This window comes from Lactuca serriola, chromosome 9, assembly GCF_051521515.1.
Source record: "Lactuca serriola cultivar US96UC23 chromosome 9, Lser_US96UC23_V15, whole genome shotgun sequence".
NCBI classification, from domain to species: Eukaryota; Viridiplantae; Streptophyta; class Magnoliopsida; order Asterales; family Asteraceae; genus Lactuca; species Lactuca serriola.
The window spans coordinates 154,310,234-154,454,412 of NC_136416.1; positions in this window are offsets into that span (position 1 = coordinate 154,310,234).

The following is a 144,179-nucleotide window of genomic DNA, read 5'->3' on the forward strand; positions in this document are numbered from 1 at the left end:
TATAATATACAGAATATACCACCGAAACGTTATATTTATTGAGTGAGCCGAAATAGACCGAGCGTTCGGTTCATTTCGGTTCCTTAAAATTCCAGAGCCGAAGTAGACCGAGCGCTCGGTTCATTTTAGTTCCCGAATATTATGGAGCCGAAAGACACCGAGCGTTCACTCCATTTCGCCTGTCTAAATTTTTAGTGCAAGATTTGAGGATTCGGTAACGACTCTACTTCAATCAATCCCAGACCTTGTAAAATTTTATTGAAACATGCTTCATGTAAGGCTTTAGTGAATATGTCAGCCAGTTGATCAGAGGATCGAACAAAATGCACTTCCACATTCCCATCTTCTACATGATCCTTAATGAAATGATATCTAATTGCAATGTGCTTAGTTTTTGAGTGTTGCACTGGATTGTGACAAATCCTTATTGCACTTTTTAAGTCACAATAGAGAGGAATCTTCTTCATACTTAGCCCGTAATCTCTCAGTTGACTTTGAATCCATATTACTTGAGAAGTACAAGATGTTGTAGCTATGTACTTAGCTTTTGCCGTTGAAAGTCACACACAGGTTTGCTTCGTGGGCTGCCAGCTAACAAGTTTTCCGTCAAGAAATTGGCACCCACCTGTAGTGCTCTTTCGGTCCAGACCACATCCTCCAAGATCAGCATCAGAAAAAGCTTGAATAAAGAATCCAGATTTAGCCGGATACCAGAGACCGAGATATGAGGTTCGCTTTAGCTAACAAAAGATATTCTTCACTGCCACCATGTGAGGTTCTCTTGGATTAGCTTGAAACCTAGCATAATAACAAAAAGAAAACATAATATTCGGTCTACTAGTTGTTAAATACATAAGGGATCCTATCATTTGACGATATAGTGTTATGTCAACAACAAGTTTTTCCAGAGATGGTGTTAACTTAGTGCCAAATGCCATAGGAACCTTTACTTTTGAATCTCCTATCATGCCAAATTTTGTTAACAGGTTCTTTGTGTACACCTCCTAGTTGATAAAGATACCTTCTGGTCCCTATCTAATATTTAAACCAAGGAAAAAAATTAATTGGACCCATTGCGCTCATTTCAAATTTAGTCTCCATCAACTTTCTGAATTCAACTATTAAGCCAGGATTCGTAGAGACGAAGATGATATCATCAACATAAATCTAAACTATCATTAGATGTTTGCCTTCTTTCTTTCGGAAGAAGGTTGGGTCAACCGAACCTTGCTTAAATTTCGACATTTTCAGAAAACGAGTTAAAGTTTCATACCACGCTCTCGGTGCTTGCATCAGACCATAAACTGCTTTATCCAACAAATAGCAATGATCAGGAAATTTTTCGTTCACAAACCCGGGAGGTTGCTCAACATAGACTATTTTATCTAGTTCTCCATTCAAGAAAGCACATTTGACACCCATTTGGAAAACTTCAAAGTTTTTATGAGCAGCATATGCCAGGAAGATTCTAACTGATTTTAACCTAGCTAATGGAGCGAAGGTTTCCACATAATCTATCTCTTCCTCTTGGCAATGTCCTTTCACCACCAACCGAGCCTTGTTGCGAATGACATTCCCCTCTTTGTCCAATTTATTTCTGAAGACCCATTTCAAGTCGACCACAGAAGCATCCTTTGGTGTGGGAATCAGCCTCCAAACTCAGTTACGTTCGAACTCATGGAGCTCATCTCACATTGCTTGAACCCAGTCAGAATGATCAAGTGCAACATCAACTGTTTTCGGTTCGATTTTGCAGATGAACGAGTTAAACATAAATAATTCAAATTTAGAGAATAATGCAGTTTGTTTCGCTTTCAATTGAGAACGAGTAAGAACTTTCTCATAAGATTAACCAATAATTTGTTCTTTGGGATGGTCCTTGTTCCATTTCACTAACGGAGGATAATTTGGGTCATAAGTTGGATCCAGTCTGCATTCACTTCCTCTTCAAATTCTGATTAATCACCCTCGCCTTCGTCAATTGCATTCTCTTTCTCCCCCTCGATTGGCGAAGTGTATCATGTGGCAGCATTATAGTTTGAATCCTTTGAGGGAGTTGGATTCTCCCCCTCGACTGGACCTTTATGAGTTGGGGACGGTATTGAAGTCTCCCCCTCGAAAGATACTTTACTTGTCTTTGGTGCTGATGAACTCTCCCCCTTGAACATTGAGCCGTTGATTGGAAAGTCAGTTGAGGGTTGAGCGCCTGTAGTTTTAGGAGGTTCACTTTCCGTTTCTTTTGCAGCTTCATCGATGATCTTTTTGAGATTATCAATTTTGTTATCGGCTGCTCTTGCCTCTGAGTGTTCCGCTTTCTCTGGTTCATCAAATAACTGAATATACTCTTCGAACATGTTGTATATGGGAACCGAGACTTGTCCTGATGTAGGAAAAATTTCCCCTAAGTCACTTTCGCTCATTTGAACTTTCTTCATGTAATTATCTTTAAAGGTTATGTAATATGTTTCTTCATTCTGTTTGGATCGTTTATTCAAAACATTGTAAGCTTTTGAAGAGAGTGAATAACCAAGAAAGATTCCCTCATTGGCTTTGACATCAAAGTTGTTTTGGTTCTCCTTTAAGTTAAAGATGAAACATCTTGAACTAAACACGTGGAAAAATTTAACATTGGGCTTTCGATTATTTAAGATCTCATATGGAGTGATTGAGAATCTTTTGTTAAGGAAGGAACGGTTCTGAGTGTAGCATGCGGTTGCAACTGCATCAGCCCAGAAGTATAACGGAAGAGAAGCGAAAATGAGCATGGTTCTAGCTGCCTCACATAAAGAACGGTTTCGTCTTTCAACAATCCCATTCTGCTGTGGTGTATAAGGGGCCGAAAATTTGTGAGTTATCCCCTTATCAACCAGAAAGTCCTCAAAATCTTTATTCTTGAACTCCAGCCCATTGTCACTCCTAATATTCCTTATCGTCTTTCTCAACTGAACTTCCACTTGCTTAATGAATGTATTCAACTTAGGAGTTACGTCAAATTTCTGTTTAAGAAAGAAAACTCAGGTGAAGCGTGAAAAATCATCTACAACGACAAGAATGTACTTACTACCACAGATGCTCTTGATAGCCGAAGGTCCACATAAGTCAATGTGCAATAGTTCAAGAGGTTCAATAATCTTTGTATTGACTCGTGTAGGGTGTCTCTTTCTGCTCTGTTTTCCCATCTCACACGTTGCACATAGATGTTCCTTGTCAAACTTGAGAAGAGGGAGGCATCGAACATGATCACCAAGCACCAACTTATTAATATCTTTAAAGTTCAGATGCGATAGTGGTTAATGCCACAACCAGCTTTGATCTGTGTTTGCCTTTGACAACAGACATATTGCTGGTTTTCCTCGTATTGGGTTGAGATTCAAAGGATATATCTCTCCCTTGCGTTCAGATTTTAGCAGAACCTTTTTCGATTGCTTGTCAATTATTTCAAAGCACTCATCATCAAATGATACTTTCAGACCTGTTCCCACAACTAATTGTAACACGCTGATGAGGTTATGTTTCAATCCTTCCACATACGCCACTTTTTGAATCAAGAAATCTCCATTGGTTATCATACGGTATCCCTTGATTGTTCCATAGGAGTTATTTCCATACTTTACACACCCACCATCTTTTAGGGACCAAAACTCCCTCACCTCTTCCTTCCTTCCTGTCATGTGATGCAAGCATCCACTATCTATAAATCATTCGTCATCGAACTGCTCGTCACTAATTACCTGCAAATTCAAGCAGATTTAGGAACCTAAAGTTTCTTGGGTCCTGGTAAGTCTTTCACAGAAAAAGGAATTACAGAAGAAATATCAACCAAATATGATCTTTTTACTAGAGTGGTTTGATCTTTTCTTTTAATGGTATACACCTTGATTTTAGTTTTATCTTGTTTAATTTTTGGAGCATTAGTTGGTGTGTTGTTAGATAGATGGTTTAGGATTTTTCTTTTGAATCCTATGGTTAGCTGACTTTTTCTTATTATGGAACTCAGAATCTGATGCTAGCTTTCCCATTCCTTTGATGTACTTCACAGAATTTATTATGCATTGTGAGTTAGAAGGACCGGAACTAGACTTGGGACTGAAACTTGACTTTCGGCCCTGAGAGCTGATGTGGTGACCGAAACTTGATTTTCGGTTTGATACGCTTGTTTGGGAACCGAGAGTAGATGTTCGGTTCTGACATTTGGAATAGTAGGAATTTCGGCTGAAATTTTCTTTTTCTTTTAGTTTTTCCTTCCCTTTATCTGTTGATTCTTTCTTAGGAGGTACGTAGTTGGGATTTTGAGATTCCTAGTGACGTTTTCGCTCATTCAGTTTCTTTGCGTTCTTAAGCGTTTCTGTTCCGCTAACTCGTTCTGTGATTTCTGGATATTCAAGCTAGCCTTTGGTGTCTGCTTTTGACTTTTGGTTGTATTTGTTTGAACATTTGATTCTTTCATTGGTTGTTCATGGATTTCTTTAGTTCCACATGTGCTTGGTTTGTCGAAACTTGAGGGTTTGTTGATGGGTTCAGCAACATATCTTCCTTTAACCCTCCATGAAGTTCGCTCAGATAAGCCTACGGTTTCGTCTGCGTTGTCAATAGGAGCAGACCAGAAGTAATCGTCGCATCCTTCAGCGTTGTCTTTGTCAACCAAGAGTCTTAATTATGCCGTTTGTTTTGTAGTGACCCCTGTAACTACATAGACCTGATTTGGCACAGTTTGAACCTTTTGATAAACCATAGCTTTTTCTTTGAGTTTTTGTTGCTTGTCTTTTGACATGCGAGCGAATTCAACCGAAATTTCAGAAATGAGGGGTTTCTCATTCTCGGTTTCGCTCTTCATAAACTTAGAGCAATCAACTACGTCTTCTACTAAGATTTCACTCATCTCACTTTCTTCATCAAATTCAGACGCATTTTCTAAGTTCATTTTATTTTATGGAGTTAATTTTGCATTAGATAGGTCAAATGATTGAATATTGTCTGACTTTATTTTCAACCTATCGTTTTCATCTAAAATATCTTTTAGCATACATTTGTGTTCCTTAGAATCAATGAAGGTTTCTATCTTGTCCAGTCCAATTTTGTAAGACATGGATGTCTCTTCTGATGACACTACTGATTTACATTCTGCTATGACCGTATCCTCCTTAAATTCAAGGAAGGGTAAAATCATCTTATGAATCTTCTTTCCAATCTAACAACTTAAATGTAATTGAGCAATATTAGTGTATAAATGCTTATCAATTAAACAAAAAACATTCCTTTGTTTTAAAAACTTTAAATTGTCTCTTTGCGAATAAATACTTTCATCCCTAGCCTTATTTAACTCCGCCTCCTTCAGCTCAATCGACATCCTTCTCTCCTCACTCTTTGAAGACACACTGCTGAGTTGGTCAGTTAGGTTAGAGTTCGCTAATCGAGTTTGCATGAGACTACCACCTAAGTTAGAAAATTTGAATTTTAATTCATTTAACTCTTCTTCATAATCTATTATTGGAACTTTAAGTTATTCAAGGATGGATTGTACCTTTTTGATCAACTGATCGCAGTCGTTGATCTTCTCACTAACATCCTTGGCGGCAAAACAGTTGTCCTCAGTCTGGTTCGGTTCCTCATTTGCACTTTGGGTTGATGAACCAGCTGTGACAATTAAACACTTTCCAGCCGAACGTACTTCCTTTGCTACATAAGCCCCATGAGTGGGCTTTCTTACCTCTTCCTCTTCAGAGTCGGTTGACCAAAGTTCAACGCCACCGAACTCATCTTCATCTGCATACTCCTGTACAATCAAGGCATTCATAGAACTGTTAGTTTCTTTCTTTTTCTTGATCTCTTCCAACTTGCACATAGAGTACGCCTCATCATCTTCACCATCTCTTTTCTCAACCATTTTCTGTAGCATGCAATCTTTGGCAAAGTGGTTCCTACCGTGACAGTAATTGCAATCAAACCAGGAGTCTCCTGCAAGCTTGCTCTCCTTCTTGTCTTCATCCTTTTGAGAAGAGGATTTTGCTTCATCCTTCACCTTCTTAGAACTATAACTTCCTTGCCAGTTTCGGTTCTTGTTGACATGAAATTTTCTTCGCGCAAACTTCTTTTGATTGGTGACCATCAAAGCATACTCTTCACTTGTAAGATCACACTCAGACATATCAAACTCTTCTTCTTCTTCTGCAATGCTTTTCAGACAAGGGCCAGCGATCCCACACCAGAAACTACCTTTACTTCTTTGGTTATTATACTCTCATGGGACTTAAGTATTCCCACAAGTTTCGCCAGTGAGTAAGACTTGAACCGTTCCTGTGCTTTCACGGTTGAAACCACAACCATCTATTCAGGTCTCAGTCCGTTAATGAAGGTCACCTTCTGCTCGATCAACTTTCTTTCTATTCCATGCTTGATCATCTTACTTAGGAGATGATTGAACCGATCGAAAGTTTGTATGTGTTTCTCCTCCGGTTTCTGTTTGAAAACTCCAAATTCTAACAGCAACAAGGTTTCAATGTAGTGTTCTAGATCTTCATCATTTGAATAAAGTTCTTTCAACCTATCCCAGATTTCTTTGGCAGTCGTGCATGAACCTACCAACCGAAAATTGTCAGATTATAAGGCGAATCTGATCATTCTCATAGCCTTCACATTACACAGCAACTTGTCTTTCTCGTCCTGTGGCATCTTATCTACATTCGCCACCAGCTTGTTATATTCCTTTTGAGACTTAACAGTTGTGTTCGTTCCTGAGTGAACAAACGGCCCAAGAGTGATAGCTTCCCAAATGAGATAGCCATTATATTCCGATCCAACCACGTAGTCGTCAAAGTGATGTGCCCACACTTCATAGTCTTGAGTGTAAAGAATGGGTATCCTAGCTGTAGATCCAATGTTGTTTGAGATGTTGATGGGATTTGTTTGTGAATCTTCATGAGGCATGGTGAGCTGCTAGAATCAAACCTGTAAACTTGAGATTAGGGTTTTATCTTAAACAGAGTTGCCGTTGATAGAAAGAAGATGGCTTCTATTTATTTGGTAAAAGCAGAAACCCTAAATAATTTGGAAGAAGGAATGTATATTGATTACACAGTCTCCTGCTTTGATACCAATTGATAGAACTAAGTTCAATCAGGATCATTAAATTCTATGCGAGCAAACAATTATGAATGTAAATATAACCACGAGTATGGCTTTGAATATGTCGTATGATTAATACTTCAACACCTCAGAAGATATCGATTAAGAACTTCGACTTTAGAGGTGTTTAGGGTTACAAAATAATAAACATAATAATCGACTTCGTGTAATGCATACATGCATTCTTACTTATAGTAAAACCCTACTAGAAAAATACGAATGGACAGGCCCAATCCGGATACAAAATATAAAGCCCATGACGCAACACAAATAAAATCAACACAACCCATAAAAGATATACTAACTATAAACACAATCGGATTAAAACACTCTGACCAAGAGTTTATACTTTTAAATCAGTGTCACAATGACAAATACAAAAGTTTTACGATTCTTGAATATCGTAAGTAAGCTCGGGGATATGGTTAGTCCTGGGAGTGGCATAGGCTGATCAACTATGCTGGTCTGAGGAGTGATTAGCATATGCCCAAGAATGGTTGTGATATGGCAACAAATCTAAAAACTTACCAACACTACTGTCGTGAAAACACTAGAACAGAACATAAGTCTAAAATACTATAGGAGTATTTGGTATTACTATAATTACTTATCTAAGAACTAAAAAGGTCTCTATCAAGTAGGTCAATAGTCGTTAAGTGGATACGCTAAGGTTATATAAAATTTAGGTGTTACAGACTTAGAATTTGTGATCTTTTCTTTACTTCCTGTTCCTTGTTTGGTTGTGGATTTGGAGTTAGGGTCACTTATTCGAAGGTCTATCCTGCTTTAATTTCATATAACTGGTATACACTATACAAGTATTGACATAACTGATAAAGATCATCCTATAATTATCTTAAGTAGTCCGCCTATATATATAAGATTCTTATACCCCTTTTCTTGCATAGATATCATGGCTAGATTCCATCATCATGGCGAACCGTACTTTCCGCCCCACGACAATGTTGGTTGGCTTGAAGAAGAGCCCAAAGATGAGCATCAAATCCTTTTGGATGATCATCACGTAGAAGGCTTCTTGTATGGATTTGACTTCGAGCCTGAAGTAAACAACCAACCCCAAGTAGGTCAAGCACCAATTAACAACCCCCGACCAGCGTTTCAGGGTCCCACACCCTTGTGGGAAACAAACTTGAATCACTGGAGTGATGAACAGGGTCAACCCTTACCCTACAACAGGGACCGAAGCTTCTACAACATAAGCGAGGGTGGCTCGGTTGACCGAGTCCTACCCATCATGGTCCGTAGGATTGCTCGGAATGTCGAGCAAGGTCGGGCAGCCATGGACCGAGTCGTGGAGGTTGATGCCAACTCTGGTGTTAACACGGTTTGCATTCGCCATCTCAAAGAGGCGATGGAAAGAAATAGGACGACCAATGAGACTCTATAGCAACAGCTAGCTGCCTCCCAAGCCAAAGTCATAGAACTTCGAGTTCGCCAGAGGGCTCATGAACGACACCTCCAAAAAGTGGATCGTCAAATGGAAGACCTTAGGGTTCGCCCGAGGAATTCCCATCACCGTTAGAAGATGTCTAGCACATCTTTTCTTTTGATTAAGGAATTGCCTTTCTTATCTACGCTCTATGAAGCACTTGTTTGTAAAATATTCCTATCTTTCAGTACACTATCTAGTCTACTAAGCTGTTAAACATTTTCCCTCATGTGGTTTGAGGTAAGACCTACGGCTAGGTCGTTTTTCCCGAACACATTTACATCAGTAATACCAGTAATATTGGCAGTTATCAAATCTGTTGGAAAAATTTGTACTCTTGTGTTTCCCTACTCTCCTACTATACTGCTATTTCAAAACATACACTCATTCAACTGTTGGACTATGGCTATTTAGCCTATGGAACACTCTCACTATGCTTACAATTGACTCTAACTATTCCATTCATCTTTATAAACTTGCAGTTGAAGGATGCCTCCTCGCAAATCAACAAGGCGTAATACTCCACCTCCTCCACCACCGCCTCCTTCAGCAATTGATACGGCAGCTCTGAATGCTGCAGTAGCCGCGGCAGTGGCAACTGCCATGACTCAGTATCACTCCACCGGTGCCAGCGGGGGTGCAACGCTGATTCATTCTACTCAAGGCGAAATGCTTGTGCGCTCGAGAGAGTGCTCCTACAAGGACTTCACTAACTGCAAGCCAAAGTCCTTCAAAGGGACTGGCGGAGTCATTGCCCTCTCGCAATGGTTCTAAAAGACGAAGTCAATCTTCGAGATTTGCTCCTACCCTGCCGCGAGCAAAGTTAAATTTGTTGTGTGCACCTTCGAAGAGACAACCCTGACATGGTGGAATGGCCATGTCAAGTCACTAACTCTTATAGTGGCAAACGACATGGGCTGGAAAACTTTGAAAGACCTCATGATTAAGGAGTACTGCCCGAGGGGCGAGATCCAGAAGTTGGAACAGGAGCTGTGGAGCCTAACCATGAAGGGCTCCAACATAGTCGCTTATACCGCCAGATTCAGCGAACTGGTGGCCCTCTGTCCCAACATGGTTCCCACCAAGGGAAAAAGCTCGAAAGGTACATCTGGGGGCTAGTGCCTCCGTATAAGGAAAATGTCATATCTTCACATCCTGCTACCTTCGACAGTGCCAAACGATTGGCACAACGACTCATCGATCACGGAGTCCAATCCCCGTCATCAACAACAACCCTGACCATCTCAGAACCCTCCAACCCTGACCACGGGGAAGCAGTTGTTGAACCTACGGTGGTGACTGGTATGTTTCTCCTCAATAACTCTTATGCATGCATACTGTTTGATAGTGGAGCGGAGATAAGCTTCGTGAATCATAAATTTGATCGCCTACTTAAACAAAAACCACACACACTTAAGGAACTATTCACCGTAGAAATGGCTAATCGGAAAACTGAGAGCACTAATAGCATATACATAGCATGTACCCTAACTCTAGATAGCCATTCATTTCCAATCGACCTCATGCTGGTCTCGATTAAAAGCTTCGACGTCATCATCAGCATGGATTGGTTGAGTCTTCATCGCGCCGACATCATGTGCTACGAGAAATCAGTCTGCCTAAACCTCACAGATAACGAAACTCTCATCATCTACGACGACAAACCCAGCACGAGTCTTCGTATCATCTCAAGTATTCAAGCACATAAGTATCTATGTAAGGAATATCGTGCATTCCTTGCTCACGTTGTCGATAGGATCCTAGAAACGAAAGAACTAAAGAACATTCTGGTAGTGAGTGACTTTCCCGACATCTTTCCAGAAGAACTACCCGGATTACCTCCGCAACGACAAGTCGAGTTCAGAATAAACTGAGTCCCAAGAGCTACCCCAGTAGCCAAATCTCCCTACCGATTAGCACCAGCTGAGATGTAGGAACTATCTGGTCCACTTAATGAATTACTCAGCAACGGCTTTATTAGACCAAACTTCTCACCCTGGGGAGCACCGATCTTGTTCGTTAAGAAGAAAAACGGATCATTCCGTATGTGTATCGACTACATAGAACTCAACAAAATGACGGTCAAAAATCGTTACCCTTTGCCTCGCATAGATGATTTATTTGACCAACTGCAAGGGGCGAGTAACTTTTCCAAGATTGATCTAAGAGCAGGATATCACCAGTTACGAGTGCAAGAGGAGGATGTTCCAAAGACAGCCTTCCGAACTCGTTACGGACACTACGAGTTCGTGATCATGCCATTTGGATTGACCAATGCGCCTGCAATATTCATGGACTTAATGAATAGAGTATCTCGTCCTTAATTGGATCAGTTCTTTATCATCTTCATTGATGACATACTGATCTACTCTCGAAGTAAGGAGGAGCATGGCGATCACCTGCGACAAGTTCTAGGAACTTTAGGATCAGAGAAGCTCTATGCGAAGTTCTCTAAATGTGAATTTTGGATCCGAAGATTCGAATTCTTAGGACACGTGGTTAGTGAAGAGGGAATCCACATGGACCCATCCAAAATTAAGGTCATTGAGAACTGGTCAGCACCAAAGACGCCCACAAAAATTCCTCAATTTATAGGTCTCACTGGCTACTACATCAGATTCATACAGAACTTCTCTCAGATTGCGAAACCTCTTACTACCCTGAACTAGAAGGGCACGGCCTTTGACTGGGAAGAGAAAGAAGAAAAAGCGTTTCAAACGCTAAAACGAGCCTTATGCACCGCACCGATACTATCCCCCCCGATGGGATATAAGACTTCTTTGTATACTACGATGCATCCAACCAAGGGCTCGGTTGTGTTTTGATGCAACGAGGTAAGGTCATCGCCTATTCCTCGAGACAGCTGAAGACACACGAAGTCAACTACAACACACACGATCTTGATCTGGGAGCAGTTGTGTTTGCCCTGAAGATCTGGAGACACTACCTATATGGTACGAAAAGCACTATGTTTACAGACCACAAGATTTTACAACACATATTTGATCAGAAAGATCTCAACATGAGACAACGATGGTGGGTCGAGCTACTCAATGACTACGAATGCGAAATTCGTTATCACCCGGGTAAAGCTAACGTAGTAGCAGACGCCCTAAGTCGGAAAGAATATTATGGTCGAAGGGTCAAATCTCTGACTATGACTATGCATTGACACTTGTCTACACAAATAAAGGAGGCTCAAATTGAAGCCTTGAAACCTGAAAATGTGGCGAGTGAATCCCTTAGAGGAATGGATAAGAACTTAGAAGCCAAGGGTGCGGAGCCTTATATTTGATGGACCAGATATGGACACCGAAACAAGGTGGCTTCAGAGAGTTGGTCATGACCGAGTCACACAACACTCGATATTCCGTTCACCCAGGTTCAGATAAGATGTATCTGGATCTTAAAAAGTTATACTGGTGGCCTAACATGAAAGCAGAGATTGCTACCTTCGTGAGTAAATGCCTTACTTGCGCAAAGGTTAAGGTCGAATACCAGAAACCCTCCGGTTTACTACAGCAACCAGACATACCAGAATGGAAGTGGGACTGGATCACTATGGACTTCATAACCATGTTGCCCAAGACAACAGGTGGACTTGATACCATATGGGTCATCGTCGATAGATTGACCAAGTCTACACACTTCCTGCCTATCAAAGAAGTTGACAAGATGGAGAAGCTTACGAGAACATACATTAGGGAAATCGTACGAGTGCATGGTGTTCCTATATCCATTATTTCCGATAGATATAGTAGATTCACTTCGAGGTTCTGGCAGTCACTACAAATTTCCCTAAAAAAAAGGCTAGACATGAGCACAGCCTACCATCCTCAGACCGACGGACAAAGTGAGAGAACCATCCAAACACTAGATGATATGTTGCAAGCCTGTGTGATCGAATTTGGGAAGGCATGGAATATTCATTTACCGCTTGTCAAATTTTCCTACAACAACAATTATCATACGAGCATTACGGCTGCTCCCTTTGATGCCCGCTATGGCCGGAAGTGCAGATCCCCTCTGTGCTGGGTTGAGGTGGGTGACACCCAGTTAGCTAAAGGACAAGTTCCTGACAGCACTCTCACAGGTTCGGAAATCATTCGGGAAATGACAGAGAAGATCGTTTAGATTCATGAATGATTGAAAGCCTCTAGAGATCGACAGAAAAGCTACGCCGACAAACGAAGGAAACCTTTGGTATTTCAGGTGGGAGACCACGTTCTTTTGAAAGTCTCACCCTGGAAGGGATTGATACGCTTTGGAAAGCGTGGGAAGCTCAATCCAAGATACATAGGGCATTTCGAGATCCTCGCTAGAATCGGCCCTGTAGCTTACAAAATCAATCTACCCCGCGAACTCAGTAACGTACACTCTACATTCCACGTCTCGAACTTGAAAAAGTGTCTGTCCGACGAGACTCTTGTAATCCCATTTGATGATCGAGATCAACAAGAACCTCAACTTCGTGGAAGAACCTGTAGAGATCATGGATAGTGAGGTCAAGCAGACGAGGCAAAGCCGCATCCCAATAGTGAAGGTTCGCTGGAACGCCAAGCGAGGACCGGAATTCACATGGGAGCATGAGGATCAAATGAAATGGAAATATCCTCATCGATTCACTTAGTTATTTGTAACTACTTTATTTGCTTAAACTCTAATTTTGGGACGAAATTCCCTCTAACGGGGGGATGATGTGACAACCCGAAATTTTCATTCGTACAAACCCTCCAGTAAAGCACTTCAATTAAAAGCTATATACTTTTTTGCTAATTTTTAGCTGGTTTAAAGTCCGTTTGATTACTTTAATAATTATTCTTGAAACGAACGGATAAAAGGAAGTAATTACTAGGAAATCGGGGTAACAATGGAACAATCAACACCTTAGTTAGGTGTTCGCGGCCAAAAAAGGAGGGTTTGGGCCGAGAACTCCCTTAAGACCGCAAACTCATGCCTTAGACATGAGTTTACTCTCCATTCTTTCATTTCTCAACTTCCAAACTCAAGAACACTTACCATTCTCTCTCAAGTATCATCCCACTCTTCACCCGATCTTCCAAAAATGTATGTGTTTCTTAACTTGATTTGTTGTTAGAACCTAACATCTAGTTATTATAAATCATTTCATCCATTCATTCTCGATTTTCACTTAGATCTTCAAGTGTTCTTCAAAACACTAAGAACACCAAGAACACACACTAGTGTTCTTGGACGTTAAACACCCAATCGAGCTTATTTCTTGTAAGTATACTTGTCCTAGCTTGTTGTATGCTTGGAATGAACTTTTTTACACTTAGAAAACACCAAGAAACACTTGATCAAAGGAGTTTACGGCCAAGACATGTTCTTGGGTCGTAAACCCTTATTAGATGGGCAAATTACACCTTACTCCCTTCGTAAACCTTGTATGCTAGTCTTTATCCCTTCCTTGAAGTGTTTAGGACCTTAAACAACAAAGAAACCTAGTCCTCATAATGTTTACGGTCGTAAACTCATAAGGAAATGACCCTTAGGCCATAAAGTCTATATGTGGTGATATTGTGCCCCTAATGCTTCGTTAGGCTTGGACTTGATCAATGGATGCTCAATCTTGACTTATAAGACCTCAAAACACCAAATGGCAATTAGTACCATGAGTTTACAACCATAAACTCATGGGGAAAATGACCTTAGGCCGTAAACTCCGTTGGGAGGGGTCCTTGGGCAATAAACTCCAATGCCATGCCATACAACCTTGAGATGCAACCCTTTGGTACCTATAACACTTGAATCAACGTGTTTCCATGTCCTAGGGTGTCTTAACTTGGTTAATTAGTTGTTAAATGACTAATTGGATACATATATGTTTTATTATATGTTAACTAGGATCATTGTGTGTGTTCAAGTCTTCACTTGACACCTAGCACCTTGTCCAACACTTCCACACAATCCACTCACTACATGTGAGTTTATACCCCTTAATCAACCTTTTAAATGATTTTATACGCTTTTATGGGGGGTGGGGAATACAAGTTGGGTATCATAGTTATTATATCAATCACATGTGATTAATAACTATCAATCGATGGATTCAATATACTTTCAAATTGTTTTACCAAACATATGACTTCAAACTGCTTATCAAACTATTTTACATGTCAAACTCTTTATCAAATTCACTTTTGTATACAAAACCTTTCTTTTACAGTTTTCAAACTTATATATTGTTACAACCATGTCTACTATATATATAGTTATATAAATAAGGTTTGAAGGACTTAGGACTGATAACTCACTTTACTTTCTATTCCTTGTTTGGTTGTCGACTTAGTGTTCCCGGTTGTTTGTCCGAGTGTCGTTGAATCCTTAGTTATATATTATGTATATATGTATAGATATAAAGACTTTTATCACAGTTCAATACATTCAGTCATACAAACAAGTCTACTAGTAAAGTATAATAGGTATAGTTTAGGGTTATACTACATACTACTTCTAGTCTAATGAAGCATACAAAGAGTCAGTTCTTTCATGAGTCACTTCTTACTATTATGAGAAACTATACAGCTATACTATGATGAGAAACTACACAACGATACTATTATAAGAAACCATACAATGATACTATGATGAGAAACAATACATTCATTACACAAGTACATACACTACATATACAAGTATACTATAACATAAATGTGGTCCAATGTATCAGAGCATGCTTCATTGTCGTGGCCCGAGTTGTAACCAGAATCTCCTGGAGGGAGAGCATGAGTTGTTTATAGATCTATATTGGATTGACTATCCTACACCTTCCTGCTAACTATAATGGGACCTGCAGGTCTTCAGGTGCAAAATGTCATTTCTTTTGACAACTTACATCATCGTGTTCATAATGGATAGTATGGTACAATTAATCACATAATACCTTGATATAAATCTGGTTTAAGGTAGTTAGTACAACAGTAGTTATTATAATACAACACTACAGTACTACATTAGTTTACCCTTTACATTTATTTGGTGATCACTTCACTTAAACGTTAATGTATAATCTATATTTTGATAATGACAGTTACACTTGGGAAAACTACACACTTTTACCAGAAACAAACATACAAAACAGTTGTGCCTTGGTAGAAGGCTACTTTTAGTAGAAAATATAGGATTTTCTAGGAGTTACAAACTTTTACAAACACTTACAAACGTTCACATACTCTTACTACAAACGTTTACAAACTCGTAATTCAAACACTGTTTCAAACATTTTGATACAATCATAGACACTAAATGCTTATGAAATCACCCGCTTTAATGCTGATAAACTCTTTCAAAATAACATGTATTCTCAGGTCATCAGTAGACAGATACCGATGCCAGCTTTTGAGAAGATGGAGCGCATACAAGACTCATTTTTTATTTTGATTCATATTTTGGTGTCTTATAAACTACAGAAAACACTTGTATTAAAATTATATATATATATATATATATATATATATATATATATATATATATATATATATAATGCAATGGAAGATGTTGTTTACTTGTTTACTATTATGCGTTGTTGTGATACTGTATATGACGTCCTCCCCCACAGAACGTTTCTGCCGTTCTTGGTTTTGGGGTGCGACACACACTATTCAACGATAGTTTTAACAATTAAGTGTCACAAAAAGGAACCAATGGTCATATTCATTTCTTTATGAGTTTTCTTTATGTGTTTATTTCATATCATATGTTATAGCATAATGTAAGTAAATGTCACTAAAGGGTAACTAATAGCCACATGAGTTAGAAAAAGGTGTGCCTATATGTACCATTCAACAATAGTTTTAACAAATATGTATGACGAAAAGTGAACAATGGTCACATTTGTTTTCATTATGTTATTTGTTCATGTGATAAATTGACTTCATATGTCACACTTTACCGTAAATAAATGTTACTAAATGTTACCAAATGGGCACATCATTTAGAAAAGAAGTGTTGATATAAGTAATATTCAACAATTATGTTCACAATTATGCATCACTAATACCCAACCAATAGTCACATTTTTTGTTTAAAAACTTTGTTTATGTCCCTAAATGATATCATACATCACGATTTAACATAACTAAATATTCCTGAAGGTTAAACAATAGCCACATCAAATATAAAGTAACCGTGGTTAACACCAACTTATCTCAAGTTATATGTGACTAAAACAAAGATTATAGCCACACTTAAATGATAAATTTCAATGTGGTTGTAAGACAGCTATGGTGTCACAACACACGATCATACTTTTGATCAATAAAATAAGTGTGGCCGTAGGATTCGGTTACATTTTTTAGGCCTTAAAAAGTGGCATCGTAAGTATTTTTGTTGTAGTGAAGTGGTTTGTGAATTTATTTTATTAAACTGTCAATTTTATGTATTAAGTTGTAAATTTTATTCACAACTTAATATAATAAATTCAAAATTTAACACATTGAAATGCCTCCAGACATGAACATATAAATGTAAGTTTTAAGTTGAGAATATAAATTTGTTTATTAAACTATAAATGTTTTGTATTAAAATGTTAATTGCCTATATTAAGTTGTGTCTTTTTTATGAATTTTGTCTTTGCATATGAAATATAAGAATAAAGAATTAGTATACACATATATGATTTTTTCTAATGTTAAATAAATTATATAAAATTTAAATTTTGAATATTTTGTAAATTAAACTTTAAAAGAAACATTAGCCTCCATATCTGAAAATATAAATCCATGTTCTAAGTTAAGAATATGACATTTTAGTGTATCAGATTGTAAATTTTAAATATTAAGCTATGAATTTTATGTTGTAACACTACATTTCAAGTTTTTCCCTTTAAGTGCTTCCTTGTAAATTCCTTTCATTTTGGTCCCTAGCCGAGTACATTGGGCATACTATATGACTACGCCGAGCATACTGGCTTGAGGGATTGGACGCGAAGCACCCACATATGATGTGCGCATGTGGTAGTGTGTTGGGCGTAAACACATTTGGGGTAAAACCTAATTTTAGGGTTTGTTCCCCATTTAAAAAACTTATATTGCTTTGGGATCTTCTTATTTTCAGCCTCCGCCTCTCCAAACCCAAAGAACGAAACCCTACCCTTCAGTTGAGTGTTGGGGAGCCATTGTTGTGATCTTGTGGTGTTTTTGGATCCCTTGAAGGAGTGGAATCTTAGTAGTGAAGCTTTGGTGGACTTGGAGCTTGAAGATCCTAAATCTTCATCTACTTTACATGCCATTTGAGGTATAAAGCTCTTAACTTGATGGTTCCTTAAGATAGATTTAGTTTAGGGATTTACTGGTGCATTTTTGGGTCTTTCAAGCCATGTTTGGGAGTATGGTCTAGTCTAGAAGCTTGGGATGATAGATCTTGGCTTTTGTTTTGAGGTCCTTTGTTCAAAAAATAATGATGGATTTAGCTCAGCATTCTAGGGTGATATTCTTCTTAATGGAGTAAAATGTTAGATTTGGACTTTGGATTGCTTTTAGCCATGCAAAGGTTTAATGTCTTCGACTTTTGGGATGAAGAAGTTCATTTATACTTGGATCCAACATTTGGCAGTTTAAGAAAAAGTGATTAATAGGCGCGTATGCTGGCGGTAGGTGCCCGTGTCCAAAACCATTCATGCACTAGTACGCCAGGTGTAAGTTTTGTATGTGCAACGTACCAGGCATGGATTGGGAATTTTTGACTTTGTGGAAATTTCGAACTAGTTGAGCTTGGGCCTTGCTGTGCCATTAGCACTTCTCACTTTAGGCCATTGTTCGGCTTTGGCCCTTCTTGTGTTTGGGCCCATATTGGGTTTTAGGAATTTATTAGAGCTTTGGGCCATATTAGGCTTTTTTCTGCTATTAGATTGGGCCTCGAATTTTGGACCAAGTAAGGAAAAGGGTAAAATGGTTTTTTACCCTAGGTGTTGTACAATTGCACTTGGATTCCAGTTATGGGTTGTAGACCAATTATTAATTGGGTATTATTTATGATGATTACTTCGGAGATTTCCTGGATCAACAAACCGAGTTTTTATCTAAGATATTCAACAATTTGAGGTGAGTTTCCTCAATGTGATTGGAAAGTCGAAGGCACCAATGTCAACCCATGGTTTATTATGATTAGAATGCTAGTTGTTTGTGTGACTCTTGCAAGTATGTTATGTGATACGTATTTTTAACGCCCGCAAATTCGGGATGCTTAATTTAGAGACAATAAGCGTTAAAATGACTTTTTGATAAAATATTATCTAGAAAACATAATATTAGCCAAAGTATACTATATGTCACAAGGATTCCGTAGATATTAAGAACACTGAAATCTGACTTATAACAAAGAAGTTACGACCCGTCGAAGTTTTGTGACAAAACTAACATGGCTTCGCGTATCATAAAAAGTTAATTTTAGATGAAATAGTTTTTAACCTTGGCAATCGAAATGCATGTCATAGTATATGTCAAACCGAGAGCGTGCATATAGAGAACGTCTAAATATGACTTCATTTGAGGAAGTTATGATTTTTCTAAGATTTATTATAGTAGTCAACAACCCAGAAATCGAATTTTAGATCAATCGATTTTTAGTCAACACAACCTAAATGAGAATTGAATATCTCATTAATAGGAGCTCAACGATAGAAAGACAGTCAAAAACGGAGGTAGGATGACAAAGTTATAAATATTTAACGTACTTTTACTATCTAAGCCTGTTAAAATATAAAACTTTAAAAATAAATTCAAAATTTGCCGATGGAGTCTAAACGAAAGTTGTAGATCACACCACTGCTTCCTCGTCGCAGCTTGCCACCAGATGGTGACGCGTGGCCATGAATGCCCAACGTACAGCAAGGGAAGGCATAGCATTCGTCTTTTAGATAACGTATAAATAGAGGCGCATATCACTTCATTTCTTCACACCTTTCTCAACACTTATCTCCCAAACACCCCTAAACCCTCTAAGACTTTCCCTAGAACCTCCTTGGTGTTCGTAGCGAGTCTCGGAGTGGTAGTAGGCCCCGAGAAGAAGAGATTATGGTTCAAGAAGTTATGCATGCGCATATTCTGGTTCCTCTAAGCACCCTTCTTTCCTAAAAGGAAAAGAAAGTTTCTAGAAGCGAAGCGCTGTCCAAATTTCAAGTCGTCACTTTCATAAGTGAGTGAATAGTCCCTTTCATGAGCAGGATTTTAATAAAAGTATTAAATATATGTTTATAGCTTATATGTTATTTACATGCTTATTATTTTTAAATATGTGTTAAGATGTATTCACAGGAAACATATTTTGTATTAAAAGTTGATTATAAGAACTCTAGGCTAGCTTAGTGATGAAATAAGACTTAAAAGAGATTCTTAGTTCAATGAAGTGTGAATATTGGGTAGTATCTTATTAATGGTAAATGTGTGCTCGTAATAGAGAGGAAAAACTCTGTTCGAGGAGATTGATGATCGATGGAGTATGTCCTACATACAAAAGTACTTTCTATGTACAGTCTTTTTCAAAGCTTTGTGTCTTAGTCATACCAGGGTACTATAATATGCCAAAACTACTATCATGTACAAAGTCATTTTTTTGAAATTATTTTGTGTCAAGGTATAGGGGTACGAGGATATTTTATTAGTATCTCCCCATACTTTTTCTTTTGATGACTTTCGTGTGTTAGCGTTTCCGTTCACGAAGTAATTAAGGGAACTTCGTAGTTTTCCTAATAAAGTGTGTAACAAATAGACAACTACTAGGTATGTATGATGTTATATTGTCTGATAGGGTGAGTCTAAGGTTAAAGTACCTCGCAATGTCAGACTACTGCTAGGCCCAGTTATCTAGATAACCACCCAAGACTTAAATGTTGACTTGTTTTTATGAATGCAGTTTCATGGTAAAACTTGTTCCATTCCCTTCATTTTATGCATTTATTGTTCCTCGTTTGCTTCCAGGGAATTTCGGAAGCAGCATCTTCAGTTTTTTGTTCATATTGACCCTTTAGGCTAGATCTTGTAAGATCTTTGTATATGATATATACATGGGAATCGACGGGATAGGATAATTCTTTTTAGAGATATAATATATCTGTGTTAATGATTGAAAACCCTATGTACTCACTCCGGTTCCCAACCTGGCCCACTCTGTTTATTGTATCAGATGTGGCTATATGACATATTCATTCTTCTGATTCAAGCAGTATTAGGCCACTTGTTTAATTATTGTAAGGCTTGTAATATTTTGTTATGCTTATGTTTTTCTATTGACGAGGACATCCCATTGTTTTAATATAACTAAAATACATTTCTTCGGAAATGAATTGATAATCATTATCATGTTTTCTATGAACAAATTCCGCAATATTATTCTTCAAAAAGTATACTCTGATTTTCAGATAAGCATAAACAAATAGTTTTTTTCTGGTCGTGAAATTGGGGATGTCACAGTTGTTATAAGAACATTAGTTTAAGAGAACTAAGAAGTTTAGGAAATTTCTAGACTTAAACTTAGATTGCTGAGCAATGATTGTGAGATGATTCTCTGCTATATTTTGGAAGGGAAGATGTCGAGATGATTTTGTGTGCTAAATGATTTATGATATAGTATGCTTTATATGCTTTATGAGACTATTGGATCTATTGTCAATTGCTAACTGGGTCTAGAAATTTTGTGTTGAGATTTCTAAATGTTTAATTACGGTTTTAGAACTGGCATGTAACTTTTCGGAGTGATAAGAAGATTTACATACCTATCAAAGCTTTCCTATCTTAATTCTCATCGCTATAAACTAGACATCTACTAGAGTTTAAAGATCGAAATGGTGAGAACTTGAAGTGGATTAGGAAATGCTAATGGAAAACAACATCTTGAACCACGAATGATTGAGCATGCACCAGAGGTAGAACCTGCACCAGATCTAATCACGATGGCAGGAGTACAAAAAATGATACAAATGATGTTGGATCATCAGATAGAAGAAACAAGGCGTCTACTATGAACCTATTGTGCCCATTGTACAACCTGAACTAAACATTGAACCGTCAAAGGAAGGAAACTTTAGTTAGACCGTCAGTCAAGCTGTGCCATGAGTGGTTAGAAGAAACCAAAACCAGTAGAGGAAATGATGGATGTGAATGTAAGTACAAGTATTTCATGGGCTCCAAAGCACCAAGTCTTTCTAGAATCCCAACAACGGTGGAAGTCGTGGATTGGATCTATGAGATGGAGATAATGTTTGAAAGTAACGACTCCAGCAACAAACATAAGACCACTCTCACGGTTACACTGTTGAAGACTCGGGTATTAAGATGGTGGAAGTTACTAGCTGATACCATTACAAAAGGAGAAGCTAGAAAGATGTCTTGGGAAAACTTTTTGGTGCAACTGAAAATGCAGTTTTGCTCTGAGCAGGATTTTCTGGAGATCAACAACTAGTTTCAGAATCTGATAAGGGGAAGGATGAGTGTCACCGAGTATGTTGCAAGTTTACAGAGAAAATGAAGCTTTTTCCTTTTTTGGTTCCAAATGAACTCTCCAAGGTCAACAAGTTTGCCAATGGATTACCATCAGACTTTGGTACGGTCACACCCCCAAACCATAAAAAATAGCGAAAACGTCTGGGGGGTGGAGGACATCATGCGTAGTACCATCACAACTGCATCATAGTAATCAAAGTGAACACAACCATTACAATATAATATGAGTATTTACCTTTTGTTTGGTACAATATTGGTATACATCAAAATTAGAATAAGTTAAAAGATGTGATTCTGATTGCTCCGTCTTCTCTAAAAGCTGGCAAGAGTACCCGTCTACTGTTGTCCTGAGAATACAAGTAATTTTGAAAACATATCTGCATAAAGCTGGTGAGTTCATAAGCATGTTTTTGTACTAAAAAACTATGACTAAATCTGGGAAAAAAATGTATGTACGTTTTACAAGAAAATCCAATATTTTCTATTATGCTTGATCGTTAATGTAGATATCGTATGCTTCGTTTGAAAACCCTAGCTACCACCATTATGGAATGTATGTTCTAATCTGTATGAAAACTTTTGTATGAAATCCTCTGCTATCACTGGTAATGTAAACAATGTATAGAACGTTACTCTGTTTGCTTGAAAAGTACTGAAGTTTAACTAGGAAAATCCTATATTTTCCATGAATGTGTGTTGTTGCTTTAATGGTTCTGAAACTGTAAGGCATAAGTATTTCCACACTTATGTAATTAAAGAAATTGTTGATGAGAAGTATATTATTACATAAATATGTCATTACTACTAGCGAATTTAATGACCATACTAAACTTGATACGACGTGAATCGGACGCCAATATCCTTTATGACTTTGTCACCTGTGGACCTATCGGTCCTACTGTAGCTAGAAACAAGGTGCGGGAAAGTCAATCCTGTATAGATCTATACACAAAAGTCACATTCTCCCTCGAGGATACTCTGGTTCATAAGGGTAGTCCTCCACTTAGTTATGTTTGTAAGTGCCCAAGGACGTGTCTCCCGACTAGATTAATGCCTTTATAAGTAATAATATATGTAACGAAATGTTCTTTTGTATTGGAATTCGATGTATGTCTGGTAGAGTAAAAATAATCATAGTTAAATAATTATTACCTGTTGTGCACTTGTAGTAATGTATGTCATAAACTAAATATGTCATAGTTTATAAGGTTTGACCATGTAAGTAGTTTGTAACGGTAAAACTGGTAATGAATTCCCCAAACGATACCTATTATAGATTGGCAGAAATTTTTATGCTCGTGATATGTTCTAAGAATTATGCAATTACGATTAGAAAACGACCCTTATGCTCCGCATATTACAAAACTGACAAAGTATCTAAATGTTTTATGGAAACCGTTGATTTGTATCAATTGCATAAGTTTTACTTGTTGAAAACATTTTATTTCACAAAAATCTTTTGTGTTTGAATTGTATTCCTCCCTGAAAACATTTAAAAACTTAAAAAGCGTAGGGGTATGAACTCACTGTTTGACATGGGATTCGAATGTAAGTCGATAGGAATGTTGAGTGTCAAATGAAGCCTCGGACACAAACAGATCCTATTTAACATATAGTAGCACATATATGTATTACATGAGGGTATAAAACCATTAGTTATGGAAGGAAACCACATTAGGGAATAGGAAACACTTGAAACTAAGTGTTAGAATCAAATGTGAATGAAGGAGGGGAGTTTGCGGCCACACAAGAGTGTGTACGACCATGGGTGTGTGTCACACCCCCAAACCAGAATGGCGGAATGGTTCGAGGGCGGATGACTTCATGTAGTATCGTAACAATTTAATACATAGTAAAGAAAGTAAAACAACCATCATATATATAATTTAAAAGTTACATTGTTGAGTGATACTTGTTCAAAATAAATTACAATATGATGACAAAAATAAGTTTTAAACTAATGCCTTAGCGTCCCTTCTCCAAAAGCTAGGGTTTACCTGTATTACAGAATCCCAGAGAAATCCAAGTAGTTTCGAAAGAGTGTCAACAATTAAGTTGGTGAGTTCATAAGTGTTTATGTATAAAATTTGTAAGTGTAGTATAGAATCACTGAGTTTATTTCTGAAAAATCCATATTTTTCCATGAGTGTGTGGTAGTTTCAAAGTTCCAAAACTGTAATGCAGTAGTAGACGTCATGCATATAATAACAGATTTATGTATGTATAAAATCACTAAGACATTTGATAACCCCATAAATCGTCGTGTTTTTAATACTCCATGTGAGTTTTATACCCATGCTATTGACTTAGGCTGCCTGTAACAACATTCTTCAGGCGTTGGAATGTTATGACGTTTGTCACCCCAAACATGCAGGTCTAACTGTAGCTAATAGTTTAGGTGCGGGTTAGTCAATCCCTACAAGAGATTATGGTATATAATACAAGACTTTAACGGTGTACTTGAAAGTACGTGAAGTGGAATGTCTCACAAAACTTAGTATTTAATAGATTTACGTATAAAAAGTCCATTTCTTCTTGTAGATGAAAGTATTTTCCAGATTTAGTACCTATAGTATGTAAAATCTCATGATTTCCCCGTAAACTATACCTATTATAGTTTTTCTAAAAGTGTATTTCATTTGTATGGTAAACCCTAGGGTAGCGTCGACTTTGTACGTAAAGTATAACGTTTGTAATAACATCATTGAACATTAATACCCAAAATATAAATAAAGTGTTTGATATTTATATAACAACATGTTTCATTTCAAAATGGACAAGTATTATCGTGATATGTTGCATGAGAAGGTTTCTGAATCATATTTATAAATCACATATGACTGATTATAACAACAAGTATAGCAAAAGATTTATGTCCTTTACACGAGGATAATCGTGTGTTTACTTGTATGCCCCCCCTAAAGTGTATAAAAGCATTTACAAAGCATTCGAAAAAAAACGTAGTTATAGGGGTATGAACTCACTTGATAGAGTGAATATGGTGAGATGAAAACCGAGCAGAACTTCGACAGGAGAAAACGGGGTTCTCGGGATTCTCGGGAATCTCAGGAGCGTAAAACTACATTTGGGACTTGGATGGGAAGACCGGGGCTTCAGGATATTTCTTGCACAAAAAACGGGGTAAAAACGCAAGAGAAAGAGAGGAAATGAGCAATTTTTCGTGGAACCCTCGCATCCCTTTTATAGGGGCTGGAAACCCTCGGTATGCAGGGTGTATAAGGTTACGCGGGGCCTACCGGACGTCATGCGTGACCGCATCCTCGTCTACCAGACTTCGTATGGGACAGAGCATAGAGGCGTAGAGGGGTGACGTGGACGATCCGAAGCCTAGCACCCGCATACGTTGCATGTACGAGGGTACACTGGGCGTAACTCGTGTCGGTTTGTGCACCTCGAACTTGTAAAATCCGTAACTTTCGCATACGAGCTCCGTTTTTGACGTTCTTTATATGCACGCATAGGTGAGAATGTACTATACAACTTTCATTTAGACTCCGTCGTCTAATTTTGAATTTATTTTAATTATATTGTTTTTGACAGGCCGGGACACGAAAGGTCCGTTAAAATTTCGTAACTTCTTTATCCGATGTCTGTTTTCGACAATCTTTTTACCGTTGTACCACCATTGTTGAGGTCTTCGATTCTCATTTAGATTGTTTCGGTCAAAAATTCCTCGATCTCTATTTCAAGGTTTTAGCTGTCTACTGCTACATCCGAAACTTCGAAAAATCATAACTTCCCACTACGAAGTCAGATTTGGGCGTTCTTTTTATGTATGTTCACGGTTTAATGATATCTACGATTTTCATTAAGATAATTAAGGTTAAAAAGTATTTTATTAAAACTTCGCTTTTACGTTTAATCGTATTGACGGTTTTGTTGTGAACCTTAGGTTGGTCATAACTTTTTCGTTATAAACCGAATTTTAGTGTTCTTCATATTTCTGTAAACCTTGACATGATATCTATCATTTATGAAATCCAGTAGATGACTTTTGAACATTTTATTTTTGACAATAATTTCATTATATTAAAAGGGGTTACAATTCTTGACTTTTTAGATCATTACATTGATTCGAAATATCGGGTTGTTACATCATCCCCCCCGTTAGAGGGAATTTCGTCCCGAAATTTAATGTAAGATACATATTTATGGATTAGGGAAAAAGATGTGGATACATTTGTTTTATTTGATCTTCGCGCTCCCAAGTGTATTCAGGTCCTCGCTTTGCATTCCAACAGACCTTCACACTGGGTATGCGACTTTGCTTTGTTCTTTTAATTTCCCTATCCATGACCTCAGTTGGTTCCTCTATAAAGTGGAGACTCTCTTTGAATTCAATTTCGTCTAGAGGGACGACGAGGGTCTCATCGGACGAACATTTCTTCAAGTTTGACACGTGAAAGGTAGGATGTACGTTATTGAGTTCCTACGGTAGTCGAAGTTTGTACGCTACCGGACCGATCCATGCAATCCCTCGTTTTACGAAACGCATTAACTTGTTCCAGGGTGAGACCTGTAATAGCACTTGGTCCCCGACCTGAAATTCCAAGGGCTTTTGTCTTTTGTCCACATAACTCTTTTGTCTGTCTCTTGAAGCCTTTATTCGTTCCCGAGTCTGAACGATCTTCTCAGTTGTTTCTCTTATGATTTATGGGCCTGTGAGAGCACTGTCGGGTACTTGTCTCTTGGCTAGTTGTGTGTCATGCACTTCAGCCCAGCACAGTGGTGATCTGCACTTGTGGCCATATAGGGCTTCAAATGGAGCAACTTTAATGCGGGAGTGATAGTTATTGTTGTATGAGAATTCGACTAGTGATAAATGAGTATCCCATGCTTTACCAAAATCGATTACACAAGCTCTTAGAATATCTTCCAAGGTTTGTATGGTCCTTTCACTTTTACCGTCGGTTTGTGGATGGTAAGCGGTACTCATGTCTAACCTCATCCCTAGAGACTTTTGCAGCGACTGCCAGAATCGCAAGGTGAACCTACTATCTCTGTCGGAAATGATGGATATTGGTACACCATGTAGTCGTACAATCTCACGGATGTATGTTCGAGCTAGCTTCTCCATCTTGTCGGTCTCCTTTATGGGTAGGAAGTGTGCGGATTTTATTAATCTATCGACGATTACCCAGATGGTGTCTAATCCACCTACTGTTTTAAGTAATTTGGTTATGAAATCCATGTTTATTCCCTCCTACTTCCACTCGGGTATTTCGGGTTGTTGTAGTAATCTTGATGGCTTTTGGGACTCTACCTTAACTTTAGCACAAGTCAGACACTTGCCCACATAGGTAGCGATCTCTACTTTCATGTTTGGCCACCAATATAGTTTCTTGAGGTCCAGATACATCTTTTCCGAACCTGGATGCACTGAGTATCGAGTTTTATGAGCTTTGTTCATGACAACGTCTCTGAATCCACCAAACTTCGGTGTCCAGATCCGATCCACGAATTAACGAACTCCGTCGCCCTTGACTTCAAGATTCTTATCCATTCCCCTTAGGGCTTCACCCGTCACATTCTCTAATTTCAAAGATTCTATCTGAGCTTCCTTGATTTGTGTAGACAGGTGTGAATGGATCGTCATGGTTAAGGATTTCACTCAGCGGCCCGAGTATGCATTTCGACTAAGAGCATCAGCCACCACATTCTCCTTTCATGAATGATAATGAATTTCACATTCTTAGTCATTCAACAGTTCGACCCATCGTCTTTGTCTCATGTTGAGTTCCTTATGATTGAGGATGTGTTGAAGGCTCTTATGATCAGTAAAGATCGTGCATTTTGTGCCATAGAGATAGTGTCTTTAGATCTTTTGCGCGAATACAACTGCTCCTTGTTCGAGGTCGTGTGTAGTGTAGTTGACCTCGTGCGTCTTGAGTTGTCTTGAGGCGTAGGTGATGATATTTCCTCGTTGCATTAGAACACATCCCAGACCTTAATTAGATGCATCACAGTAGACTATGAAGTCTTATGTTCCTTCTGGCAAGGACAATATAGGCGCGCTGCATAGTGCCTACTTCAGTGTTTGGAATGCAGCGTCTTATCCCACCCCCCCCCCCCCAATTGAAAGTTACACCCTTCTTGGTCCAGGTGGTAACTGGTTTAGCAATATATGAGAAGTTTTGTATAAATCTTCGGTAATAGCCAACAAGGCCCAAGAATTGTCGGATTTCCGTTGGGGTTCTTGGAGCTGACCAGTTCTTGATAGCCTTGATTGTGGAAGGGTCCATCTGTATCCGGTCTTTGCTAACAACTTCACCTAGGAAATCTACTTTCCGAATCCAAAATTCGCATTTTGAGAATTTTTCGTATAGCTTCTCTTTTTTTAAAGTTTCCAAGATTCATCGGAGGTGTTGACCATGTTCCTCTTTACTCTTTGAATAAATGAGTATATCGTCTACGAATACGATCACAAATTTGTCCAGAAATGAATGGCACACTCGGTTCATTAAGTCCATGAACACCGCCGGTGCATTTGTTAATCCAAAGGGCATCATTACAAACTCTTAGTGACCATAACGAGTTTGAAAGGATGTTTTGGGAATATCTCCTTCCAAGACTCGTAGCTAATGATACTCGGATCTCAAATCGATCTATGAGAAATAACTCGCTCCTTGGAGTTGGTCGAACAAGTCGTCAATGCATGGTAGGGGATATCGGTTCTTGATAGTGAGCTTGTTGAGTTCCTGGTAATCGATACACAAGCAGAAAGATCCATCCTTCTTCTTTACGAACAGGACTAGTGCTCCCAAAGGTGAGAAGCTCGGTCTGATGAATCCTTTATTGAGTAGTTCGTTTAATTGGATGGATAATTCTTGCACCTCAGCTAGCGCTAGGCGATACGACGACTTAGCTACTGGGGTAGCTCTTTGAATTAAGTCGATTCTGAACTCGACTTGTCGTTCTGGTGGGACTCCTGGAAGGTCTTCAGGGAAGACATCGGGAAAATTGCAGACCTCTGGAATGTCTTTAAGGTCTTTCCCTTCTTTTTCCTTATCTACTACGTGGGCTAAGAAGGCATGGTACTCCTTACGCAGGTATTTTTGGGCTTTGATGCAAGAGATGATTTGTAAATTGGTGCCGGATTTCTCACCATAAATGACAAGAGTTTCACTATTTGGAAAATTTAGGCGTACGACCCTTTCTTGACAAAGTATATCGGCATGGTGTAGGCTTAACCAATCCATACCGATGATGACATCAAAGCTCTTTATAGTGATAATCATTAGATTGATTTGAAATGAATGTTCGTTTAGAGTTAGCGTGCAGCCTATGTATATATCGTTTGTGTTTTCTATTCTACCGTTTTCCATTTCTACCGTAAATATCTTAATGAGTGATTGTGGATTCTGTGTTAGTATCTGTTTGAATTTATGACTCACGAAACTCCTCTATGCACCACAATCAAAGAGTATGCATGCATAAGCGTTATTGAGGACAAACTTACCCATAACCATCGTGGGATCAGCTATTGCTTCGTTCTACCCTATTGACAGCACTCTTCCTGTGCCGCCAGCATTCCTTGCCTTAGGGCAGTCCCTCTTGTAGTGTCCAGCCTCACCACACGCATAACACGCCTGGCCCATGCCGACTCCTGGGACTCGGGTGATTGGTCGTGTCGGTGCCCTACAGAAACGGGCAGTGTGCCCTTTCCTGTTGCAGTTGTTGCAGTGCATCTCTCGACAATTTCCGTTGTGATGAAGATTGTATTTGCTGCATTTTGGTAGGATCCCAGCATACTGCCTTGCTGGCGTAGAGGTAACAGGAGCAACAGCAGGGGCAGTAGCGGCAGGGACTGCCACTATTTTTTGCTTCTTGGAAGGTTCCTGTGAAAATTGACTCTTCCTCTTGTTCCAAAACTTCTTCTTGCTATTGTTGTTGGTACTGATGTTGTTGTTGTTTCCTATGGTTTGCTCAGGGATAGCAGTTGCGAGGCCTTGACAGATTCCATGGTCAATTAGAGCTTGTGCCAACTGTTTGGCGCTATCAAAAGTGACTGGTTTGGAAACTAGTACACTTCCTCGAATCTGGGGTGAGAGTCCCCAGATGTATCTTTCGATCTTCTTGCTCTCTAGAGCAACCATGCCTAGGAAAATGATTGCCAAATCACTAAACCTATTGGTATAGGTTGTGATGTCAGAGCCTACCATAGTATGGCCCCAAAGTTCCTGCTCTAGCTTTTGTACTTCGCCCCTTGGAGAATACTCTTGCATTAACATTTGCTTTAGATTCTCCCAGCCCATAGAATTTTCCACTACCAGAGTTGGTGACTTGACATGTTCATTCCACCATGTCAGAGCTCTCTCAGAGAATGTACAAGCGACAAATTTTATCTTGCGCACTTCCAAGCATGCAAAGATCTCAAAAACCGCTTTTGTTTTCTCTATCCATTGTGATAGAGCCATTATCCCTCTAGATCCGTTAAAAGTTATGGGCTTGCTATTGGTGAAGTCCTTGAAAGTGAAATCCCCTGAACGACCCTGGTGTTGGCCATTCGTAGAGCTATTTACTCCACTTTCGGACCCATTATTACTCATCTGTACCATTGTTGCTGTCACTGCAGCTGTTACAACAGCTATCAAGGCGGCATTATCCATTGATGGAGGTGGTGGTGGTGGTGGAGGTGTTGCGTTGTTGACATGGCGTGTAGATCTATGGGGCGGCATCATGCTGCTAAGGAAATAGAATGAAGAACATAAGTTTTTAATGATTTGAAGTTGTGTGTTAATAAATTTGTTATTTTTATCAATTTATCAATTCAACTGACCTACCCAAGGTTTGGAGTTTGACTCATAATAAAAAGTTTGTATAGTGATTGATAAACTTATGAATCTGAGTGGTAGTGAAAGAATTTCCATACAAAGGAATTTGTTCATATATATTAAACACATGCCAAGTTACATTTGAAGTTAGGAAAATTTCAACCCTTCTAAGGATCTCCGATACAGAAGTTAAAGAAAAGTAAGACTTTTAGCCGATTTCCTATTCTATAACAAAATTTTGGGATTCAGAAAGTACTACTTGCGACGTAATTTGTGCTTGGAGCTTGACACCGCGTCTGATTGCTTTGCTTCCATAAGACGCCTATCGAAGGCGGCTTGCTATTCCCTTATCTCAGAGAGGACTGCAATCAGTTGAGCTTGGAATATGTCGACGCGGAGCTGGGCATCATCCTACAACTTATCCAGTCGACGGATGTCGGAAGTGTGAACTTGTACTTGCACGTTGACTTCCCAAATCTGGTTTGCTTGGACCCCGGATCGATAGGACTGGTTGGCTAGTTTGCCTATCATGACTGGGAGAGCTTGGTCGGCTGAACCTCCATCCCTGATGTCGTAGAAGTCCCGACACATATTGTAGGGAGGTCGTACTCCTTGTTGTTGGTTCCAATGGTGAAGGTGACTTCCCCAAATGGGAGTTGGTCCCTGAAAGTTCCTCTTATGTGCGGGAGGTTGGGCGACTGGTGCGTCGATTACTTTTGGTTCTGAGTGAGTTCCAAAGTCATCCCCTTCTTCTAACTCTATGGGCTCTTCATCCTCTTCGTGGTCCTCCTCTACCCATCCTCTATTGCCCTGATTCGGGTAGTAGAGGTCCCCTGGTGGGTGGAATCTAGCCATTGTGTCTGTGCGAGAATAGAGATGTGAGAATTGTCAGGAATTTTAAAACATGTACATCTAAATATGTAAGTTAAACTATTATATTTACCAAATACTCCTATAGTATTTAAGTTTGTATGTTTGATAATAGTTTTATTTTGGTAAGTTTTGACTTGTTGCCCATTACGACCATCCCTCGACATACATTAGTCTGATTTCAGATAAATATAGTTGATCAGGCTATATTCGTCCCAAATCCGATTGCATATTCTGAGACCTAGTCGTAGTGTCCAACTTGACTTAATACTTCTTGTATAGTCCTAACTATGAAAATGACTCGTTGTATGCATGTATTTGTGCTTTTACGACCCAAATAACTTAAGCTAATTGAAATGCGGTTTAGGTGTAAAAACATTTTGTCAGAGAGTTTTAGTCCCTTTTCATTTATAGTTTGTATATCTTATGTGGTTCGATATACTTAGTTCACTATAAACAACGCTCTAATACCACTTTGTCACACCCCCAAACCAGAACGGTGAAATCGTTCGAGGGCGGATGACTTCATCTAGTATCGTAACAATTGAATACATAGTAAAGAAAGTAAAACAACCATCGTATATGTAATTTAAAAGTTACATTGTTGAATGATGCTTGTTCAAAATAAATTACAATATGATGACAAAAATGAGTTTTAAACTAACGCCTTAGCGTCCCTTTTCCAAAAGCTGGGGTTTACTTGTATTACTGAATCCCTGAGAAATATAAGTAGTTTTGAAAGCGAGTCAACAATTAAGTTGGTGAGTTCGTAAGTGTTTATGTATAAAATTTGTAAGTCTGGTATAAAATCACTGAGTTTATTTCCGAAAAATCCAATAGTTTTCCATAAGTGTGTGGTAGTTTAAAAGTTCCAAAACTGTAATGCATTAGTAGTCGTCATGCCTATAATAATAGATTTATGTATGTGTAAAATCACTAAGACATTTGATAACCCCGTAAATCGTTGTGTTTTCAATACTCCATATCAGTTTTATACCCATGCTATTGACTTAAGCTGCCAGTAACAACGTTCTTCAGGCGTTGGAATGTTATGATGTTTGTCACCCCAGACCTATCAGTCTAACTGTAGCTAACAGTTTAGGTATGGGATTGTCAATCCCGTATAGATCTATACACAAGTATCACGCTCTCCCTACAAGAGAGTATAATATATAATATAGGACTTTAACGACATACTTGAAAGTACGTGAAGTGGAATGTCTCACAAAAGTTAGTACCAAATAGATTTACGTACGAAAAGTCCATTTGTTCTTGTATATGAAAGTATTTTCTTGATTTAGTACCTATAGTATGTAAAATCTCATGATTTCCCAATAAACTATACCTATTATAGTTTTTCCAAAAGTGTATTTCATTTGTATAATAAACCCTAGTGTAGCGTCGAGTTTGTACGTAAAGTATAATGTTTTTAATAACATCATTGAACATTTATAACCAAAATATAAATAAAATGTTTGATATTTATATAACAACATGTTTCATTTCAAAATGGACAAGTGTTATCGTGATATGTTGCTTGAGAATGTTACCGTATGATAGTTATCAATCACATATGATTGATTATAACAACAAGTATAGCAAAAGATATATGTTATTCACACAAGGATAATCGTGTGTTTACTTGTATACCCCCCCCCCCCCTTACAGTGTATAAAAGCATTTACAAAGCATTTGAAAATGTAGTTATAGGGTTATGAACTCATTTGATAGAGTGAAGATGGTGAAATGAAAACCGAGTAGAACTTCGACACGAGAAAACGGGTTATGGACTTGGATGCGAAGACCGAGGCTTCGGGATATTTCTTGCACGCAAAACGGGATAAAAACGCAAGAGAAAGTGTCACACCCCAAAACCAAGAACGGCGGAAACGTTCTGGGGCGGAGGACGTCATGTATAATATCAACAACAATGTAAAGTATTAAACAAGTAACAACATCATCCATTGCATTAATAAAATAATTATTATACAATTGTCTTCTATCAAATTTTGATAAACACTAAAGCATAAATCAAAATGAAAGATAAGTCTTGAATAAGCTCCATCTTCCTTTCTCCTTGCATCGGTACCTTTCTATGATGACCTGAGGATACAAGTAATTTTGAAAGCGAGTATCAACTTTAAAGCTGGTGAGATCATAAGTATTTAGTGTCTTAATTTGTATGTAAGAATTTGTAAGTCTTTGTAATTCAAGAATTTGTAAGTGTATAAGAATTATAAGTATTTGTAAGTCTATGTATTGTAAGAATTTGTAAGTGTATATGAACTGTAAGTATTTGTAAATGTTTTAAAAACTCTAGAATCCCTATGATTCCTTCTAGTATAAGAAGGTGTCTTCTACCAAGACCTATCTGTTCTGTGTGTGTGGCTCTTGTAAGAGTATGTATTTTCCAAAGTATAACTATCATTATCCAAAAATATAGTTTGTACATTTATGTTTAAGTGAGGTTATCACTAAAAATATGTAATGGAAAAATTAACGTAGTACTACAACGTAGCTCTATAAGGACTACTACCGTACTAACTACCTTGAACCGGATTTTAGGCTAAGGCATTCTGTGATAAATTGCACCATACTATCGACTGTAACAACGACATACGAATGGTCGTAATAACGGAATGACGTTTGGCACCCGCAGACCTGCAGGTCCGGCTGTAGCTAGCAGCAAGGTGTAGGATTGTCAATCCAGCATAGATCTATACGCAAACTCACGCTCCCCCTCCAAGAGACTCTGGCCGCAACTCAAGTCATGAGGTTTTAAGTCATGTTCCGATTTAAATCACAGTAAATAACGTCTTCTCGTATATGTAATGTAATAAACTATTCTAACTGTAAGGTACGTGCTCTCTACCTAACAAGTATAGTAATGTAATGAATTGTAATGTTCTATGTGTGCTAGCTGTAATGTGTGTTCTCTCTATCTAGCAAGTATAGTAATGTAAACATTCCAGTATAATTGTATATGTAATGTACAGTAATGTTCTAGAAAGTATTGACTCATGAATGAACTGACCCATTGTATGATATCGCGTTCTAGTAATGGTTCTAGTATCTTCCTGAACTACCCATATGGTAGCTTACTAGTAATCTAAGTGGTACGTATGGACGTGGATGTATACCCTTGCTACCCAAGGGCATAGGATGAACTAGAAAGACCTTTTATGACTATATATGTACACATGATATATAACTAATATTTAAACGACCTTCGGATGGTCATCCGAAATCCCACCAGACCACATCCAAATCGAGAAAAAGGAAATAGGGCGGATGGCCTTCCTAAGTCTTTTAAACATTTCTTATATAACTATACATATAGAGGCATGCAATTTATAATACAAAAAGCATAAATAAGTTTGGTAAAACATTTGAAACATGAATATTAGTTTAAGGAAAGGTCGACTTGATGTCAATCTATAAATCAATTTGAAGGCATAATTTTGATAAAATAATATAAGTACAAGGAACATTTGTTTGAAAACACAGTTGTAAATAAGTTTGAAGTATGATAAACAGAGTAAGAAGTACAGTGTAATAAGTAGTTTGAAACATATAAAATGTTTATAAAAAATCATTTGATGGAAAATGTTTGGTAAAACGGCTAATGAGTAGCCAAATCTTTTGAATGTTGTATATTAATCACATGCGATTGATGTAATAAGTAATATAATCCTACTTACTAATCACATGTGATTGACATAATAAGTAGCATGATTCTACTTGTATCCCCCCCCCCCCATAAAACATTTAAAATAGTTTAAAACATTAGTTAAGGGGTATGAACTCACCTGCAGTAAGTGACTGGAATTGAACGGGCTGTTATCGTACGGAAGGATCGGACAAGTGCTTGGTGTCAAGTGGAGACTTAGACACACACAATGATCCTAATTACATATTAAGACATATGTATATAAATAATTAGAGATTTAATCACTAACCATACAAGTATAAACATTTAAGCGTGAGGACAACACTTTTGGTCAAGTGCTAGGAGGCTAATGGGTTGCAACAAAGGAGTGCAATGCCCCTAATGGGAGTTTAAGGTCAAAAGACCATATTCATTAGAGTTTACGGCCCAGGGGAGTAAGCTCCTGGCCCTAAACTCTCAACCAAGTCATGAAATGGAGCTTAGAAGTACTACAACCTCAGAGGGGAATTGTTTCTAGGCTTAGCAAGAGTTTAAGGTACCATATTGACTCCTATGGGGAGTTTACGTCCCAAAGACCCTTTTCCCTTGGAGTTTACGGCCATAAACTCCCTTGGGAGGGTTCTTATTGTTCTTTCAAGTCTCCAACATTTCAAGGAACAAGTCTAGGCTTTAGTACTTGGCTTTAGGAGGGTTCATAGCACAAATATGTACCATTTTATGGAGTTTATGGCCATAGAACTCTTTGGGCCGTAAACTCCCTCACACATGAGGTTCTAAGAATTTTAACTAGTCTAAAACTCATCTAGGTACTTGCCCTAAAAGTCTCTTGGCCTAAGGAAGTGTTTAGGGTGTCCTTTGACCCCTTAATAGGAGTTTACAACCCAAGAAATACTCTTGGCCGTAAACTCTTCAACACTTGAGCTCTTCATGAGTTTTCTAGGTCATAAACACTTTAAGGTATTTGGCTAAAATGAAGACTAAGCCTTAGGAAGAGTTTGAAGGGGTTTTGGCACTTAATCTTGGAGTTTACGGCCCAAGGGGCTACTTGGCCGTAAACTCCCTTTTAGAATTGATTTCTAATTGTTTTGTTGGCCTAAATCATGAGTTTAAGGCTTCTAGGTTCTTTTTCTAAGGCTAAAGGAACATTAGGCACTCATTTGTGCCCTTTACTTGGAGTTTACGGCCCAAGAGGTGTTCCTTGGCCGTAAACTCCACAAACTACATGGTTTTAATTTGTTTCTAGCCTCTAATGCTCATACATAAAGTCCTTAGTTAGATGCCTAACACGGAAATGAGACTAGGTAGCCTTTAGGCTTGATTTTGGAGTTTACTCCCCAAGAAAGTTCTTGGGCAGTAAACTCCCGGATCTTGTATTTTGGACATGTAAACAATGTTATTTAGCATATAACAAGTATTAAAACACATCTATGAAAGTAGACTCACAATCTGGGATGAAAACCCGAAGATCCGTGAGAGAGTATTTGGCTTTTCTCTAATTGGAATTCAACTAATGAACCAATTTGGTTCAGAATTCTATTTATAGTCCTGAGATTTTTGGCAGAAAATATTTCTATTATCGGAATGGATTCTAATGATCTAGGGTAATGGACTTACAGTGTTGCACCTAATCCTAGTGCAACCACTCTCCTAATATCCCTTTAGGTGTAAAACTCTAAAAACTGCCAAACTTATTCCATAAGTTTGAATTTTTACTGAAACTGCTCTACTTCTATTGGATTGATATGGTTTGATTTAAATGGGAAATTTCGGGTTGTCACAGAAAGAGAGGAAATGAGCAATTTTGCCTGGAACCCTCGCATCCCTTTTATAGGGGCTGGAAACCCTCGGTACACGGGGCGTACGGGGTTATGTGGGGCAAACCGGACGTCATGCATGACCACATCCTTGTCTGCCGGACTTCAGATAGGACGGGGAATAGAGGCGTAGAGGGGCGACGTGGACGATCCGAAGCCTAGCACCCGCGTACGCTGCACGTACGAGGGTACATTGGGCATAACTCGTCTCGGTTTGTGCACCTCGAACTTGTAAAATCCTTAACTTTCGCATACGAGCTCTGTTTTTGACGTTCTTTATATTCACGTATAGGTGAGAATGTACTCTAAAACTTTCATTTAGAATCAATCGTCTAATTTTGAATTTATTTTAATTATATTGTTTTTCACAGGCCGGGACATGAAAGGTCCGTTAAAATTCTGTAACTTCTTTATCCGATGTCTGTTTTCGACAGACTTTTTACCGTTGTACCACCGTTTTTGAGGTCTTCGATTCTCATTTAGATTCTTTCGGGAAAAAATCTCTCAATCTCTATTTCGAGTTTTTAGCTGTCTACTGCTACATCCGAAACTTCGAAAAATCATACCTTCCCAATACAAAGTCAGATTTGGGCGTTCTTTTTATGTGTGTTCACGGTTTAATGATATGTACGATTTTCATTTAGATACTTAAGGTTAAAAAGTCTTTTATTAAAACTTTGTGTTTTAAGTTTAATCGTATTGATGGTTTTGTTGTGAACCTTAGGTTGGTCATAACTTCTTTGTTATAACCCGAATTTTAGTGTTCTTTATATTTCTGAGAACCTTGACATGATAACTATCATTTATGAAATCCAGTAGACGACTTTTGAACATTTTATTTTTGACAATAATTTCATTATATTAAAAGGGGTTACAATTCTTGACTTTTTAGGTCGTTGCATTGATTCGAAATACAGGGTTGTCACATCATCCCCCCGTTAGAAGGAATTTTGTCCCGAAATTTAATGTAAGATAAATATTTTAGGATTAAGGAAAAATATAAAGATACTTTTGTTTTATTTGATCTTCGCACTCCCAAGTGTATTCAGGTCCTCGTTTTGCGTTTCAGCGGGCCTTCACACTGGGTATGCGACTTTTCTTTGTTCTTTTAATTTACCTATCCATGACCTCAATTGGTTCCTCTATAAAGTGGAGACTCGCGTTGATTTCAATTTTGTCTAGAGGGACGACGAGGGTCTCATCGGACAAACATTTCTTCAAGTTTGACACGTGAAAGGTAGGATGTACGTTATTGAGTTCCTGCAGTACTGGAAGTTTGTACGCTACCGGACCGATCCTTTAATCCCTCATTTTCCGAAACATATTAACCCTTTCCAGGGAAAGACCTTTAATAACACTCGGTCCCTAACCTGAAATTCCAAGGGCTTCCGTCTTTTGTCCACATAACTCTTTTGTCTGTCTCTTGAAGCCTTTAGTCGTTCCCAAATCTGAACGATCTTCTCAGTTGTTTCTCTTAGGATTTCTGGGCCTGTGAAGAGCGTTATCGGGTACTTGTTCCTTGGCTAGTTGTGTGTCACCCACTTCAGCCCAGCAGAGTGGTGATCTAGACTTGCGGCCATATAGGGCTTCCAATGGAGTAACTTTAATGCTGGAGTGATAGTTATTGTTGTATGAGAATTCGACTAGTGGTAAATGGGTATCCCATGCTTTACCAAAATCGATTACACAAGCTCTTAGCATATCTTCCAAGGTATGTATGGTCCTCTCACTTTGACCGTCGGTTTGTGGATGGTAAGCAGTACTCATATCTAACCTCGTCCCTAGAGACATTTGCGTTGACTGCCCGAATCACGAGGTGAACCTATTATCTCTGTCGGAGATGATGGATATTGGTACACCATGTAGTCGTACAATCTCTCGGATGTATGTTCGAGCTAGCTTCTCCATCTTGTCGGTTTCCTTTATGGGTAGGCAGTGTGCGGATTTTGTTAATCTATCGACAATTACCTAGATGGTGTCTAGTCAACCTGTTGTTTTAATTAATTTGGTTATGAAATCCTTGGTTATTCACTCCCACTTCCACTCGGGTATTTCGGGTTGTAGTAATCCTGATGGCTTTTGGTACTCTACCTTAACTTTGGCGCAAGTTAGACACTTGCCCACATAGGTAGCAATCTCTACTGTCATGTTTGGCCACCAATATAGTTTCTTGAGGTCCAGATACGTCTTGTCCGAACCTATATGCACTGAGTATCGAGTTTTATGAGCTTCGTTCATGACAACGTCTCTGAATCCACCAAACTTCGGTGTCCAGATCCGATCCACGAAGTAACGAACTCCGTCGCCCTTGACTTCAAGATTCTTATCCTTTCCCCTTAAGGCTTCACCTGTCACATTCTCTAATTTCAAGGCTTCTATTTGAGCTTCCTTGATTTCGGCGGACAGGTGTGAATAGATCATCATGGTTAAGGATTTCACTCGATGACCCGAGTATTCTTTTCGACTAAGAGCATCAGCCACCACATTCGCTTTTCCTGGATGATAATGAATTTCACATTGATAGTATTCAACAGTTCGACCCATCGTCTTTGTCTCATGTTGAGTTCCTTTTGATTGAGGATGTGTTAAAGGCTCTTATGATCGGTAAAGATCGTGCATTTCGTGCTATAGAGATAGTGTCTCCAGATCTTTAGCGCGAATACAACTGCTCCCAGTTCGAGTTCGTGTGTAGTGTAGTTGACCTCGTGCGTCTTGAGTTATCTCAAGGCGTAGGTGATGACCTTTCCTCGTTGCATTAGAACATATCCAAGACCTTGATTAGATACATCACAGTAGACCACGAAGTCTTCTATTCATTTTGGCAAGGACAATATAGGCGCGCTGCATAGTTCTTGCTTCAGTGTTTTGAATGCAGCGTCTTGTTTTCCCCCCAATCGAAAGTTACACCCTTCTAGGTCTAGGTGGTAAGTGGTTTAGCAATCTTTGAGAAGTTTTGTATAAATCTTATGTAATAGCCAACAAGGCCCAAGAATTGTCGGATTTCTGTTGGGGTTCTTGAAGCTGACCAGTTCTCGATTGCCTTGATTATGGAATGATCCACGTGTATCCCGTCTTTGCTAACCACGTGACCTAGGAAATCTACTTTCTGAATTCAAAATTCGCACTTTGAGAATTTTGCATATAGCTTCTCTTTTCTTAAAGTTTCCAAGATTCATCTGAGGTGTTGACCATGTTCCTCTTTACTCTTTGAATAAATGAGTATATCGTCTATGAATACGATCACAAATTTGTCCAGGAATGAACGGCACACTCGGTTCATTAAGTCCATGAACATCGCCGATGCATTTGTTAATCCAAAGGGCATCACTATAAACTCGTAGTGACCATAACGAGTTCGAAAGGCTGTTTTGGGAACATCCCCTTCCAAGACTCATAGCTGATGATACCAAGATCTCAAATCGATCTTTGAGAAATAACTCGCTCCTTGGAGTTGGTCGAACAAGTCGTCAATGCGTGGTAAGGGATATGGTTTCTTGATAGTGAGCTTGTCGAGTTCCCGGTAATCGATACACATGCGGAAAGATCCATCCTTCTTCTTTACGAACAAGACTAGTGCTCCCCAAAGTGAGAACCTCGGTCTGATGAATCCTTTGTTGAGTAGTTTGTTTAATTGGCTGGATAATTCTTGCATTTCAGCTGGCGCTAGACGATACGGCGACATCGCTGCTGGGGTAGCTCCGGGAATTAAGTCGATTCTGAACTCGACTTGTCGTTCTGGTGGGACTCCTGGAAGGTCTTCAGGGAAGACATCAGGAAAATCGTAGACCTCTGGAATTTCTATGAGGTCTTTCCCTTCTTTTTCCTTATCTACTACGTGGGATAAGAAGGCATGGTACTCCTTACGCAGGTATTTTTGAGCTTCAATGCAAGAGATGATTTGTAAATTGGTACCGAGTTTGTCAACATAAATGACAAGAGTTTCGCTGTTTGGTAGATTTAGGCATACGACCCTTTCTTGACAGAGTATATAGGCATGGTGTAGGCTTACCCAGTCCATACCGATGATGACATCAAAGCTCTTTATAGTGATTGGCATTAGATCGATTTGAAATGAATGTTCGTTTAGAGTTAGCGTGCAACCTACGTACATATCATTTGTGCTTTCTGTTCTACCATTCTCCATTTCTACAGTAAATATCTTATTGAGTGATTGCGGATTCTGTTTTAGTATGTGTTTGAATTTATGAATCACAAAACTCCTCTCTGCATGACAATCAAAGAGTATGCATGCATAAGCGTTATTGAGGAGAAACGTACCTGTAACCACCGTGGGATCAGCTATTGCTTCGTTCTGACCTATTGCCAGCACTCTTCCTATGCCGCCAGCATTCCTTGCTTTAGGGAAGTCCCTTTTGTAGTGTCCAGCCTCACCACACCCATAATACCCCTAGCCCATACCGACTCCAGGGACATGGGTGATTGTTCGCGCCGGTGCCCTATAGAAACGGGGTTTGCTGTTGCAGTTGTTGTAGTGCATCTCTCGATAATTTCCATTGTGATGGAGATTGCATTTGCTGCATTTTGGTAGGCACCCAACATATTGCCTTGCTGGCGTAGAGATAACAGGAGCAACAGCAGGGGTAGTAGCGGCATGGACTACCACTATTTTTTTCTTCTTGGAAGGTTCCTGTGAAAATTCACTCTTCCTCTTGTTCCAAAACTTCCTCTTGCTGTTGTTGTTGGTACTGATGTTGTTGTTGTTTCCTATTGTTTGCTCCGGGACAGCAGTTGCGAGGCCTTGGTAGATTCCATGGTCAACTAGAGCTTGTGCCAATTGTTTGTCGCTATCGAAAGTGACTGGTTTGGAAGCTAGTACACTTCCTCGAATCTGGGGTGAGAGTCCCCAGATGTATCTTTCGATCTTCTTGCTCTCTAGAGTAACCATTCCTTGGCAAAGGTTTGCCAAATCACTAAACCTATTGGTATAGGTTGTGATGTCCGAGCCTACCATAGTAAGGCCCCAAAGTTCTTCCTCTAGCTTTGTACTTCGCCCCTTGGACAATACTCTTGCATTAACATTTGCTTTCGATTCTCCCAGGCCATAGAATTCGCCATTACCAGAGTTAGTGATTTGACATGGCCATTCCACCAGGTCAGAGCTCTCTCGGAGAATGTACAGATGGCAAATTTTACCTTGCGCACTTGCAAACATGCATAGATCTCGAACACCGCTTCTATTTTCTCTATCCATTGTGATAGAGCCATTATCCCTTCAGATCCGTTAAAAGTTATGGGCTTGCTACTGGTGAAGTCCTTGAAAGTGAAATCCCCTGAACGACCCTGGTGTTGGCCATTCGTAGAGCTATTTACTGCACTTCCAGACCCATTATTACTCATCGTGTTGTCACCGTTTGCGGCCCTACTGAGTTTTCGGCCCAAGAGTGTACGGCCCTTGGGTGTATGGCCTAGGAGTTTGCGGCCATACACTCTTGAAGAAGGGTACCCTTTCGAGGTGTTTTAAGGTCCTTTCTAGCCGCTTGGAAGTGTTCTAAGTCCCATACATAGTTTAAGGAAGAGTTTAAGGCCAATTTTTGACCAAAAACCAGGGTTTGCGGCCAATGAGGGGTGTACCGTCGTACACATGGGTTTACGGTCGTAAGCCCTCCATGTTCATGTCTTTTGGGTCGATTTTATGGCGAAAAATAAGCATTTCTAGTAGTTAATAAGTATAGGAAGCAGTTACTTACTATTAGGAAGCTTTAAAAGTGGTTTTTAGCCACCAGGAACTAGTTTGTGTTCATGGTGTTCTTGGTGAGAGATGAAGATCTAAACATAGATGAGATTAATGAGATAGGAATATGGATTCACCATTAGAAAGAGGAATGAAACACAATATAAGGTGGAGAACCACTTACATCTTGAAGATCTTGGAGGAATTTTGATGAAGGTAAAGAGAGTGTAGAGAGAGAGAAGAAGTTCTAGATTTGAAGACTGCGAAGTGATGAATGAAGGCGAAGTATCCCTTATATAGGGATGATTTTTCGGCCAAGGGGGTGGGTGCGGGTGTACGGCCATAAACTCCTGTTTGCGGTCGTACACTCCTCTCGAAGGGGTGTTTGGCCTGGATGTTATATTATGATTTAGAAAAATTCGTTCTTGGACCCAAACCTTGATTGCACTGAGCTTAGAATATTCAATTAGACCCCAAACAATTCTAAACAATGGCAGAAGTAAATCAAACTTGATTGATTTTAAACGGTTCGCACAGAAAGAAATTTCGGGTTGTCACATCATCCCCCCAATAGAGGGAATTTCGTCCCGAAATTCAAACATAGTATACAAATCACAGACTCGGAAAGAGATGTGGATATTTTTGTTTCATTGATTCTTCGCACTCCCACGTGAATTCAGGCCCCTGCTTGGCATTCAAGCGAACCTTCACTATTAGTATGCGACTTTGCTTTGTTTTTTTGACTCCCGATCCACGATTTCGACTGGTTCTTCCACAAAGTTTAGGTTCTCATTGATTTGAATCTCATCGAGAGGGATCATAAGGGTTTTGTTGGATAAACACTATTTAAGATTCGAGGCGTGGAAGACGGGATGGATGTTGCTAAGCTCTTGGGGTGAACGAAGTTTATATGCTATGGGACCGATCCTTGCAATGATCTCGAATGGTCCTATGAATCTTAGATTTAGCATTCCACACTTCCTGAAGCATATCATGCCCTTCTAAGGTGAGACCTTCAATAGAACACGGTCGCCACCTGGGACTCTAAGGGTCTTCATTTCTTATCGTCGTAGCTCTTTGTCTATCTTTCGAAGTCTTTAGTCGTTCCCGGATTTGTATGATCTTTTGTGTGGTTTCACGGATGATTTATGGGCCTGAGAGTGCTGTTGGGGACTTGTTCCTTGGTTAGCTGCATGTCGCACACCTCAGCCCGACTCCGAGGGGGTCTGCACTTACGGCCATAAAGGGCTTCGACAGGTGCATCCATGATACTGGTATGTTAACTGTTGTTGTAGGAGAATTCGACCAAGGGCAAATGGACGTCCCACTACCTACCAAATTCAATTGCACATGCTCTCAACATGTCTTCCAATGTTTGTATGGTTCTCTCATTCTACTCGATAATCTATGGATGGTAAGCGATGCTCATACCCAACTTAGTTCCAAGAGCCTTCTGAAGTGGCTGTCGAAGTCTCAAGGTGAATCTGCTATCCTGGCTGAAGATAATGGACACGGGCACAACATGCAGACAAACTACCTCTTGAATATGAATTTATGTTAGTTTCCATGTCAGTATTAGACTCATTGGATTAGTTGGTAATATCGGATGGTTTGTTAGGTATACTTCGGAGAGGTTTCGAAGGATATGGTACTCCTCGTATGAGTACTTCGAGGTCTAGAACATGTGAGAGGTGATTCAGGAATCTATGTCGGGTTGTCGTTACGAGTGACAATGGTCTCGATAATTGGTCGGTTAAGGTGGTGAGTTTTCGTAACACACGGACATGGTATGGTGAGGACCACACTAATCCCTATCGAATGACGACGCCAGATTCTTTATAGAAACAAGTGTTAGGTTGATTTGAAAGAAACATGTATTATAATGATGGTGTATCTAGAGTGTGCTCGATAGTGTCTTATCTGTAGGCTTTTTAGTGTCTTCTCGATAATACCACTGCCACAAATTGTACTTGCGAGAAACGAGTACTAGTAGTAGGTGCTTGATGACTAGTGACAATACTTTATATTATGATTCTTCTCGGTACCTCTATGATTGCTTGGCATATACAAGTTATGTATAATTAGAATGAATAAGATGGTTGACTGGGTGACTCTGCCCTAAATATTAATATTAATGTAGATTAAATCTTTTAAAGAATTTTTTATTTGAAAGACGTACGAAATCTCAAAAAGGGAAGTGGGTTTTTCCTCATTGCTCTTATATGTCATGTTGTTGCACTCCTCCTCCTCCTCCGTCATTTCTCTCCATCGGACAGCCTTTCTTGAAATGCCCCATTTCACCACATGTATGGCATACTTAAGTTATACTAGTATCGGTAGTTAAAGTGATGTGTTGAGTCGGGGTCCTACAAAAATATGCTTCTTTGCCATTTTTAGTCCTTGGACAATCTCTTTTGAAATGACCAGATTCACCACAACTATAACAAACCTAACCCTTTTCCATCCTAAGGATTTGGGAGATGGATCGTGTCGGTACCCTATAGGAACGAGTGTTGTGTCTTTGTCTATTGTAGTTCTTACATCGCAATTGGCGACATTTTCCTAAGTGGTGAAAGTTGCATTTCTTGCAATTTGGTAGATTCCCAACATATTGTCGTACTGGTATTGATACTGAAGTGGCAGAGGTCATGGGTGTAGTAGTTGTCACATGTTTTTGTCTCTTGGCAAGTTTTTGAGATAACCTACGCTCTTTTTTGTTCCAGATTTTTCGTTTTTTGTTCTTAAGTTTAGGAGCTGTAGTATCATCATGGCTTGGCCCTTGTCGGTATCCTTGTGTGTTACTACAGTTTGAAGTGTTGAAACTGTTTCCATTATCATTCAGGTTGTTGGCATTGAGTTGCTCCATGACAGCTTTCACGGCGGCTGTGACTGTGGCCTGAAATGTAGCGAAGTCTATCTGTAGAATTGGTGTCTCACCAGTTAGTTGGTTACCTACTTGTGAAGACATGGTTCTGTGGCATGAAGAGAAACAATCTTGTGAGTAACGATGGACATCGGTAGTTGTATTTCACGAATTTATATACTTATAAATTGTTATGCCTTGGAGGACTATCCTGAATGGTTCTGATAACATTCCTGAGGTGTATTCTATGGAAGTGGGTATCACACAAGCGTTAAATAGGCTAAGTTATGTTGTCTACCGAGAGTATTATAATCCAACTTCTACAAGGTCCTACTAACCATCCATAAAGGAAGTCTATATAAAATAAACTTTTGGATTCGAAGTGGCTATTCTTGAACGAATTTCTGATGAGATGTTTGTGAGGTGGCTTTTCTCAGTTATAGACTTCAAAGATGAAGTGATATGAATTTGATAGAGTTACTTATCTTGCATGTCACTGATCTAGAATATAATTTTGATAATGATTATCTTTAACTGAAATAAGATTGCTATCACTATAGTTGATATGGATATTACACAGAGTTTGGAAAATTTAACCTAAGAGTAGGTCTGCAACGTACCAACAGAGGAAAAGCTTTGACAGCATAAAGAACTAGTAAAATAGTACTTGCAAGACATGAATGTTTTACAGGGAAAAGTGCTACTTAAACCATAGATATGAAGGTTATTACTTAAACCAAAAAGAAAGGATGAGTGGAGTATTTCCTATTGGTGATGGGCACTCCTCAGACGGATCCTTAAGCTAGCCAGCTGGCGCTCCATGTCGAGTAGGTGCCTTTCATACACCGACAGATAGGCTCAGTTCTCAATAACATCATCTCGAGTTGCAGCTAGCTCTTGCTGCAGGGCCTTGTTGTCTCCCATATCCCTCGCATAAGGAACTTCAAGATTGTGAATGTGGTTTGTGTTGGCATCCGAGTCTGCCTCAAACTCTACAGTTCGCTGAATGGCTGCCACACTTAGCTCAACATTGCAGGCCACTAGGCGGACTATGATTTGAAGAGCTCTGTCTGCAGAGCCTCCCTCGTTCACATTGTAGAAGCGGCGATCCCCATTGTAAGGGCGGGGTTGGCCTTGCTCTTGGCTCCACCTATCTAGGCTTCCAACCCACATAGCTATTGGGCCTTCGAATACAAGCTGGGGGTTAGGATTTGTTATCGGGTCCACTTGAGGTAAGTCCTGGACCTCAGGCTCTGAATCAGCCTCTTCAAGGAACTGTTCTGCGAAGTCATCAACCAAGGGAATTTCATGATTTTCTTTTGTCTCTGCCTCTAGCCATCCATTATTTCCTTGGTTGGGAATGTACGGGTCGCCAGGGACATGGAATCCAAGCATGACATCTACACGAGAATAGGGGTAAAGAGATAGTTAATAGACATCTAGTCTAACACTACTTCTATAGTATTGAAATTGTATGCTCGATACTTTGTTGTTATCTTATAGTAACTAAAATACTTTATAGTATTTTAACGTTGTATGTTCTGTTATGTTGGTCTCTAGTTTGATATATCTTGGTAAGTTTTAGGCATGCTGCAACACCACAGTCACTCCCAAGCACATGTTGGTCATGTCTCAAATAAATATAGTTGATCAGGCTATACTAACCCTAGACATGATTACATAACTGCCCAGGTTTAACCGCGGTGTCCAATATCTAAATACTTTTGTTTTATTCTACTTATGATATTGTTTCTGGTATGTAGGTATACTTGTATACTTCTTATAAAATACATATATTTTTAAAAGTATACTTTTAGTTCAGAGCACTTCTGCACCTTACTCTTTATAGTTGTATACCTTGTAAGGTTCGGTATACTAAGTTCACTATAAACAATAGCTCTGATACAAATCTGTCACACCTGCAAGCCGTAAAACAAAGAGCGGAAACGTCTGGGGGTGGAGGACGTCATGCGTAGTACCATCACAATTGCATCATAGTAATCAAAGTGAACACAACCATTATAATATAATATGAATGCTTACATTTTGTTTGGTACAATGTTTGTATACATCAAAATTATAATAAGTTAAAAGATGTGATTCGACTGCTCCGTCTTCTCCAAAAGCTGGAATGAGTACTTGTCTACTGTTGTCCTGAGAATACAAACGATTTTGAAAACGTATCGCCATAAAGCTGGTGAGTTCATAAACATGTTTTTGTTCTGAAAACCTATGAATTAGTCTGGAAAAAAAATGTATGTACGTTTTACAAGAAAATCCAATATTTTCTATTATGCTTGATCGTTAATGTAGATATTGTATGCTTTGTTTGAAAACCATGGCTACCGCTAGTATGCAATGTATGTTCTAATCTTTATGAAAACTTTTGTATGAAATCCTTAGCTATCGTTGGTAATGTAAACAATGTAGAGAACATTACTCTATTTGCTTGAAAAGAACTGAAGTTTAACCATGAAAATCCTATATTTTCCCTGAATGTGTGTTGTTGCTTTAATGGTTCTGAAACTGTAAGGCATAAGTATTTCCACACTTATGTTATTAAAGCAATTATTCATGAGAAGTATATTATTACATAAATATGTCGTTACTACTGGCGAGTTTAATGACCATACTAAACTTGATACGACGTGAATCGGACGCTAATATCCTTTATGAATTTGTCACCTGTAGACCTATCGGTCCTACTATAGCTAGTAGCAAGGTGCGGGGTAGTCAATCCCGTATAGATCTATACACAAAAGTCACGTTCTCCCTCGAGGACACTCTGGTTCATAAGGGTAGTCCTCCACTTAGTTATGTTTGTAAGAGCCCAAGGACGTGTCTCCTAACTAGATTAACGACTTTATAAGTAATAATAAAAGTAATGAAATGTTCTTTTGTATTGGAATTCAATGTATGTCTGCTAGAGTAAAAATAATCATACTAAAATAATTATTAACTGTTGCACTCTTGTAGTAATGTATATCATAAACTAAATATGTCATATTTTATAAGGTTTGACCATGTAAGTGGTTTGTAACGGTAAAACTGGTAATGAATTCCCCAAAGTATACCTATTATGGTTTGGCTGAAATTGTTATGCTCGTGATATGTTCTGAAAATTATGCAATTATGATTAGAAAACGACCCTTATGCTCCGCATATTACAAAAGGGACAAATTATCTAAATGTTTTATGGAAACCGTTGATTTGTATCAATTGCATAAGTTTTACTTGTTGAAAATATTTTATTTCACAAAAATCTTTTGTGTTTGGCTTGTATTCCCCCTCCCCCCACCCTAAAAACATTTAAAAAACCTAAAAAGTGTAGGGGTATGAACTCACTGTTTGATGTGGGATTCAAATGTTAGTCGATAGGAATGCTGAGTGTTAAATGAAGCCTCGGACACAAACAGATCCTATTTATCATATAGTAGTACATATATGTATTAAATGAGGGTATAAAACCATTAGTTCTGGAAGGAAACCATCTTAGGGACTAGGAAACAACTGAAACTAACTATTACAATCACATGTGATTGAAGGAGGGGAGTTTGTGGCCACACAAGAATGTGTATAGCTATCGGTTTGCGGCCCAACTGAGTTTTCGGCCCAAGAGTGTACAACCCTTGGGCTTGCAGCCCATGGGTGTATGGCCAAGGAGTTGGCAGTTGTACACTCTTCAAGAAGGGTGCCCTTTTGAGGTGTTTTAAGGTCATTTCTAGCCCCTTGGAAGTGTTCTAAGCGCCATGCATAGTTTAAGCAAGAGTCTAAGGACAATTTTTTTTACCAAAAACCAGGGTTTGCAGCCAATGAGGGGTGTACGGCCATACACATGGGTTTACGGCTGTAAACCCTCCATGTTCATGTCTTTTGGGTCGATTTTAAGGAGAAAAATAAGCATTTCTAGTAGATAAAAAGCATAGGAAGTAGTTACTTACTATTAAGATACTTTGAAAGGGATTTTCAACCACCAAGAACTAGTGTGTGTTCTTGGTGTTCTTGGTGAGAGATGAAGATCTAAACAAATATGAGATTAATGAGATAGGAACATGGATTCACCATTAGATAGAGGAATGAAACACAATACAAGGTGGAGAACCACTTACATCTTGAAGATCTTGGAGGAATTTCGATGAAGGTAGAGAGCGAGTAGAGAGAGAGAGAGAGAGAGAGAGAGAGAGAGAGAGGAAGTTCTAGATTTAAAAAGTGTAAAGTGATGAATGAAGGCCAAGTATCCCTTATATAGGGATGAGTTTTCAACCTTGGGGGTGGTTGGGGGTGTACAACCGTAAACTCCTGTTTGCAGCCGTACAGTCCTGTCGAAGGGGTGTTTGGCCTAGATGCTATATTATGATTTAGAAAAATTCGTTCTTGGACCCAAACCATGATTGCACTGAGCTTAGAATATTCAATTAGACCTAAAACGATGCTAAACGATTACAAAAATAAATCGAACTTGATTGATTTTAAATGGTTCACACAAAAAGAAATTTCGGGTTATCACAGGTCCAATGGTCAAACAAGCAACCACCTTGAAAGTCGTCATCTGGGCCGCTAAAAATGTTGAGACCTAGTTAACAATGAAGGGTTTGGAGAGAGCTAAGGTAGAAGAGAAAAGGAAGTTTGATGGATCTACAATATCTGAGAAGAAAAATACGTTCTCGAGGTTTAACCCGAACAACCAGAGGTATGGGGATAACAATGAAGAAAAGTGGTGTGATAAGTGCATATGGAAGCATATTGAGAGATGCTCTTAAGAGGTGATCTGCTTCAAATACGGAAAGACTGTTCTCTATGCTAACTAATGCACGATCAAGAAAGTATTCTACTTTAAGTGTGGTGAAGAAGCACACTTCAAGCAAGACTGTCCAAATAGGGAAGGAGCTAAAAAGCCAAATGCACCACTAAAGCCAAAGGCAAGAGCATTCCAAATGATCCTTAATGAAGTAGGCATGGACACAAGGGATCGGGAGTTAGGATCTATACATCTGAAGAGCGAGATATGAAGTAGCCATATAGATGGTATCATGTGGTGAAGTATAATGTAAGACGTGTAGTATAGGTTGAACTTGAATATCTATGTAATTGTTTCAAGAAATAATATAAACCTTAGTTATATTATCCGATGTGTTAAATGACTATATGAAACTCTTGTATGGTGACATGGTGAACTGAGAGGCAATACTTGGGACGAGTATAAGTAGGTGTGAAACATAGTAGAGGCCTATACTACCTGAAGCACATGATTGGCTCTTGGATCAGGGAAAGTCACAATGTTACCAAGGCGCTAGTAATTGATTTTGTTTTGTTCATGTTTGTCATTACCATCATTTCGGTAATGACTAAGAAGATGATTTTTATTTCGAATCTAGCGGTAATATCAAATTGAGTACGAATAAGATAACTATGTTATGTTGTTCAGAGAATCAAGTTCGATGTAGAATCTGACTTAAGCCAGAAAATTTAAGTGAAAGATAATCGAAGTGATCAACAGAAGTATCGCGATCACCATTGAAGTAAGATTCTTCTAGCTAGAAGTGCTACCTGCTAGAATGTAATTATATCACATTAGAACACGATGGAAGGTATACTCCAATCTGGAATCTAACTCAAAAAGATCTAAGTCTAAGAGTGGCATGATACGATGAGAGGTCATTAGAACATGACCTATCGGCCTGTTATGATAATCAGAGTAAAGAAATTATATTAAGTTAAGTATGTTTATGAAGAGAAGGAGTCGCCAATAAAGATCGACATTGTCAACTCAAAGGTTATTATTGAAACTCCAACATAGTATGAAGAGTGGGCACAAGACTGAGTACCGCCAACAGTCAAGAAATCCAAGAGTTAGATACTCATTTGAAATGACATAAGAGTTATGGTTATTGTTGGATATAGTGTCTAAGTCCATAACTATATTAGGTATATACTTGACCCGACCCGGCATGGTCCATTTGGGTTGCACTTCACCCGATCAATTTTTGGATAATATTTGAGAATAGTACAAGTTATGATTTATTAATATATTATAAGTTCTAATATATTAATATAAGATCATATTATTTATTTAGTAGTGATCTATAATTAATCTAGGATTAATTTAGTGATCAAAGATATTACTAATTAAATATGGGCTTCTATATTTATATAGTGTGGGCTTATGCTTATTTGGAATGGACTAGGCTTGGATGGAGAAGTCCATGGATACTCCATGGAGCTTTAACCCATGCATCTCATGGAAATGAAGAGACATGGGTATTAAGGTTTACATGGATGTAACCCTAATTCACCACACTATATAAAGGAGGCTTTGGCTCTTGAAATCACACTAGTTGACACATGTTGAGGTGAGGGCCGATTTCAAGAGAAGTGTGACTATTCTCTCAAAGTTCCAAGTTTGTGGTGATTTGTGACTTTCATTTGAGGCGTCCACATTATTGGTGCTAGGCTCTAAAACTCCAAGGAATCAACTACAACTACAAGGTAAGTGTTTCTACTAGCTTTATTTGATTCAAGTTCCCCATGCCATGCTAGTTAAGATATAAGCCTTGGAAAAATAATTATTTGCATGTATCTTAGAAAAACATAGATCCAAGGTTTATTAGGGTTGCATGTACACTTAGGAAGTGTTAGAATGCTCAAAACCCATCAGTGGTATCAAAGCCTAGGCTTGTTTGTTTGATACTTGTTGCAATATGCTTGAAAAAGTCGAAATCTTGCTGTCTGACTGATGGACTCGCCGAGTCCATGGGGGGACTCGCCGAGTCCACTTGTATCTTCAACCTACTCGCCGAGTAGGTTCATGCACTCGGCGAGTAGGGTCGACAGAGTGCAGTTTTTCGACTTTAGTTGTTGGAAATAGATTAGAAACATTACCCTAAACTGTTTTGGTACTTGAAAACTTGTTTTGAAGGTGTAATGTCTTTTCTAACTCATTTACAACAACTAGTTATCAAAATTACAAAGATTAAGTGTGATTTTGATATATGAAAGTGTTCATGTTCATGATCTTGTTCTTATGATGTTTAGATGATCATAGGAATTATTTGTAACCTATGTGGTAGATTAATTCTTGATCATAATGTTATTTAATGGAGTCCATAACTTGTCCTCAAGTTATGGAAAACCAAAAGTCTCCTGGATTGAAAACCATTAAAAGAACACAAGAGTTAGAAAAGTGAAGAGTCTTCATTTTTTACTCTATTAAACTCATAAGTTACAAAATATGAAAAGTTTTGAAAGTTTACAAAACTTGCCCTCAAGTTTTGGAACAAGTAAAGTCAAGTTAAAACTTTAGTTCCAACCCTTAGAATTTTAAAAGTTAAAACTCAACCCTTATACTTATATTATTATGATTTAATAATTATATATATATATATATATATATATATATATATATATATATATATATATGTATAAGAACAAAGTCGTCTTACCGCTACTACACCTCATTCACGAAGCCGGTCTATAAGGTGGGTATAAGGTTGTTACCTATAAAATGGTGACTTAATGGGTGTCCACTCTCACCCACCGCTTGCTTGACTGGTGGAGGGTCGTTAGCCGAACGGGTAAGACAAGGACTTATAAATTCTCATTTAAAGTATGATGAATATTATAAAGTAACTAAATGTTTTATTAAATTCCCAATCTTAGTTACTTTAGGAAAAATGTGAATAAGGTGCTAATCCATGAAATCACACTTTACACTTTGATTAAGTCGTTGGTGGAGCGCGTGTGGTTAACCGGCACACTAACTTGGACTTAACAAGGTAGGTAAAGGGTGACTTAGGGTTAATTATAGTATCGATGGAGCGTGTGTGGTTTACCGGCACATCGATTGAGTGATAAACTTTAAGGGTACCAAGTGATTTGCATGGTTACTTCACACCTCGTTTTGTGATCCTCGGCATCCCAGTCACAAAACTTGGAGGGCACACTCGAGATTGAAACATGCCTTTGAAAAGTTCATTGAATCTCAAAGAATCTAGGAATTTCTAAGAACCAATCAAAAACCTAATACTTAAATATCTCGGTTTTTGTGGTGGAAATTGGTGAATCGTCATTCACCTACCTTTCAAATATGGTATAGCTTAGATTACGGCATATCTCTTCCAAGTTATATTATATTGTGATTGGGTCCTAGCCTTAATATTACATTTGGGTGTTTTATTAAGGACTCTCTTATATCTAAACTAATCTTGTTCTCTTCTTTTCAGATGTCTTCAAACAATGCTGCTTCTGGCTCTAATCCTAATGGCTCCTTTACCCTTATGAACTTGTGTGGGAAAGTCACCTTTGACGGATCCAACTTCAATGAGTGGATCAGAAACATCAGGATGATTACCCGCTACGAGGACAAAGAATATGTCCTTGACAAGGAGCTTAAGGAGATCGATGAGACCACTGCAACTCCTCAGGAGATCGCTGAATTTCGGGCACATGAAAGGGATGCTACGAAAGTGGCTTGCATCATGATGGCCACGATGACAGCGGAACTCCAAAAGTCTTATGAGGATTTCTACCCTTATGAAATGCACCAAGATTTGATGGAAAGATACCATCAAAGTGCAAGACAAGAGAGGTATGAAATCATCTGCTCCATGATAACAACCATGATGAAGGACGGGGAATCCGTCACGAGCCACATGCAGAAAATGCAAAGGTATGTGGATCGTTTGCTGAAGCATAATGTGAACTTCCCTGAGGATCTTGCAATAGATATCATTTTGCACTCCTTACCATCGTGCTATAATCAATTCCGCATGACATATCACATGAATAAGGAAGAGGTCACACTCAGCAAACTTTAGGGACTTCTCAAGACCGCAGAATCAGGTCTTAAGGGGAAGTCGGTTGCTATCACTCCTACTCCAAACTCAACTCCAGTTTTGGCAATTGGGAAAAGTCAATGGAGGAAGAGAAAGAGATCCTCGAAGGGTACCAAGGTTCGGACCCTTGATGGCTCTTCTTCAAGTGGAACCAAGAAAGGTTTCGTCACTCCTTCTTCTGACCCAAAAGAGGCTGAATGCTTCTATTGCCATGAAAAATCTCATTGGAAGCGGAACTGCCCAAAGTACCAGCAGGATGTGAAGGATGGGAAAGTCAAACCCAACCATGCAGGTACTTACACTATCATTTCTAATAACTCACCCCATTCTAAATCTTGGGTCCTTGATACCGGTTGTGGTATTCATATTTGTTGTGACTTGCAGGGACTAAGAAGAAGTGAGAATGTGGAGCAAGGAAGAATAAACTTGATCATGGGGAAAAGGAAAGCTTCACCTGTCACCAAGATTGGTGTTTATACTTTATCGCTAAGTAGTGGGTTTAATTTAGATTTGAATAAATGTTGTTATTCACCAGGAATGGCAAGAAATATTATTTCCTTTCATGATTTGTACAAACAAGGGTTTACCTTTTCATTTAATAATGAAATTGGTTCTATAGATGTTTTCTATAATAATGTTTTTTTATTTTAAAGCATTACCTTGTGATGGTGTGTATGAAGCTGTATCTGTTGTAGATAACTTAGGAAATAATGTTTTGTGTATTGATTCTACTAATCATAATAACTTGGATAAAGCATCATTATGGCATTGTCATCTTGGACATATAAGCAAGAAACTCATAGGCCAACTCCAAAAGGATGGAGTCTTGGAGTCGCTTGACCTAAAGTCAGATGATAGTTGCGAATCATGCTTACTTGGAAAAATGACAAATTCACCCTTCACAGGCTCGTGTGAGAGGGGTGAAGGTTTGTTGGACCTTGTACACACGGATGTGTGTGGACCATTCAAACATGCCACAAGGGATGCTAATCGTTATTATTTGACTTTTACTGATGATTATAGTAGATATGGAGATGTCTACTTAATCAAGCATAAGTTAGAGATTTTCGAGAGGTTTAAGGAATTTAAACAGGAAGTCGAGAATCAATTGGGCAGGAACATTAAGATGCTTCGACCCGATGGAGGAGGTGAGTATCTTAGTTCAGAGTTCCTCGACTATCTTAGGGAATGTGGGATTGTCTCACAATTGACACCTCCTAGGACACCACAGTTGAATGGTGTGGTTGAGAGGTGTAATCGAACCTTGTTGGATATGGTTCGTTCCATGATGAGTCGAGCTACGCTACCAATCTCATTCTGGGGGTATGCCTTAGAGACTGCCGCCCATATTCTTAATCTTGTCCCTACAAAGAAAGTTGCCAAAACTCCTCACGAGATGTGGACTGGCAAAGTACCTAAGCTAGACCACATCAAGATTTGGGGTTGTGAGGCTTTCGTGAGACGCGACACTCATGATAAGCTCGAACCTCGAAGCGAGAGGTGTATTTTCATCGGCTACCCACAACAATCCTTTGATTACCTCTTCTACAGAACTAGTGATAATGTGGTCTTTGTAGCAAGAAGAGGAGTCTTTCGAGAGAGAGAATTTATAAGCCAAGGAGACAGTGGGAGTCAAATTGATCTTAAAGAAATTCAAGAATCAAGCGGTGAAGGAACTTCGAACACTAGCCCTCAACTTGAGGAGGAAACTCCTGTTGAGCCAGTTGATGTGCCCGTACCTCTGAGGCGTTCCACGAGAGTTAGGAATGCACCTGAGCATTATTATGGCTTTCATATTACTGCGGAAGGTTAGACACTTATTAGTGATGAGACACTAGCAGGTCTGGATGAACCTAACAGCTACATGGAAGCCATGGCAGGCCCTGAGGCTGCTAAATGGAAAGAGGCCATGCATAGCGAGATACAATCCATGTATGACAATCAAGTTTGGAACTTGGTTGAGAATGTACCTGGTCGTAAGACTGTAGGGTGCAAATGGGTCTTCAAGAAGAAGACCGACATGGATGGTAAAGTACACACTTATAAGGCGAGACTAGTTGCAAAGGGCTTCTCTCAAATTCCTAGAGTGGACTATGATGAGACCTTTTCTCCAGTAGCCAAGATTAAGTCTATTCGGGTTCTGTTGGCCATAGCTACATTTCATGACTATGAAATATGGCAAATGGATGTCAAAACCGCTTTCCTTAATGGAAAGTTGGCTGAAGATGTTTACATGAGTCAGCCAGATGGTTTTGTCAGCAACGAGTACCCTAATAGAGTGTGTAAGCTCGAGAAATCCATTTATGGATTGAAACAGGCACCTCGCAGGTGGAATCTTTGCTTTGATGAGAAGGTCAAGGAATTTGGTTTTTCAAGGAGTGAAGATGAATCTTGCGTCTATATCAAGGCTAGTGGGAGCATAGTCAGTTTTTTGGTACTGTATGTGGATGACATACTACTCATAGGAAATGACATGCCAACCCTGCAGGAAGTAAAGTCCTGGCTTGGGAAGTGTTTCGCTATGAAGGACCTTGGTGAAGCTGCCTATATCCTAAGGATAAAGATTTTGAGAAACAGGAGTAAAAGGCTAATTGGACTTAGCCAAAGTACCTACTTGGACAAAGTGTTGAAAAGATTCAACATGCATAACTCCAAGAAAGGTGAGTTACCCATTCAGTGTAACGCCAGATTGAGTAAGACACAAATCCCTAGTAGTGAGGCTGAGATAGCAGAAATGAGTCGTTTTCCTTATGCTTCGGCTGTAGGATCGATCATGTATGCCATGACGTGTACTCGACCTAATGTAGCTTTTGCTTTGAGCATGGTTAGCAGGTATCAGGCGAACCCTGGCAAGGAACACTGGACTGCGGTAAAGAATATCCTCAAGTACCTGCGAAGGACTAAGGACTGGGTCCTTACCTTCGGTGGGAGTGATGACTTGAGAGTTGTAGGGTATAGTGATGCTAGCTTCCAGACTGATAGGGATAATTTCCGCTCTCAGTCAAGCTGGGTCTTTACCCTAAATGGAGGAGCAATGTCTTGGAAGAGTTCCAAGCAGGAGACACTGGCTGATTCCACTTGTGAATCAGAGTATATAGCAGCAAGCGAGGCAGCAAAGGAGGCGATATGGCTAAAGAACTTTATCGGAGACCTTGGAGTTGTACCAGCTATAAAAGAGCCAATGGAGATTTTCTGTGACAGCAATAGTGCGGTTGCCTTAGCCAAGGAACCAAGGGATCACGGGAGATCCAGACACATCGACAGAAAATACCATTTTATCAGACATCGAATTGAAGAAGGACTCCTCATGGCGAAGAGGGTATCATCGGATGAGAACCCGGCAGATCCCCTCACGAAGGGACTGAATAGGGTTAAGCATCTCCAGCATGCTCGGAGCATAGGGCTGAAGGATGATATAAGTTTTAGTAGTTAGATAACCCAGAAATTTGTAAAGTGTAATTGACATTTGATGATGAATAAAAGGTGTTTTATTTATGAGTAAAGTGTTGCTATCTCTTGTCGATCGTTTACTATATTTCTTTTGCATGTTTTGACTTCCAGAATAATTATGTTTGGTATATCATATTATTCAAACATCCACAGTCGGTCATATGTTGGAAGTAGGTATGAATCAAGACTGTCATGATTGGTTGCAGAGGTCCAAGGTGTTGGACATGGCTACAACAATCATGAGTGCTCATAAGTTCTGAGCATTGGACTCAACCCACGCTCACTGGAATCACTTCATGGAATTTTATCTCGAGTGATCGTGAGACGGTAATATCATATAAGTCTTCAAACCTAGAGATATGATTTGTTACTTATGAGTTGGTTATGCATTGATTGTACGTAAACGCATTGGTAACTCGATGTTATAAAATGTGCTTTTGTGTGTAATTCAATGAGAGGTAGAACAAACATATGAGTCGAAGTTTATCTGTTCCTTCTTGGATTAGAAGCTGATATCTGGGCCCCTCGATGATTTTGTTTTGACCTATGTACTGGGCCCGGTCAGAACTAAATTGATGTGTTCAGTTGAGTTCTATGTCAAACAAATCGGAAATCGGGAAACAAATGCTGGACAATAAGCAAGACAATGTTCCATGTATTTGTCCAGCTGATATCTAGAACAGAGGATTATATGATCACTTATCTAAATGGCGCGTTCTAGTTCAACAGAGTTTAAAGAGCTACGATTGCTGATCGGTTCCTGAAGTTATACTTGCAAATATAGTTACTAGACTTATCCAAGTGGGAGACTGTTGGATATAGTGTCTAAGTCCATAACTATATTTGGTATATACTTGACCCGACCCGACATGGTCCATTTGGGTTGCACTTCACCCGAACAATTTATGGATAATATTTGAGAATAGTACAAGTTATGATTTATTAATATATTATAAGTTCTAATATATTAATATAAGATCATATTATTTAATTAGTAGTGATCTATAATTAATCTAGGATTAATTTAGTGATCAAAGATATTACTAATTAAATATGGGCTTCTATATTTATATAGTGTGGGCTTATGCTTATTTGGAATGGGCTAGGCTTGGATGGAGAAGTCCATGGATACTCCATGGAGCTTTAACCCATGGATCTCATGGAAATGAAGAGACATGGGTATTAGGGTTTACATGGATGTAACCCTAATCCACCACACTATATAAAGGAGGCTTTGGCTCTTGAAATCACACTAGTTGACACATGTTGAGGTGAGGGCCGATTTCAAGAGAAGTGTGACTATTCTCTCAAAGTTCCAAGTTTGTGGTGATTTGTGACTTTCATTTGAGGCATCCACATTATTGGTGCTAGGCTCTAAATGTAACAGCCCAAAATCCTAAGTATTGTTAAATTGCATTTTAGGGTGTTCTAAAGGGGGGACTCGGCGAGTTGGAGCCAGACTCGCCGAGTAGGGTCGCAGATCTGGTCGCGGGTTCGCGACTGGACTCGACGAGTCCAGGTATGGACTCGGCGAGTCGACGCTGTTCAGCAGAAACCCTAGCCGTTTGGTTTTGGATCGTATATAATGCCTCTTAGGCCGTCATTGTCCGTCTTTTGGCCGTTTGAGAAGAACCCTAATCGTTGTGGACGTCTAGAGCAGGAGAGGAAGCTTTTGGAACCTTGAAGAATTTGTTAGGCAAGAAGAAGAGGAGTTTTGGCCAAAGGAATATCAAGGGGATCGAGTTCTGAGGTTTGGAGACACAGAGAGGGTGTTATTCAGGTAATATTTCGGATCATTTCTGCTATATTGAAGTGTGCACGAAATTAGGGTTTATGAAACCCATTTGGAGATTAGATGGATTGTTGTGTTGTTATCCAATGTTTATAACCTTGTATTAGGACCTTTAGAGGTCCGGAGGGTCCTATGTTTGTATATTCGGGAAAATATGTATCACAGGAAGCAGTTCGATCGACTGCATGGCGTGGACTCGCCGAGTCGGATGATCAGACTCGGCGAGTAGCTTGAAGATTCACTGGGACTCGCCGAGTTGTTCTTCAGACTCGGCGAGTGGAGTCGGGGTGGCCCCGCGATTCTTCCAGGAGTGACTCGTCGAGTCAAAGAGGATACTCGACGAGTAGAAGGGGAATCTTAGAGGACTGAAGGACGACCAGACTCGCCGAGTCGCCAGGGAACTCGCCGAGTCCAGTCGAGCTGACAATGGACTGATGACCAGAGTTGACTGGTGTGATTTCTTAGGTTCAGTTAACGTGGAAGATAGAAGTATTAAAAAGAGACATATGTTGTGACAGGGAGCTTGTAGCTCGGAGGATCAAGTGTGAGGGATTTCAGGAGTTGCTATCTTCCAGGGACCGCGAGGTGAGTCTTCTCACTATACCTCACCCGGAAGGGTTTGATTGTGTGACCGGAAGGTCAAGTATGTTATGTGTTATGTTTATATGCTATAAATGGAAAGTTAGCTGCTACGCGTGATTTACATGCTTATGTATGGGCCGGAAGGCAAGGTATTATGTGACAGAAAGGTCAGGTATGATATATGATATATGTGCTTTATGTGTTAGAGTATTTGTATTATGTGTTATATATGTGTATGGGTCGGAAGGCAATTATCTTATGGGCCGGAAGGCGATATATATTGTGGACCGAAAGGTCCGGGCCGGAAGGCAAAGTTATGTGGATCGAAAGATCCGGGCCGGAAGGCAATGTTATGTGGATCGAAAGATCCGGGCCGGAAGGCAATGTTATGTGGATCGAAAGATCCGGGCCGGAAGGCAATGTTATGTGGATCGAAAGATCCGGGCCGGAAGGCAATGTTATGTGGATCGAAAGATCCGGGCCGGAAGGCAATGTTATGTGGACCGAAAGGTCCGGGCCGGAAGGCGTATGTGCGTAAGGTATATTGGGGAACTCACTAAGCTTCGTGCTTACGTTGTTTATGTTATGTTGTTTCAGGTTCTTACAGTAACGCGGGATGGCAACGGTTCGATTGTACACACCGAAGAAAGAGTTGTGTTTTGGAGGATCCTGGTCTTCTATTATGATGAAAATGAAACTACATTTTGTAATTCGAATGTGAATAAGATTCTTAACAAGTGTTTTTAATATTAAATTGATTATTTAAATGAAAATTTTGTTTTTTGAAATCACGGTGTTACACTAAAACTCCAAGGAATCAAATACAACTACAAGGTAAGTGTTTCTAGAAGCTTTATTTGATTCAAGTTCCCCATGCCATGCTAGTTAGGATATAAGCCTTGGAAAAATAATTATTTGCATGTATCTTAGACAAACATAGATCCAAGGTTTATTAGGGTTGCATGTACACTTAGGAAGTGTTAGAATGCTCAAAACCCATCAGTTATTACCTAGGATGAAAAGACAACATATGGAGTCATTATACATGCCCTTTTTGTTGATGATTCCGGGACGTAATGTCACACCCCAAAACCAAGAACGGCGGAAACGTTCTGGGCTGGAGGACGTCATGTATAGTTTCACAACACAGTAAATGTAAATAAGCAAACAACATCATCCATTGCATTAAATATATAATTTTAATACAAGTGTGTTCTGTACAGTTATAGACACCAAAAATAATGTAACACAAAATAATATGAGATGGGTCTTGAATGCACTCCATCTTCTCAAAAGCTGGCCTCGGTACCTGTCTATTGATGACCTGAGAATACAAGTTATTTTGAAAGAGTTTATCAGCATTAAGCTGGTGAGTTCATAAGTATTTTAGTGTCAATGTTTCTTGTCAAAAACGTTTGAACCTGTCTCAATGTATAAGATTGTAAAAATGTAAGTAAATGTTTGAAAGTGTTTGTAAAAGTTTGAATCTCTCAAAAAATCCTATATTTTCTATAAAAGTAACCTTCTACCAAGGCTTAGATGTTTTGTATACTCGTTCGTTGTAAAAGTATGTGATTTCCCAAGTGTAACTATCATTTAATAAAATATAGTATGTACATTAATGCTTAAGTGAGGTTATCACTAAAATATGTAATGGGTAAATCATTGTAGTGCTGTAGCTTTGTATAATAAGACTACTGCTGTACTAAATACTACTACCTTAAACCGGATTTCTATTAAGGTATATTGTGATAAATTGCACCATGCTATCGACTGGTAACAACGACATAATGAATGGTCGTAATAAAAGAAATGACGTTTGGCACCCGCAGACCTGCAGGTCCGGCTGTAGCTAGCAGCAAGGTGTAGGATAGTGAATCCAGTATAGATCTATACGTAAACTCACGCTCCCCCTCCAAGAGAATTCTGGCTACAACTCGGGCCATGACATTAAAGGCATGCTCCGACACAGTGGATCACAATTATTACGTATTTATGTATATGTAATGTTTCTCGTTCTAGTATGACTGTATATGTACTTGTTTCTAGTATAGCTGTATATGTTCGTGTTTCTAGTATATATGTATATGTACTTGTTTCTAGTATATCTGTATATGTGCTTGTTTCTAGTATATCTGTATATGTATGATCCTGTGTTACCTCGATGGTAACTAACTAATGATGTACTGATAAGTATGAATATGGAAGTACTTTTATGTCTATACATGTATATATGATATATAAGTAATATAAATTCAAGAGAAGATCGACTTGATGTCGATCTATAAAACGATTTGAAGGCATAAGTTGATAAAACAGTTTAAGTATAAGAAGCATTTGTTTGAATCACAGTCTATAAATAAGTTTGGATAGTAAAAGAGTTTGTAAAACATTTCAAAGTAAAGCAGTTTGATAAACAGTTTGAACAATGGTAAAAATCGTTGTTTTCCTAGTTATTAATCACATGTGATTAAATGCAATCACATGTGATTGAAACAATAACAATAAGTATTTGACTTGTATTCCCCCCCCCCATAAAGTATTTAAAAAATTTAAAATCATTTCAAAGGTTGATTCAAGGGGTATGAACTCACTTGTGGTGAGTCGTTTGAATTGCAGTGTCGGATACCGTGCTAGGTGGCAAACGGAGACTGGTTTACACGCACGAGCCTAGTTAACATATAATAAGCATATATATAACTAATTAGACAATTAATAACTTAAATAAATAAGTTAAGACACTTAGGAAACATGTAAACACTTTTATGAGTGTTTAAGGTCTAAATGGTTGCATCTAAGTTGCTACGGGACAAGGCAAAAGGGTTTGAAACATCAAGTGGCCTTGCATAAGAGTTCACCACCCAACAAACCCCACACCTTGGAGTTTACGGCCGTAAACTCATGGGTTTATGGCCGTGAACTCCTCACATGGTGGTTTTGGGTGTTTTAAAGTGCTATCTTGATCCTAGAACACTCCTAGCTTTGTTGGAATAACACATGAAGTAGTTTAAGGCCCTAGAATGCTCCATAGGAGAGTTTACGGCCTAAAGTCCATTCACCCTAGAGTTTACGGCCGTAAACTCCTATGGGGTGATGGCTTTTAATTGCTTTGAGGCATTAAAACATCAAGGATGGCTTCCATGAATTTATCTAAGGCTAATGGGGACAAGAGGCACACTTTTGTGCCTTCACTTGGAGTTTACGGCCCATGATATGTTCCTTGGCCGTAAACTCCTTTCAAGGAGTGATTATGATGTGTTATTCTCTCCATTCAAGTCCCATGCTTTCAAGGTAAATTGTCTTAAGGCCTTAGGTGTGCTTGGAATGCTTTTTACCCTAGAAAAAGGGGTTTACGGCCCAAGAGAGGTTCTTGGCCGTAAACTCCTACAAAATTATGATTTTGAAGGGTTTTGATGTCCTAATTAAGCACAAGCATTTGAGGGTTAAAGTCCTTAAGCATTTGGGGAAGTTTAGGGCACTAATTGCCCTTGAAAAGGGGTTTACGGCCCAAGGAAGTTCCTTGGCCGTAAACTCCAATGACTTGTGTTTCTTGGTTGCCTTTTAGTCCCTAATGATTATATACTGACCCCTAAACAAGTTGTCTAACAAGGAATCGGGACTAGGAAGCCATAATGTTCCATTTTGGAGTTTACTCCCCAAGAACTTTCTTGGGCGGTAAACTCCCGGATCTTGTAATCTAAGCATGTTATTGATGTTAATAAGCACCTAACAAGTATTGAAACACATATAGAAAAGTAAACTCACAATATGGGATGAAAACCCGAAGATCCGTCAGAGAGAATATGGCTTTTCTCTATTTGGAATTGTGAATAATGAATTTATTAAATTCAGAAAACTATTTATAGTCCTGGAATATTTTGACAGAAAATATTTTTATTCCTGATTTTGGACTGTAACATTATGAAACTTGAAATGCCCAAATTTCACAAAACCAGGAGCATCCACTCTCCTGATATCTCCTAAAACATATACCCTAATGTGCACAACCTTGTTCGGAAAAGTATGAAAATCATTGAAACTGAACTAGCTTCTATTGAATCGACGAGGTTCGTACAAATGGAAATTTCGGGTTGTCACACGTAATCATCCTTAGGGGAGATAATTGTAACGCCCGCAGATGCGGGCTAGTCAATTTAGAGACAATAAGAGTTAAAAATGACTTTTTATAGAAGATTATTTAGAATAAATAATTTTACAAAAGTATAGTATATGTCCCAAGGATTCCATACATCTAAAGAACGTTGAAATCAGGCTTATAATGAAGAAGTTATGACCCGTCAAAGTTTTCTGACAAAACCAACATGTCTCCGCGTATTGTAAATAGTGAATTTTTTTACAAAATACTTTTTAGCCTTACCAATACAAACGAAAGTCATAGTATATCTTAAACCGAGAGCTTGCATATAGAGAACATCCAAATCTAACTTCATTTGAGGAAGTTATGATTTTTCTAAGATTTAGCCTAACACTGCAAAACTCTAAAATCGAATTTTAGATCGAACGATTTTTAGACGACACAACCTAAATGACATTTAAACATCTCATTAACAAGAGCTCAATGATATCAAGACAGTTAAAAACGGACGACGGATGACAATATTATGAATTTTTAACGGACTTCAACTGTCTACGCTTGTTAAAATATAACTTTAAAAATAAATTCAAAATTAACTGATGGAGTATAAACAAAGATGTAGATCATGTGGCTACCTACAGATGGACATAAAGAATGTCAAAAATGGAGCTCATATGCAAAAGTTAAAAATTTTAGGAGATAAATAGATTTTGGAGTAACCAGCAAGTGACACGTGGCGTGATCTGAACCACTGCTTCTTCACCATGGCTTGCCACTAGATGGTGACACAAGGCCATTAACTCCCAGCGTATAGCTAGGGAATTCCTAGCATTCATCCTTTAGACAACCTATAAGTAGAGGCGCAAATGACTTCATTTCTTCACACCTATCTGAACACTTCTCTCCTAAATACACTTAAACCCTATAAGATTTTCCCTAGCACCTCCTAGGTGTTAGTAGTGAGTCCCAAAACGCCAGAAGGCCCCAAAAAGAAGAGCTTTTGGCTCAAGAAGTTCTGCCCGAGCAAAGCCTAGTTCCTTACTAAACCCCCTTGTTTCATCAAAGGAAAAGACAGTTGCTAGAAGCGAAGAGCTACCCAAATTTCAATTTGTCAGTTTCACAAGTGAGTGCATAGTCCCTTTCACGAACATGATTTTAATATAAGTAATAATAAAAGTATTAAATATATGTTGAAATTTTATATGTGAATTATATGCTTGTTATCGGAAATATGTGTAATATGTATTCTGATGATATACACTATGCGAACCAGACATGGTTCTATATGTGTTATGATGTATTTACATCATAATAATAATAGCATTTTTATAAATTACAAGATAAATATTTGTTAATACTGAATACTCTATATAAAATATTACACTACGTTAAGATGGTGTTGCTGAAACAAAGTTAGTATTGAAAGTTGATTATAAGCATTCTAGGCTAATAAGAATTAAAATAGATGCTTAGTTCAATTAAGTTTGGATATTGGGTAGTATGTTATTACGGGTACATGTGTGATCCTAATAGAAAGTAGAAACTCTTTTCAAGGAGATTGATGATCAATGGAGTATGTCCTACGTACAAAAGTACTTTCTATATACCAAGTCTTTTTCAAAGTTCTGTGTCATAGGTGTTGCTTGTGTCGGGGTATTAGTATGTTTTGGGTTACGAATCCTACTTATACTAGGGTACTATAATATGTCAGAAGTACTATCATGTATCAAGTCCTTTTTTGATACTATTATGTGTTAGGGTACGAGAGCGAACAAGAGTACTTTATTAGTATTTCCCCATATTTTTCTTTTGATGAGCTTTGTGTGTCAGCGTTGCCTTTAACGAAGTAATTGAGGGAACTTCTAATTTGCCTAATAAAGTGTGTTAGTAATAGACCAATACTAGGTATGTCTGATATTATATTGCCGGTTAAGGTGAGTTTGGGGGTAAAATACCTCACGGTGTCAGACAATGCTAGGCACAGTTATCCAGATAACGACCCCTGACTTAATTATCTTTTGGTTTTATGAATGGAGTTTCGTTGTGAAACATGGTCCATTCCCCTTATTTGATGTACTTATTTATCCTTCTTTGCTGCCAGAGAATTTTCAAAGCAGTGTCTTCAAATTGTTGTTCATATTGAACCTTTAGGATAGATCTTGTAAGATCTTTGTATATGATCTATACATGGTATTCGACAGGATAGGATAAATTTTTTTAGATATATGATATATTTGTGTTAATGATAATAGTTGGATTTGCATATTTGAGATATACATTGTCACACCCCAAAACCAAGAACGGCGGAAACGTTCTGGGGCGGAGGACGTCATGTAAGGTAATCACAACACAGTAAATGTAAATAGGCAAACAACATCATCCATTGCATTAAATATATAAATTTAATACATGTGTGTTCTGTAAAATTTTAGACACCAAAAATATAACGTAAATCAAAATAACAAATTGATGAGTCTTGAGTACGCTCCATCATCTCAAAAGCTGGCATCGGTACCTGTCTACTGATGACCTGAGAATACAAGTTATTTTGAAAGAGTTTATCAGCATTAAGCTGGTGAGTTCATAAGTATTTTAGTGTCAATGTTCATTGTCAAAAACGTTTGAACTTGTCCCAATGTATAAGTTTGTAAAAATGTAAATAAATGTTTAAAAGTATTTGCAAAAGTTTGAATCTCTCAGAAAATCCTATATTTTCTATAATAGTAACCTTTTACCAAGGCTTAACTGTTTTGTAAACTCGTCTGTTGTAAAAGTGTGTGATTACCCAAGTATAACTGTAACAGCCCGGAATTTCAGGTATTTCTTTAAATTATTTTTGGGGCACATTTAGGAGGGGACTCGGCGAGTTGGTGCACGACTCGCCGAGTAGGGCCATGGTCCTGGTCGCAGACGCGCGACTGGACTCGACGAGTCCAATAAGGGACTCGGCGAGTCGACGCTGTTCAGCTGAACCCTAGCCGTTTCATTTCTGATCGTATATAACGATCTTATGGCCGTCATGTCGCGTCTTTTGGCCGGTTGAAGATCCCCTGGGAGTGTGTGAGCATCTGAAGCAAGAGAGAGGACTTGATAAGGCTTGAAGAAATTGTTAGACAAGGAGGAGCAAGGTGGTGATCAAAAGAATCGAGTACTGGAGGTTTGGAGACGCAGGGAACACGTTTCCAGGTAATCTTCGGATCGAAATCTGTAACTTTTACGTTGTATGCGAGTTTAGGGTTTAGGAAACCCAATTAAGGGTTAGTTAGATTATATTGTTGTTATAAGTGTTAAAAACCCCTGTAATAGTATATGTGAAAGTCCAGGAAGCCCTATATCTATATACTTCGAAATCATGCGAAATACAGGAGGCAGCGGATTGACTGCATGGCGAGGACTCGCCGAGTCCAATGATCAGACGCGGCGAGTAGCTTGAAGATTCACTAGAACTCGCCGAGTTGTTCTTCAGACTCGGCGAGTAGCTTGAAGGTTCACTAGGACTCGTCGAGTTGTTCTTCAGACTCGGCGAGTAGCTTGAAGATCTACTGGAACTCGTCGAGTCGTCCTTCAGACTCGGCGAGTGGTGTCAGGATGTCTGTACTCGTCGAGTTACCCTTTTCACTCGACGAGTCCGGTCAAGATTGACCATTGACCTGTATATATCTTAGAGGGGTCAGTTGTCTTGTTTGATAAGATCATTAACTAAGGCTGTGGTATTATAGGGAACCTGCGGATTAGCGGATTGTGTGCGAGTAGCTCGAAGAGGTTATAGCCTGCGTACTACGAGGTGAGTCTTCTCACTATACTTCACCCGGAAGGGTTTGACTGTTAGATCGGAAGGTCGTATGTGTTATATTCATGCTATGTCTAGAGAGGTAGATGCTTTATATGTGATGTGTGCTTATATGTGATGTATGCTTATATGGGCCGGAAGGCAATGTTATGTGGACCGAAAGGTCCGGGCCGGAAGGCAATGTTATGTGGACCGAAAGGTCCGGGCCGGAAGGCGTATGTGGGTAAGTCGTATACTGGGGAACTCACTAAGCGTTTATGCTTACTAGTTGTGTTTATGTTTTTCAGGTACTAGTGATGACCGTGGAAAGGCGCCGGCGTGACACGTACACACTGCCACCGTTGGAGATCCTGGAGAATTATTATTTATATTTTGAAATAAACTTGGAATAAACCCTTTTGTCGAATAATGATGTTTAATTTTTAATGAAAAATTTATTTGAAAATTTGAGCTGTTACAATTGGTATCAGAGCCTTGGTTTGAGGGATTCGGGGGTACTTTTGGGTGCAACTGAACTCAGACCGGGGATTTGAGGAAAAACTTTTTCTTAAAAATGATAAGGACCTAACATTTCATAAAGGGCAAGGCGGTAAAAACAAGGGTGGAACAGTGTGTACGAGCAGCCAGCGTCCGAACGGTAAAGATCCCCAGAATACCTTACGAAGTTATGTTATGCACTGAATTATGAATTGTTATGCATGCTAGAAGACTAGGTATACATGATAGGAATAGAATTGCCCGTTTTGTGATGCCTTAGTCTAGGGAGATTGCTTATGTGAGCTATTTGGTAGCGTGCAAGTAAATAGTGCATACTAGAAGTAGAGTACTCGTTATTCGGGATTTGGGGAGGAAGATTTGGGACGAATACTGATACGGTGTGGTCGGTAGTATTGGGCCCGTACTATCGAAGGCACCGGATCAGTGGAAGACTCAAATAAGAATCCCTGGAAATCGGAGACTGGGTAGGGCGCGTATCGAGTACAATTGTACTTGGTGGAGTCTCTGATGATTTTATGTTGTATTTCAGAGACATCATGGTTATCACACGCAATGGGGCGAGTTCGAGCGGTGCGAGTGACGAGGAGATTCGTCAGATTATTCAGGAAGAGGTAGCTGCAGCGGTCCGGGCTGAGATCCCGGAGATGTTTGGGTCTATTAAGACCACGTTGATGGAGGAGTTTGAGGAGCGGTGCGCCGCACTTACTGAAGCTGCAGTTGCTGCCGCTACCGCAGCGGTGGCTGCTGCCAGGCCGCAAGGGGGTGATTCATTACTATTCAGGGAATTCAGCAACACGAAACCCCCTGAATTTGATGGGACGCAGGATCCGATTGCAGCTATGAGGTGGATCGCCGACATCGAGGGGTGTTTCTATACTTGCTCATGCCCGGAGCACTTGAGGGTACGGTTCGCCTTGAACCAGCTCCGTCTGGGAGCGAAGGATTGGTGGAAGTTCGTGACAGCGAACTTCACTCAGGCAGAGATTTCGGCGGTGACATGGGAGAGGTTTACAGAGATGTTCAGGGATGAGTACGTTCCCTCGGTAGAGAGGGAGCGATTGATTCAGGAGTTCTTGACCCTTAAGCAGGGTACTGATTCCGTGGCAGTGATCACACGGAAGTTTCATGAGAGGGCAATGTTCTGCCCCGAGCTGGTATCTACGGAGCAGTCGCGAATGAGCCGCTATTTGGGTGTTTTGAAGAGGGAGATTCGGGAGTTTGTGTCAAACTCCACCTATCGTACTTTCACTGAGCTTCAGGCGAACGCCAGGAAGTGCGAGATTGAGTTGGAGACTCAAGCGAGGGAGGAGGCTGAGTCTCGGCAGGTGGATCGACGGCCGGCCCAGTCTCAGCCGGCAGCCAAGCGGACTAAGTTCGCTGATTCGAGGATGGGAGGTTTGAAGGGTCGCACTTGCGCGAAGTGCGGCAAGAGTCACGAGGGGGCGTGTCGAGCTAGTGGTTGCTACAAGTGTGGCAAGGACGGACATATTGCCAGGGATTGCCCTAAGGGGTTTATGGTTTGTTTTCACTGCAACCAGACAGGCCATCGGAAGGCCGAGTGCCCGCAACTTCATCAGGGAGCTACACCTACTACCCGGACTACTGAGACCCGACCGGTGAAGGTCGAGGCCCCGAGGGCTCGCGGGAGAGCCTTTCAGCTGACTGCGGAGGAGGTCCGCGCTGCGCCCGATGTTGTGGCAGGTATGTTATCTTTCATGTATTTAATTAAAGGTCGAAATGTTATGCTTATGTTAATATATGTGTAGGTACTTTCCTTGTGAACTCTATGCCTGCTCTAGTATTATTTGATTCGGGTGCGAGTAGATCGTTTGTATCGTTAGCTTTTAGTCAGCACATCGGCATTAGTCGTGAGCCGTTAAGTCGGCCTTTGAGCGTTTCCATTGCGGCTGAGAGGGTGATTTGTGCTACGGAGGTTTTTCGGGGATGTGTGCTAGAGATCTTCGGGGTCGCATTTCCGATTGACCTAATTCCTATTGCGATGGGTGATGTCTGTGTCATTGTAGGCATGGACTGGTTGAGCCGATTCAGCGCTGTCATCGACTGCGAGCGTCAGTTGGTGACTATACGAGACCCTAGTGGGGAAGTTCTTACGGTATACGGCGAGGGTACCCGTTCGGGATCAGCTTTTTGTTCGGCCGCTAGGGCGAGGCAATGTCTACAGCGGGGATGTACCGGCTTTGTGGCGTATGTGATGAATACGCGGGAGAGTTCCGAGAGACCGAAGACATTGAAGGAGGTTCCAGTGGTGCGTGAGTTTCCAGATGTTTTTCCCGAGGATTTGCCGGGAATACCTCCTGCGAGACAAGTGGAGTTCGGTATCGATCTAGTTCCAGGGGCTGCGCCTATTGCGAAGGTGCCTTATCGTCTTGCACCTCCAGAGATGCAAGAATTGTCCTCGCAACTTCAAGAGTTGTTGGGGAAGGGGTTTATTCGGCCGAGTAGCTCGCCGTGGGGAGCACCGATTCTGTTCGTCAAGAAAAAGGATGGTTCACACCGGATGTGTATCGATTACCAGGAACTGAACAAGGTGACAGTTAAGAACCGCTATCCGTTACCAAGAATCGATGATCTATTCGATCAGTTGCAAGGGGCATCTTGGTTTTCCAAGATTGATTTGAGATCAGGGTACCATCAGGTAAGGGTGCGGGATGAGGACGTCCAGAAGACAGCCTTTAGGACGCGGTATGGGCATTACGAGTTCGTGGTGATGCCTTTTGGGCTCACCAATTCCCCAGCAGTGTTCATGGATCTCATGAACAGGGTATGCAGGCCGATGCTGGATCGGTCTGTGATTGTATTCATCGACGACATTCTGGTGTATTCGCGGTCTAGGGAGCAGCATGAGGGACATTTGAGGGAGGTCCTTGAGGTACTGAGGTCGGAGAAACTATATGCAAAATTCTCCAAATGTGACTTCTGGTTGCGGGAGGTTCAATTTCTGGGGCACGTTGTAAATCAGGCAGGGATATTGGTCGATCCGGCCAAGGTGGAAGCAGTGATGAGATGGGAGGCACCAAAGTCACCTTCGGAGATCAGGAGTTTCCTTGGGTTAGCAGGGTACTATCGAAGGTTCATTAGGGACTTCTCCAAGATCGCAGTGCCACTTACCAAATTGACCCGAAAGGGTGTTACATTCTCATGGGGACCCGAGCAGCAGACCTCCTTCGAGACACTTCGTCAGAGACTGTGCGAAGCACCAGTATTAGCTCTTCCGGAAGGGATGGAGGACTTCGTCGTATATTGCGACGCATCGGTTTCAGGACTGGGTGCAGTGTTGATGCAGAGGGGCCATGTGATAGCCTATGCATCGAGGCAGCTGAAGCCTCACGAAGCGAGATATCCCACGCATGACTTAGAGTTGGGGGCAGTAGTGTTCGCCCTCAAAATTTGGCGTCACTACCTGTACGGGGTTCGTTGTACCATATACACGGACCATAAGAGTTTGAAGTATTTGATGGATCAACCCAACCTAAACATGCGCCATAGGAGATGGTTAGACGTGGTTAAGGACTATGACTGTGAGATCCTATACCACCCAGGCAAGGCTAATGTGGTAGCCGATGCATTGAGTCGTAGGGCGGAGGGTACTCCATTGCGGGACGTATGTTTGAGATTGACGGTGGTGACTCCGGTATTAGATACTATTCGTGGGGCACAGGCCGAGGTTTTGAAGTCTGGGATGCAGAAACAGGAGCGGGTCGTCGGGTTAATTTCAGAGTTCGTTACGGATGGGCGGGGACTTCTGACATTTCAGGGTCGGATCTGGGTGCCATTCGTGGGCGGTACACGTGTTATTTTGATGGAGGAGGCACATAGATCGAAATTCTCGATCCATCCCGGTGCTACGAAAATGTATCTGGATTTGAAAAAGGAGTACTGGTGGCCTTGCATGAAGAGAGACGTTGCTTGGTTCGTGGAGAGGTGTTTGACCTGCCGTAAAGTTAAGGCCGAGCACCAGAGACCGCACGGTAAGTTGCAACCCTTGGAGATCCCTGAGTGGAAGTGGGATCAGATCACGATGGATTTCATCACCAAATTGCCGAAAACTGCCAGGGGAGTCGATGCGATTTGGGTGATTGTGGATAGACTAACAAAGAGTGCACATTTCCTGGCCATTAGTGAAAGTTCATCAGCAGAGAAGTTGGCGGAGTTGTACGTGAGAGAGATAGTATCTCGGCATGGAGTGCCGACCTCGATTGTTTCGGACCGCGATGTACGTTTCACTTCCAGGTTCTGGAAGAAATTCCATGAGGAGTTGGGTACTAAACTGCATTTTAGTACCGCATACCATCCCCAGACCGACGGTCAAAGCGAGCGGACGATCCAGACATTGGAAGATATGCTTAGAGCGTGTGTGTTAGACTTCGGGGGTAGCTGGGATGCGCATCTGCCGCTGGCTGAGTTTTCCTACAACAACAGCCATCATTCGAGCATTGGTATGCCACCTTTTGAGTTGTTGTATGGTAGGAGGTGTCGGACTCCCATTTGCTGGGGAGAAGTGGGACAGAGAGTGTTGGGCAGTACAGAGATCGTACTTCAAACGACTGAGCAGATCCAACGGGTGAGGCAGAGGTTATTGACCGCCCAGAGCCGACAGAAGAGTTATGCGGACAGACGCCGGTCCGAACTCGAATTCCAGGTCGGCGACTTCGTTCTCTTAAAGGTTTCTCCTTGGAAAGGGGTGATTCGGTTCAGGAAGAGGGGCAAATTGGGGCCCCGGTTCATAGGTCCATTTCGGGTAATTGCAAGGGTAGGTCGGGTAGCTTATCGGTTGGAGTTGCCAGCGGAGCTGAATCAGATTCACAATACCTTCCACGTATCACAGCTGAGGAAGTGTATAGCCGATGGGGCAGCAGTGGTTCCGTTAGAAGATATTCAGGTAGATGCGAGTCTGAATTACGCCGAGAGACCAGTAGCTATCAGGGATCGGAAGATCAAGGTTCTACGGAACAAGGAAATACCTCTGGTGTTGGTTCAGTGGCAACATCGGAAAGGATCGGAGATGACTTGGGAGCCGGAAAGAGAAATGCGGGAGCAACATCCGGAGTTATTTGCAGAATGAGAGACTTCGAGGGCGAAGTCTAGTTCTAGTGGGGGAGAGTTGTAACAGCCCGGAATTTCAGGTATTTCTTTAAATTATTTTTGGGGCACATTTAGGAGGGGACTCGGCGAGTTGGTGCACGACTCGCCGAGTAGGGCCATGGTCCTGGTCGCAGACGCGCGACTGGACTCGACGAGTCCAATAAGGGACTCGGCGAGTCGACGCTGTTCAGCTGAACCCTAGCCGTTTCATTTCTGATCGTATATAACGATCTTATGGCCGTCATGTCGCGTCTTTTGGCCGGTTGAAGATCCCCTGGGAGTGTGTGAGCATCTGAAGCAAGAGAGAGGACTTGAGAAGGCTTGAAGAGATTGTTAGACAAGGAGGAGCAAGGTGGTGATCAAAGGAATCGAGTACTGGAGGTTTGGAGACGCAGGGAACACGTTTCCAGGTAATCTTCGGATCGAAATCTGTAACTTTTACGTTGTATGCGAGTTTAGGGTTTAGGAAACCCAATTAAGGGTTAGTTAGATTATATTGTTGTTATAAGTGTTAAAAACCCCTGTAATAGTATATGTGAAAGTCCAGGAAGCCCTATATCTATATACTTCGAAATCATGCGAAATACAGGAGGCAGCGGATTGACTGCATGGCGAGGACTCGCCGAGTCCAATGATCAGACTCGGCGAGTAGCTTGAAGATTCACTAGAACTCGCCGAGTTGTTCTTCAGACTCGGCGAGTAGCTTGAAGGTTCACTAGGACTCGTCGAGTTGTTCTTCAGACTCGGCGAGTAGCTTGAAGATCTACTGGAACTCGTCGAGTCGTCCTTCAGACTCGGCGAGTGGTGTCAGGATGTCTGTACTCGTCGAGTTACCCTTTTCACTCGACGAGTCCGGTCAAGATTGACCATTGACCTGTATATATCTTAGAGGGGTCAGTTGTCTTGTTTGATAAGATCATTAACTAAGGCTGTGGTATTATAGGGAACCTGCGGATTAGCGGATTGTGTGCGAGTAGCTCGAAGAGGTTATAGCCTGCGTACTACGAGGTGAGTCTTCTCACTATACTTCACCCGGAAGGGTTTGACTGTTAGATCGGAAGGTCGTATGTGTTATATTCATGCTATGTCTAGAGAGGTAGATGCTTTATATGTGATGTGTGCTTATATGTGATGTATGCTTATATGGGCCGGAAGGCAATGTTATGTGGACCGAAAGGTCCGGGCCGGAAGGCAATGTTATGTGGACCGAAAGGTCCGGGCCGGAAGGCGTATGTGGGTAAGTCGTATACTGGGGAACTCACTAAGCGTTTATGCTTACTAGTTGTGTTTATGTTTTTCAGGTACTAGTGATGACCGTGGAAAGGCGCCGGCGTGACACGTACACACTGCCACCGTTGGAGATCCTGGAGAATTATTATTTATATTTTGAAATAAACTTGGAATAAACCCTTTTGTCGAATAATGATGTTTAATTTTTAATGAAAAATTTATTTGAAAATTTGAGCTGTTACAATAACTATCATTTGATAAAATATAGTTTGTACATTAATGCTTAAGTGAGATTATCACCAAAATATGTAATGGGTAAATCATTGTAGTACTGTAGTTTTGTATAATAAGAACTACTGTTGTACTGATTACTACTACCTTAAACCGGATTTATATTAAGGTATAATGTGATAATTGCACCATACTATCGACTGATAACAACGACATAAAGAACGGTCGTAATAACGGAATGACGTTTGGCACCCGCAGACCTGCAGGTCCGGCTGTAGCTAGCAGCAAGGTGTAGGATAGTCAATCCAGTATAGATCTATACGCAAACTCAACGCTCTCCCTCCAAGAGAATTCTGGCTACAACTCGGGCCATGACATTTAAGGCATGCTCCGATACAGTGGATAACATTTGTTATCGTATTCTTGCATGTGTGATGAAATGTTTCTTGTTCTAGTATAGTTGTATATGTTCTCGTACTATAGTTGTATATATTCTCTTCCTAGTATAGACTCATGAATGAACTGACTCATTGATCTAGCAGTTGTAATAGTATGATTCTGTGTTACCCCGATGGTAACTTGTTAACAGTGCGTTTAGTACATATGATTATGGAAGTACTTTCATGTCTATATATGTATATTTGATATATAATTATGTAACACCGTGAATTCCGAAAATAAAATTTTCATTTAAATAATTAATTTAATATTAAAAACACTTGCTTAAAATCTTATTTACATTCGAATTTCCAAAACATAGTTTCTTTTTCATTATAATAGAAGACCAGGATCCTCCAAACATAACTCTTTCTTCGGTGTGTACAATCGAACCGTTGCCATCCCACGTTACTGTAAGAACCTGAAACAACATAACGTAAACAACGTAAGAACGAAGCTTAGTGAGTTCCCCAATATACCTTACGCACATACGCCCTCCGGCCCGGACCTTTCGGTCCACGTAACATTGCCTTCCGGCCCGGATCTTTCGATCCACATGACATTGCCTTCCGGCCCGGATCTTTGGATCCACATACATTGCCTTCCGGCCCGGATCTTTAGATCCACATACATTGCCTTCCGGCCCGGACCTTTCGGTCCACAATATATTTGCCTTCCGTCCCTTACACATATATAACACATAATACAAATACTCTAACACATAAAGCACATATATCATATATCACACCTGACCTTTCTGTCACATAATACATTGCCTTCCGGCCCATATATAAGCATGTATATCACGCGTAGCAACTAACTTTCCATTCATAGCATATAAACATAACACACAACATACTTGACCTTCCGGTCACACAATCAAACCCTTCCGGGTAAAGTATAGTGAGAAGACTCACCTCGCGGACACTGGAAGATAGCAACTCCTGAAATCTCTTGCACTTGATCCTCCGAGCTACAAGCTCCCTGTAACACCATATATCCCTTATTAATACTTCTATCTCCCACGTTAACTGACCCTAAGAAATCACATCGGTCAACTCTGGTCAACAGACCATTGTCAGCTCGACTGGACTCGGCGAGTTCCCTGGCGACTCGGCGAGTCTGGTCGTCCTTCAGTCCTCTAAGAGTCCCCTTCTACTCGTCGAGTATCCTCTTTGACTCGACGAGTCACCCCTGAAAGAATCGCGGGGCCACCCCGACTCCACTCGCCGAGTCTGAAGAACAACTCGGCGAGTCCCAGTGAATCTTCAAGCTACTCGCCGAGTCTGATCATCCGACTCGGCGAGTCCATGCCATGCAGTCGATCGAACTGCTTCCTGAGATACATATATTCCCGAAAAACACACTCATGGAACTTCTGGACCTCTAATCACCCTATTACCAGGGTATAAACTTTTGTATAACAACATAACAATCCATCTAGACTCCAAATGGGTTTCACAAACCCTAAATCCATGCACACATTCACATAACAGGAAATAATCCGAAAGATTACCTGAATCATGCACCCTCAGTGTCCCCAAGCCTCAAAACGTGATTCTCTTGCTGTCCCATTAGCCTAAACCTTCTCCTTCTTGGACAATAACTTCCTCAAATCACCAATGATCTTCAATCCTTGTTCTGGATGCCCACAACCGATTTAGGACCCTTCTCAGTCGGCCAAAAGGCGAACAATGGAGGCATAGGATCCCTTATATACTTCCCAACCGAACGGCTAGGGTTTTCCACTGAACAGCGTCGACTCGCCGAGTCCATACCTGGACTCGTCGAGTCCAGTCGCGAACCCACGATCAAATCTGCGACCCTACTCGGCGAGTCCGGCTCCAACTCGCCGAGTCCCCCCTTTAAAACACCCTAAAATGCAACTTAGCAATACTTGAGATTTTGGGCTGTTACAATTCTCCCCCACTAGAATTAGACTTCGCCCTCGAAGTCTCGCTCTGAAAATAATTCTGGATGCTGCTCCCGCATCACACGTTTCGGCTTCCCTAGACACTTCCGATCTCTTCCGAGGCCGCTACTGAACCCAATACCAGAGGTACCTCCTTGTTCCTCAGAACCTTGATCTTCCGATCTCCGACGGCCACTGGCCTCTCAACGTAACACAGGCTCGCATTCACCTAACCGTTCTCTAGTAGAACCACTGCTGACTCATCCGCTATACACCCCTTCAATTGCGACACATACAAGTGTCATGGATCCGATCCAATCCCATTGACAGCTCCAACCGGTAGGCCACCCTTCCTACCTTCGCACCTTCACGAAAAGTCCCAACATACCGGGGCCCCCCATTTACCCCTCATCCTAAATCGAAACATCCCACCAGAAATACGAAATCGCCGACCGGAATCACATGCTCATAACGGCGTCTGCCTGCATAACTTTTCTGCTAACTCTAGACGATCACTAACTCTCTTTAACCTGCTGAGTCTGCCCTGTCAACTAAAGTACGAACTCTGAGCTGCTCATCACTCTCTGTAGTCGGAAATTACCCAAGATGCACTCTGCTCTAAATCTCAACGATCACTCAACCCCTAAGGGTTAGGAAACCCTGAACCATCGGATCCCCGATCCACAGCCCACTTTGCCCATTCTGGACCGACTGGGAGATCCGTTCTCCCTCTCAGATCAACTCTCATAAGTTCCCCTCTTGCCATCACATACACATACTGAACTAGTCCCAACACCCGCAGGTGGAAAGACCCGATGCACTGATGATATCCTCGAACATCTCCCAAAATGAACCACCACATCCACCCTACACTCTGATCAGATTCACACTGAGAATTTAAAATTTTCTCTCTCCATGCATCCCTTCTGAGCCTCAACAAACATCCCAACCGGATGGGTTCCTACTCCACTGCCGCGAACACAATGCTCAAAACCATCCTCGAAATACCCTAACTATAACTCTGCTCTGCAGCTTTCACTTTCGTGAACTTGCACCCCTTCGGAGTTACACACCTTCCTCTTTTCCTTTTCCAAGGAACCCTCCTGGCCATAATGCCACTCCAACCGGTGCCACGGTGCTCGCCCCAAGCGACACCACCCTTTTTGCGTAACCACTATCCACATGCTCTGGTTCTCATTCCAGGGGCTCTCAATCCCATGTACTCTCTCCACTCGTCAAAATCACAGCCTCAGCTAAACAAGATCACTAACCTGGGGCCAGACCTTCCAATGCAATCACACTGCAACGTACACAATCCACAATCTCAAACTGATCCCGCAATACCAACAGAGTCTCCAGCATGACTGGACCGACTCTCATAACACATACTAGCCACTCGAGGCTATATCTCTGTGGGTCCGTACACCCAACTCTGCGAACCCTCAGGTTCTAACTCTGGAACCTTCCGGCTCCAGCTCTAGAAACATGCACAACATAATCCCGTGGAATTAATGCAGTACAACCCATCACGTACCTCAAACGTACCAATACTCTGATCGCAAAATTCCGATTACTTACTCAAGCTTGATTCCGGCCTCCTCCCAGGCCTCCACAATCGAATACCCTAGGTCTGTATCCCGCCCCGCATGCTCGACACCCGTTCTCGACGGCCTATACTTTGCGCTAACAAACACTGCTGAATCCCGGCAGCTAAGCACCCTCACATACTCATCGATCTCCCGGAGAATTTTACAATTCTCCCCCACTAAAGCACTGACTAACTGCCACCGATCGTCATTAACGACCTTTCAGAACCATCCTGCACAAAGAGAACATTTACCCACTGACTGCTTCCCACAAGCGTAAACAACCCTCAGCAAAACACATCTCCTCCCTGATCAATCCGCTCAAAAGAATCCGATCCTTCAATTATCTACTCCACAACTGCAGATACTACCCGACAATCAACCCAGTGCCACATCTCCCCTAACAACCCTCACGAACGATAACCAAGGGAATCCTCGACATCAACCCATAACCAAACTCACAATCTGCCCAAAGGATGAACATCACATCGAAAACCGCACAAGACTACAGACACTAAAATACCAATTACAACCATACCCAACCATCAGGGAATAACGAATGCCAAAGCGAAAACCTGAAACACCAATCCATAACCATGCCCGACCCGCGAAACAACGAATACCGCATCGAAATCCATACAAGATACCAGCACAAACAATACGCCACATCCATGCAAGACAATTAAGACATCCCGAAAGCATCATACCTGCCGCTGCCTCCGGCACTGCTCCGTCTCCCTCTGTCGCACGCAGATAAACACGACCCTGAGCCCTCTGGGGCTCCGCTTCATTCTGTCCTCCTCAAATCCCGAATTGGCACTGACTGCCAACAGTCCCGCGCACAGTGCCTCTCCTTTCCGCACTTGCGGCATGTACCACCGGACCCGCAAGCTCCGATGTAACCCCTTTTTACTCGATCATCGACACCTATGATCTCATGCTCTCCTACTGCATCTCTATACTCCACTTATTACTACTCCTGACAATTCTTACTTTCTTACATACTGCACCCGGTTCTCCCCCACTAGAGTTCGAGCCAACACCAATTGGTATACAATCAACCCACGACTATCTTTCACCAGCGAAGTCGTACCTGCTCCAGAAAAGTGTTGTGCAACACCCGATAGTCCCTCCCCTTAGGAAGTCAATCAATCCCCTATATTCTGATCCTCTAGCTAACTCTCCAAGAACTTCTCATCACAGCTGCCTCTAATCGTTCCAAAGCCCATACTGATCTAATACTAAGCACCTGCACTGCTCGAGAACATATCTGGCTCGTAGACTGCACCGCAGCATCATCGTTCCTCTCATCTCAACTCATCAACCCGTATCCAACGCCGGATTTGTCCCAAGAACAGGGACTTACTCTCAATACAGACGATAACTCTCCGCACTGCAAAACTCGTCTGAACTCTTCACTGCTACCACTATAACCCAACCTGCTATTCAACGTCTACGGTCATGGACCGTTTCGGCGCCGACTGCGACTGCATCGGGGCCTGCCTCATCTCACGCTACTGTAACTCAACCTCTAACTCACGCCACATGGCGGCCTCCTGCGATACCAACACGGTCTCGCGTCTCTGCGCAGACACGAACTGTCTGATACTCCCCCTCTTGAGCATACTCGGATTTCGGGACATCTGAGCCTGCTCCGAAGCGAACTCAGGGCAAAACATCGCCCTCTCAATAAACACCCCGGTGCTCTCAGTCACCGACTCCAAATCCTGCCTCAGCTTAAAGAACTTCCGAGCCACTTTCTCCTTTTCATCCCGCGGAACATAGCGAGTACTGAACATCCCTCAGAATTGATCCCATGAAACCGCAGCCCTCCGCGCATCGGAAAACAACCTCGTGGTCACTCTCCACCAATCCTTCGCCCCGAGCCTCAACAGGTTCAGAGGACACCCCACCCTCTGATCAGCAGGGCATAAACTCGTGGAGGAACACCCCTCCATGTTTGATAACCATCTCATAGCAACAATCGAGTCCTGAACTCCATCGAATGCAGGAGGCTTCGCATAATAGAAGTCCCGATACTGAAAACCCCGACTAGCCCCTTTCTTCGCCGTTGCTACGGCCGCTGTAACCGCCACGGCAGCCGTCTCTGCGAAAGCCGCATATCGCTCATCCCACTACTTCAATCATAGTGGTCCTGATCGACCCAACAATTCTGGCGACTCAACCCGCAACAATGCAGCAACCTCATCACGCCGGATCTCGCGAATCCTCGCATCCCACTCGCTCGTGCTCGTCCGATCGATAACCGGATAACCAGATAGCCACAAGCATCATCCGCTACGAACCATGGTACTCATCCCATGACATCCCTCCTCAACATGCTTCAGTGTATGGTACCTGAACCATAGCACCACTCCTCTATCTGCTCCAATACATACCACTCGGACCACAACATCTATCTCAATCTGTTCCGATGTATGGTGCCCGGACCATAACATCACTCTGTATCCGCTCCGATGTATGGTATCCGAACCATAACATCACCCCTCAATCTGTTCCTTAGGACCTTTAGGATGCTCCCTGTATCAAGTATGGGTCCTCTGCTTTCAGTAGTACGGGCCCATACTACCTGCCACATCTACCCATACTTTCCACACGGACCATCCCAGAGTTCCTAAATAGCTGATCGACCTACTCTTTTTCACCAATCCCATCTTGCACACTCGCTTCCCAGCGAAATCCTCTACTCTACCCGCGCACCCATCTTGGCTAGGTTTAATCTCTAGCCCATTCCGCCGTCCTCCCACTTCTTTGCTATCAGCTGCTGAAGAGCTCCTGATGATGCCAAACATCTACCTCCTGAGTATCGTCATACTCACTTAGTAGCTGTCTCCCATCATCGAGAACTCCACAAAGCACGAAGCAAGCAGCATTCAAGCATCGAAGCATACATAGGACTCCTTAGCTGTGATAGCTCCACCTTCTCGGCTCATCCTCGGATGTGCTACTGTACTCTGTAGCTCTATCCCTCGTGCGTTCTAACTAGATACCCTCACTCATCACATACACACAAGAGCATAACGCACATATAACAGCAACCCTAGACTAAGGCATCACAAATCAGGCCACTCTAGTCCTAAGGTGTGAAATACCTAGCCTGTCTCTAGCATGCAATAATGTCTCATAAAGTGCATAATAGATATTTCATAATACAAAAGTAAGGGTATTTTGGGAAATCACCGTCTGGCTCTGGCTGATTGTACACACTGCTCTTTCTTGCTTTCCCTTTGAACTCTTATTCACTTTTAGAAAACCATTCATTTGGAAAACTTTTTCTTACTTCCTCAGTTTGAGTCCAGATTTACCCGTAGGCGCGTCCGAATCCCTCAAACCAAGGCTCTGATACCAATTTGTAACACCGTGAATTCCGAAAATAAAATTTTCATTTAAATAATTAATTTAATATTAAAAACACTTGCTTAAAATCTTATTTACATTCGAATTTCCAAAACATAGTTTCTTTTTCATTATAATAGAAGACCAGGATCCTCCAAACATAACTCTTTCTTCGGTGTGTACAATCGAACCGTTGCCATCCCACGTTACTGTAAGAACCTGAAACAACATAACGTAAACAACGTAAGCACGAAGCTTAGTGAGTTCCCCAATATACCTTACGCACATACGCCCTCCGGCCCGGACCTTTCGGTCCACGTAACATTGCCTTCCGGCCCGGATCTTTCGATCCACATGACATTGCCTTCCGGCCCGGATCTTTGGATCCACATACATTGCCTTCCGGCCCGGATCTTTAGATCCACATACATTGCCTTCCGGCCCGGACCTTTCGGTCCACAATATATTTGCCTTCCGGCCCTTACACATATATAACACATAATACAAATACTCTAACACATAAAGCACATATATCATATATCACACCTGACCTTTCTGTCACATAATACATTGCCTTCCGGCCCATATATAAGCATGTATATCACGCGTAGCAACTAACTTTCCATTCATAGCATATAAACATAACACACAACATACTTGACCTTCCGGTCACACAATCAAACCCTTCCGGGTAAAGTATAGTGAGAAGACTCACCTCGCGGACACTAGAAGATAGCAACTCCTGAAATCTCTTGCACTTGATCCTCCGATCTACAAGCTCCCTGTAACACCATATATCCCTTATTAATACTTCTATCTCCCACGTTAACTGACCCTAAGAAATCACATCGGTCAACTCTGGTCAACAGACCATTGTCAGCTCGACTGGACTCGGCGAGTTCCCTGGCGACTCGGCGAGTCTGGTCGTCCTTCAGTCCTCTAAGAGTCCCCTTCTACTCGTCGAGTATCCTCTTTGACTCGACGAGTCACCCCTGAAAGAATCGCGGGGCCACCCCGACTCCACTCGCCGAGTCTGAAGAACAACTCGGCGAGTCCCAGTGAATCTTCAAGCTACTCGCCGAGTCTGATCATCCGACTCGGCGAGTCCATGCCATGCAGTCGATCGAACTGCTTCCTGAGATACATATATTCCCGAAAAACACACTCATGGAACTTCTGGACCTCTAATCACCCTATTACCAGGGTATAAACTTTTGTATAACAACATAACAATCCATCTAGACTCCAAATGGGTTTCACAAACCCTAAATCCATGCACACATTCACATAACAGGAAATAATCCGAAAGATTACCTGAATCATGCACCCTCAGTGTCCCCAAGCCTCAAAACGTGATTCCCTTGCTGTCCCATTAGCCAAAACCTTCTCCTTCTTGGACAATAACTTCCTCAAATCACCAATGATCTTCAATCCTTGTTCTGGATGCCCACAACCGATTTAGGACCCTTCTCAGTCGGCCAAAAGGCGAACAATGGAGGCATAGGATCCCTTATATACTTCCCAACCGAACGGCTAGGATTTTCCACTGAACAGCGTCGATTCGCCGAGTCCATACCTGGACTCGTCGAGTCCAGTCGCGAACCCACGATCAAATCTGCGACCCTACTCGGCGAGTCCGGCTCCAACTCGCCGAGTCCCCCCTTTAAAACACCCTAAAATGCAACTTAGCAATACTTGAGATTTTGGGCTGTTACAAATTAATATGGAAACGACCTTCGGATGGTCACCCAAAATCCTATCAGACCACATCCAAATCGAGGAAAAGGAAACAAGGTGGATAGCCTTCCTAAGTCCTTTAAACATTATTTATACGTCTATACATATATGGGCATGCAATTTGTAATATAAAAGCATAAATAAGTATTTATAAGGCATTTGAAACATAAGTATTATTTTTAAAGAAAGATTGACTTGATGTCAATCTATAAAACCATTTGAAGGTGTAGATTTGATTAAAACAGTTTAAGTATAAGGAACATTTGCTTAAATCACAGTTGTAGTGTAAATTCGAAAAGTAAATGGGTTTGGAAAACATTTAGAAGTAAAACAGTTTGATAGATAGTTTGAATAGTGATAAAACCACTGATTTCCCTAGTTATTAATCACATGTGATTAGTACAATCACATGTGATTGAAACAATAACTATAAGTATTTAACTTGTATTCCCCCCTTTTGAAAGCATATAAAAGCATTTAGAATATTTAACAGGTTGATTAAGGGGTATGAAACTCACTTGATTGATTGAAGAAAGCGAGATGGAAAACCGGGCAGAGTTTCGTCTCGGAAAACGGATTTTTCTCGGGATTCTCGGGAATCTCGGGAGTAAAATCGACCCTCGGGACTTGAGCAAAAAGACCAGAGCTTCGGGTTATAACGGGCACGGAAAACGAGACAAAGTTGTGAGAGAGAGGAGAGAAATGAGCAACATTTTCGGAAAGCCTCGCATCCTATTTATAGGAAGGCTGAACCGCCTCCGCACGCGGGGCGTACGCTCGTACGCAGCGCGTACGCGTACGTCATGCATGACCGAAGCCTCGACTGCCTCGGTTCGGATGGGACGGGTTGCTGGGTACGCGGGTCGGATGGGACGGCGGGTCGGACGGGACAGCGGGTCGGTCGGGTCGGAGCTTCGGACGGGTCGGACGGGTTAGAACTCTTCGGATAGTGCGACGTGGATGATCCGAGACCCTCGATCTCAGTACGCGGGGCGTACGAAGGTACGCAGGGCGTACTTCGGTCCAATCCGATGACTCCCCTTCGGATATTACCGGGAATTTATAATTAAATTTATATTTATTATAAATAAACTTCAAAAATTCATATCTCCCTCATACGAACTCCGTTTTTGACGTTCTTTATATCCTCGCGAAGGTGAGACCATGATCTACGACTTTCGTTTAGATTCCGTTGGCTAATTCCGAAATTATTTTTATTATTTATTTATTTATTAAAATGACGTGTTTAAGGAATTTCTTCAAAATTTCATAACTTCCTCATCCGGAGTCAGATTTGGACGTTCTTTTTATGTACGCAAACCTTGATATGATTCCTATTACTTTATTTAATCCGAATAAGATTTTAGGAAGGTTACATTTTGACCTAAATTTGATCGGTTTTACATTACATTGACCCGAAATATCGGGTTGTCACATCATCCCCCCGTTAGAAGGAATTTCGTCCCGAAATTAGAATTTTAAGCAAGCTAGAATTTACAAATAACTAAGCAAAAAGGTGAGGGTATTTCAGTTTCATCTGATCCTCACGTTCCCAAGTGAATTCCGGTCCTCGCTTTGCATTCCAGCGAACCTTCACGATAGGGATACGACTTTGCTTTGTCTGCTTGACCTCACGGTCCATGATCTCTATAGGTTCTTCCACGAAGTTGAGGCTCTCGTTGATTTCGATCTCGTCGAGTGGGATTACAAGAGTCTCGTCGGATAGACACTTTTTCAAGTTAGATACGTGGAATGTAGAATGTACGTTACGAAGTGCGTCTGGTAGTTCGAGTTTGTAAGCTACGGGGCCGACTCTTGCAAGAATCTCGAAAGGCCCTATATACCTCGGATTAAGCTTCCCACGCTTGCCGAAGCGTATCAAGCCCTTCCAGGGTGAGACTTTGAGGAGGACTCGGTCTCCCACCTGAAATTCCAAAGGTTTCCTTCGCTTATCAGCGTAGCTCTTCTGTCGGTCTCTAGAGGCTTTCAATCGTTCACGGATCTGAACGATTTTCTCTGTTGTTTCCCGAATGATCTCCGGACCGGTGAGAGTACTGTCGGAAGTTTGCCCCCTGGCTAATTGGGTATCACCCACCTCAGCCCAGCACAGAGGGGATCTGCACTTACGGCCGTAGAGAGCTTCAAATGGAGTAGCCTTGATGCTCGTGTGATAACTGTTATTATAGGAAAACTCGACAAGGGGTAAATGAGTATCCCATGCCTTCCCAAAGTCAATCACGCAGGCTCGCAACATATCTTCTAGAGTTTGGATGGTCCTCTCACTCTGTCCGTCGGTCTGAGGATGGTAGGCTGTGCTCATGTCCAGCCTCGTTCCTAGGGAATGTTGTAGTGATTGCCAAAATCTTGAGGTGAACCTACTATCTCTATCGGAGATAATGGACATAGGTACACCATGTGGCCGTACGATTTCCCTAATGTATGTTCTCGTAAGCTTCTCCATCTTGTCGGTTTCTTTGATAGGCAGGAAGTGTGCAGACTTGGTCAATCTATCAACGATGACCCATATGGTGTCAAGTCCACCCGTTGTCTTGGGCAACTTGGTTATGAAATCCATAGTGATCCGCTCCCACTTCCATTCCGGGATCTCTGGTTGCTGCAATAAACCAGAGGGCTTCTGGTACTCGACCTTAACCTTTGCGCAAGTAAGGCATTTACTTACGAAGGTAGCAATCTCTGCTTTCATATTAGGCCACCAGTATAGCTTCTTAAGATCCAGATACATCTTATCTGAACCTGGGTGGACGGAATACCGAGTGTTGTGCGCCTCGGTCATGACCAAGTCTCGGAAGCCACCATGTTTTGGTGTCCAGATCCGGTTCATGAAATATAAAGCTCCGTCACCCTTGGCTTCTAAATTCTTGTCCATTCCTCTAAGGGATTCACTTGGCACATTTTCAGATTTCATGGCCTCAAGTTGAGCCGCCTGAATTTGCTTAGTCAGGTGTGAATGGATGGTTATCGATAATGACTTGACTTTGCGACCATAATATTCCTTCCGACTTAGGGCGTCTGCTACTACGTTGGCCTTACCCGGATGATAACGAATATCGCATTCGTAATCACTGAGTAGCTCGACCCATCGTCGTTGTCTCATGTTGAGCTCCTTCTGATCGAAAATGTGTTGTAAACTCTTGTGGTCGGTAAAGATAGTGCTCTTCGTTCCATACAAGTAATGTCTCCAGATCTTCAGAGCAAACACTACTGCTCCTAGCTCAAGATCGTGGGTCGTGTAGTTAACCTCGTGTGTCTTCAGTTGTCTTGAGGCGTAGGCGATGACCTTACCTCGCTGCATCAGAACACATCCGAGTCCTTGGTTTGATGCATCGCAATAAACTACGAAGTCTTCTATTCCTTCGGGAAGGGATAGTATTGGTGCGGTGCACAAGGCTCGTTTGAGCGTTTGGAACGCTCTTTCTTGTGTCTCTTCCCAGTCAAAGGCCACACCTTTCTGGGTTAGGGTTGTAAGAGGCTTCGCTATTCGTGAGAAGTTCTGAATGAACCTGCGGTAGTAGCCAGCGAGACCTAGAAATTGACGAATTTCTGTAGGAGTCTTCGGTGCTGACCAGTTCTCAATGGCCTTAATTTTGGATGGGTCCACGTGGATTCCCTCTTCGCTTACCACGTGTCCTAAGAATTCGACTCTTCGGATCCAAAATTCACATTTCGAGAACTTCGCATAAAGTTTCTCTTTTCGTAATGTCCCTAGAACTTGTCGCAGATGATCGCCATGTTCTTTCTTACTTCGGGAGTAGATTAGGATGTCGTCAATGAAAACGATGACGAACTGATCCAAGTAGGGTCGGCATACTCTATTCATCAGATCCATGAAGACTGCGGGCGCATTGGTCAATCCGAATGGCATCACCACGAACTCGTAATGTCCGTAACGAGTTCGGAAGGCGGTCTTCGGCACATCCTCCTCTAGCACTCGTAACTGGTGATATCCGGATCTCAGATCAATCTTAGAAAAATAGTTCGCCCCTTGCAGTTGGTCGAATAGATCATCTATGCGTGGTAGAGGATAACGATTCTTGACCGTCAGTTTGTTGAGTTCTCTGTAGTCAATACAGATACGGAAGGATCCGTCCTTCTTCTTAACAAACAAGACCGGTGCTCCCCAAGGTGAGAAACTTGGCCTTATAAAGCCCTTGCTGAGCAGTTCGTTAAGTTGACCAGAGAGTTCTTGCATCTCGGCTGGTGCTAAACGGTAGGGCGACTTGGCTACTGGGGTAGCTCCTGGGACTAAGTCGATTCTGAACTCGACTTGTCGTTGCGGAGGTAATCCGGGTAGTTCTTCTGGGAAAACGTCGGGGAAGTCGCTCACTACTAGGAGGTTCTTTAGTTCTTTCGTTTCTAGGTTCGTGTCGACGACGTGAGCAAGGAATGCGTGGTATTCCTTACGCAGGTATTTCTGTGCTTGAATACTTGATATGATGCGAAGACTTGCACCGGGTTTGTCGCCATAGATTATAAGAGTTTCGTTAGACGGAAGGTTTAGACGGACTGCTTTCTCGAAGCACATGATGTCGGCACGATGGAGGCTTAACCAGTCCATGCCAATGATGACGTCGAAACTTTTTATTGAGACTGGCATGAGGTCGATTGGAAATGAATGGTTGTCTAGGGTTAGGGTACAACCTAAGTATATGCTACTCGTATTTTCAGTTTTTCCATTAGCCATTTCTACTGTAAATAGTTCTTTGAGTGCGTGCGGTGGTTGATTAAGCATGCGAGCGAATTTATGGTTTACGAAGCTTCGCTCCGCTCCACTATCGAATAGAATGCATGCATAGGAGTTATCGAGGAGGAACGTACCGGTTACTACTGTCGGGTCAGCAACTGCTTCCCCGTGGCCAATAGCTAGTACCCTCCCTGCTCCTCCAGCATTCCTCGCTTTGGGGCAGTCCCTCTTAAAGTGGCCTGCTTCGCCACATCCATAGCAGGTCGGGCTCGCGCCAGAGCCAGGGACTTGGTTGATAGGTTGTGCCGGGAACTTACAGAATCGGACGGTGTGTCCTTTCTTGTTGCAGTTAGAGCACTGCAATTCACGGCAGGGGCCGTTGTGGTGGTAGCTGCATTTGTTGCACTTGGGCGAACTTCCAGCATACCGACTAACCGGGGCAGTAGTAGTAGTAGGGGTTACTGCGGCATGAATTGCCACCAGTTGCTGCTTTTTGGCAGTCTGCTGCTTCTTCCTTTCATCCCAGAATTTCCGCTTAGTATCGGCGGGTTTGGAGGGTTCCGGGATGGCTAGGGTGGTTGTGGTTGCAGGGGTTTTGACTCCATGGTCAATGAGTCGTTGTGCCAATCGTTTGGCACTGTCGAAGGTAGCGGGGTTTGACGCTAGCACATTCCCCTGGTACGGAGGCACTAGTCCCCATATGTACCTCTCGATCTTCTTCCCCTCGGTGGGAACCATATTGGGGCAGAGGGCCACCAGCTCGCTGAATCGGGCAGTATAAGCGACAACATTGGTGCCCTTCATTGACAGGTTCCAGAGTTCCTGCTCCAGTTTCTGGATCTCGCCCCTCGGGCAGTATTCCTCAGTCATGAGGTCTTTCATTGTTTCCCAGCCCATGTCGTTGGCTACGACGAGAGTTAGCGCTTTGACGTGGCCGTTCCACCACGTTAGGGCTTTACCCTCAAAGGTGCATGCGGCGTATTTCACCTTGCACGCAGCAGGGCATGAACAAATTTCGAAGACTGATTCAGTCTTCTCGAACCATTGTGAGAGAGCAATGACTCCGCCGGTGCCATAGAAAGGCTTCGGCTTGCAGTTTGTAAAATCCTTGTAAGAGCACTCCCTTGAGCGCACAGGGATTTCGACCGGACTAGATTCCACAGGGGTACCACCTCTGCTGGCATCAGAAGAGTGATACTGAGCCATGGTATCCCTTTGGGGGTCCTCCGGGTCCGTTCCATGTCTTCTTCAAGACGGCGGATGCTGACTGTGTTGACACCTGAGTCGGCATCAATCTCTATGACCCGGTCGACGGCTGCTCCACCTTGCTCGACAATACGAGCTATTCTGCGGATAATGACAGGCAGAGCTCGGTCAGTAGAGCCACCATCGCTGACGTTGTAAAAGGTTCGGTCCCCAAAGTATGGTAAGGGTTGACCCTGATCATCACTCCAGCGGTTCAGGTTGTTTGCCCACATGGGTGTAGGACCTGGAAACGCTGGTCGAGGGTTGTTGTTCGGGGCTTGACCTACAATCGGTAGGTTGTTGACTTCAGGCTCGGAGTCGGACCCATCTGAAAAGCCTTCTGCGAGGTGATCATCCAAAGGGATTGGATGATCAACTTCGGGCTCTTCATCGATCCACCCGACATTGCCTTCATTGGGAAAGTACGGGTCGCCATGATGGATATCTAGCCATCAAGATCTATGCGAGAATAGAGGTATAAGAATATAGTATACGTGTAACTAGTAGCGCAAAATACTCCTATAGTATTTTAAGTTTAAATTCTATTGATCTTCTTGTGGTATTGTTGGTAAGTTTTTAGACTTGTTAACCTATCACAACCATTCTAAGGCATGTGCTAATCACTCCTAGGATCAGCATAGTTGATCAGGCTATGCCATTCCCAGGACTGACCATACATCCCCGAGCTCACTTGTGATATTTAACAATCGTAATACTTTTGTTCTTGTCATTGTGACACTTATTTTAGTATGAATGCAGACTAGTATACTTAGTTAAATATTTTATTATTTTAAGTATAGACTCTTGGTCAGAGTTTAATCCCCAATGGGTTTATAGTTTAGTATATCTTTTATGGGTTGATATACTCAATTCACTATAAACAATGCTCTAATACCAATCTGTCACACCCCAAAACCAAGAACGGCGGAAACGTTCTGGGGCGGAGGACGTCATGTAAGGTAATCACAACACAGTAAATGTAAATAGGCAAACAACATCATCCATTGCATTAAATATATAAATTTAATACATGTGTGTTCTGTAAAATTTTAGACACCAAAAATATAACGTAAATCAAAATAACAAAATGATGAGTCTTGAGTACGCTCCATCATCTCAAAAGCTGGCATCGGTACCTGTCTACTGATGACCTGAGAATACAAGTTATTTTGAAAGAGTTTATCAGCATTAAGCTGGTGAGTTCATAAGTATTTTAGTGTCAATGTTCATTGTCAAAAATGTTTGAACTTGTCCCAATGTATAAGTTTGTAAAAATGTAAATAAATGTTTAAAAGTATTTGCAAAAGTTTGAATCTCTCAGAAAATCCTATATTTTCTATAATAGTAACCTTTTACCAAGGCTTAACTGTTTTGTAAACTCGTCTGTTGTAAAAGTGTGTGATTACCCAAGTATAACTATCATTTGATAAAATATAGTTTGTACATTAATGCTTAAGTGAGATTATCACCAAAATATGTAATGGGTAAATCATTGTAGTACTGTAGTTTTGTATAATAAGAACTACTGTTGTACTGATTACTACTACCTTAAACCGGATTTATATTAAGGTATAATGTGATAATTGCACCATACTATCGACTGATAACAACGACATAAAGAACGGTCGTAATAACGGAATGACGTTTGGCACCCGCAGACCTGCAGGTCCGGCTGTAGCTAGCAGCAAGGTGTAGGATAGTCAATCCAGTATAGATCTATACGCAAACTCAACGCTCTCTCTCCAAGAGAATTCTGGCTACAACTCGGGCCATGACATTTATGGCATGCTCCGATACAGTGGATCGCATTTGTTATCGTATTCTTGCATGTGTGATGAAATGTTTCTTGTTCTAGTATAGTTGTATATGTTCTCGTAGTATAGTTGTATATATTCTCTTCCTAGTATAGACTCATGAATGAACTGACTCATTGATCTAGCAGTTGTAATAGTATGATTCTGTGTTACCCCGATGGTAACTTGTTAACAGTGCGTTTAGTACATATGATTATGGAAGTACTTTCATGTCTATATATGTATATTTGATATATAATTAATATGGAAACGACCTTCGGATGGTCACCCAAAATCCTATCAGACCACATCCAAATCGAGGAAAAGGAAACAAGGTGGATAGCCTTCCTAAGTCCTTTAAACATTATTTATACGTCTATACATATATGGGCATGCAATTTGTAATATAAAAGCATAAATAAGTATTTATAAGGCATTTGAAACATAAGTATTATTTTTAAAGAAAGATTGACTTGATGTCAATCTATAAAACCATTTGAAGGTGTAGATTTGATTAAAACAGTTTAAGTATAAGGAACATTTGCTTAAATCACAGTTGTAGTGTAAATTCGAAAAGTAAATGGGTTTGGAAAACATTTAGAAGTAAAACAGTTTGATAGATAGTTTGAATAGTGATAAAACCACTGATTTCCCTAGTTATTAATCACATGTGATTAGTACAATCACATGTGATTGAAACAATAACTATAAGTATTTAACTTGTATTCCCCCCTTTTCAAAGCATATAAAAGCATTTAGAATATTTAACAGGTTGATTAAGGGGAATGAAACTCACTTGATTGATTGAAGAAAGCGAGATGGAAAACCGGGCAGAGTTTCGTCTCGGAAAACGGATTTTTCTCGGGATTCTCGGGAATCTCGGGAGTAAAATCGACCCTCGGGACTTGAGCAAAAAGACCAGAGCTTCGGGTTATAACGGGCACGGAAAACGAGACAAAGTTGTGAGAGAGAGGAGAGAAATGAGCAACATTTTCGGAAAGCCTCGCATCCTATTTATAGGAAGGCTGAACCGCCTCCGAACGCGGGGCGTACGCTCGTACGCAGCGCGTACGCGTACGTCATGCATGACCGAAGCCTCGACTGCCTCGGTTCGGATGGGACGGGTTGCTGGGTACGCGGGTCGGATGGGACGGCGGGTCGGACGGGACAGCGGGTCGGACGGGTCGGAGCTTCGGACGGGTCGGACGGGTTAGAACTCTTCGGATAGTGCGACGTGGACGATCCGAGACCCTCGATCTCAGTACGCGGGGCGTACGAAGGTACGCAGGGCGTACTTCGGTCCAATCCGATGACTCCCCTTCGGATATTACCGGGAATTTATAATTAAATTTATATTTATTATAAATAAACTTCAAAAATTCATATCTCCCTCATACGAACTCCGTTTTTGACGTTCTTTATATCCTCGCGAAGGTGAGACCATGATCTACGACTTTCGTTTAGATTCCGTTGGCTAATTCCGAAATTATTTTTATTATTTATTTATTTATTAAAATGACGTGTTTAAGGAATTTCTTCAAAATTTCATAACTTCCTCATCCGGAGTCAGATTTGGACGTTCTTTTTATGTACGCAAACCTTGATATGATTCCTATTACTTTATTTAATCCGAATAAGATTTTAGGAAGGTTACATTTTGACCTAAATTTGATCGGTTTTACATTACATTGACCCGAAATATCGGGTTGTCACATACATTACTATCACATTGTGGGATTGAAAACCCTATGTACTTACCAAAGTTCCCAACCTGACCCACTCTGTTAATTGTATCACAGGTGGCTATATGAAAGATACATTGTACTAACATATTAAAGGATACTCTTTTTTAACAATCATAAAAAATCGGTCTTTTCTGGTCGTGAACATAGGGATTTCACAGTATACCGGCTGGGAGTCTGATGCCAGGCGGGGCCTGATGAGTGTATTTTATGCTATTTATCTTAGTGATTCTTGCATCTTTTTATGTGTCTGTATGCATGTTAGGCGGGGATCAATGTCGGGTGGGGCCGATAGTAATTGTGTATCGCTCATTATATGTTTGATATGTATGGTATGAGGTATCTTTGACAACTCACTAAGCTCCATGCCTATGGTTTTCATTTTATGTTTCAGGTACTTCTGGATCGAATGGGAAGAGCTCAGATTGATCACATCGCACTCACCATGTTATTCTGCGTTTTTATTTGACTCTGATGTATTTGGATGATTATTGACATACTCTGATTTCCTTATGGTTTTATGATATCGTTTTGAATGATGGTTTTATTATTGTAAAAAAGAAATTTTTGCCCTTAAATTTTGGGACGTTACGAGTTGGTATCAAAGCCTTGGTTTGAGGGATTCCGGCATACTCTCGGGTGTGTCTGAACTCAAATTGAGGATTTGGTAGATTTTTCATAAATTGTTTTTTTAACAAAAGAAAAGAGGTGTGGTGAATGTAATCAACTGAGCTCAAGTAAGTTCCCCAAAATTCACATACATGTATTACGCTACACATTGAATAGTGAACCTATGAATCATGTCACACCCGCAAACCAGAACAGAGGAATCGTTCGAGGGCGGATGACTTCATGTAGTATCGAAACAATTGAATACATAGTAAAGGAAGTAACACAACCAACATATATATAATTTGAAAGTTTACATTGTAGAAAAGTACTTGATTCAAAAGAAGTTACAATATGATGTCAAAATGAAAGTAAACTAACGCTGCAACGTCCCTTCTTCAAAAGTAGTAGTTTTACCTGTATTACTGAATCCCTAAGAAATACAAGTAGTTTTGAAAGAGTAGGTCAGCATTTAAGCTGGTGAGTTCATAAGTATTTAGTGACAATGTTTGTATGAAATAGAATGAAAAGGGTTTGTACATGTTTAAATGTTCCTAGAAAATCCAATATTTTCTACTATAGTAGGTGGTTGTTTAATTGTTCCAAAATTGTAATGCAATAGTCCTTTTCATGCCTAAAATAGTAGGTTTATGTATAAATCGCTAAGGCATTTGAAAAACCACATAAATCAATGTGTTTTTAATACTCCATGTGAGTCTTATAACCATACTATTTGACCAGGATGCCTATAACAACGTTCTTCAGGCATTGGAAAGTTATGACGTTTGTCACCCCAGGCCTGCCGGCCTAGTTTTAGCTAACAGCTTAGGTGTGGGATTGTCAATCCCGTATAGATCTATACACAAGTATCACGTTCCCCCTACAAGGCATTATGGTATATAATACATGACTTAAAATGCATACTCGAAAGTACATGAAATGTCTCACCAAAACATAGTATAAAACAGATTTACGTATGAAAATGTCCATTTGTTCTTGTGTATGAAAATATCTCTTTGATATAGTGTTTTTCTAGTATGTATATGTTCATGATTTTCTCGGAAACTATACCTATTATAGTTTTTCAAAGTGTGTGTTTCGTTCATATAGTAAACCCTAGTGTAATGCTCACTTGTTATGTAAAGTATAACATTTAAAGTGACATAAATGATCACATATATTTAAAGTATAAATAAAGTGTTTGATTCGTATATATATATATATATATATATATATATATATATATATATATATATAAACATTTCTTATTTCCAAAAGACAAGATGTTATCTTGAATATATATTGCATATGAAAGTTCCTATGTAGTACTTATGAATCACATATGATTCATTTGATAAAAATAGTATATAGTGAAACTTTATGTTACACACAATAATAACCGTGTGTTTACTTGTATCCCCCCCCCCTTGAAAGTGTATAAAAAGCATTGATAAACATTTGAAAGTGCAGTTTATAGGGGTATGAACTCACTTGATAGATTGGAGAAAGCGAGATGAAAATCGAGCAGAACTTCGACTTGGAAAGTTGATTATTCTCAGGATTCTTGGGAATCTAGAGAGTATCGGAAGTGTAGAACCTTCCTTCGGAACTTGAGTGTGAAAACCGAGGCTTCGGGAGCATAACCGCAGAGTTTCGGCACGAGAGATAGAAGAATGGAGCACCTAAAGCCGGCACCCCAAGAGTTCTATTTATAGGGCTCATTTTTGGGTGCCACGTCATGGCAAAGGGATGGCCACGTCGTGGTGGTCAAATCTTATCTCCTTCCATTGATTGGATGCCCTCAGCCACTTGTCGGGTCGTGGCAAACTGTGCCACATCGTGGTAGACCTGACAACCTTGGATTTTTGACCCCGAACTTGTAAAATCCATAACTTTCGCGTACGAGCTCCGTTTTTGACGTTCTATATATGCACGCGTAGCTGAGAATATACTCTACAACTCTCGTTTAGACTTTATCGGCAAATTTACTATCTATTTGTAACGGGCCGGGACACAAAAAGTCCGTTAAAAATCCATAACTTCTTCATCCGATGTCCGTTTTCGTTAGACTTTTGACCGTTGCGCTACCATTTTTGAGACCTTCGATTCTCATTTAGGTTGTTTCAGCCAAAAGTCTCTCGATCTCTATTTCGAGTTTTTATCTGTCTACTGCTATATCCGGATCTTGGAAAAATCATAACTTTCTCATACGAAGTCAGATTTGGACGTTCTTTTTATGTACGCTCACGGTTTAATGATATCTACAACTTTCATTTATATACTTAAAGCTAAAAACTATTGTATTGAAACTTCGCATTTTTCGTTAATCGGTGTTGCCGGTTTTGTTGGAAATCTTAGAATGTCCATAACTTGTTTGTTATAACTCGGATTTTTGTGTTTTTAGTATTTCTGTAAACCTTGACACAATATCTAGCATAGTAGGTAACCCAATAGAGACTTTTGTATATTTTATTTTCGAAGTTAATTTCATTAATTCTAAAGTGGTTACAATACTTGACTTTTTAGGTCATTACATAGAGTCCAAATATCGGGTTGCCAAAAATCACATGCCATATTAGGGCTAGGTATCTGCTCAGGATTGCATGATATAATGCTAGGAGAGATACCTTTGTATGCATGGTATATGAGCTTGTAGATTTGCATGCCAATACTGATCAATGATAGGATGGCCTGATATGTTATGTTTGTTTTCAATTACTCGATTCTTGAATGTTGCATGCTTTGTGATTTTAGGAGTCCCCATTAACTCCAGCTAACTACTAAGACAATATGATAAGTTACATATTACTGAGACTAGATAATATTATAAGGTTAGGTTTTAACTCTACTGCGTAGCTCTTAACTAAGTCAAACTGTTGTAGTGTGAGACCTTCCATTCGAAGAATTATCTGGTATCAATGATATGTAATTGTATTCATGAGCTGGTTAAAGGGTGTTACTGGGTGTTCCTTCTACAACTGATGAAAGAGAGTAGTGTGGGGGTTTCCCTAGGAAAACTAATGAAGAGACTATGTGTTGGGAGTATGGTATTGTTGACAGTTGTATGTGAAGATAAGGGAGTAAATTGCAGGATTTAGGGCGATCCTTGAGGAAAGTACGGATAGATGTGGAAAGTAGTATTGGCTTGAACTACTGGAAGCAGAGGATCCGTACTCGAGTCAAGAAAAGCAGTGATGATACCATGACTCTTATAGAGTATGGAATTTCTCTATGATTATATATCTATATGTTCTGATGGTTTGAATGGTATGCTTTCAGTATGGTGCTCACTCGAGGAGGATCTAGTAGTGGTTCTTGTGCTGGTGAGGGCTCAAGTTCGGGCTTCGGAGCCGGAAATTTGGATGATCAGATGTGGGAGTTCTTTTCATTAGAGATTACCCATAGTATTCTTTAGCAGAGTCCTATGATATTCGGAACTGTTAAGGAGGGTAACATGGAGATTTTGGATGAGCGCTTGGGAGTTTTCTGTTTAGAGATAATGGCAATGATGGTAGCTCCTACTTTAATGTTCTTGAGATCTCGACAAGTGGAGCCCCGGAGTTCTTCGTAAAGAAGGAAATAATTGTCAGCGGTTGTCAGAAAGAAGGAAATGATTGGCAGGTGTTGGGAACACCTTCCAAGCTAGCCTTAGTCCTAAGGAGGTGAAGGTCCAAATTACATCTCTCTTTTGAAAGACAGAGCTCAAGACTGGTGGGAGGAGGTTTGACATGCCAATGGAGGGGAGGCGGTTGAGTCTGTGACATGGGAGGATTTGTGTGGCGATTTTGGGTTGATTTCGCACCGTTGATTAAGGTGCATGAGTTGGAGAGGGTGTAACACCCTGATCCTCATGTATTAGTAATGATATTTTGGTTTGGTTTTTGAGAACCTACTCGGTGAGTTGGCCTCCCTACTCGTCGAGTAGTAGCGGGTTTGTCCGCGAAGTTTAATGATCTACTCGCCGAGTCCATTATGGTACTCGACGAGTAGATGCTGGCAAATGAAACCCTATATTTCGGTGCCTTGCACCCTATATAAAGGGTCATTAACCTCCCCTAGCCCCCCCCCCCCTTTACAGCTCTTTACCTCCCAAAAAACCTGATTTGAGTGTTAGTGTATTTCTTGGTGATTTTAAGCTTGAAGGAGGGATTTGGTGAAGGAAACACTTAAGGAAGCAACCTAGAGGAAGCAAAGGACTCGTGGGGATTCAAAATCCACTTCTGTGGTGCACTTTCTGAAGGTATTAAGCTGTTCCTTGGCTCATATCCCCCAAACCCATCTTGTGCATGGATTCTAAGAAAGGGCTTTTGTGTTTAAGCCAAGATCTGAAGTTGTAATTTCAGATATGGACTCCTTTTGGTCTTTAGATGCATAAAGTTATCAGTTGTGCCTAGCTTGTGCCTCCCCTCTAGTGTATGACTCCATTCCATGCTTAGATTTGCTATTTTAGGTCCGTAAAGCCTTGCATGCACGTAAAGTTTGCAACTTTACGTGGAAAGCATGCCTCAGAAGCTTAGATCTGTAACTTGGAAGCATTGCATGGCTCAAAAGAGTCTGTATGGCCTAAGATCTGATAGGACTCGGCGAGTCCCAGGGGTGACTCGGCGAGTCATATGAAGGCAGGCATGTACTTGGCGAGTTGGATGACCGACTCGGTGAGCCCGATGAATATTGTCTTAGACTCGACGAGTTGGATAAACAACTCAGCGAGCCGGATGAAGTTTACCTAGAACTCGACGAGTTGAAGAAACAACTCGGCGAGTCGAGTGAGATTTCCCTATCTATTGGATGTTCGTAGTCGTGTCGAGTGGCAAGCAAGGAAACTCGATGAATGATCTTAGATTATCAATCAAGATCGTGTGAACTCGACGAGTCACCTCGATGACTCGGCAAGTAGACGTTATCCCGGGAAACTCGGCGAGGCACTAGTTGTACTCGGCGAGTTAGGGTCAACATGGAATGTTGACTTGATCTTGGATGTAGTTGACCAGGACTGACTTTGGGGAAATGACTGGATATTGTATGACACTTTTTAGGCAGCTGAGTGGAGCAACTCGTGTGGTATATTTGGTCGCAAGTGTCAGTTCAGCATTCGTGACAGGTGAGTCTTCTCACCATACCTATGGGTGTAAGACACCAAGGTCGGCCCATTATATGATTATGACATATGTGTTAGACATTCTGTGTTTTGTTTTGTGATTGCGTGTTTCGTAAGAAGACCCTAGGGGGAGCCTGTGGCATTGGATGTAAGACCATGTGGGGTAGCCAGTGGCAGTCCTAGGTGAAGACCATGTGGGGTAGCCCATGACATTGGATGTAGGCCATGTGGGGGAGCCCATAGCAGTCCTAGGTAAAGACCATGTGGGGTAGCCCATGGCATTCTCTCAGGTTTCATGTACGCATGGCTTACGTGATATGTGTGTAGCTTTTATAGCTAACAGGATATGTGATATGTGGTTGTGTGTATGTGGTATGCTTTGGGAAACTCACTAAGCATTTCACTTACAGGTTGTTAATTGTTTCAGGTACTTCGGAGCCTAAGGGCAAGGGCAAGGCTTGATGACGTGGCGCGCACTCTACCTCTCATTTTGTTTGTTTGGGACTCTCTGATGTTTTCAAAAGTACAATAAATTTATAATAATTATGAATTGGAAAACAATTGGCTTGAAAATTTATCGATTATGGGATTTGTTTGATTAATTAAAAATGAAAATTTTCTTGGTAAAATTTGGGTCGTTACAGAGGGAGTTTTAGGACTTATGCCAGACTACTAAGATGGTGGCTAAGATCATCGCTATGTTCCATGTGAGGGTGTTGCTAGTTCTATAATATTTTACGGATGAGGAGATGAAAACGTCGAGATAGCATGAGATGTTAACGAGTCATATCCAACAGTTTGTGAGCCGATCCAGTTGTAGGACACTAGGGATTTGATTGTGAGAGCCAGTGAGAGAGAGAAAGAGAGAGAGAGAGAGAAAGAAACAAAGAGAGGGAGGGAGAGAGAGATTGAATTGGAAATGAAGAGAAAGAGGAAACTGGAACGGGTTCAGGGTTCAGACAGATCGTGCAAGAGGCCCAAGGTTTTTGAGTTGAGATCGAGAGGTCAGTAGGCTTGGGGCGGTTGTGGAAGATGTGGCAAGACGCACGATGGGGCATGCAGGTTGGGTGATTCTGGCTGCTTCTAGTGTGGTAGGACTAGTCATTTTATTAGGGATTGCACTGCCACCATCACTACCCAGGTATCTGATCTGATTTACTTCCATTCCAATCAAAAGGACATAAGAAGGCCAATTTCCCGAGTTGAGCAGCAGGGGTACTAGTGGTAGCACTTGCTCCAACAACTCTTCAGATTATTGATGGCTGCCACTACAAGGAGGATACGTCTGTTATGAGGAGCGGGGCTTTTCAGCTGATAGCAGAGGAGTCTTATGTTGCACCTGATGTGGTGACAAGTATGTGTCTTATCCTTATCTCTTTATTTATGTTGATTTCCTACTTATATTTGTGTGTTTTATTTTATGATCGTTCATTGTGAAGGGTATCTCTGCCTTGGTATTGTTCTATTTGGGGGCTACCCAATGTGTTGTATCTCTTGCACTCAGTAAAAGGTTTTTTGATGCTCCAGGGAAGCTGGATTGTCAATTAGAGGTTGAGATTGATGATGATTGTCATGTGTGAGTATATAGGGTTCATCAAGGTTGTGTCATGAAGTTGTTCAACAAGCGTATCTGATTCATTTGGTTCCTATCCCATTGTGTGGGAACAAGGTAATAGTAGGGATGGACTGGTTGAGCCCTAATGGGGCAGTGACTGATTGTAGGCATTACACGGTACATATTTGGGCCCCAAGTGGGGGAGAGTTAGTGATCGAAGGAAAGAGTGTTCAACGCAAGCCTTTTTATATTCAGCAGCTAGAGTCAGTCGTTATCTTTAGTAGGGTTGTTTTGAATTTGTTGCTTATGTTTCGGATACCTGAGAGAAGGGTAAGATGATCGTGGATGATGTTCCAGTTGTTTGGAAATATCTGGATGTGTTCTCGGATGACTTACCTGGTGTTAGGGCTAGGGTCTTGAAGCTGCTCTTCAATCCTCAAGTCTAAGGATCCTCAAAAGCTTAGGATACTCAAATCTCAGGATCCTGAATATACTCCAGGATTATGAATCATATTTTTAATTATTATAATGGCTATTTGTTCTTTCTTCTTTCTCACATGTGTAGAAATAACCAGTCAAAGTCACATTTTCAACGTATAGTCATCACAACTATGCAAAAGACCTGGAGGACCAAGTCTAGCAACGGCTATAAGTAATCTTGTAGGATCCCAAAATTCTCTTAGTTCTAGTTCTTAGGTTTTGACTATATAAAACACTAGTATTCCTCATACTACACATGGATGACTGGAAGAATATAGACACTTGGTATTATACTCATTACATTCACCTTGTAATCATTCATTTTAATCGAAAAAACATCAAGGCAGGTGATCATTATCACCTCCCAAGGTTTTATGTCGTAGATCCTAGCAAGGATCAACGGCTTTCCTTGTAAATGAAGTGTGTTTCTTTGAGCTATATTACATACTTGTTTTACACTGAACATCACAACCTCTCATACATTTTTGTCTAATTTTGTTCGATTATTTCTTTAACAAAACAATTTGGTGCCCACGGTGGGGTCGTAGTGTTCAAATTCACTCAAAAAACCATGTCTAGTCAACCAACTCTATCCTCATCCTTGATTCCTCCCATTTCCTATAAAATCCTTCCACCATCACTAATTGGAGCTCCTAAGAAAGTCTCAGAAACTCCAAAGAAGAAAACCTCTCTTATCACTCTGGGATTCTAGGATCCTCCTTTGTTGATATCAAAAGAGCGAGATCTATGATTCGATGAAGAGGCTGGAGCGAAAAATCGTCTAATAGCAGAAGGATAACAGGACGATTGTCAAGGAAGTGGAGAGAATGAAGACAGAAATCCACAAGGCTTAGGAGGCAGCGCCCTCGGTCTTGCATCCTAAGATGCTGAACTTTAACAACCTAGGATCCTCAACGATTCGTCACGAAATTCAAGATCCTAACGAAATCTTTGTTACTCCCAATAAAAGGGATCCTCGTAAATTTATCAATAATAATAATAATTTTACAAGTAACTCGATGGATCTTGACATAGGTTTAAGCCTGATCATGGTGAAGGAGCTACAACAACTAAGAAAGATGATCTCAAGGGTACCTGGAGTAGTTCAACCAGTACCAAAAGTATCCCCTACAAGTCACAGTATCTTTAGATTTATTCCAGCGATAGTTGATACTGAAGTTCCAAAATGCTTCTAGACCCCCAACATGAAGCCTGCGACTGAACTATAGATCCTGAGGAACACATGTCGCTGAATAGGGAAAGGATGGAGATTATTCCCATCCCCGCTCACTTGAAAGAAGCCTTAATATGCATGGGCTTTGGTTCCACCCTCACAGGATCCGCTCTGAAATGGCTCCTTAACATTCTTCCTAATTCAATCATATCATTTCCTCATTTGATTAATTTATTTAATAATCAGTTCTCTGGCAGCAGAATATTCGAAAAGATCACCTGTGATCTCTAACGAGTGGTTCAGGATCTTAATGAATCCCTTAGGACTTTTGTAAATAGGTTTAGCAGGGAAGCTTTGAGTATCTACAACATTGACATGGTAACTACAGTCGAAGCCTTTAAAATGAGCTTAAATAAGGATTCTCCCTTCTACGAAGATCTCATAATGACCCCATGCAGGAGAATGGATGAAGTTAGGAGCAGGGCATTGAGATTCATTAGACTCAAAGAAGATATGAGATCCAAAAAGGGAGAAACTCATCAAGTTCTTATGATTATTCCAATAGGAAGGCCGAATCCTCAACCCAAAGATCCTATAAGTCGAAGTCTTACTCCAAACCCGACCATCAGAAGGTTAATGCCCTTGAAGATAGGGGGTGGGAAGAAGATTTCCCTAAAATTCCTGATTATTGTTTTTCTTTTGACATTTCAGGTGTAATCTTTGCCATGTAGGATCTCGGAGACAAAGCCAGGTGGCCAAGGAAAGGAGAAAAATCCACTGCTTGGAAGGTAAATTCCAAGTGGTGTGCATATCATGACGACTTTGGTGACCTCACGGAGGATTGCATAGCCCTCAGAAATGAAATCTGCTCCTTCCTGGGCAAAGAATACCTCAAAGAAATCCTTGGGAGAAGAAAGGAAAAATCCAAAGAAAAATACTAGGATCCTCAGAAGACACTCGAAAGACCAGGATCCCCCCCCCCCCCCCGGCTGACGCTAAGGTTATCAATATGATCTATGGAGGATTTGACATTTATGGTACCTCCTACTCTATGGAGGATCCTCGATTAGCATCATACTCCTGGATGCATTAAACAAAATGAACATCCCAGAGACTGAGATAGTTGCAAGATCCTCAGTACTAATCAGGCTTAGCGGAAAAACTAAGCACACCATTAGTTAGATAAAGCTACCAGTCTACATAGGGGGTAAATTATGTACAAAGTTTTTGTATGATTGACTAATTATCTACTTATAATGTCATATTAGGTAGACCGTGGATCCATGAAATGAAAGTCGTTCCATTGACGTATCATCAATCCGTAAAGATGCCCATCCCACGGTGAACGGTAAAGATCATTGGACCCCAAAAAAATCCAAGAGATGCTACAAGACTTCGATGAAGTCCTTAACAATACCATGACACGCATAGTAATAAATGCAGGGGCACGATGCATGCTGGAAGCAAAAGAGCATGGCATAAAAGAAGTGCCCCTGAACCTTGAGGATCCTGAAGCTAAAGTTCTCATAGGATCCTAAATTCTTGATCAAATCAAACACGATATCATTGTTGGATTAGGTTTCTAAGCCCATAACTATAATTCGCATGTACTTGACATGAGAGTAGAATGGTCCGTTTGGTTTTCATAACATCAAGACAAATTTGATAGGATGGACTTTTGAGAAGAGGTTTTTTATGATTTGTTAATATATTATAAGCTCTAATATATTAATATGAAATCCTATCATTTAATTATGTTGGGCTGAAGATCATTTTGAAGATTGCGTCATTTGGGCTCGGCTGTTTCTTTATTTATTTTGTATTCCGGTTTGGGCCTGTCCAACCGAGAGCCCATTTTGTTTATTATATAAGTATATGCTTGCATGCATATTATGTTAATGATTCAACGATTGATCTAGAGCATAACGATAGTATTTTCAGATCTCTTTGATTGTTCTTGTAACCTACTAATCCTCTACAGTTGATGTTCTTAATCGAGCTCTTCTGAGGATTTTGTTTAATCATTCGACTCGTTTGGTTCACTCTTGTCTCGTTCTTATTTTCGTGTTCTTACAGTTTTATATTTACTTACTTGTTCAAGATCTAATCGATCTTCATAGATTAAAGGTTTTTAATCTCATCAATTGGTATCAGAGCAGGAGGCTGTGTAATCGATACACATCTTTTCTGTGAAAAGGTTTCAATTAGGGTTTTTCCGCAACTACCGATATTTATTGAGCCGTCATCTCATTATTGACGTATCTTGATATTTATTGTTTTGCCCTAATCTGCTTTATTACAAGTCTGATCTTTGAACAGGTTTTTTGATCATAATGGACGAGTCGCAATCAAACCCTATCAATATTTCCAACAGCATCGGTTCAACCACGAAGATTCCAATCCTATATACCCATGACTATGAAGTCTGGGCGCATCACTTCGAAGATTACGTGATAGGATCTGAGGATAATGGATACCTCATATGGGAAGCTATCATTAATGGACCTTTTTCTCATTCTGAAACGTCCAGGATTATCAAAACTCAAAAGGAGTACAATGATCTGCTGAAGGATGTTAAAGATATTGCACAAGATGAAAAGGATAAATTCCAGTGCAATATCAAGGCGTTAAGATTAATCAGATTCACCCTTCAGTCCGACACCTTTAGGTTGGTAAGCTCATGCACGACGGCAAAGGAAGTTTGGGATAGACTTCGCGAACTGTATTCTATAGACGAGGATCTTGAACATTCTATCCAAACCTTGCTCTTATCTGAGTTTGGAGAATTCAGGCAAGGAGCCGAAGAAACGGTGACCCAGATGTTCGATCGCTTCAATCATCTTCTCAGCAAGATGATCAAACATGACATTGAAAGGAAGCTTATCGAGCAGAAGGTTACTTTCTTAAATGGTCTGAGGTCTGAATGGAGAGCAGTGGTGTCTACAGTCAAAGCCCATGAGCAGTTTAAATCATACTCTTTGGCGAAACTGGTGGGCATTCTCAAATCCCAAGAGAAGATTGTGATGCAGGAAAAGAACGTTGTTTCAAGCCTTGGTTCGTTGGCCCTCCTATCAAAAAGTAAAGCTGTGATGGAGGATGAAGACCTCAACTTGGAGGAGTATGACCTCACGTCTGAGGATTATGCTATGATGGTGTCCAATCCCAAGAGGTTCATAAAGAAGAGATTCCCCAGCAATAAAAACCGAAACTGGCAGGGGAGTTACAGTTCAACCGACTTGTCACTGGAGGTCATGTTAGGGGTCTTCCATTGCTCAAGTTCGACAGAGATCATTTGTGTGCTGCATGCGAAATGGGGAAGCAGAGTCGTCAAAGTCACCCATCTGTAATTAACACAAAAGTTGTTGAACCACTCGAATTACTTCATATTGATTTGTGTGGTCCTTCATCTATCGAAAGCATCGGTGGTAGCAAGTATATTCTTGTTATTGTTGATGACTTTTCATGATTTACATGGGTGTTCTTTCTAAAGCTCAAATCTGAAGCGACTCATAAGTTGAAAATGTTTATCAAGCAGATTGAAGTACAGCTCAAGAAGGTCGTTCGAAACATCAGAAGCGACAATGGTCTGGAATTCAAGAACAAGGAGTTTGAAGAGTTTCTTGCAGAAAAGGTAATTAGTCACAACTTCTCAGCTCCCTACACACCACAACAGAATGGAATTGTCGAAAGACGAAACTGATCTTTGTGTGAAGCTGCCCGAACTATGCTAAGTTTCGCTTCCTTACCTCTTTATTTTTGGGCTGACGCTATTTCTGCTGCTTGTTTTACACAGAACAGGTCTTATCTCAACAAACGATTCACGCTCACACCTTATGAGATTCTAAACAACAGAAATCCCAATGTGAAATTTTTCCATGTGTTCGGCTCACGGTGTTTCATCTTTAACTCTAAAGAACACCGCAACAAGTTCGATGTCAAAGCCGACGAGGGAATCTTTCTGGGCTATTCTCTCACATCCAAGGCATACAGGGTCCTAAACAAGCGTTCGAGAAAAATTGAAGAGACATACTATGTGACCTTTGACGACAGCTATGTCAAAAAGCTACAAGCCAAAGGAGAAATCGCTAGGGAAATCTTTCCTCAAACTGGGCAAGTCACAGTCTCGATCGCTAATTTATATGATAAATTTCTGGAGCTCTTTGACGAACCAGAGAAAGCTTCTCTCTCAGAAGCAGGTACAGCTGACAACAAGGTCGACCACATGAAGCAAATTGTCGAAGAAGCTGCCAGGAGAATGAATGAAGGAGAATCGACTACTGATGACCTTCCATCCAACAATGCTTCAGTCGAGGGGGAGCCAAGCTTACAAGTCGAGGGGGAGCCAAGCTTACAAGTCGAGGGGGAGCCAAGCTCGAATGGCGAGGGGGAGCCAAGTTCTACAACTCCAACCGAAAGTGCTTCTCCAACCGAAGGTGCATCAACGCCTGCAAGTCCTGCATTACAAGAAACCCCTGAACCTCAAGTTTCTCAAAGCTCATCAATCGAGGGGGAGCATGATGATATGACGCTTGATTACGATAGCCAATCCGAGCCAGAAGAAATGATCAATGCTGAACTAGACCCTACCTTTGATCCAAATTACCCTCCTCTTACCAAATGGACCAGATATCATCCTATCTCTCAAGTGGTTGGTGATGTATCTTTTGTATGTTTAACTCATTCGTATCAAAAGTTGAACCGAAGACAGTTAACACTGCCCTCGATCACTCTAATTGGGTTCAAGCAATGCAAGACGAACTAAACGAATTTGAAAGGAACAAAGTCTGGCGCCTCATTCCAACTCCTCCAGATGCTTCGGTTGTTGGTCTCAAATGGGTCTTTAGGAACAAAATAGACAAGGAAGGTAATGTTATAAGGAACAAGGCTCGTCTGGTGGTAAAGGGATACTGTCAGGAGGAAAGGATAAATTATGAAGAGACTTTCGCTCCCGTAGCTAGGCTGGAATCTGTAAGAATATTTCTTGCTTATGCTACCCACAAAAACTTTGAAGTTTTCCAAATGGACGTCAAGTGTGCATTTCTTAATGGAGAACTCGAATAAACCATGTATGTGGAGCAACCACCTGGGTTCGTGAACGAAAAGTATCCAAACCATTGCTATATTCTGGATAAAGCTGTGTACGGCCTTAAACAAGCTCCGAGAGCCTGGTATGAAACGCTAACTAAATTTTTAAAGATGTCTAAATTCAAACAAGGTTCGGTTGACCCAACCTTCTTTCGCAAAACGGAAGGTAACCACCTTATGATAGTTCAAATTTATGTCGATGACATCATCTTTGGCTCTACGAATCCCAGCTTAACAGCTGAATTCAGAAAGTTGATGGAGACTAAATTTGAAATGAGCTCAATGGGTCCTATTAACTTTTTCCTTGGTTTAAATATTAGACAGGGACCAGAAGGCATCTTTATCAATCAGGAAGCTTACACGAAGACTCTCCTAGCAAAGTTTGGTATGATGGGAGACTCAAAAGTCAAAGTCCCAATGGCATTCGGCACCAAGCTAACTCCATCCCTTGACAAACCGGCTGTCGATATCACGCTCTATCGTCAAATGATAGGCTCACTAATGTATCTTACTTCTAGCAGGCCTGACATCATGTTTTCTGTGTGTTATTGTGCTCGATTTCAGGCAAACCCACGCGAACCTCACATGCTTGCAGTGAAGAACATCTTACGCTATCTCAAGCGAACCACCTCCTTAGGTCTATGGTATCCTTCCAACTCAGGCTTCTTCGTTCAAGCCTATTCTGATGCTGACCTTGGAGGATGTGGACTCGACAGAAAAAGCACAACTGGCGGCTGTCAATTCCTTGACGGGAAATTGGTCAGCTGGCAATCCAAGAAACAAACGTGTGTGTCGTTGTCTACTGCCGAAGCGGAATACATTGCCGCTGCATCTTGTACATCACAAGTGATTTGGATCCAGAGTCAACTTCGAGACTATGGACTCAATATGAAGAAGATCCCACTATATTGTGACTCTGAAAGTGCAATTAGGATCTGTCATAACCCAGTGCAAGACTCTAAAACCAAACACATAGCACTGAGGTATCACTTCATCAAAGATCATGTGGAAGATGGAAACGTCGAAGTTCACTTCGTAAGACCCACTGATCAACTGGCTGACGTCTTTACCAAAGCTCTTCCTGAAGCATCATTCAACAGAATACTGCAAGGGCTAGGTATGATGGAATCAGAGTCAGTACCTCACACTACCTCTCAACATCAAACGTAAGAAGCGAAACCAACCGAACGTTTGGCTTCGGTTAAACCATCTGACTCGCTCATCACTTCAAAGGTAGTCTTTGTTTGTTGTATATTTCTTGTACAAAAATTGTTTTTCTTAATATTGAAAGTATTTTCCAATTGCACGTCTAAATTCCTTGGTTTCTTAAAATTTTCCAAAACCGAAACCTACCGAAGGTTTGGGTTCGGTTTTTCAAAATTTTGTTCAACCGAAACCAACCGAAGGTTCGGGTTCGGTTTTACAAAATTTTGTGGAACCGAAACCAACCGAACGCTCGGGTTTGGTTTTCCAAAATTTTGTGGAACCGAAACCAACCGAACGCTCGGGTTCGGTTTTTCATATTTTTTCCAAGTTTTTTTTTTTAATCTTATTTTTTTTCTTACTTATTTTTTTTAACTTATTTTTTTTAATTTAATTTTTTTTATAAATCTCAAAAACTCCAAAAATACTTTTTTTCTTGTTGTGTGTTCGTTCGTTTATGGGGATATAATTAATGAATTACTTAACTGTCCCTAGAAACATGTTGCTGTATGTGTCCCAAGCCTCAAAAGATTCTGAATAATAGCCTTCATGACCTGGTATACACAAACCTTGTCTTCCCAATAAGGCTAACACATTTATTCTAATCGTGAGCTACCTCACTCTCTCCTCACATGAGATAAGAGTTTTCTGCTTGGTCCTTTCTTTCGCAGCAGAGGTACTATGTTTTCTTACACCATCTCCATTACATTCGTTTCCTCAACGTAACCCTTGAGACTCTCAGAAATTACCACTGAGGTTTATGGTTACATAACATCTGTGTTTATGATCTTAGTTTCGTGCCACTACGAGCTAAGTGAAACTCAAAATTCAACACCAAATCTGAATTGACGGTGAACAATTAATTTGCTCAAGTTTTCACCAAAGAATTGACGAATGTACCTTCATGAAATCTCAAATTTTACTTTGTGTGATTCCTATGAAATTGTTAAACACCATAACATTTCTTCCCTTGGGATCCAGTTTTTAATTTTTTTTCTGAGATTTTATATTTTTCCAAGCTAATTTAAAATAAATTCCTACCTACTTGTTCAACAGACTACACCGGTCTCACAAGTACTTTGTTCACTTTCTTTCTTATTTCAAGGTTAGAATTGCTGAATCAAAGCGAAAGCCACCTTATTTAGCCTAATTAAAAGAAGTCTTTCAACATTTATTAATAAGTGTTTGATCGTAATTCAATGGGAATCCACACTAACACTTTAAGGACTCTCTTGACCTTGAAGGAAGAGATTCGTGCCCGGGATCATCAGTTTCATGTCCTTATTGACATCACAGAATATCCTTAAAAGAGTTGCTTTATTTCTTTTTCTTTTACACTCTTTGCACGAAAATCTTTGATTTTCCAAAATTCCGTTACTAATTATTACAGGCTGTATTATTCTTTGGTGGTTAATTATGAAGCTGTGGTAAAAAACAATCCACGTGGGTATTTAATTCAAAAGATGCCGTTTAAAAGGATAAGACGAAAGGTTGCTGACTCGGCAGGAGTTAAACGGATTGAAATTCAAACGACGGTAAAAGGGGGCGCGTGTGAATTTGAAACGCCCATACTTTTACTGACATTATGGACGCGTGCGCGAAATCCAAGCGCCATCCCTCTGGCATTAAAAGGCGCGTGAGGATTTGAATCGTTTTTCTTCTGAAACGGCGCTTGTTGGGTGGCGTGATCCTAGGATTCTGACACTCTCTCTCCTACGTGATCATCGCATAGAAGATTTGAAACGATTTTTCTCTCTCCAATCCCTCACTATAAAAGGCAGTCTACACTCTTATTTACCTTTTTACTACTTCCGGATTTTCTAAAGAGCAAAAACTCCCAAAAGCTTCACTGTTCATCTTCTTCTTCTACTACCTTCAACAATGGCGGAATCATCCTCAGTCCATGCTACCTCACAAATCCTTCCTATTCGTCCGCAACAATGCCTGGTGATCGATCTCAATCCTCTGGCGTACGACTCCTACATGTCGCCGATCATCGAGTGCCTGAAGTACTCCCAAATCGCCACCGCTCTCTCCAGGATCGAATCTGTTCCCATGGTGGCCCTATCGCAGGTTTGTGCGACTGCATATTACGACAAAGCAGTCGAGCGGGTGTTCTTCGAGATTGCTGAACGCAAGACATCTGTTTCTCGACAACGTTTCTGCACAATGCTAGGGTTGGTTGTTGACCCATCAAGAATAAATCCGGAGACGATTCCGGTTGGGTATTTGTACAACATGTTTTACAATATGGGGTACACGGAGGTTCTCACCTCCGTCGCAAAGTTCAAGAAGTCCTGCTTGCCGCCACAGTGGAACGACATGTTCACAGTCCTCTTCAAGGGCTTGTCGGAACGGAGCTCAGGATCCGACGGTGCCAGTCGACTTTTCTTGTCGATCATGTACGCAGTCTACAACGGGATTAACTTGGATTTTGGGTTGGTCCTCTGGCAACAGCTCATCCAGAGCCTTTCTTCATCATCACGGCACTCTCAGGTGTCGTTGGCCCGGTTCTGGATCTTAATCACAAAGTGGGCAATGGACAAGTTCGACATTCCCACTGCTGCAGGTGCATCGATGTCTTCCATCGGTACGTTTCATACCAAGAAGATCATCGTCTCGGATGCATCCAAATTCTCATTTATTGGCTCTATTCCGGAGACAATGCATGGCGCTATTCCCTCTGACAGCAGACTAATCCGTACAATCAAGGATTTCAGGGCAACTGGTCCTAGGGAACTTACACCGGAAATGCTCAGGTCCATCCACGATGCTGACAAACTGGTGAACAGGGGCAAAAAGGCAGACAAAAGGAAGCAAACGACCAAAGCTCCTACGGGTCCTTCTCCCAAGAAGAGGAAACAGCCTAAAGCTGCACAGTCCCCACAACCGAAGAGGAGGAAGACTCAACCGAAGCGAAAGCTTGTTATTCCCTCTTCTTCGAGTGAATCAGAGCACGAGAGTTCGGGTTCGGACGGCTCTCAAGGAGGCGAAACCCCTCAACGAGGCAACACACCACCTCGGTCACCTACCCCAGAGATGGAACTTCATAATTCACCATTTCCTTCACCTCCTCCCACCATTCCTACTTCCATTCCGACCATAATCCCCACTACCACTATTCCTCCAACCTCTTTCCCTATACCACCACCCATTTTCACAACTGCAACCGAAACACCACCAGTAACCGAAACCCCACCTGTAACCCAACCACCTCAAACCGAAACCCAACATACAACCGAACCTACCCAAACTCAACCACCACCCGAAACTAACCCCACACCCACTCAACCTGAACCTACCAAAACTACCACACCCCCAGCTTCACCACCTCCACAATCTCCAGATGATGCCTCTGATGGAGATAACCCCTTTCTTGGCGGTGAACACATGAACTTTGATTCGGTCTACTATAGTCCGTTTCAGGTTCAGAGTGATGAAGAGGATGATGATCCAGTGACAAAGAAGCATCTAAAGGAGCTCAACGAGAAGGTTGACCTACTTCTCGCCTCGTCTTCCAACCAACAGTCCTCTCTCTCTGAAACTGCACTTCAGAAGATTGTTGATGCCTTCTCCAGGGCTCAACATGATTCGGTAGCCTCAGCAACTGCCGCCATCGAAGCCTCTACCAAAGCCTGTGAGGCTGCGACCAAAAAAGTCGATAAACTATTCTCTGACGCTTCTATCCTGTTGAAGTCCTTACAGGAAAGCGCCGACGCCACAAAGACAACTTTGGAACCGATTGTTCAGCAATTGGCAAAGTTTGTTTCTACGGAGTTGACCTCGTTCGCTACACTTCGCCAATCCCTAAGCGACGACAACTCGGCCCTTCGTGCCTCCATCGATGAGCACCTCGCTAAGCTACAGGAGGATCTCGCAACCGAAAATTCATTGATGGACGTTCTGGCGAGCAAAACAACCGCCCTCAAGGTCAACAGCACGCAGCTTTCAAACTCACAACAACAACTTGAAGCTCTTCGATCCGAAAGGGAGGTCATCAAAACTTGTGTTTCGGATGTACACGCTGCCTTATCAAACATCCTTGAAGCACACGATCCTATTCTCAACCATTCAGTGAGGCGAACCCTTGCTGAAAAGCTTTCTCCTGCCATGGATCTTCTCAGCAAAATAGAAGGCTTATCGAGTTTCGTGTCCGTTCCAAAACAAGGGGGAGAAGAGAAGAAGACTGAATCGAAACCACCTCCTTCCTCCAAAGCTACTCACACAACCGAACCACCTCCGACTGGTCAAGCTTCGGGTTCGGGTGTGAAGGACAAAGGGAAAAATATAGCTGAGGAAGAAGATGAAGATGAAGATGAAGACAAGGAGACCATTGCTGACATGTTAAAACGAAAGAATAGTCGCAATGTTGATGAAGATGTAAATCGTGTGGCGCGAGAGTCTGAAGAAGCCGAACGCAAGCAGAAGGAAGCCAACGATCTCCTTGAGAGCAGGAAGACTCTCTTCCCTGCATGGACTCGGGAGCGAATGATCAAAGAGGCCATAGATACTCCCAGCATCTTATGGCTCGAGCCGGTTATCTCGTTCGACTGCAATAATACTGTCGACTCGCAGTTCGACATGCCGCTGACTCGAAAGGCGTTTATCTTCCACGCCTTCTCTAATATCTTTGAAGTCCCTCATCCAAATGCTGAACTTGATAGGGAGCTCATCGACTTCTATCTGAAGGCTGCTCGTCCTCAGTATCTAACTTGGAGCGCCCAGAAGATAGTGAATGTTCGGGTACTGAAGCCTTATGCCGAAGGAAGGTTCACAAACGTTCGATTCAAGGTCATTCGAGGATCTGCAAGAACTGCTCATCATATCTCCCTGGCAGATCTACCGAACTTAAATCCCCATGATTGGATTGTCCTGTATAATATTCTTTTGACTAATGAAGCCGAATATGGTCCCATTATAGACCATATCAAAAGGATGTTAGCTTGCTACATCATGGAGGTTGCCCTAATGGATCAGGAGGTTGCCACAGTCTTCAAGAAGAAACCGAAGATAGCTCCTGTGGGATCGGCCAGTGATCTCAACCAAATGCAAATGGGCAAGATCGACCCGAGACGCAACTCGGTTATGTTCACTAGAGCAGAAGGACAGAAAAGTCTCTTTGCTTTAGCTGACAAACATCTTTACACCACTGCTTGTCTGGAGCACATGCTATCGATCATCCGAAGGTGTAAAGAGAATGCAGCAGATGATGTCAAGTACTTCAATGACATGATTCAATGGTATGTTAGGTTTAGACAGACGATACTCTCTCTCACCAAATGTCTGTTTAACACCGTGAAGAAGAAGGTACCTGCTTCAGCTGCTGGCCCAAGTAACAAGTGAAGATGTCGCTCCAATTGATGCAAAGGGGGAGATTGTTGGTCTGAAGATCATTTTGAAGATTGCGTCATTTGGGCTCGGCTGTTTCTTTATTTATTTTGTATTCCGGTTTGGTCCTGTCCAACCGAGAGCCCATTTTGTTTATTATATAAGTATATGCTTGCATGCATATTAGGTTAATGATTCAACGATTGATCTAGAGCATAACGATAGTATTTTCAGATCTCTTTGATTGTTCTTGTAACCTACTAATCCTCTACAGTTGATGTTCTTAATCGAGCTCGTCTGAGGATTTTGTTTAATCATTTGACTCGTTTGGTTCACTCTTGTCTCGTTCTTATTTTGGTGTTCTTACAGTTTTATATTTAGTTAATTGTTCAAGATCTAATCGATCTTCATAGATTAAAGGTTTTTAATCTCATCAAATTAGTATTGATCAAGAATTAATTTGGAATTAATTTCATGATCAAAAGTGACTAATTAAATATAAGGGGTTGATTTGGTAAATAATCCATTCTTATGTTGTAGGCCAATGATCCACCTTTCCTTAAGTTCGGCTAAACCCATGTGACAACCCATGGATGATCCATGGAGGTTTAAACCCATAAAGAATAAGGAATATGGAAGGTCATGCCGATTAGGGTTTGCATGGTGTAACCCTAATCTTGTCACACTATATAAGAAGCCCCTTAGCATCCAAAATGGCGACTAGTGATCCTTGGAGTTCCATGAGCTAATTTTGGTTACGAATATTCTATCAAAATTTATCCTTTGACAAAGATGTGTTGTGATTCCATTTGAGGTGCAACACTTGGGGCACTAAGCTTTTAAAGGTCAAAACTACAAGCTACAACAAAGTGGTAACTTTATAACTCAATTCTATCTTGTTTACTTCGATTGTATGTTAGTTGTAGGCTTATAGATTTGGAAACAATATTGCATGTATAATTAGTGAAAACATAGATCCAAATCATTTAAGGTTGTATGTGCACCATAGGATGTTGTAGTATACCAAAACCCAGCAATTATAAACTTCCTCAAGGGCATAAGCAAAATGTTTGCATGGAGACATGAGGACATGACAGGCATTAACAAAACATAATAACTCATAAACTTAACATTGGCCGATCTTTCAGGTCAATACACCAAATAGATGGAAATTTACACCCAAAAGAAACCAAGTTATACAAGAAGAAGTAGAAAAACTTCTCAAAACTGGCATGATCAAGGAGGTCAAGTTCCCAAGATGGATAGCCAATGTGGTCATGGTAGAAAAATAATGGTAAATGGAGAGTGTGTGTAGACTATACATATCTTAACAAGGCATGTACCAAGGATCCTTTCCCTTTACCACACAGTTGAATCCCTCCAATTGCCACTTTGTGATGAGATTGGGTAAATTCCTCAGATACATGGTTACCAAAAGAGGAATCGAAGCAAGCCCAGAGCAAATCAAGGTCGTCCTTGATCTGAATTCACCAGCCTCGACAAAGTACATTCAAAGATTAACAGGGAGAGTGGCATCTCTAAACAGGGTTATCTTAAGATCCTCAAAAATATTCAAGCCTTTCTACGACATCTTGAAGAAGAACAAAACATTTGAGTGGACCCATGAACATGAAGATGCTTTCCAAGATCTTAAAAAATATATAATCTCACCACCCATATTTGTAACACAACTAGATGGTGATCCACTCCTTCTTTACCTCAGTATCCTCAAACACGAAAAGTGTTGTACTAGCGAAGGATCTCGATGGGAACCAACATCCCATATACTGCGTAAGTAAAACTCTACTAGATCCTGAGACCAGGTACTCTCATCTTGAAAAGTGTAAAACCCTGATCTAGCTATCAATCTAACACACGAGATTAGTGCGGAATCTTATTCAAGTGATAAACACAAAACAATAAATACGAATCAAGAACACAAACACGAATCTTCAATGTATACTATTATTGAGTAATAGTCAAGTATATAAGATCAAACGATTTCTCTCTAGCTGTTAATGCTCGCTGATTCTCTCTCTGATAAACCCGAATGACTAACTATCTTCACGACTGAAAATAACACATTATATACTAATATCTAATTACTAAAGCCCAGCCCAACCGAAAACATCATTAAGCCCACGTAAATCACATGGTGATTTTGGTCCAACTACTACCAACATCATAGTGATTTGGGTCATAAACCGAGAACTCAAAAAGCCTTGAGAAGCAAAGTATTAACCACAAATTTTTGTCCTAACAATCTCCCCCTTGGTTTATAGCTTTCTTTTATTTTCATTCTTCCTTGATCTTGACTTTCAGCTCTTTCCTTGATCTCTTCACAACGTTACTACAAGATACACATATAAATCTTCTACATGAATAACTTCATCATTAGTATTTGGACTACCTTCAAAATTTGACTTTAAGTACACATTGGGCGTATAGACTTCTTGTATTGGTTCTTCAAGATTAGCACATTCAGCTTTAAATTTCTTCCTTGATAATTACAGAGAGTTCGATGCTTCTTGATCATTTCAGTAGGTTCATAGATAGTAGCAAATTGATTGAGGAGGCTTCAATGCAGTTTGTCACATAACTTTAAATGCAGTTTCACCTTGCTTTTGGGGTTCAAAGGTTTTGTGTTGAAAAATAATTTTCACTTCTTGTTCCTTTGAATTGTCACACCCCAAAACCAGAACAGTAGAAATGTTCGGGGGTGGAGGACGTCATGTTTAGTATCACAAGACATGTATCATAGTAATCAAAGTAATGAACAACAATTTCATTAGAAATAAAGTGTTTACAAAGTGTGTGTTCACAAAACATAGAATACATAAGCAAACAACAAAACAAGACTTGAAGCTATACTGCTCCATCTTCTGAATTCCCAGCATGAGTACTTGTCTACTAGTTTCCTGAGAATACAAGTTATTTGAAAGAGTTTATCTGCAATTAAGCTGGTGAGTTCATAAAATTTTAGTGATGTGAGTATGTTGTAGAAAGCTTAGAAAATTGTAAGTTATGTTTTAGAAAAGCTCGCCTGTTCCTCCAGAAAATCCTATATTTCCTGCTTTGATGAAAGATAAGTAAAAATGACTCTAAAATCCTTTCTATGAGTACTAAATGGATATAAGTTATATAAAACTCAGAGTAAACAAACAATCAATTGTATGTATCTTCCCTAAGCGCACAACCAAACAAGGAACAGGAAATAAGGCGGATGACACACATCCCATTGGTCGTTAGATCCTTGTTGTATATAACTATGGTGTAATCACTTGGTACTCACGGAGTTAACTATAATAGTTCCTTTATATTAGATGAAAATATATTTAAGAAAAGCCTTATTTCTTATAATAAAATAGTAACCACAATGGTTCTTTCTATAATCACTTAGTTTATACTAGCTATATATAATCTAATATTGAACAGATAGTTAATTGTGTGAATCTGCCCTAAGCCATAACCAAACAAGGAACAGGGAATGAGGCGGAAGGCACACACCCAACTACCTATTGGATATTAATTACATATAACCCTTGATGTATAAACTAAGTTATTGTAGAGTTAACTACCTACGGTCCATTAAAATGATGGTTTAATAAAATGGATTAAACCCTTTACTGGTAAGTTCCTAGTTTTTTATATAAAAAGTTATGTTAGGAAAATTATGTTTTGTACTAGAAAACTATGCATTAAATTAGTATCCTATGACCTGACCCATACGTGGTACCCCTTATGATGACTTAATGTATACGGAACACACACACACACACACACACACACACACACATATATATATATATATATATATATATATATATATATATATATATATATATATATAACTAATATCGAAAGGATAATAGGCTGGGTGAATTCGTTCCAAGCCCACAATCAAACAAGGAACAGGAAATTAAGCAGAAAGCACATATCCTATTACCTATCAGATATTAGTAATATATATCTCATGATGTATACATTAAGGAATCACAAGGTTAGCATTATGGTTCCTTTCTACTGAATGTACTAGACTCGACTGTTCTGTTTGTCGATTGAAAGATGTAAGTTTTTCCCTAGTTTATAACTATCTTGACTCAAAAATAGTTTGCATTAACTTTCAAGTGGAACTGTCACTTTATGATAGTAATGGGAAAATATAAGTACTCAGTTGTCTTATGAATTGGCATTCTGGCGTACTAATTACCTTAAAACATATTTTTTTTATTAAGGTCATAATGTGAAGGTTAGTTCCCATACTATACACTCTCCCTGTCAAAAGATTCTGGGAACCAAACACGACTTCAGCAAATCAGTTGCAAGGTCGTGCAATCCACATTAAAGTTATATGATCATGTATACCTGTCACACCCCAAAACCAGAACGGCGGAAACGTTCTGGGGTGGATGACGTCATGTCAAGTATCATAACATATGCAGTATAGTAATCAAAGTACAACAACCATTGTATTAATAGTAATAGTTTTACATAGTTTACATTTCATAGAATCATCGAAGTAATACAAGTAATAATAAAGGTGCAGCTTGGTACAAAACTGTCTTCACCAAAAGCGCCTGAGATGTACCTGTCTATTGCTGACCTGAGAATACAAGTTATTTTGAAAGCGAGTATCAACATTTTTATAAATGCTGGTGAGTTCATAAGTATTTAGTGTCATTTGTGTATGTTCAAAATAACTTTATAAAAGTAGTAGTTTAGACTCTACAGTGGATTAGAGTCCTTTCCAGAAAATCCTGTATTTTCTAATTAAAAGCAGTCTTCTACCAAGACTTGACAGAGTTATGTTGTAAAAGAAATTTTCCTTTAAACACTAACATTACCAAAATAAGGTGTTTGATTTTAAAGAAAGTAGGAGAATATTAGGGAAAATAACATATGCCTCAGCAGTGAATACTGCTGACTAAGGCAAAAGAAATCATGGACTCCAGGAGAGTATCGAATGAACGACATTCCTGGCTCAGTCTAACAAAAGGAGATATAGACCCCAGACGGTATCAAATGCATGATACGTCTAGCAAGGTCTAAAACAGAGAGACACAGACCCCGGAGAGTATCAATTGAATGATACGTCTACCAAGGTCTAAAAGCAGTGAATACAGACCCCAAATAGTATTAAATGAATGATACGTCTAGCAAGATCTAAAAACAGTGAATACAGACCCCAGACAGTATCAAATGAATGATATGTCTAGAAAGATCTAAAAACAATGAATACAATTTTAATTCCCGTTACCTTAAGGCCATGAATTATAAGGTAACCCCGAGATACTCGTAACCATACTGATAGACACTAGAGAACTTGACGCCCTGCAAGCATCAGAAAGAATGTGACATTTGTCACCCCTTGGCTTGGTAGGCCGTGGACTGTATCTAGCAGTCAGGGTGTGGGGGTGTCAATCCCGTATAGATCTATACACACAATGCCCGCTCTCCCTACAGGAGACTCTGGTTACCAACTAGACAACCGAGGAGGCCGTGATGAGATTAAAACTTAATCTGGAAGATCGATTAGATCTTAAACAGGTAAATAAATATTAAACAATAAGAACACGAAAATAAAGAACATGTCAAGAATGAATCAAACGAGTCGAATGATTATAAAATAACCCTCAGAAGAGCTCGATCAAGAACATCAACTGTTGAGGGTTGGAGGTTTACAAGAACGATAAAGAAATCTGTAATACTATCGTAATTCTCTAAATCATTAACCTAATATGCATGCAAGCATATCTTTATATAGTAAACTTAACAAACTCACGGTTGGACAGACCCAAAATCGGAGTACAAAATAAACGGACTAACAGCCGAGCCCAATGACGCAATCTTCAAACAAATCTTCAACCCAACAATCTCCCCCTTTGCGTCAATTGGAGCGAGATCTTCACTTGTTACTTGGGCCAGCAGCGGCAGCAGGTACCTTCTTCTTCACGGTCTGAAACAGACGAGAGATCAGAGCAAGTATCGTTTGCCTGAATGTGATGTACCATTGGATCATGTCGTTGAAGTACTTGACATCATCTGCTGCATTCTCTTTACACCTTCGGATGATCGATAGCATGTGCTCTAGACAAGCAATGGTGTAAAGATGTTTGTCAGCTAAAGCAAAGAGACATTTCTGTCCTTCTGCTCTAGTGAACATGACCGAATTGTGTCTCGGGTCAATCTTGCCCATCTTCATTTGATTGAGATCACTGGCCGATCCCACAGGAGGTATCTTCGGTTTCTTCTTGAAGACTGTGGCTACCTCCTGATCCATTAGGGCTACCTCCATGATGTAACAGACTAACATCCTTTTGAGATGGTCTATAATTGGACCATATTCGGCTTCATTCATCAAAAGGATATTATGCAAAACAATCCAATCATGAGGATTTAGATTCGGTAGATCTGCCAAGGATATAAGATGTTCAGTTCTTGCAGATCCTCGAATCACCTTGAACCGAACATTGATGAATCTTCCTTCGGTATAAGGCTTTAAGACCCGAACGTTCACTATCTTCTGGGTGCTCCATGTTTGATACTGAGGACGAGCAGCCTTCAGATAGAATTCAATCAGCTCCCTATCAACCTCAGGGTTCGGATGAGGGACTTCAAAAACATTGGAGAAGGCGTGGAAGATAAACGCCTTTCGAGTCAACGGCATGTTGAACTGCGAATCAACAGAATTATAGCAGTCGAAGGAGATCATCGGCTCGAGCCATAGGATGCTAGGAGTATCTATCGCCTCCTTAATCATTCTCTCCCGAGTCCAGGCTTCACACGAATGTAGTCATCATCAACATTGCGACTGTTTTTACGTTTCAACATGTCCGCAATGGTTTCTTTATCTTCATCTTCATCTTCTTCCTCAGCTATGTTCTTCCCTTTATCCTTCACACCCGAACCCGAAGATTGACCAGTCGGAGGTGGTTCGGTTGTGTGAGTAGCTGTTGAGGAAGGAGGTGGTTTCGATCCGGACTTCTTCCCTTCTCCCCCTTGTTTCGGATCGGACACGAAACTAGGTAAGCCTTCGATTTTGCTAAGAAGGTCCATGGCAGGAGTAAGTTTTTCAGCAAGGGTTCGTCTCCCCGAATGGTTGAGAATCGGATCGTGTGCTTCTATGATGTTAGATAGGGCAGCGTGTACATCCGAAACACAAGATTTTATAACCTCCCGTTCGGATCGAAGAGCTTCAATTTGTTGCTGAGAGTTTGAAAGTTGAGAGCTCTTGACCTTTAGGGCGGTGGTTTTGCTTGCCAGAACATCCATTAATGAGTTTTCAGCTGCGAGATCCTCTTGAAGCTTAGCGAGGCGCTCATCAATGGAGGCACGAAGGGTCGAGTTGTCATCGCTTATGGATTGGCGAAGGTTACCGAATGACTGTAACTCCGTTGAGACGAACTTGCCTAATTGCTGAACGATTGGTTCCAAAGTTGTCTTGGTGGCATCAACGCTCTCCTGTAAGGACTTCAACAGGGAAGAGGCGTCTAAGAATAGTTTATCGACTTTTGCGGTCGCAGCCTCACAGGCTTTTGTGGAGGCATCTATGGCGGCAGTGGCTGAAGCGACAGAATCATGCTGAGCCCTGGAGGTGGTTCGGTTACGGGTGGTGCTTCGGTTGTACTAGTATGAACCCCCGTATAAGATACGTTGGTTGTAACCTTTGTGGTGGTTGTAGTTGTATCTGTGAAAATGGGTGGTGGTATAGGGAAAGAGGTTGTAGGTATGGTGGTGACGGGGTTTATGGTGGGAATGGAAGTAGGGATGGTTGGAGGAGGTGAAGGAACTGGTGAGACATGAATTTCCATGTTTGGGGAAGGTGATCGGGGTGGGGTGTTGCCTCTGGGAGGGGTTTCGCCTCCTTGAGAGCCGTCCGAACCCGAACTCTCGTTTTATGAGTCACTCGAAGAGGAAGCAATTACAAGCTTTCGCTTCGGTTGAGTCTTCCTTCGCTTCGGTTGCGGTGACTGGGCAGGTTTTGTTTGTTTCCTCTTCCTGGGAGAAGGACCTTTAGGAGCTTTGGTCACTTGCTTCCCTTTTTCCGCCTTTTTGCCCCTGTTAACCGGTTTGTCAGCATCATGGATGGACTTTAGCATTTCCAGTGTAAGTTGCCTAGGTCCAGTCGCTTTGAACTCCTTAATTGTCCGGATGAGCCTGCTGTCAGAGGGAACAACGCCATACATTGTCTCCGGAATAGAGCCAATGAACGAAAACTTAGATGCATCAGAGACGATGATCTTCGTGGTATAAAAAGTACCGACCGAAGACATCGATGCACCAGCAGCAGTGGGAATATCAAACTTATCCATTGCCCATTTGGTGATAAGAATCCAGAACCGGGCAAACGACACCTCAGAATGTTGTGATGAAGAAGAAAGGCTCTGGATGAGCTGTTGCCAGAGGACCAACCCACAGTCTAGGTTGACTCCATTGTAAATTGCATACATAATCGACAGGAACAGTCGACTGGAACCATCGGATCCTGAGCTCCTTTCAGATAAGCCCTTGAAGAGGACTGTAAACATGTCGTTCCACTGTGGCGGCAAGCAGGATTTCTTGAACTTCGCAACGGAGGTGAGCACCTCCGTGTACCCCATATTATAGAAAATGTTGTACAGATGCCCAACCGGAATCGTCTCCGGATTGATTCTTGTAGAATCAGCAGCCAACCCTAGCAGTGTGCAGAATCTTTGTCGAGAAATGGAGGTCTTGTGATCAGCAACCTCGAAGAACACCCGCTCAACTGCTTTGTCGTAATATGCAGTCGCATACACCTGCGAGAGAATCTCCATGGGCACAGACTCAATCCTGGAGAGAGCTGGAGCGATTTGGGAGTACTTTAGGCACTCGATGATCGGCGACATATAAGAGTCGTACGCCAGAGGGTTTAGATCGATCACCAAGCATTGTTGTGGGCGAATAGGAAGGATGTGTGAGGTAGCATGGACAGAGGATGATTCTGCCATTGTTGAAGGTAGTAGAAGAAGATGAACAGTGAAGCTTTTGGGATGTTTTGCTCTGATGGAAATTCCGGATGCAGTAAAAAGGTAAATGAGAGTATAGACAGCCTTTTATAGTGGGTGAAAGGAGAGAGAAAAATCATTTCAAATCTTCTATGGAAATACGAGAGGGTTTCCGGAATGACAGATGCGTGACAGTTAAGGCATGCGATGATCACGTAGGAGAGAGTGTCAGATTCCTAGGATCACGCCGCCCAACAAGCGCCGTTTCAGAACATACCGTTTCAAATCCTCACGCGCCTTTAAGTGCCAGAGAGGTGTCGTTTGAAATGCGCACACGCGTCCATGATGTCAGTAAAAGAATGGGCGTTTCAAATTCACACGCGTTCCCTTTTTACCGTCGTTTGAAATTCAATCCTTTTAACTCCCGCCTAAGTCAGCAACCTTTTGTCTTATCTTTTAAATGGCATCTTTTGAATTAAATACCCACGTGGATGATTTTTTACCACAGCTTGATAATTAACCACCAAAGCAATAATACAGCCTGTAATAATTAGTAACGGAATTTTGGAAAATCAAAGATTTTCGTGCGAAGAGTGTAAAAAGAAAAGAAATAAAGCAACTCTTTTTAGGAATGACTGTGACGTCAATAATGACACGAAACAAATGATCCCGGGCACGAATCTCTTCCTTCAAGATCAAGAGAGACCTCAAAGTGTTAATGTGGATTCCCGTTGAATGACGATCAAACATTTATTAATAAATGTTGAAAGGCTTCTTTTAATTAGGCTAAGTAAGGGTGACTTTCGCTTTGATTCAGCAATTCTAATCTTGAAATAAGAAAGAAAGCGAACAAAGTACTTGTGAGACCGGTGTAGTCTGTTGAACAAGTAGGTAGGAATTAATTTTAAATTGGCTTGGAAAATATAAAATCTCAGAAAAAAAATTAAAAACTGGATCCCAAGGGAAGAAATGTTATGGTGTTTAACAATTTCATAGAAATCACTCAAAAATAAAAAATTGAGATTTCAGTAAGATACATCCGTCAATTCTTTGGTAAAAACTTGAGCAAATTTATTGTTCACCGTCAATTCAGATTTGGTGTTGAATTTTGGGTTTCACTCAGCTCGTAGTGGCACGAAACTGAGATCATAAACACAGTTGTTGTGTAACCATAAACCTCAGTGGTAAGTTCTGAGAGTCTCAAGGGTTACGTTGATGAAACGAATGTAATGGAGAATGATAATGGAGACGGTGTAAGAAATTAAAGTACCTCTGCTACGAAAATAAGGACCAAGCAGAAAACTCTTATCTCATGTGAGAAGAGAGTGAGGTAGCTGACGATTAGAATAAATGTGACAGCCTAATTGGGAAGACAACGTTTGTTTCTACTAAGTCATTAAGGCTATTATTCAGAATCTTATGAGGCTTGGGACACATACAGCAACATGCTTCTAGGGACACTTAAGTAATCCAACAATTATATCCCCATAAACGAACGAACACACAAACAAAATTAAAAGAGAAAAATATTTTTGGAGTTTTTGAAATAAATAATAATAAAAAAAAGATACAAAAAAATAATAAAAAAATAAGCAAGAAAAAAAATAAGACTTGGAAAGAGTAAGAAAAAAAACTTTGGAAAAAGTTGAAAACCGAACCCGAATGTTCGGTTGGTTTCGGTTGGGAAAAATTTGAAAAACCGAACCCGAGCGTTCGGTTGGTTTCGGTTCAAGAAAATTTTGAAAAACCAAACCCGAACCTTCGGTAGGTTTCGGTTTTGGAAAATTTTGAGAAACCGAACCCGAACCTTCGGTAGGTTTCGGTTTTGGAAAATTTTGAAAAACCGAACCCGAACCTTCGGTAGGTTTCGGTTTTGGAAAATTTTAGAAAACCAAGGAATTTAAACATGCAATTAGAAAATACTTTTAACAATAAGATAAAGAACTTTGTACAAGAAATATACAACCAAGAAAACTACCTTTGTGGTGATGAGCGAGTCAGATGATTTAACCGAACCTGAACGTTCGGTAAATTTCGCTTCTTACGTTTGAGGTTGAGAAGTAGTTTGAGGTATTGACTCTGATTCCATCATACCTAGCCCTTGCAATATTCTGTTGAATGATGCTTCAGGAAGAGCTTTGGTAAAGACATCAGCCAGTTGATCAGTGGTTCTTACAAAGTGTACTTCGACGTTTCCATCTTCCACGTGATCTTTGATGAAGTGATACCTCAGTGCTATGTGTTTGGTTTTAGAGTGTTGCACTGGGTTATGACAGATCCTAATTGCACCTTCAGAGTCACAATATAGTGGGATCTTCTTCATATTGAGTCCATAGTCTCGAAGTTGACTCTGGATCCAAATCACTTGAGAGGTGCAGGATGCAGCGGCTATGTATTCCGCTTCGGCAGTAGATAACGACACGCACGTTTGTTTCTTGGATTGCCAGCTAACCAACTTCCCGTCAAGGAATTGACAGCCCCCAGTGGTGCTTTTTCTGTCGAGTCCACATCCTCCAAGGTCAGCATCTGAATAGGCTTGAACGAAGAAGCCTGAGTTGGAAGGATACCAAAGACCTATGGAGGCAGTTCGCTTGAGATAGCGAACAATGTTCTTGACTGCAAGCATGTGAGGTTCACGTGGGTTTGCCTGAAATCTAGCACAGTAACACATAGAAAACATGATGTCAGGCCTGCTAGTAGTAAGATACATTAGTGAGCCTATCATTTGACGATAGAGCGTGATATCAACAGCCGGTTTGTCTAGAGATGGAGTTAGCTTGGTGCCGAATTGTCACACCCCCGAACCAGACGGCGGAAACGTCCGGGGGCTGTCGTGACTCAATTGAATACCATAACATTGAATATAAATGAAACATAACAACATTCATCACCATTCATCAACATAGTACAACCAGTAGTGTTTACATGTCATACATTGTTTAAGACATTACATTTCCAAAAATTAATATTGTTTGGTTCATTCAAAAATAAACTGCAACCGTCACTGAGTATGATTTCCCTTGATTCACTGGTTCCCTGAGAATACAAGTATTTTGAAAAACGTCAACATATGAAATGTTGGTGAGTTCATAAGTAGTATTTGAAATCGAATGTTTATATTGTTTGAAAAACCGCCAGAAAATCCGATATTTTCTGAAAAGAAAAGCTTTCAAAAACGTTTGTGAAGATCCATAGGTATGCTTGTTTGTTTCTATACTTGTAAAAAAATGTTCGTTGAAGATGTATGCGTTTCAAATCTATATGTAATGAAAACCCTAGGGAAACCCGATGTTCCCCTAGTTCTTTTGAAATCCCTTGAGTTGCGTTGAAAACATTATGAAAATAGCAGTATCGGTCCCAAGCGACGTTGGAAGGTTCTCGAGCATTGATTATTTACTACAAACTCGCATTACACAAACGCCCAGTTTGTAGTTATACTAACGAACCCGAAGGCGTCGTCTGTACTAATCACGTTATCCAATCGCCCGGACTATGTGTGGTCCCACATCCGAAGAGAAAGAGGTCACGAAGACCCCGGTAACTCTATTAACCGGCTGGGGAAAATATGTGTGCGAGGGGTCCCCGACCCGCCTCGTAAAATGTGTAGACTTTTCTAGCAATACCATGGACCCTTGGGGACCAGTGGTACAAGCCATTGAAAGTCACCCTACGTTGTGCCAAGTCGGTAAAACTCAACACTTCGTAGAAAAAAAATGTCTTCGGGCCTTAAGATCAGGTCATTGGGCTAGCTAGGCCCAACAAACAAGATTTTACACTTTTGGGGCCCGAAGATGGTGCGTAGACGTCTGTGCACACTCGTGTGTATATGTATTACCAATCGTTATTTGTATGTATCAAAGAGTTAGTAGTTGTAGATTTCCATTGGCTCGAGACCGAGCCAATTCGTTTAGCAACGACTTTTGGTATTGTAATGAGTTGTATTTCGTTGATAGTTGAGGTGTCATTATTTGATCACATTGTACACATTGAATCAGCCTTGAAATATTTCTGTTTTCAGCCCCTCATTATTTGTAAAATTTACATTTTCAACCCTTTTATTTAAATTTTTCCCGGTTTGGTCCTTAAACTATTTTTCTTGACATTTTAACACCAAAAATTATTGAAATTAATATTTTCCAGCATATTTTTCAAAGAAACAGTTTAAGTCCCTGAAAATGCAGTTTTTCTCGGTTTTAGCCCATCTTTTCGCAATTTTGACAATTTTGGCCCAAAATGGAAAATTTTTGCAACTTTGGTCCTTTTTAAATTTAAAAAGCATTTTAAACCTTTGAAAAGGATTTGGAACACTTATAGTCCGCTGTTTTACAGAAAGTTACAGTTTTGGCCCTCCAAAACAGAAAAATTCGCATAATGGGCCTTATTGGGCCGAAATTTTCATTTTTAGCCCAATAGGCTTGAAATTTATGTTTTTAATCCACCAATTGAATAGAATTCCAGAAATAGTCTTATGAAAACTGTTTTGGCACATTCCAACCATCAGAATCTGTAAAATGTCAATTTGGGCCCTTAATTTTGTATTTTTCACATTTTTGGCCCAAAATGTGTGTTTTTAGCTTAAAGAGAATTGTTGCTAACCACTTGGCTATGTATCTAGTATCACTTATTATGTAGGAACATATTTGAAGCTAATATCATAAAACATGAGTTATATCTCGGTTTTGAGGGGTTTAATGGCTAGATCCAACATTAAAACACATATAAGCATACATATAAGCATGGAAATCATACAAGGCATACAAATACATATAGATCTACACTTTCACTTGTATTCCCCCCCCCCCCCCCCCCACAAAAACTCTTAAAAACAGAAAATAGGGGTATGAATCTCACCTTGAGTGGGTAGTTTCGGTTCTTGAAGAAAAATTGGAAGAAATGAAGTGATTTTTGGCCCTTGCACTCCTTGATGAACTTTTCGAGATTATGGGGTTTCTAGAGTGCAAGATCACGGTTTTTACATGGATTAGGAAGAGATTTTGATAACAAAAGAATTTAAACCATAGATCTATGCATAATCTTACCTTAGATGATGATTTACTTGCAAAATCCTCTTGGAAAGTCCCTAAATTTCGAGATTTTTGGAGAGGGAAGAAGAGAGTTTCCTTGAGTGAACTAGAGAGAATTTTGTGAGAGATGTTTGGTGTGTGGGTGGGTATGGCCGAGAGTGAGAGAGAGGAGAGAAGTGAGGTGATTGTGAAGTGATGCTTGCATGGGAAAAAGGAAGTATCTTGCATGGAGATCCTATGGACAATAATGAGGTGGCATGGGAAAGTCAAACCCTCCTCTTGGGCTTGATGTGGGCCGAAACATGGAAGGAAAAAGGAAATTTTTGGGCTTTTTGCTCCTAAGCCCAATATTAGTGGTAATTAGGGTGTGTTTTAAGTCTAAGGAGTGTGGTAGGATTTTTATGTTTTTCTTGAACTAGTTTTAGGTTATTCATGTATCAAGGCTCTTAATCCATTTCATTCATGACCTAAAATGTTGGAATAAGTAAATATGGGTCCACTTAGAGTCCAATTAGGGTTCTAAGCCCATGATAGTCTAATTGGAAGCTTATTGGCCCATTTGGATCCAATAAGGAAGTTCTAGCCTAAATTAGACTTAATAAGAACTTCTAGGGTCTCCAATTGTTTGATGACTATCTATAGTACTTGTATCTTGTATTTGGTTAAAGTTTTTGATTCACATTAACTTGAATGTATAGATTACATGGCTCAAAATTTACAGTTGTGACATCATCCCCCCGTTAGAGGGAATTTCGTCCCGAAATTCTGTTTGAAAGCTAGATTTGAGAATGCTAGAATAGGTGAGGGTACTTCTGCTTCATTTGGTCTTCACGTTCCCACGTGAATTCTGGCCCACGCTTTGCGTTCCACCGTACCTTCACGATCGGGATGCGACTCTGCTTAGTACGCTTCACCTCTCTGTCCATGATTTCGATTGGCTCTTCGACGAACAGGAGATTCTCATTGATCTCGATTTCGTCCAGAGGAATGACAAGGGTTTCATCTGATAGGCACTTTTTCAGATTAGAAACATGAAACACGGGGTGCACGCCGCTTAGCTCCGTGGGTAGTTGTAGTCTGTAGGCTACCGGACCTATTCGGGCGACGATTTCGAAAGGTCCAATGTACCGTGGGTTTAGCTTTCCTCGTTTTCCGAAACGTATAACTCCTTTCCAGGGTGAGACCTTCAACAATACTCGATCACCGACCTGGAATTCTAAGGGCTTTCGCCGTTTATCAGCGTAGCTCTTTTGCCGGTCACGCGATGCCTGTAATCGAGCTTTGATCTGAACAATCTTTTCTGTGGTCTCGCGAATGATCTCCGGTCCTGTCATTGCCCTATCCGACGTATGTGTTCTTGCTAGCTTGGTGTCACCTACTTCAGCCCAACATAACGGTGATCTACATTTACGCCCGTACAGTGCTTCGAAAGGGGCCACCTTAATGCTCGAATGATAACTATTGTTATATAAAAACTCGATCAACGGTAGGTGGGTATCCCAAGACTTTCCGAAGTCTATCACGCATGCACGAAGCATGTCTTCAAGCGTCTGAATGGTTCGTTCGCTTTGACCGTCCGTTTGTGGGTGATACGCGGTGCTCATATCAAGATGAGTTCCCATGGCCTTGTGGAGCGACTGCCAAAAGCGTGACGTGAACCTACTGTCCCTATCCGAGATGATAGATTTTGGCACTCCATGAAGTCTTACAATCTCTCGTAGGTACAAACGCGTCAGCCTCTCCATCTTGTAGGACTCTTTGATTGGCAGGAAATGGGCAGATTTCGTCAGTCGGTCGATTATTACCCATATGGTGTCTAATCCGTCCGACGTCTTGGGCAGCTTGGTCACGAAATCCATAGAAATCCCTTCCCATTTCCACTCGGGAATTGCCGGTTGCTGTAACAGTCCAGAAGGTTTCTGGTATTCCACTTTTACTTTGGCACACGTAAGGCACTTACTAACATAAGTTGCGATTTCCGCCTTCATGTTAGGCCACCAATAGTGCTGCTTAATGTCCAAATACATCTTGTCCGAACCAGGATGAATGGAGTATCGCGTCTTGTGGGCTTCCTGCATAACGGTCTCTCTGAATCCTCCGATTTTTGGAACCCAGATACGGTTCATGAAGTAGTATACCCCATTCTCTTTGACTTCCAGGTTCTTCTCCATTCCGCGCAATGCCTCGCTAGTTCTATTTTCCGCTTTCATAGCCTCTGCCTGGACTGATGCAATTTGAGTGGTCAGATGAGACTGAATGGTTATCGAGTGCGTTTTCGTACGGCGATTTGTGTATTCCTTCCGACTTAATGCGTCAGCTACCACGTTGGCCTTGCCTGGATGGTACTTGATTTCGCATTCGTAGTCGTTTAACAATTCCACCCATCTTCGTTGTCTCATGTTCAGCTCCTTCTGATTCAAGATGTGCTGGAGGCTCTTGTGGTCTGTGAAGATGGTGCACTTAGTACCGTACAGGTAGTGCCTCCAAATCTTTAGGGCAAAGACCACGGCTCCCAGTTCTAGGTCGTGGGTCGTGTAATTTACTTCGTGCGTCTTTAGTTGACGGGACGCATATGCTATCACTCTTCCACGTTGCATGAGAACGCAACCTAAGCCTTGATTCGACGCGTCACAGTAAACTACAAAATCTTCCGTTCCTTCAGGTAGAGATAGTACAGGAGCGCTGCAAAGAGCTTGCTTCAAGGTTCGAAACGCAATCTCTTGTCGGTCTGTCCACTTGAATGGCACGCCCTTTTGCGTAAGCAAGGTAAGCGGCTTGGCGATCTTGGAGAAGTTTTGGATGAATCTCCTATAGTACCCTGCTAGGCCTAAGAACTGACGAATTTCTGTGGGCGTAGTCGGAGTTGCCCATCCTTCCACAGCTTTGACCTTAGAGGGATCCACATGAATTCCATCTTGGCTAACTACGTGGCCTAAGAAATTCACACTCCGAAGCCAGAACTCGCACTTGGAGAGTTTGGCGTAAAGCTTTTCCGTGCGCAGAGTCTCTAAAATTTGTCGTAGATGTCGGCCATGCTCCTCTTTGCTTCGAGAATAGACGAGGATGTCATCAATAAACACAATGACGAAGTTGTCCAGGAACGGTCGACAGATTCGATTCATTAGGTCCATAAATGCGGCAGGTGCATTTGTTAGACCGAAGGGCATTACGACGAATTCGTAATGTCCATAGCGGGTTCGGAAAGCGGTTTTTGGAATATCCTCTTCTCGGACTTTGAGTTGGTGGTATCCGGATCGTAAGTCTATTTTAGAGAAATAGCTAGCTCCTTGGAGCTGATCGAATAGATCATCGATTCGCGGGAGTGGGTAGCGGTTTTTGACAGTGAGTTTGTTTAACTCTCTGTAATCGATGCACATCCTGAAAGATCCATCCTTCTTTTTGACAAAGAGCACCGGAGCTCCCCATGGCGAGTAGCTAGGTCGGATAAATCCCTTGTCCAGAAGCTCACTGAGTTGGCTAGACAATTCCTGCATTTCAGCAGGAGCCAGTCGATATGGTGATTTAGCGAGGGGAGTTGCTCCTGGAACGAGGTCGATTCGGAATTCAACCTATCTCTCTGGGGGTACTCCTGGAAGATCTTCGGGAAACACGTCCGGATATTCACACGCTACCGGAATGTCTTGGATGTTAGTTTCTTCTTTGGTCTTGTCCACTATGTGGGCCAAGAACGCTAAATTGTTCTTTTGCAGATGTTTTTGCGCTTTGATGCACGAGATGAGGCGGAGATTCGTGCTAGGTTTGTCTCCGTAAATTACTAGGGTTTCATGATTCGGGAGACGAAGGCGAACGGCCTTCTCGTGGCACAAAATCTCGGCATGGTGGGGGCTTAACCAATCCATGCCGATAATCACATCGAAACTCCTAATTGATACTGGCATTAGGTCTATTCGAAAGACGTGCTGGTTAAGGGTTAGGGTACATCCGATGTAGATCTCCCTAGTGGATTCGGTTTTCCCATTGGCCATTTCCACCGTATAGGTTTCATTTAGCTTCTGGGGTTGTTGTTTTAGTAAGTGTTTAAACTTCTCGCTTACGAAACTTCGCTCCGCTCCGGTATCAAATAAGATGCACGCATAAGTGTGGTTTAGGAGAAACGTACCGGTCACAACTGCGGGATCATGAACTGCATCACTCTGACCCATAGTCAGCATCCTTCCTGTTCCTCTGTTTCCTGAGTTGTTGTTGTTGTTAGGGCAATCTCGACGGAAATGTCCCGTCCTTCCACACCCGAAACAGGTGTGGCTAGGCCCTGCGTTGTTGCCGCCGGCATTGGTGTTGTTGGTGTTGCGGTGATTGTTGTTGTTGTTCTGGTTGTTTCCCTGACTCTGGTTCTGAGAAGGATAAGTCCTGCAGAACTTTGCAGTGTGTCCCCTTCGGTTGCAACTGGTGCAATGGAACTCCCTACATTCTCCTTGGTGATGGAAACCGCACTTGTTGCATTTGGGATGAGTGCCGGAATAGGGTCTTGAAGTATTTGAAGTAGCTGAGGCTGGAGCATGTGATGTGACTGGTACCGGCGCAGTGACAGCGTGAACTGCCACCGTTTGCTGCTTTTTAGAGGTCTCGGGACCTTGACGCCCCTTCCTCTTGTTGTTCCATCCCTTCTTACCATCGCTCTCCTTTTTCTTCTCAGTCTCTACCGGTTTCTCGCCCTTTTTGTGGTTATGATCATAGAGCCTCTTTGCCAATCTCTTCGCGCTGTCAAACGTTTCAGGGTTAGCAGCTATCACGTTCCCTTGAATGGGGGATGTCAATCCCCAAATGAATCGTTCAATCTTCTTTCCCTCTGATGTGATCATACCCGGGCACAACAGAGATAGTTCGCTGAATCTCGATATGTAAGCATCGATGTTCCCATTCTGCACCGTGAGATTCCATAGTTCCTGCTCCATCTTCTGTATTTCGCCTCGGGGGCAGTACTCAGCCGTCAACATCTCTTTCATCTCTGCCCAGGGAATAGAGTTGGCAACAGGGAGTGTCATAGCCTCCACATGACCATTCCACCAAGTGAGTGCTTGGTCCACAAAAGTGCAGGCCGCGAACTTCACTTTCATCTGCTCGGGGCACTCGCATATCTCGAACACCGACTCTACCTTCTCGATCCATCGCTTTAGGGCGATCACTCCTCCGGTACCGTTGAAAGTTCGGGGTTTAGCGTTCGCAAAATCCTTGTAGGTGCACGTTTTAGTGAGTCCTTGGTTCGTCCCGTTGTTCGAACTTCCGGGTCCTTGCCCGTTACCTCCTCCGTTGTTCCCTCGGTGAAGTTGTGCCATAGCCGCTGTGACCGCAGCAGACACGGCTGCCTGGAAAGCAGTGGAGTCAACTTCCGGCGGGGTTGGTTCGGGATTTCCGCGAGTAGCTGGGCGAGGCATCTTTCTGTCATGAAACGGAAAGATGTTGAGTGTACGTGGTTTTGGTGAGGTTATGATCCTACTAACTAGGTGTAGGGTACGAACCTAAGCATTACTATCATCAAGCATATAATCATAACACCTCAACACATAACAACTGAGAATATCATAGCAAAACACACAAAAGTTCATTAATATTATCCGTGTTTAGTACAAGAAAATTTGCTCGTAGGAGCATACATAAGTAACACTAATCCGACAGCATAACGGCTCCATGAGTAGTGTAGTCACTTAAACATAGAGCCGGAGTACATAACATAGTTACTAATATCCTACTACGATAGGTCTATCCCTAACCGCGATGAGCTGCGTCAGGAGGTGGTGCCGAAGATGTGGACGCTCCCTGAAAACGAGTCACCAAGCGTTCTGCATCCTGAAGTCGAGATTCCCACCTTACCTGCCTCATGTGAAACTCCCGGAGGACGTCACGCGTCTCCTGTTCCGCACGCTCGACTCTAGTCCGCAGCTGGCGTACTTGATTAGCAGTGTCCTGAGCAAGGTCGCCGGTGTCCCGTAACCGTCTCACCATGACCGGTAGGGCTCGGTCGGCCGGTCCTCCGTCCCTCAAGTCAAAGAACTCTCGTGACATGCCGAACGGGGGTCGCTGTCCCTGATGTCTGCTCCATCTCCAAAGATCCATGCCCCAAGGAGGGGTAGGTCCAGTGGGTCCCACACGATAAGCGGGTACCCTGATCGGGTAAGGGGGGTCGATGACCTCGGACTCTGCATCCGAATCACCCCCTTCGCTGTCATCGAGCTCCTCTTCGAAAGGTTCTTCGTCTTCTTCGGGTTCGGCAGGCTCGCCCTCGACTTCTGCTTCCGGTTCCCCATCTGATTCCTCTTCGGGGTCCTCCTCAGGTTCTTCTTCAGGCTCTTCCTCAGGCTCCTCCTCTAGCCACCCGTTGTTTCCCTGATTAGGGAAGTAGGGGTCTCCAGGGTGATGAAAACCAGCCATGCTGTCTGCGCGAGTACGTAATTTTGCTACATTATTCCTAGGGTACTATGACTATTACACAGACTAAGCAAATATTCTCTTTTTGGGTGATATAGGGTATAGTTTTTAGGTTCCCTGGCTATTCCGATCTCATCAAGACGTGTGTTAGTTTTACCTTGGAGAGAATGTAGTTGATCAGGCTACATTCGCCCCTTGGCATCACTAAGAACAATCCCGAGTTGACCGAGATACCAGCATTATGGTGTTTGATTCAGCGTTAGGTCCTTACTCCTAATGCAGGCAAGTGTGTTTTATTTATTTGTTTTGTTCAGAGTTATGTTAGTCCCTCTTTTTGGTTTATAGTTGCATATCAATGTATGGCTCGACATGCTAGTTCACTATAAACAAAGCTCTGATACCAACCTGTCACACCCCCGAACCAGACGGCGGAAACGTCCGGGGGCTGTCGTGACTCAATTGAATACCATAACATTGAATATAAATGAAACATAACAACATTCATCACCATTCATCAACATAGTACAACCAGTAGTGTTTACATGTCATACATTGTTTAAGACATTACATTTCCAAAAATTAATATTGTTTGGTTCATTCAAAAATAAACTGCAACCGTCACTGAGTATGATTTCCCTTGATTCACTGGTTCCCTGAGAATACAAGTATTTTGAAAAACGTCAACATATGAAATGTTGGTGAGTTCATAAGTAGTATTTGAAATCGAATGTTTATATTGTTTGAAAAACCGCCAGAAAATCCGATATTTTCTGAAAAGAAAAGCTTTCAAAAACGTTTGTGAAGATCCATAGGTATGTTTGTTTGTTTCTATACTTGTAAAAAAATGTTCGTTGAAGATGTATGCGTTTCAAATCTATATGTAATGAAAACCCTAGGGAAACCCGATGTTCCCCTAGTTCTTTTGAAATCCCTTGAGTTGCGTTGAAAACATTATGAAAATAGCAGTATCGGTCCCAAGCGACGTTGGAAGGTTCTCGAGCATTGATTATTTACTACAAACTCGCATTACACAAACGCCCAGTTTGTAGTTATACTAACGAACCCGAAGGCGTCGTCTGTACTAATCACGTTATCCAATCGCCCGGACTATGTGTGGTCCCACATCCGAAGAGAAAGAGGTCACGAAGACCCCGGTAACTCTATTAACCGGCTGGGGAAAATATGTGTGCGAGGGGTCCCCGACCCGCCTCGTAAAATGTGTAGACTTTTCTAGCAATACCATGGACCCTTGGGGACCAGTGGTACAAGCCATTGAAAGTCACCCTACGTTGTGCCAAGTCGGTAAAACTCAACACTTCGTAGAAAAAAAATGTCTTCGGGCCTTAAGATCAGGTCATTGGGCTAGCTAGGCCCAACAAACAAGATTTTACACTTTTGGGGCCCGAAGATGGTGCGTAGACGTCTGTGCACACTCGTGTGTATATGTATTACCAATCGTTATTTGTATGTATCAAAGAGTTAGTAGTTGTAGATTTCCATTGGCTCGAGACCGAGCCAATTCGTTTAGCAACGACTTTTGGTATTGTAATGAGTTGTATTTCGTTGATAGTTGAGGTGTCATTATTTGATCACATTGTACACATTGAATCAGCCTTGAAATATTTCTGTTTTCAGCCCCTCATTATTTGTAAAATTTACATTTTCAACCCTTTTATTTAAATTTTTCCCGGTTTGGTCCTTAAACTATTTTTCTTGACATTTTAACACCAAAAATTATTGAAATTAATATTTTCCAGCATATTTTTCAAAGAAACAGTTTAAGTCCCTGAAAATGCAGTTTTTCTCGGTTTTAGCCCATCTTTTCGCAATTTTGACAATTTTGGCCCAAAATGGAAAATTTTTGCAACTTTGGTCCTTTTTAAATTTAAAAAGCATTTTAAACCTTTGAAAAGGATTTGGAACACTTATAGTCCGCTGTTTTACAGAAAGTTACAGTTTTGGCCCTCCAAAACAGAAAAATTCGCATAATGGGCCTTATTGGGCCGAAATTTTCATTTTTAGCCCAATAGGCTTGAAATTTATGTTTTTAATCCACCAATTGAATAGAATTCCAGAAATAGTCTTATGAAAACTGTTTTGGCACATTCCAACCATCAGAATCTGTAAAATGTCAATTTGGGCCCTTAATTTTGTATTTTTCACATTTTTGGCCCAAAATGTGTGTTTTTAGCTTAAAGAGAATTGTTGCTAACCACTTGGCTATGTATCTAGTATCACTTATTATGTAGGAACATATTTGAAGCTAATATCATAAAACATGAGTTATATCTCGGTTTTGAGGGGTTTAATGGCTAGATCCAACATTAAAACACATATAAGCATACATATAAGCATGGAAATCATACAAGGCATACAAATACATATAGATCTACACTTTCACTTGTATTCCCCCCCCCCCCCCACAAAAACTCTTAAAAACAGAAAATAGGGGTATGAATCTCACCTTGAGTGGGTAGTTTCGGTTCTTGAAGAAAAATTGGAAGAAATGAAGTGATTTTTGGCCCTTGCACTCCTTGATGAACTTTTCGAGATTATGGGGTTTCTAGAGTGCAAGATCACGGTTTTTACATGGATTAGGAAGAGATTTTGATAACAAAAGAATTTAAACCATAGATCTATGCATAATCTTACCTTAGATGATGATTTACTTGCAAAATCCTCTTGGAAAGTCCCTAAATTTCGAGATTTTTGGAGAGGGAAGAAGAGAGTTTCCTTGAGTGAACTAGAGAGAATTTTGTGAGAGATGTTTGGTGTGTGGGTGGGTATGGCCGAGAGTGAGAGAGAGGAGAGAAGTGAGGTGATTGTGAAGTGATGCTTGCATGGGAAAAAGGAAGTATCTTGCATGGAGATCCTATGGACAATAATGAGGTGGCATGGGAAAGTCAAACCCTCCTCTTGGGCTTGATGTGGGCCGAAACATGGAAGGAAAAAGGAAATTTTTGGGCTTTTTGCTCCTAAGCCCAATATTAGTGGTAATTAGGGTGTGTTTTAAGTCTAAGGAGTGTGGTAGGATTTTTATGTTTTTCTTGAACTAGTTTTAGGTTATTCATGTATCAAGGCTCTTAATCCATTTCATTCATGACCTAAAATGTTGGAATAAGTAAATATGGGTCCACTTAGAGTCCAATTAGGGTTCTAAGCCCATGATAGTCTAATTGGAAGCTTATTGGCCCATTTGGATCCAATAAGGAAGTTCTAGCCTAAATTAGACTTAATAAGAACTTCTAGGGTCTCCAATTGTTTGATGACTATCTATAGTACTTGTATCTTGTATTTGGTTAAAGTTTTTGATTCACATTAACTTGAATGTATAGATTACATGGCTCAAAATTTACAGTTGTGACACGAATGCCATTGGGACTTTGACTTTGGAGTCTCCCATCATACCAAACTTTGCTAGGAGAGTCTTCGTGTAAGCTTCCTGATTGATAAAGATGCCTTCGGGTCCCTGTCTAATATTTAAACCAAGGAAAAAGTTAATAGGACCCATTGAGCTCATTTCAAATTTAGTCTCCATCAGTTTTCTGAATTCAGCTGTTAGGCTGGGATTCGTAGAGCCAAAGATGATGTCATCGACATAAGTTTGAACTATCATAAGGTGGTTACCTTCCTTTTTGCGAAAGAAGGTTGGGTCAACCGAACCTTGTTTGAATTTAGACATCTTTAAGAATTTAGTTAGCGTTTCATACCAGGCTCTCGGAGCTTGTTTGAGGCCATACACAACTTTATCCAGAATGTAGCAATGATTTGGATATTTTTCGTTCACGAACCCAGGAGGTTGCTCCACATACACGGTTTCTTCGAGTTCTCCATTAAGAAATGCACACTTGACGTCCATTTGGAAAACTTCAAAGTTTTTGTGGGCAGCGTAAGCAAGAAATATTCTAACAGATTCCAGCCTAGCTACGGGAGCGAAAGTCTCTTCATAATCAATCCCTTCCTCCTAACAATATCCCTTTACTACCAGACGAGCTTTGTTCCTTATCACGTTCCCTTCTTTGTCCATTTTATTCCTAAAGACCCATTTGAGACCAACAACCGAGGCATCTGGAGGAGTTGGAATGAGGCACCAGACTTTGTTCCTTTCAAATTCGTTCAGTTCATCTTGCATTGCTTGAACCCAATCGGAGTGATCGAGAGCAGTGTTAACTGTCTTCGGTTCAAATTTTGAGACGAATGAGTTAAACATACAAAACTCAACTTTTGAAAATAAGGATGTCTGTTTTGCCTTCAGTTGTGATCGGGTCAGAACCTTTTCGGAGACATCACCAACCACTTGAGAGATAGGATGATCTCTGGTCCATTTGGTGAGAGGATGATACTTTGGATCAAAGGTTGGGTCTAGTTTAGCATTGATCATTTCTTCTGGCTCGGATTGGCTTTCGTAGTTGAGCGTCATATCAGCTTGCTCCCCCTCGATAGATGAGCTTTCTGGAATGTTTGGAGAAACTTGAGGTCCAGAGGTTTCTTGTGGTGCTTGTCTTTCAGGCGTTGATGCACCTTCGGTTGGTGAAGCACTTTCAGTTGGAGAAGTACTTTCGGTTGGAGTTGTAATTTCGGTAGCAGTTGTAGAGCTTGGCTCCCCCTCAACATGTGAGCTTGGCTCCCCCTCGACTGAAGCATTGTTGGATAGAGGTTCATTAGAATTCGATCCTCCTTCGTTCATTCTCCTGGCAGCTTCTTCGACGATTTGCTTCATATGATCCACCTTGCTGTTTTCCGCGCGTGCTTCTGAGATAGTAGCTCTCTCTGGTTCGTCAAATAGCTCCACAAACTTCTCGAATAGATTAGCGATCAAGACTATGACCTGGCCAGTTTGAGGAAAGATTTCCCCAGCGGTGTCTTCTTTGGCGTGTAGCTTTTTGACATAGCTATCGTCGAAAGTCACGTAATAGGTCTCTTCGATTTTTCTCGAACGCTTGTTTAGGACTCTATATGATTTAGAAGTGAGAGAGTAGCCCAGAAAGATTCCCTCGTCGGCTTTGACATCGAACTTGTTGCGGTGTTCTTTGGAGTTAAAAATGAAACACAGTGAGCCGAACACATGGAAAAATTTCACATTTGGCTTTCTGTTGTGGAGAATCTCGTATGGTGTGAGCGTGAATCGCTTGTTGAGATAAGACCTGTTCTGTGTAAAACAAGCCGCAGAAATTGCATCAGCCCAAAAATAAAGAAGTAAGGAAGCGAAACTTAGCATAGTTCGGGCAGCTTCACACAAAGATCGGTTTTGTCTTTCGACAATTCCGTTCTGTTGAGGTGTGTAGGGTGCTGAGAAGTTGTGACTTATTCCCTTTTCTGCTAGAAATTCTTCAAATTCTCTGTTCTTGAATTCCAGACCATTGTCGCTCCTGATGTTGCGAACGACCTTCTTGAGCTGTACTTCAATCTACTTGATGAACACTTTCAGCTTATGAGTCGCTTCAGATTTGAGCTTTAGAAAGAACACCCATGTAAATCGTGAAAAGTCATCAACAATAACAATAATATACTTGCTACCACCGATGCTTTCGATAGATGATGGACCACACAAATCAATATGAAGTAATTCAAGTGGTTCAACAACTTTTGTGTTAATTATAGATGGATGACTTTGACGACTCTGCTTCCCCATTTCGCATGCAGCACACAGATGATCTCTGTCGAACTTGAGCAATGGAAGGCCTCGAACATGACCTCCAGTGACAAGTTTGTTGACATCTTTAAAGTTGAGATGAGAGAGTCTTCGGTGCCACAACCAGCTTTCGTCAGATTGAGCTTTTGATAACAAGAATATAGCTGGGTTTCCTTTGATGGGTTTGAGGTTTAGAGGAAACATTTCACCCTTACGTTCAGATTTGAGAATTACTTTCTTCGTCTTCTTCTCAATAATTTCAGAACCTTCATCGTCGAATGAGACTTTGAGACCTGTACCTCCAACAAGCTGAGATACACTGATGAGGTTGTGTTGTAGTCCTTCCACATAAGCCACCTTCCTTATAGTAAAATCACCATTAGTTATCATTCCGTATCCCTTTATGGTGCCGAAAGAGTTGTTTCCAAACTTGACGTTGCCACCATTTGCAAGAGACCTGTATTCCCTGAGCTCTTCTTTCCTCCCTGTCATGTGACGCGAGCAGCCACTATCAATGTACCATTCTTCATCGAACTGCTCGTCACTAATAACCTGCAAAAATTAAGTAGATTTAGGAACCCAAAGTTTCTTTGGTCCACGTGAGCCTTTCACAGGAACAGGAATAATAAGAGAGATGTCAACAAGATATGTTCGTTTTATGAGTGTTGTTTCATCTTTCCTTTTAATGGTAAAGACTTTGATTTTATTAGGATTAGGTGCGTTCGGTTTAGACTCTGGTTTGGATGCAGAAACCTTCTGTTTGCCTTTTTGTTCAGCTGACGAATGAGATTTTTTAGAACGAATAGAATGAGCTTTAGAGCAAGATGGAGATGAATTGGAAGAATTAGAAGAATTAGATGAATGAGAAGGAGTAGGCTTAGATTGAGATGACTTCTTGGCTGGAGACTCTAGGTGACCCTTTTGCTTTTGATCATTAGTGGGACTGACCTTAGAGTTTTGATTTCCTTTGATTTCAGAAACGAACCTATGCTTTCGGTTGGAGTCGTTCTGTGAACCGAACCTTTGCTTTCGGTTGGAGTCATCCCCAGAACCGAACCTTTGCTTTCGGTTGGTATTCTTTTCCGAACCGAACCTTGGCTTTCGGTTGTTGTGGCTCTCATGCTTTTTGACAAGATTGTTCTCAAATTCAGATTCTTGTCTTGATGTGAGAAATATGCATTCTGGGATTGCCAGAATTGTTTCCTTTTAGAGAGATTCTTCCTGTATCTCTGGTTCCTTTCACGCTTCTTATTCCTCATCTGGTTCGGTTGATGATGGATATTGGCTTTCATTTTCGGTTTCTCCTTGGTTGGTTCACTTTGCACTGTGGGAGTTTCACTTTGAACTGAGGAACTAGAGGGAACATCTTCTTTTGCTGAGCTTCCATTCTCTTGAGGAGTGTCTTTTGTACCACTGGTACTTGGCACATCGAAATTATCTGGCTTGTTCAAGGGTTCACGTATGTATCTACCTTTACTAATCCATGAAGTCCTTTCTAACAAGCCTACCGTTTCATCTGCATTATCGATTGGAGCGGACCAGAAGAACTCATCACAGCCATCAGCATTGTCTTTGTTTACAATTGCTGTGAGTTCAACAGTCTGATGTTCGGTTACTCCAGTGACCTTGTACACTTGATTTGGAGTGGTTCTGACCTTTTGATATACAACCGCTTTCTCTGCTAAGATCGGGGACTTTTGTTGGGACAATCGAGCGAACTCCACAGAATTTTTAGATATTAGATTCTTGTGGTTTTCAGGTTCACTTTTTACAAATTCTGAGCAGTCAACCGTGTCCTCTACAGAAATTTCACTCATGTTGTCATCCTCATTAAGCTCAGAGGCATTTTCAACATCAATTTTGTTTTCTGAGCTCAAGTTGGCATTTAAAGAGTCAAATTTTTGTATGGTTTCGGTTCTCAGTTTAAGTCTATCATTTTCATCCAAAAGGTTTTCAAGCATGTCCTTATGGTCCTTGGATTTAATGAAAGATTCTATTTTGTACAGTCCATACATATAGGTCGGATTGACGTCATCAGATGATATCACACTCTCACAATTATAAGCTTCTGCATCGATTTCATCCTCCTTAAACTCAAGGAAGGGAAAAATCATGTGATGGATCTTTTGTCCTATTTCACAATCCAAGTGAAGCTGAGTAATATTAGTGTAAAGACGTTTTGCAATCAAACAAAAAACATTACGCTGTTTTAACAACTTTAAATTATCTCTCTGTAAATAAATGTTTTCGTCTTTTATTTTAACTAATTCAGACTCCTTCAACTCGATCCACATGCGCCGCTCCTCACTCTTCGAAGACACCCTGCTTAATTGATCAGTTAGGTTAGAATTGGTGACTCGAGTTTGAGTTAAACTACTATCTAGATGAGAGATTCGTGTATTAACACTTTTTAGTTCTTTTTCATAGGAGCATTGTGCTACTTTAAATGAAACAAAAACTGATTGTACCTTCTTGATCAGTTCATCGAGCTCGTTGAACTGCACGCTGAGCGGTTTGGCCGTAAAGCACATGTCCTGCTACTCCTTCGGTTCATTGCTTCCACCATCAGTGTTGTATCCCCTTATCTGAGATACATCGGACACCATGAAGCACCGTCCTCCACTGCTCTCCTCTTTTTCCACACAAGCATTTCCATGAGAAGGTTTCCTCACTTCGTCGTCTTCTGAGTCGGTTGACCAAACTTCTACTCCGCCGAACTCGTCATCAGCAACCGAACCCTGCACAATTAGAGCATTCATGGAAGGGTTAGCGGTAGATTTCTTCTTCCTCATCTCATCAAGGTTTTTCTGCAGCAAAACTTCCTCATCCTTTTCCTCATCTTTTTCAGCCATCTTTTTGAGGACACAATCCTTAGCATAGTGGTTCTTCCCACCACAGTAGTAACAGCTTACTCCAAAATCACCATCTGCCTTCGGTTCCTTCTTGGGCTCTTCAACCTTCGGTTCATTGTTAACCTTTTCTGAATTATAACTCCCCTGGCAGTTTCGGTTTTTGTTGCTGGGGAATCTCTTCTTAATGAACCTCTTAGGGTTAGACACCATCATAGCATAATCCTCAGACGTGAGGTCATACTCTTCCAGGTTGAGGTCTTCGTCCTCCATCACAACTTTACTTTTTGACAAGAGGGCCAGCGAACCTAGGCTTGAGACAACATTCTTTTCCTGCAGCACAATCTTCTCCTGAGACTTGAGAATACCCACCAGTTTCGCCAAAGAATATGATTTAAACTGCTCATGGGCTTTAAATGTTGACACCACTGCTCTCCATTCTGACCTTAGACCATTTAAGAACGTAACCTTCTGCTCGATAAGCTTCCTTTCGATGTCATGTTTGATCATCTTGCTGAGAAGATGATTGAAGCTATCGAACGTCTGGGTCACAGTTTCTTCGGCTCCTTGCCTGAATTCTCCAAACTCAGATAAGAGCAAGGTTTGTATAGAATGTTCAAGATCCTCGTCTGTAGAGTACAGTTCACGAAGTCTATCCTAAACTTCCTTTGCCGTCATGCATGAGCTTACCAACCTGAAAGTGTCGGACTGAAGGGCGAATCTGATCAATCTTAACGCCTTGATATTGCACTGGAATTTATCCTTTTCATCTTGCGCAATATCTTTAACATCCTTCAGCAGATCATTGTACTCCTTTTGAGTTTTGATAATCCTCGACGTTGCAGAGTGAGAAAACGGTCCATTGATAATTGCTTCCCATATGAGGTATCCATTATCCTTAGATCCTATAACATAGTCTTCGAAGTGATGCGCCCAGACTT